The sequence below is a fragment of the Erpetoichthys calabaricus genome, chromosome 1 (genome assembly GCF_900747795.2).
Source record: "Erpetoichthys calabaricus chromosome 1, fErpCal1.3, whole genome shotgun sequence".
NCBI classification, from domain to species: domain Eukaryota; kingdom Metazoa; phylum Chordata; class Cladistia; order Polypteriformes; family Polypteridae; genus Erpetoichthys; species Erpetoichthys calabaricus.
In genome coordinates this window covers 10,020,549-10,164,727 of record NC_041394.2, presented here as the reverse complement: position 1 = coordinate 10,164,727, position 144,179 = coordinate 10,020,549, and positions in this window count along the sequence as shown.

The following is a 144,179-nucleotide window of genomic DNA, read 5'->3' as shown; positions in this document are numbered from 1 at the left end:
AGAGAGAGAAACACTTCTGGGTCAAGGACTATAAAAGGACTGTGGGAGATCCCAGTCGTCGAGCTGAGCTGGGTGGAAGGGTGGCAACGGGTCTGGGAGAGTGGAGGATTGATTATTGTGATTGTTATTGTAGTATTGATTGCTTATTGAAGTATAGTGGAGGTGGAGGTGCTTTGTGCTCTGTATTATTATAATAAACCATTATTTGGACTTTTATCTGGTGTCTGGCGTGGTGTCCGAGGGTTCAAGGGAGCGAGAGCGCCCCCTATCTGTCACAGAATCCAGTTCTTGCTGTTAATTAAAGCTGTTATTGAATATCGTGATTTGTTGCCACTCTCATTCCGCCACAGTAGACTGTTGATTTTCTGTTTTTTCTAAGACCACCGTCAAGATGTTTTGGTGACCTGAGCGGACCAACATGACCAAGACCTTCACTTTTCTTTATTTTCAGGTTAGCTGGTTATGTGGTGGCTTGTTTTGTATCTCATTATTGTTTGGCTGCTGATTAAGGAAAAAGAAACAATTAAGGGGTCATGTCAATTAAAACGAACGAAAGGCATGTTAATCAGCAGCAGAAATGGTTCACTAATTAAGAAGGTGGTTCGAATGAAAAGCCACTGATGCCCACCGGGCCTGGAGCTGGACACCCCTGCTCTAGACATTTCATCAAATCTCATGGAGCTTGAAAGTGTCTGCCAGGAAAAATGGGAAAGACTGCCCCAATTCAGGTGTGTAACACTTGTAGAGGCATACCTAAGAAGACTGCCAAAGGGGCTTCTGCAATGTCCTGAAGTGAGGGTATGAATATTTTTATAGAGTAAACTCTATAAAATATACTCGCTTCGCTCACCAGCCCCTCCGGCCTGCGCTACGCGCCAGCCACTTTACGTCTCTGCCACTCCCGTTGTGAACAGGGGGTATGAACGCACCCCAAGGAGATACGATCGCTCCTCCGAAACCCCCTCTTAAACGGCGATACAATGAGAAACAAATACAGTTTTATTTTACCTCCTCTTTGCTTGATCAGCTGCTGACTTGCTGCTGCTGCCGTGCCATGTGATCTTCATCTCACATGGCCCTTCAAACATTTAAAAGCCTGTACAGAAGCTGTCCTACTCTTTGTCTTTAATTTCCGGCCCCGGGCGTAGTTAAATCTCTTGGCACAGAGTCTCGTCTCGCGGGACGTGAGTTCTTGATATTTTATACTTCATAATTTAAAAAACGGAATAAGAATCTGAAAATCTAACACCATCTGCGGTGGGTTGGCACCCTGCCCAGGTTTGGTTCCTGCCTTGTGCCCTGTGTTGGCTGGGATTGGCTCCAGCAGACCCCCGTGACCCTGTATTCGGATTCAGCAATTTGGAAAATGGATGGATGGATGGAAATCTAACACCATCACGTTAAATTTCGATAAATTCTGAAAAGAACGATACCAAACATAGATATGTAGGTTTTAAAATAAGCCTGATTTAAAGCGTGACAAATAACGTGACATAAAAAGTCACATAAAATCATTGCACAAAATGATTGCACTTTTAGGCTTAGGATTTTATATATAGGGAGTAGATTGGCAAACCTTTCTTGGTTTAGCTAGTCATTATGGGTCAGTTTTAGACCAGTTTTATCATTTTACAATTAAATTTGAAGTGTGCAGGAAGTGAAGGGGCCTGAAGACTTTCTGAACCCACTGTATGCTCTTCCAGGATCATTTCCTGCCTGTTGCCCAAAGCTGCTGGGAGAGGCTCTGGCTCTCCATGCTGTTTTTAATTGAGAAAGTGGGTTTTGAAAATGGCTGGCTGACCACACGAGAAGTCGAGATGTCACCCTGGCTTTGCTTGTTTTCACACGGCCCCCTTTGGTGTGAGACCCTCAGCCCTGTTAACATCCTCATTAAGACTAAATGCACAATAAGCCGCGTTCCAGAAGGAGCTTAATGTTCCCGCTCTCTGCTTTAATAAAAGTCAAAGAAATTGAATCCCACTAGCTTTTTAAAATTGGCAATATTTTATAAAGATCTCCACCAAAAGAGGCAGACAAATTAATTCCTTATTTGATCATTTGCTTTGCCTGAAACGTTGATGTGTCTTCACGGTTAGAAAAAGCCTGTGATCGATAGAAGCAATTATTACTGCAACTTTCCAATTAGGGCATTTATTTCATTTTTCTTTCTTGGTGCTTTGAGGCCTTTCTTTCTTCCTTTCTTTTTTGTACACTTTTTATGAATTTTTACTTTGTCTTTGAATTTGTTAATACTCGGCCGTAGGGTATGAATGATGTGAGCGGGTCCCTGGCTGCCATTTGGGTGACACAAGTGCAACGGAAGCCACTGGGCACTGGAGACCAAGTGGCCACTAGGGGGTGTTACAACCCTTACTGTCTGTCTGTGTGCCGTTTGCATGGGCAGGGGCTTGAGTGCCAGTCTTAGAGAGACCCTTGGACACTACAACAGCAAACAACAACAATTTATTTCTTATATAGCCCAAAATCACACACAAAATGCCTCAATGGGGGTCCCTGTTTTGTGATAGCCCCCTAGGTTGGGTGGGCAACTGGTGTTAAAAAATGGGGTAAATATAACACACAAAACAGAATGCAAGTCATCCTCATCACCGAGCTTGATGGTCAGTCTATCATGTGCACCTCAGAAATATGACACAACAGTGCAAATGGCTTTAATAATAATAATAATAATTATTGTTGTTGTTATTCTTATTCTTATTATACATTTTATTTATATAGCACCTTTCCCATGCTCAATGCACTTAAAATTATGTTCAGGAGACTCATCCCATGAACCACAGAAAGATTCAGTCGTCCCTGAGGCTGCAATCCCAATCAAGGCAAAGTCCATAAGATCTATAAAAATGAATCCAAATCAATGCAGTTCGAGTCAGATGCATCCATGAACTATGTATGCAATAAAAAAAGTGAAAGAAGTGTAAAAAGTGCAAATTTAACGTGTATTTTAATGATTTTAAGGGAGGAGTGGCAGCAACATGCGTGTGCCAGTGTTTTTTTTTTTTTTTGTACAACACTCCTCACCCAATGGCCAAGTGCCACCTCTCAAGGCAAACGTCAAGAATAGATGATAACACTCACTAAACACAGAACTATCGCATATGAGGATACAGATTTCTTCAAATGCATCAAAACCAAAGTAGAAACTAATGAACGTACAGTAAATAACAAGCAACAACATCCGTCCATCAGCTGATTGCAGAGCAGAGTCAGACAAGCCTGACGCAGTCCGACTCCTGGAGACCTCGGCCAACAAGCCGCCTCCCCTTTTCTGGACACTCTAAAGCTGAGTCAGTGCTGGGTCAGCCAATCAGATGAATGGACCCATCCCACATGATGATTTCAGTGCTCCTTTATCTGAGAAGGGCAGGCAAACAATGTGGCAGTGGAGTAGTGGCACCAAGTGCCACATGAGGATACCGAGAAGAGGAACAGAATAGAGGAGGGTTAGTAACGGTTTATAAATATCATATTATTTAAATTTTTTTTTTTTTTTTATATTTTTATTTTATTAATTTTCATTGTAATCATTCCATACAAACAGATCAATTTATAACCCAACAAATTTGAAGACAAATCAAACCCCACTCCTGAGAAGGAGAGCTTAGCTAAAGGAAAATTGCTTAAGGCTTTTTAATAAGGCAACATTAAACAAAAGAAAGGGAGAAGTAAATATCTATGTAAATAAGAGATGGAGAAGGGAGTTAAATGCGGTAATAGTTATTTCTCTTATTCTAAAATAATATTGATTAAATCCTGCCAGGTTTTGAAAAAATTTTGTACAGATCCTCTAACTGAGAATTAGATTTTTTCCAATTTCAAATAAAATAAAACATCGGTTTCCCACTGACTTATAAGAGGAGAGTTAGGATTCTTCCAATTTAACAAAATAAGTCTGCGTGCCAAAAGTGTAGTCAATGCAATCACCGTTTGCTTGTCCTTCTCCAATTCAAGTCCATCTGGAAGAACACCAAACACAGCTGTTAGTGGGTTAGGAGGGATTGTGACCCCAAGGCTGTCTGAGAGGCACTTAAAAATTTTTGTCCAAAATGATGTTAGTTTGGTGCAGGCCCAGAACATGTGACTCAGTGAGGCAGGAGCTTCGCAGGTTGGATCTTGCCCTGGAAACATTTTGGACAGTTTTAAGCGAGACAGATGGGCTCGATATATAATTTTTAGTTAAATAATTCTATGCTTTGCGCATATAGAACTCGAGTGAATTCTCTGCTTTGCTACCTTCCACTCCTTTTCTGATATATTGATTAAGAGATCTTCTTCCCAATGTCCTCTTGGATCTTTGAAAGGTAGGGACTCTAATAAGATTTTATATATTGCGGAAATAGTGTTTGTTTCCTCGAAATTGAGCAGTATTTTTTCCAGCATTGTGGAGGGTGCAAGGTGGGGGAAATCGGGCAATTTCTGTTTAACAAAATTTCTAATTTGAAGATAGTAAAAGAAATGTGTAGCTGGGAGGTTGAATTTTGAACGTAATTGTTCAAAAGATGTAAATATGTTGTCTATATAAAGATCTCTGAGCATTTTAATCTCAAAACTTTTCCAGGTATTAAAAACTGGATATACTTGCGAAGGTTGAAAGAGGTGGTTCTCTTGCAGAGGTGCCACTGATAAAAGATTTTCCCTCTTAAAATGCTTTCTAATTTGGTTCCATATTCTGAGTGAGTAAAGCACAATTGGGTTATTAGTATATTTGCGATAACTTTCATTTATTGGAGAGCAGAGCAGGGAATATAAAGAAGTACTACAGGATTTTATTTCTATTGCGGACCAAGCCTGTGTATGTTCATTTATTTGTGTCCAGGTTTTTATGGCTTGTATGTTTGCTGCCCAGTAATAAAACTGAAAATTAGGTAAAGCAATGCCACCTTCTGCCTGAGGTCTTTGTAGGGTCGCTCTTCGGATACATGGGTGTTTTGAGTTCCAAATGAATGAGGTTATTGTTGAATCTAACTGTTTAAAAAACGATTTATTACTATATATTGGAATGTTTTGAAATAAAAAGAGAAGTTTAGGAAGGATATTCATCTTAACAATGTTAATTCTTCCGGCTAGAGTGAGATGAAGGGTTGACCATCTATGCAAGTCTTGCTTAATTATTTCCATACAGACGCCAAAATTTTGTTGATAAAGAGCTTTATGTTTACTTGTGATATTTACCCCTAGGTATTTAAACTGATCTGCTATGGTAAAAGGTAGGGTGTCTAATCTAATATTATATGCTTGTGAATTCACTGGAAAGAGTATACTTTTATTCAGATTAATTCTAAGACCAGATATCTTTTGAAATTCTGTTAGTGCTGTTAAAACAGCGGGGACAGTGTTTTCTGGGTCTGATATATATAAGACCATATCATCTGCATATAGAGAAATTTTCTGTTCCAGTCCTTCTCTGACAGTCCCCTTTATCTGATAAGAATTTCGGCAGTGAACCGCCAGTGGTTCAATAGCGATTGCAAACAACAGTGGCGACAAGGGACATCCTTGTCTGGTACCACGTTCTAGTTTAAAGTAGTATGAGCAAATGTTATTAATACAAACTGAAGCTTCTGGATTGGTATACAGTAGTTTGATCCATGCACAAATGTTCAGGCCAAACCCAAATTTCTCCAATGCAGTGAAAAGGTAATTCCATTCAATCATATCAAATGCTTTTTCTGCGTCTAATGATAGTAATATCTCTGGGGTGTTTGATTTTGCTGGTGAATATATAACATTAAACAAGCATCGAAGATTTGAAGATAGGTGTCGGCCTTTAATAAATCCAGTTTGATCTTGTGATATTACCGAGGGCAGCACTTTCTCCATCCTTCTAGCAAGGATTTTTGAGAGTATCTTAACATCATTATTCAGGAGTGAAATTGGTCTGTATGATGCACATTGTAACAAGTCCTTATTTTGTTTAGGAAAGACGGTGATTAATGCTTGTCGAAATGTTTGAGGTAGTATTTGGTTGTCTCTAGCTTCTGTAAATGTTGCAATAAGAGGGGAGCTAGCATATTATTTAAATTTTAGTATTAATAACTAGCAAACAGATAGGCAGTATGCACAGCTAGTCCGCAGCTCTAGGCAGGGTATACTAAACTGAAGCTGTGAGCCTTCAGCCTGAGACTGAAGGGTCACCTCTTATAGTAGCAGGCAGATCATTCCAGAACTTCAAGACCCTGTAGCTAAAGGCTCGACCTCCCACTGTTATTTTATTAATCTTTGTAATCAGAAGCAAATCTTAATGTGCATTCTGCTTTGTAAGTAATTATAAGTTCATATAAAGTAAGCAGGGCATTGGCCTTTTAAGGCTTTATAAATTTAAATGAGGATTTTGATAATCTGTCCTAAACTTTACTGGGAGCCAGTGTAAGGACGTGTGAAATGGAGTTATATGTTCCTACTTTCTAGTTCTTGTAATAATTGTTGCAGCAGCATTTTGAATTAACTGAAAGGTGTAAAATAAAGATTTGAGCAGCCATTGAACACTGCAATGCAGTAGTCAATTCTACTAGAAATAAATGAATGCTGTGGTGGGCTGGCACCCTCCCTGGGGTTTTGTTCCCTGCTTTGCGCCCTGTGTTGGCTAGGATTGGATCCAGCAGACCTCCGTGACCCTGTATTTAGGATATAGTGGGTTGGATAATGAATGGATGGAATAAATGGATGAATTAATTTTTCAGTAATTAGGGGCAGGTGATGTTGGGACATGATGGGTTTATTGGATTTATTTAGTGCCTTTCAAGACACTCAACGTGCTTTACATAGAGAGCCATTTAATCCACCACCAATGTGCAGCTTCCACCTGGATGATGCAATGGCAGCCATTTTGCAGTGCGCTCACCACACATATGCTATTAGGTGGTGAAGTGGTCAGAAAGATAAGGGACGGGGTAATTGGGGGGCCAGAATGACTAGGCCATGATGGGCAGTTTAACAAGGACATCAGGAAACACCCTACTCTTTATGAAAGATGCCCAGGGGTCTTTTATGACCACAGAGAGTCAGGACTTTGGTTTAATGTTTCAACTGAAGCGACAGTGTCAATATTTGCATCACAATGTCTCTTTTGTAGGACTGGGCCATTGGGATCCACACACAGACCTTGGGGTTAGAACCTCCTACTGGCCTCACCAACACTTCTTCTAGCAGGAACCCCAGCTTTTTCCTAAATATGTCATCCATTCAAGTCCTGGCCAGGCAACAAAAATGCTTAGGTTCTGGTGGATGACCTGTTATGAAGTGCAGATGGATTGGCTGCTTACAAGGAGGGCCCTGAAGAGTGGTCTACAAATCATTGCAAGTTTGTAGACTCATTACTCCACAATTCTTATTTTATGCCCATTAGGGGTAGCTTGCTTACTTGTGAGTTTCTGGCACTTCTCTGGTCCTCCTTTCTCTCTCATGCGCCATTCAGACTTTTTGATGTGGCTCTCTATTATAAGCCTTCTCCAAATCAGTAAACGCCACATGCAAACTGTTCTGTTTTTCTCAAAGCTGACCCATCCTGAAAGGTCATTATGATCTCGACCTCTCCAGTCACTGTATAAAATTGACATCAAACATTGCTTTACCTTATTGTAGTTGAGTCTGTGAGGTGGGCCCCTTGCTATGCCAATCTGTCAAAGATAAATTCAACGAGCTGTTCTCATGGTGGAAGGAGATCTTTTATTTAACACGTGGAACCCTACTGTACAGAGAAAGCAATGAGTGACTTTACAGCTGCTGATTGGCTTCCTAAATACACAATTAAGTGCAGATGTAGGTGACTAACTTTTACCATCCTTGAGAGCAACTGATAAATGAGGCACTGAGGCCAAAATGTTTTCCTTTGTGCTTTAGACAGAATTTATCAGGTTAGCCTCATACATGCCAGCCACACAGAGCACTGGACAAAGCCAGGTCTGAGGTCAAAACTGGAATGAAATGGTAGGTCATAATACAATTCTAAATTTACAAAAGCAGCTGCTCTGTTTGCTATGTTGGAATATGGTTACCTTCTGTGTATCTATTGTGATGCAACTGGGCTGTCAGAGTGCCCCAAACCCCAAACACAATCACAAAATCACAGTCCTGGGATCAAAGAATGGATTGTTTATTAACCAAAATACCTCAACATTTGACAAAAAGCAAAAAGCACAGGTTCTATCTCTCTCTCTCTCTCCACAATACTCAATATGTCTCCTCTCACCACTGCACTGTCCTCCTCCAGTCGAGTACTGCTGTACATCCTCCCAGCTACGCCTCGCCTGGACAAGGGAGTGCTTCTGGTGCCAGGGCCATTGGCCAATGACTCAAATGGATGTCCCATGAACTGGGGAGAAGCATCACCCTGCAGTGTCCCCTTGTGACACCCACAGACCACAGCAGGGCTGTGCACCCGGACTACAACTCCTGGCATTCCCTGCTGGTTCCTGAATGGGCTACTGCCATCTAACACCCGGGGAAATTAATCAACAATCCCTCCTGACTTCCTGCTGGGATGCAATTCCATCCCGTGTGCCTCCTACACTATCTATCTATCTATCTATCTATCTATCTATCTATCTATCTATCTATCTATCTATCTATCTATCTATCTATCTATCTATCTATCTATCTATCTATCTATCTATCTATCTATCTATCTATCTATCTATCTATCTATCTATCTACAGTGCATCCAGAAAGTATTCACAGCGCATCACTTTTTCCACATTTTGTTATGTTACAGCCTTATTCCAAAATGGATTAAATTCATTCTTTTCCTCAGAATTCTACACACAACACCCCATAATGACAACGTGAAAAAAGTTTACTTGAGATTTTTGCAAATTTATTAAAAATAAAAAAACTGAGAAAGCACATGTACATAAGTATTCACAGCCTTTGCCATGAAGCTCGAAATTGAGCTCAGGTGCATCCTGTTTCCCCTGATCATCCATGAGATGTTTCTGCAGCTTCATTGGAGTCCACCTGTGGTAAATTCAGTTGACTGGACCTGATTTGGAAAGGCACACACCTGTCTATATAAGGTCCCACAGTTGACAGTTCATGTCAGAGCACAAACCAAGCATGAAGTCAAAGGAATTGTCTGTAGACATACGAGACAGGATTGTCTCAAGGCACAAATCTGGTGAAGGTTACAGAAAAATTTCTGCTGCTTTGAAGGTCCCAATGAGCACAGTGGCCTCCATCATCCGTAAGTGGAAGAAGTTCGAAACCACCAGAACTCTTCCTAGAGCTGGCCGGCCATCTAAACTGAGCGATCGGGGGAGAAGGGCCTTAGTCAGGGAGGAGACCAACAACCCGATGGTCACTCCGTCAGAGCTCCAGAGGTTCTCTGTGGAGAGAGGAGAACCTTCCAGAAGGACAACCATCTCTGCAGCAATCCACCAATCAGGCCTGTATGGTAGAGTGGCCAGATGGAAGCCACTCCTTAGTAAAAAGCACATGGCAGCCCACCTGGAGTTTGCCAAAAGGCACCTGAAGGACACTCAGACCATGAGAAAGAAAATTCTCTGGTCTGATGAGACAAAGATTGAACTCTTTGGTGTGAATGCCAGGCGTCACGTTTGGAGGAGACCAGGCACCGCTCATCACCAGGCTTCAGGACAACTCTGTGAATGTCCTTGAGTTGCCCAGCCAGAGCCCAGACTTGAATCTGATTGAACATCTCTGGAGAGATCTTAAAATGGCTGTGCACCGATGCTTCCCATCCAACCTGATGGAGCTTGAGATGTGCTGCAAAGAGGAATGGGCCAAACTGGCCAAGGATAGGTGTGCCAAGCTTGTGGCATCATATTCAACAAGACTTGAGGCTGGAATTGCTGCCAAAGATGCATCAACAAAGTATTGAGCAAAGGCTGTGAATACTTATGGACATGGGATTTCTCAATTTTATTATTTTTAATAAATTTGCAAAAACATCAAGTAAACTTTTTTCACGTTGTCATTATGGGGTGTTGTGTGCAGAATTCTGAGGAAAAAAATGAATTTAATCCATTTTGGAATAAGGCTGTAACATAAACAAAATGTGGAAAGAGTGATGCGCTGTGAATACTTCATGGATGCACTCTATCTATCTATCTATCTATCTATCTATCTATCTATCTATCTATCTATCTATCTATCTATCTATCTATCTATCTATCTATCTATCTATCTATCTATCTATCTATCTATCTATCTATCTATCACATGTATTTATTTTTTTAAATTAAAGTGACCAAACATTTTTTTCTGGCTGCCTACCCTCTAATGCCCTTACTGACTGCTATCTGCCCACCTGAATAGAGAATGGGATGCAGTTGTCTTCCTCTCATACAAACTCTATCTCATCATTGTTATCTATTCATTTATGGGGGATGTGATTTTCGGCCCCCACTGACCCATGTTCCCTCACAATTGCCTTTAAACAGACTTTCCATTGTGTTTGTGCCCCCCGTGTGCTCGCACACCTGCTCTAATGACACAGCACAGGCGTGAATCCTGAAACATGACAATCAGTTTTTTGGAAATCGGTTTCTTTGAATGTGCATTTGTTTTACATAATCACCCCCCCACCACCACCACCACAACCACACATACCACCAGCACCTTATTTCGCTAATCAATCTGTCAGCTCTAATCGTAATCCTGAGGGTTTAAGCAGCCGTCCGATTAGACCCCTCTAATTAACTCGTAAGCCAGAGTCATCTATCTCTAGAGAAATTTGGCTCTGTGACCTTTGCAATGCCTTTGACCTGCAGATGAAATTGCTAAAATTCACAATGGGCCTTTTGTAATCTCGGAGAGGCAGGCTCCAATAAAGTCTCGAAGATAGCAGCTGATCGTTATGTTATTTTTTATTCCCCCCAATGAGGCTTGCTTTCCTGATGCCATCACCGATGTTGGATTTAATCAGAGCTCTGTGACGAGGTAAACGGCCCTGCAAATAAATTCTTCTGCTGCCGTGTGTGGAGGTAGGTGAGCCGTCTGACCGTCCCATCAATCACCCTGCCTGGCCATTCAAACAACTGGATCTTTAATTTATAGAGTGCCTTTCACGCAGACCACAACTACAAAGCATTTTATTAAATACAGACAAGTTGTTCTCTGTAAATAAATCATGATATAGTCATCCAAGAAAGAGGCGTTTAAAGATGAAGGAGAGCAGAGTGTCATTTTTAGTAACTGCTAGCAGAAGTAAAAAGATGTCTGCTCATCAAACTGTCAGTCCTAAGTCAAACACTCTGGACGGTCAGCCATTCATCCTCAGTTGAGGTCCAGCAGCAGGGGGCTCAAGGAACCTGCCCTGGACTGGCTGCAGAGAAAGGTGTGCAAAATACGGGGGTCTTGAAACTTCAGTTTAACATCTGGACCCCTCCTGAAATCCAAAGAAAATCAAAACTGCTGCCTGAAGGGGATGCTCCATAAAAAAACATTCCAAAAAAACTGCTACGGTGATGTTCTAGGATTACTGGATTTTCTCAACTCTTTTTTATTCTGAATTAGGCATTGAAAGGGGGCCTGGCTGGCTTGGATGACACAGAGGAGGGTACTTCCATGTTGTAGAGGAAATAATAATAATCTCTTGTGAAAGATAGGGGGCGCTGTCGACCCCTGAATCCTCAGACAGCACGTTCTGACACCCGATAAAAAGTCCAATAATTACATTTATTGTAATAAATGTGCACAAAGCACCCCACTCCACAATAATCCACAATATTAAATCAATAATCAATCACAATAACAATTCCTCCCCTCCACCCAGCAGCTCAGTCACCCTTCCTCTCAACTCGGCTCCCTGCTGGGATTTCCCACAGTCCTTTTAACGTCCTTGACCCGGAAGTGTTTCTGTCCCTCAGTCCATGTGACTTTATAACACTTCCGGGTCGGGTGAAAACTCCTTTTCTTTAGCCTGGAAGTACGTCATTTCCTCTGTCCCTGTGACTAGGACGTACTTCCAGGTTATACGGTGTGACAGATAGGGGGCGCTATCGCTCCCTTGAACCCTCGGATCATACGCCAAACACCAGATAAAAGTCCAATATGGATTTTTATTGGTACAATACAGTGCACCAAGCACCCTCCAGTCCCCAATACTCATAAACAATCACTACAATAAATTAATAATCAATCTTCCACTCCCAGACACGTTGCCACCCTTCCTCCCGACTCAGCTAGTCCATCTGGGATTTTCCATAGTCCTTTATAGTCCTTGACCCGGAAGTACTTCTGAACCCTCAGTCCATGTGACTTCCTAGCACTTCCGGGTCAGATCAAAACTCTTCTTTTTCATCCCGGAAGTACATCATTTCCTCTGTCGCTGTGACTAAGATGTACTTCGGGGTTATAGGGGAAATAGAAGTCCTTGCTCCTTCCTGTAGCGTCCCCTGGAGGCCCCCATGGTATCAGCAGTGCTGGTTTGATAAAAAAATCTCCACTGTCCATGATGCCCTGCTGGAACTTGGGGCACCTCTATGTTGCAAGACGGGCTCCACTTGGCAGCCTGGGGGGTACTATATAGTGCCTTTCATATCTATCTATCTATCTATCTATCTATCTATCTATCTATCTATCTATCTATCTATCTATCTATCTATCTATCTATCTATCTATCTATCTATCTACTATCTAGTGCCTTTCATATCTTTCTATCTATCTATCTATCTATCTATCTATCTATCTATCTATCTATCTATCTATCTATCTATCTATCTATCTATCTATCTATCTATCTATCTATCTATCTATCTATCTATCTCTTGTCACTCACATGTGTTTAGGAGACAGCCAAAGGGCTTAAATACAGGTAATTCCATGCCAGGCCAGGGGGTGGCGGAGTGTACTAATTTTCCCTCTCAATCTGTTGCAGACCATTATAGGGAAATCCCGCCCGGCTCTGGGGCAGCCAATGACGTTCCTTCCGGTTCCAGGGCTGATGACGTCACTTCCTTAGCTGGCCTTTAAAAGCCGCCATACTGTTTGAAGAAGTCAGTTCTGTTTTGGACTCAGTTGAATGAACATGTATGCCATTTTGATCTCTTTTGCAGCCGTAATCGATTAAATGGGTGGCTGCCCCAAACCTTTTTGATGTCTCATGGTCGTTCTTGTGACAGTGGCGTAGTCGGCAGGATGGCGAAAGCCCTGAAGAGAACGGGACCGGACCTGAATCATGTCCAGGTGGGAGAGTACCTGGGCTGAGCTTTTGGGTGGGGAGTGTGTCTCGGGTTTCGGAAAGAACCGGTGCAGACTCCGCTCCCTTTTTTAATCTCTGGGGCACCCAAATTGAATAGGGAGAGTGTCGAGGGGACACACAGACGTGGGCTGGTCTCTATGGGGGAAACGATGGGGACTTATTATGCTCTCTCGGAAGAGAGCGCTGTCCTTCCCACTGGGGCTAAGGTCCCACAGGAAAGTGGACTTTCCCCGGGCCAGCAGGTGAAGAAAATACAAACCTGGAGGTTTGACCTTGAACAGGCTACCGGAGAACAACTGGACTTTCTCTGGGAAGAGGTGGCAGGCTGGTTAAGGCCTGCTGATTGCTCCACCTATCAAATAGTCAAGAAAGTGGCATGTTTGCTGTTTATAAATGGCCTGCCAGAGCATTTCACCCAGCCGGCCTGGGGAGAATTTTCAAATATAAATGAGCTCATAGAGCTCATTGAAACAAACAGGGCAGTCTCACAATCTGAGAGGGCTGAACGGTCCTTAAATGGACGCCGTAGAGATTACGTCCCTCTTAAACTGCCCTCTCAACATAAACCGGAGTTTGCACCGGAGTCCCTGATCCCGCGGGCGCGATCCTCGCTCGGGGGCAAGGCGGAATATGAATGGAGAGAGGGGGTGGGATTGTGTGCACTTTCAAACCCCCTGACTTTGGCTCATAAGGGAGAGGTCATTGTAAACGGCCACAAGGTAGAGGCCCTATTTGACTCCGGCAGCAACCTTTCTATGGTCGATTGCCGTTATGTACTACCGCAACAATGGTTAAAAACAAAGACCAGCATTACCTGTGTACACGGAGATGTCCGCGCCTATGAATCCGTCCGGTGTTTCATCTGCCATGGAGGAATACTCAAAAAACTTGTTGTTGCGGTACTTCCAAATCCTCCGTGTGCGGTGATTCTCGGGCGAGACTGGTCAGACAATAAAAGCGGTGCTGTACTGATCTCACCTTTTGCGAAATTGGGCCTAGTAACAGATGGGAATCCACCGTCTCAGGTTGTCTCCACACCGTATACACATCCGGTGGAGAGAGATATGGGCGATCACGAGGAGGATGGAGAGCTTCCTGGTACGTCGCAGACTAATACATCATCAGTCCACTACTCACCAGAGCGGGAGGTTTCTCCGCCCCTTGAGGTCAGCCCAGACCCTCTCTCAGATCTGAGCTTTCAATTCAGACAAACACCGGCATCATTTAAAAGGGAACAGTGGAATGACGATTCCCTTAAATTTGCTAAGAATGTAGTAGTCCTCGTCAACGGCCAACGCACTAGTCAGCCCATGACACAAGGACCCAACTTTGTGTTAGAAAATGACTTATTATATCGGGTCAATGAACACGAGGGGGGGGGGTGCGGAAGTTGTTGCTGATTCCACGAGCTTTCCAGCGGCAAGTTTGTGAGTTAGCGCACGCCCATCTCCTAGGAGGCCACTTGGGCACCGAAAAAACTCTAGAGCGCATTAAGCTCCGTTTCTATTGGCCGGGAATTAACGAGGAGGTTCGCCGCTTCTGTGTTTCGTGCCCGGAATGTCAGCTGCGGCAAATTCCTAGGAGGGACCGTGCTCCTCTTGTTCCCCTTCCCTTAATTGATGTTCCCTTCGAAAGAATAGGGGTTGATATAGTAGGACCCCTGGAACCCACGGCTCGAGGACATAAATATATACCAGTCCTCGTAGATTATGCGACCCGATATCCAGAAGCTGTTCCGTTGCGCTCAGCTAATTCTAAAGCAATCGCACGGGTACTGATGGAGGTCTTTGCGCGAGTTGGGGTCCCTAAAGAAGTCCTTACGGACCAAGGGACGCCGTTTACCTCGGAAACGTTCAAGGAAATGGCCAAATTACTCAAAATAAAGCACTTGAGAACCGCGGTGTATCATCCTCAAACCGACGGTTTAGTAGAGAGATTTAATCAGACTCTCAAACAGATGCTTCGCAAGGTGGTCAGCGGGGATGGGATGAATTTGGATCAGCTCCTCCCCCTTGTGCTCTTTGCCTATCGGGAAGTCACTCAAGCCTCAACGGGGTTCTCCCCTTTTGAATTATTATATGGACGACATATTGGACATTTTAAAGGAAGGTTGGGAAGGAGAGGCTCTTCCCTCAACTAATATTTTGGAATATATCGCTCAGTTACGCGATAGATTTGAAAAAATTCGACCCATATTAAAAAATCACATGCAAGAGGCGCAAGCAGCACAGGCCCACTATTATGACCGGGGCACGACCCTCCGGGAGTTCCAGCCGGGGGATCGAGTCATGGTATTGGTTCCCACCTCCCACTCTAAACTACTTGCCCACTGGCAAGGGCCGTACGAAGTTAAGGAGCGAAAGGGACTTGTCGACTATTTGGTGAAACAACCCAATCGTCGACCGAGCGAGCGGATATATCATGTAAACCTACTGAAACCGTGGAAGGAAAGGGACCCTGATCCCACCTCCGGCCAGCCCCGCTCCTTCTTTGTTCAAAGTAACACCCTTAACTTCGGGTCTAATTTGAATAACCGACAGAGGCGAGAGCTGGAGACAGTTATCTCGTCCGTCCCGGAGGTGGTTGACGAAATCCCAGGAAGGACCTCTCTGGTTGCTCATGATATTGTGACTGAACCCGGGGTCGTAGTCCGAGAATGCCCGTATCGTCTTCCTGAGGCAAAGAAAGCAGAAGTGGAACTGGAAATCAAGCGCATGCTGGATCTAGGAGTCATAGAGGAGAGTCATAGTCCCTGGTCCAGCCCAATTGTCTTGGTTCCTAAGCCTGACGGAAGTTGGAGGTTTTGCAATGACTTCCGTCAGCTTAATCAGGTCTCACAATTTGATGCTTATCCGATGCCTCGAGTGGACGACCTCCTTGAGAGGCTTGGACAGGCAGAATACCTGACCACACTTGATCATGACCAAAGGGTACTGGCAGGTTCCTTTAACGGACTCCGCGAAGGGTAAAACCGCGTTTAGCACCCCTAGTGGGCACTGGCAGTATCGTGTCCTTCCATTCGGGTTACATGGGGCTCCTGCAACTTTCCAGCATCTGGTGGACAAAGTGCTCCGTCCCCATAACACGTATAGTGCTGCCTACCTGGATGACGTCGTCATCTATTCTAGCACCTGGAAGGAATACCTACAGCACGTCGGAGCCGTATTGCGAACGCTGGTGGAAGCCGGTCTTCGCATCAACCCAAAGAAATGTTTCTTTGGATTGGAGGAAGCCAAGTATTTGGGCTACCTAGTGGGTTGTGGTACGGTGAAGCCACAGTGCTCCAAAATAGAAGCCATTTTGACATGGCCCTGTCCGCGAACCAAGCAGCAAGTTCAGGCATTTCTCGGATTGGCGGGGTACTACCGCTGGTTTGTACCACGTTTTTCGGAGAGAGCCGTGCCCTTGACTAATTTAACAAAGAAGAGGGCTCCTAACATTGTGGTATGGACTGAGATAACAGAGGCAGCCTTCAGTGACTTGAAAAGGGCCCTGACGTCGGCACCCATTTTAAAGGCGCCTGACTTTTCAAGGCCTTTTATCCTCCAGATGGTCGCTTCGGACACAGGCCTCGGGGCAGTGTTGAGCCAAAGTGTCGATGGTGCTGAGCACCCCATCATGTTCCTAAGCCGGAAACTGTTGGATCGGGAGACCAGATATGCGGCAGTGGAGAGGGAGGCTCTTGCGATTAAGTGGGCGATCACACAGTTGAGGTACTACCTCTTGGGACGGGAGTTTACACTAGTCACGGACCATGCCCCTTTACAGTGGATGACCTTGCACAAGGAGTCTAACCCACGAGTCACGAGGTGGTTCCTCGACCTGCAACATTATAAGTTTTCGCTCATTCATCGGAAGGGTTCTCTACACGCCAATGCCGATGCTCTCTCCCGCGTTCACGACCTCTCGGTGAAGGACGCCCGACCCGACGGGTCTGGGCTAAGGGGGGGGGGGGGCCCTGTCACACACGTGTGTTTAGGAGACAGCCAAAGGGCTTAAATACAGGTAATTCCATGCCAGGCCAGGGGGTGGCGGAATGTACTAATTTTCCCTCTCAATCTGTTGCAGACCATTCTAGGGAAATCCCGCCCGGCTCTGGGGCAGCCAATGACGTTCCTTCCGGTTCCAGGGCTGATGACGTCACTTCCTTAGCTGGCCTTTAAAAGCCGCCATACTGTCTGAAGAAGTCAGTTCTGTTTTGGACTCAGTTGAATGAACATGTATGCCAATTTTGACCTATTTTGCACCCGTAATCGATTAAATGGGTGGCTGCCCCAAACCTTCTTGATGTCTCATGGTCGTTCTTGTGACACTATATAGTGCCTTTCATATCTATCTATCTATCTATCTATCTATCTATCTATCTATCTATCTATCTATCTATCTATCTATCTATCTACCTATCTCTATCTATCTATCTATCTATCTATTATATAGTGCCTTTCATTTCTATCTATCTATCTCTCTATCTATCTTTCTATCTATCTATCTATATATCTATCTTTCATATCTATCTATCTATCTATCTATCTATCTATCTATCTATCTATCTATTATATAGTGCATTTCTATCTATCTATCTATCTATCTATCTATCTATCTATCTATCTATCTATCTATCTATCTATCTATCTATCTATCTATCTATCTATCTATCTATCTATCTATCTATCTATCTAGCACTTCCGGGTCAGATCAAAACTCTTCTTTTTCATCCCGGAAGTACGTCATTTCCTCTGTCGCTGTGACTAAGACGTACTTCCGGGTTATAGGGGAAATAGAAGTCCTTGCTCCTTCCTGCAGCGTCCCCTGGAGGCCCCCATGGTATCCAGCAGGGCTGGGATGTAAATCTCCACTGTCCATGATGACCTGCTGGAACTCGGGGCACCTCTATGTTGCAAGAAGGGCTCCACCTGGTGGCCTGGGGGGTATTGGCCGGGATGAACAGCTGGCCATATCCAACAAATAGAAAATACAAGTCCTTGAGCCTCCCTGCAGCGTCCCCTGGCGGCCCCCACAGTATCCAGCAGGGCTGTGATGAAAGACTCCAAGTTCCATGATGCCCTGCTGGAATTCGGGGCCCCTCCATGTTGCAGTGCTGGCTCCATCTGGCGGCTTGGGGGGTATTGGCCGGGATAAGCTTACGGCCATATTCCACACTCTCTATTATAAAATAAAATGTTGAGACGAGACGAGACTATTGCCAAGAGATATTTTCAGGTCCAGCCCTCCTCTCCACTATTTCCGGTTCACGGCCCACGCCCGCGGTCCTCTCACCTCTCATTGGTGTGAATGCTTTTGTCAGATGAAGTTCCTGCGCTGTCAGCTCTTATAAATTTTTACGTTTTCCTAAATTTAAGTTCCCAGTAAAAGAAGACATATTATGTCCAAATCTTATTCATGAATTTCATCCCGAAGGGTTATCAACAGAAGAAATGAGTTCACAGGCAATCCTAGCACCGAGAAATGATGAAGTCAAATGAATTAACGTGAAAATTGTCGATCGATTACACAGCAAATCGGTTAAATGCATATCAATAGACTGCTGAAAGAGTTGGTGGTGATGGTGCAGAAGATGAAAACATCAACTGAAATCCTTGGACCCATTGTCAGACCCTATGCTGGTGCAGTGGCTCCTGGGTTCCTCCTGGTGCACAACAATGCCTGGCCTCATGTGACGAGAGGATGAAGGAGTTGATACCATTGACTGGACCCCACGCTCACTCACCTGACCCCAATCCAATAGAACACCTCTGGGTGGGACATTATGTTTGAGTCAATCCAACACCTCAGACTATCCAGGAGCTCAGTGATGCCCTGGTGTAGATCTGGGAGGATTTCCCCCAGGACACCATCCATCGTCTCATTAGGATGTTGTCAGACATGTGGGGCATACAAACTACTGAGTACGATTTGGAGTTGCTGTGATGAAATTTCGGCCAAATGGAGTCGCCTGCCTGCCTGCCTCATCATTTTGTTCCCTTTGATTTTCGGGGTGTCTTTGAATTCAGCCCTTTGTCGGTTGATCATTTTCATTTCCATCACACGATGTGCCGTCCTTTCATTACTAACACATTACCAGTCCATAGCAGTAGAGAGAGCCAGCAGGATGTTTTTTCCCACTAAGATCTGATGTGTTTTCCTCTGATGAAGACCCCTGATAGGGGTTGAAAGCTCAGGAATAAAAAACTATTTTATGATACGTGATTCTTTTTTCTCCCTTCGTGGATCTCCAGCTGCAAATATATATATATATATATATATATATAGAGAGAGAGAGAGAGAGAGAGAGTACATCCTGCGGTGGGTTGGCACCGTGCCCGGGATTGGTTCCTGCCTTGTGCCCTGTGTTGGCTGGGATTGGCTCCAGCAGACCCCCGTGACCCTGTGTTCGGATTCAGCGGGTTGGATAATGGATGGATGGATGGATATATATACATATATATATATATATATATATATATATATATATATATATATATATATATATATATATATATATATATATATATAGAGTACGTCCTGCGGTGGGTTGGCACCCTGCCCGGGATTGGTTCCTGCCTTGTGCCCTGTGTTGGCTGGGATTGGCTCCAGCAGACCCCCGTGACCCTGTGTTCGGATTCAGCGGGTTGGATAATGGATGGATGGATGGATGTTTATTGTTATCAATTTACAAAATGCAAAGTGAGCGAACAAAAGAAACATCTAAATCAAATCAATATTTGGTGTTACTACTTTTGCCTTCAGACCAGTATCAATTCTTCTAGGTCCACTTGCACAAAGTCAGGGATTTTGTAGGATTCTAGTCAGGTGTCTGATCAACCAATTCTACCAAACAGGTGCTAATGATCATCAATGTCACACGTAGGTTGAAACACAGTCATTAACTGAAACAGAAACAGCTGTGTAGGAGGCTTCAAACTGGGTGAGGAACAGCCAAACTCTGCTACCAAGGTGAGGTTGTGGAAGACAGTTTCATGTCATGGCGAGATTGAGCACAGCAACAAGACACAAGGTAGTTCTACTGCATCAGCAAGGTCTCTCTCAGACAAAGATTTCAAAGCAGACTGGGGTTTCAGGATGTGCTGTTCAAGCTCTTTTGAAGAAGCACAAAGAAACGGGCAACGTTGAGGATCGTAGACGCAGTGGTCGGCCAAGGAAACTTAGTGCAGCAGATGAAAGACACATCAAGCTTATTACCCTCCGAAATCAGAAGATGTCCAGCAGTGCCTTCAGCTCAGAACTGGCAGAAACCAGTGGGACCCAGGTACACCCATCTACTGTCCGGAGAAGTCTGGCCAGAAGTGGTCTTCATGGAAGAGTTGCAGCCAAAAAGCCATACCTCCGACGTGGAAACAAGGCCAAGCGACTCAAGTATGCACGAAAACATAGGAACTGGGGTGCAGAAAAATGGCAGCAGGTGCTCTGGACTGATGAGTCAAAATTTGAAATATTTGGCTGTAGCAGAAGGCAGTTTGTTCGTCGAAGGGCTGGAGAGCGGTACAATAATGAGTGTCTGCAGGTAACAGTGAAGCATGGTGGAGGTTCCTTGAATGTTTGGGGCTGCATTTCTGCAAATGGAGTTGGAGATTTGGTCAGGATTAATGGTGTTCTCAATGCTGAGAAATACAGGCAGATACTTATCCATCATGCAATACCATCAGGGAGGCGTATGATTGGCCCCAAATTTATTCTGCAGCAGGACAATGACCCCAAACATACAGCCAAAGTCATTAAGAAATATCTTCAGCGTAAAGAAGAACAAGAAGTCCTGGTATGAAGTGATGGTATGGACCCCACAGAGCCCTGATCTCAACATCATCGAGTGTGTCTGGGATTACATGAAGAGACAGAAGGATGTGAGGAAGCCGACATCCACAGAAGATCTGTGCTTAGTTCTCCAAGATGTTTGGAACAACCTACCAGCCGAGTTCCTTCAAAAACTGTGCGCAAGTGTACCTAGAAGAATTGATGCTGTTTTGAAGGCAAAGGGTGGTCACACCAAATATTGATTTGATTTCGATTTCTCTTTTGTTCATTCACTGCATTTTGTTGATTGATGAAAATAAATGATTAACACTTCCATTTGTGAAAGCATTCTTTGCTCACAGCATTTTTTTACACCTGCCTAAAACTTTTGCACAGTACTGTATTTGTCTGCGGTGGGCTGGCACCCTGCCTGAGGTCTGCCTTGTGCCCTGTGTTGGCTGGGATTGGCTCCAGCAGACCCCCGTGACCCTGTAGTTAGGATATAGCGGGTTGGATAATGGATGGATGAATATATATTTATTGTTTCTTGTAGTTTTTTCATTTGGAGACTTGCCATACTTATTGCAAATATTGCACAGTTGCACTGTTTTTTTTTGCTTCTTCATGTTTTGTACGTGAGAGGCGGTGAGGACTGTGTAAAAAGACTACCTGACGTCATCCGATGCACATCTGTCAATAAAAACCCACTTTTGTTTTCAGACACGACCTTATTTTGTGTTTGTGTCTCTCTGTCTGACGGACTACAAGACGCCTGGTGTGTAGACGATCCCCGACCAGTCCTGGACTACGAGATGCCCAGTATGTAGTCTGGGGTCCTTTCTCCCACTACATGGGGTGTCACAAAGACAGGCACCCTTGAAGATAAGACAGACCCTCGCTGTTGCAGTAGAAGTTCAACTAAGTTGGTTAAACTATTGCTTGCTGACTCAGAGGTCCCCCTGGAATGACAGGTAGGAGGTGAAACGGTGAAGGGCAGGGTCCTAAGTGACTTCTCACCGGTGACATTTGGGCACCTGTTGAGGATTGCTTGGTGAAGTGGGCAGCCAACTTGAGACGACTGAACTAGGTAAAATGCTGTTTACTGCCTCAAAGTGTACAGATGATAAGGCCATCCAACCAACCAACCCTTCTGGACATCTCATGATGGGAATGGAGTTCCGCGCACTCCATGACTCTTTACTGAAATAAGCAGCTTCAGTAATTGGATGAATGAATGTGCCCACCAGCTTTGCCCAAGGCTGATTCCTGCTTTATGCCCAGTGCTGCCTGGATAGTCCCCAGCACTCCATGACTCTTTATTGGAATAAGAAGCTTCAGTAATTGGATGAATGAATGTGCCCACCAGCTTTGCCCAGGGCTGATTCCTGCTTTATGCCCAGTGCTGCCTGGATAGTCTCCAGCACGCCATTATTCTTTATTGGAATAAGAAGCTTTAGTAATTGGATGAATGAATGTGCCCACCAGCTTTCCCAATGCTGATTTCTGCTTTATGCCCAGTGCTGCCTGGATAGCCCCCCAAGCTTCCCATGACTCTTTACTGAAATAAGCAGCTTGAGTAATTGGTTAAATGAATGTGCCTACCACCAGCTTTGCCCAAGGCTGATTCCTGCTTTATGCCCAGTGCTGCCTGGATAGTCCCCAGCACTCCATGACTCTTTATTGGAATAAGCAGTTTCAGTAATTGAAGAAACAGGTCAAGGTGCCCATTCATGTTTGGTTCCCATTTTGCCCTCATTGTTGCCTGTTCCTTCAGCACCTTTCTCTTAGTAATCTGGTTTTAGGTAGAATAGGCTGCGGTGGGTTGGCACCCTGCCTGAGATTGGTCCCTGCCTTGTGCCCTGTGTTGGCTGGTATTGACTCCAGCAGACCCCCGTGGCCCTGTGTTCGGATTCAGCGGGTTGGAAAATGGATGGATGGAGGTAGAAAAGGGAGGCAGTTGAACCCCAAAGACCTGGGTTCAGTTTCCAGCTTAATTCCTGTCTATGTGGAGTTGGCATGTTCTCTCTGTGCCTCTGTATATTCCTTTTAAATGGCCATATCCAAAACGACTGCCAGATTTCTTTTATTGACAAATACAAATTTGAACCTTGTGGGTGAAAGTCGTTCTACACATGGAGATGTCTCACAATGGACTGGCCACCATTCTTCTTGGTGTTTTGCTACATTGATGCTGGGGTAGATGCAATGGCATCCCATCCAGGGTTGGCTCCTGCTTTGCATCTAATTGCTTTCCGGGTAGCCTGCAACTCCCCATGACTCTTAATTAGAATAAACAGCTTCAGTAAATGGATGCACAATTATGTGTGCCCAACAACACATTGGCATCCCATCCAGGGTTGTTTTAATACTTTGTACCCAACTCTACCTGGAGAGCCCCCCCCCCCCCTCCAGCTTCTAATAAAAAGTCATGGGGAGAGGGGGGCACCATTCAGGTAGCAAAGGGTGCTAAGGATTAAAACAACCCTGGACTGGATGCCAATTTGTTGTTGGGCAGTTTTTGTAAATGAATGGATAAGTCTATGTACTATGTATGACAGAGTGGCATAAAACTTTAATGGAATAAACATTTTCAGTTAACAGAAGTATAAGTGAGCATGCCAACCAGCAATGCACTGGCATCCCACCAGGGGTTGATTCCTGCTTAGAACCCAGCCTGGCCTGGATAGCCACCATAGCCTCGTGACTCTTAATTAGAATAAACAGCTTCAGTAAATGGATGAACTGAATTGTGTGTACCCAGCGACAAATTGGCATCCCGTCCAGGGTTGTTTTAATGCTTTGCATCCAATATTGTTTGGATGGCCTCCTCTCCAGCTTCTAATAAAATGTCATGAGGAAAGAGGGGCTCCCCAGGTAGCACTGGGTGCAAAGCATTAAAACAACCCGGGATGGGATGCCAATGTGTTACTGGGCAGCTTTAGCAAATGACAGAGTGGCATCCAACTTTAATGGAAAAAGTAGTTTCAGTTAACGGACGGATAAAAGTGAGCGTGCCTACCAGCAATGCCCTGGCATCCCATCAGGGGTTGTTTCCTGCTTAGAACCCAACTTGGCATGGACCCTTCATTAGAATAATCAGCTTCAGTAAATGGATGGACAATTGCATGTGCCCAGTGACAAATTGGCATCATGTCCAGGGTTATTTTAATGCTTTGCACCCAATGCTACCTGGAGAGCCCCCTTCTCCAGCTTTTAATAAAAGTCACTGGGGGGCATCTAGGGAGCACTGGGTGCAAAGTGTTGAAACAACCCTGGACGGGATGCCAATTTGTTGTTGGGCAGCTTTAGTAAATGAATGGATGAGTCTATGTACTTTGTGACAGAGTGGCAATTTACTTTAATGGAATTAGTAGTTTCAATTAACAGATGGATACGTGAGCATGCCAACCAGCAATACCCTGGCATCCCACCAGGGGTTGATTCCTGCTTAGAACCCAACCTCGCCTGGATAGCCACCAGGTCTCCATGACTCTTAATCAGAATATACAGCTTCTGTAAATGGATGAACAATAACGTGTGCCCAGAGACAAATTAGCATCCTGTCCAGAGTTGTTTTAACACTTTGCACCCAATGTTGTTTGGCTGGCCCCCTCTCCAGCTTCTAATAAAAAGTCATGAAAAGAGGGAGTGCCAACAAGGTAGCACTGGGTGCAAAACATTGAAACAACCCTGGACAGGATGCCAATTTGTTGTTGGGCAGCTTTAGTAAATGAATGGATGAGTCAATGTACTTTATGAGTGGCATCCAACTTTAATGGAATAAACAGTTTCAGTTAACAGGTGTGTAAACAGTGAGCGTGCCTACAAGCAATGCCCTGGCATCCCACCAGGGGTTGGTTTCTGCTTAGTACCCAACCTGGCCTGGCTAGCCACCAGGTCCTCATGACTCTAAATTAGAGTAAACAGCTTCAATAAATAAATGGACAATTGTGTGTGCCCAGTGACAAACTGGCATCCTGTCCAGGGTTGTTTTAATGCTTTGCACCCAATGATGCCCAGATGGCCCCCATTTCCCCACCACTTTTTTTTTTTTTTTTTTAAATAAACAGTTTCAGTAAGTAGACGGAGGAGTCTTTGTGCTTTGTGGCAAATTGGCCTCCAGCTTTATTGGAATAAATGGTTTCCATAAACAGATGGATAATTGAGTGTGCCTACCAGTAATGCCCTGGCATTGCACCTGGAATAGCACCCCACCCTGCCTGGATAGCCCCCAGGTCCCTATGCCTCTTTATTGGAATAAACATTTCAATAAATAGATGAACGAGTCCTTAATTGTGCCCAGTAATGCCCTGGCATCCCAGCCAATGCTGCTGAGGTAGGCTCCTTATTTTTGAGACTAAGGACTGGCGTGCTCTCGTCACTTATTTCTATTTCAATTTGTAAATCCTTTATAATCGTACTGAGCTTTCAGTCACTGATTTCTTTCTATATTGCCGGTCAGATGTCAGATTCCCCCACAAATGACCAAGATGCCACCCTCCACACACAGAGGGACACCATCTGTATGTACAGGCCGCTTGACGTCTCACTCGCTACTTTGCATCCACTGAGCATCTTTTTAAATAAAGATAACAGCTAATCACCCTCACGGTCGCAAATAACAGGCAGGCGATCGATTCAAATGGAGGCGGATTCGCTTGCTCGGCCACGTGGATCTCGTTTAAGGAGAGGTCAATGATAACGGCCTGCATATCGATATCCGCAAACATGAAATTGTACACCTGCGGCTGCATGTCTTAATTGTTAACATCCCGCAATATCTTCGGATCCCTCAGCCACAGTCACCACTTTGTAGGCTCCGCCGGCAAGAACAAGGAGCATCCATTTCAAGGAGGAGGATATGAAAAGGGCCGACGGGATTAGCAGTGTGACCCACAGACACTTGAAATAAGTCACCAAGTAGTGTGGTGGACTGGAGGACCTTAGGGGCTTTCAAAACTCCACTTGACGTTTTTTTGAGAAGAATGGGACTGGCGAGCTTTGTTGGGCCGAATGGCATGTTCTCGTCCCGAGTGTTCTATCGTTCTAATGTTCCTGGTGTTTTGTGGGTGGTTCCCCAAAAGGCAGACCACCCTCAGCCCTATGAAAGTGAGGGTTTCTGACAATTCGTGGCAGATCATTCGAAAGTGCTATTGAATTGGTATTATTATTTTTTAGTTTGCTTTTTGTGTATCTGCTAATGCTTATTGTGTTTTTCTGGATTTTTGACCTTTGCAAAAGCTATCCCGGCAACAGGCAGACACAACAACGCAGTGTCCAACACACACACGTTTATTTGGCAACCACTATTTACAATATTTACAAATATGCAGTCCTTGGTTCTTCTGGCCGCCTCCACTCCTGTCTTGCAGGCTCTGTCCGTCTTCCACCCGACTCCGGCTCTCTCGTCCCCAATGTGCTCCAGGTGCCTGATGATGTACTTCTGGCAGCACTCCCCAGTGTGGTGGAAGTGCTGCCCTTGCACCCGGAAGCACTCCGGGCATAAGCCATCCCTGGTCTGTCAGCACTTCCTGGTGTCCCGGAAATGCTGTCCGCCAGGGAGCAAGGACCGGCCGAGTGCCCAGGGAAAAGAAGCGCCGCTCTCCCGGTTCCTCCTTCCTCCAGGCATCCCAGCGGGGCAGGGTTCCTGGCCATCTATCACACCTTCTACTCTGTTTTTGACCTTTTTTGCACTCACAAAGACCTTCATGTTATTTCATAGCATTTTCATAAAGAATAAATCTTTTATTTTTAAAAGATCCTACGTGGCCCTCTGTGTTACTGCGCCAGGGTTTCAGACAGGATTTCCCCCTCTTGAGGGCAGTGTGTCCAGAATGCAGCAGATGCAGCAGGTGCCCTCGGCAGCTCAAATGAACAAACACCTAAGAGAAAAGTCTACGCGCCCAGTATTGGCATCAGAATAAACATTGCGGTCGACATGTGACAAAAGGGGCATTGCCCCATAGGGTTAAGCTGTCAGTGGCACAACAGGTCTTTTCAGAGAGTCAGCTTAAACCTACAAAGTGACCATTAAAATAAATGGCTGACTTTAACCTGGACCAACATTTGGTCGCTTTGCTTTCACCTCCTTAGCGTTACACTTCCCCCCTGAAGAATAAAATCAGAAAAAAATGTTATAACGTGTAACAGAAAAAAGGTAAATACCAAAACGTCAGCAATACATTCAGTAGGTTTCTTCCACTGGCTGGGGTTCAAATTTGAAAGTAAACTGCTCAAAAAAATTAAAGGGACACTTTAAAAACATCATCAGATCTCAATGGGAAAAAAAATCCTGCTGGCTGTCTCTACTGCTATGGACTAGTAATGTGATAGGAATGAAAGGACGGCACATCGTGTGATGGAAATGAAAATGATCAACCGACAGAGGGCTGAATTCAAAGACACCCCGAAAATCAAAGGGAACAAAATGATACAGCGGCAGACAGGTGAGGCCATTTGGCCAAAATTTCATTGCAGCAACTCCAAATCGTACTCAGCAGTGTGTATGCCCCACATGACTGACAACGTCCTAATGAGACAACAGATCTGGACCAGGGCATCACTGAGCTCCTGGACAGTCTGAGGCGTCGGATGGACCGAAATATAGTGTCCCACCCAGAGGTGTTCTATTGGATTGGGGTCAGGTGAACGGAGTGTGTGTGTGTTTTGGGGGGTGGGGGGGTTTAGTCAATGGTATCAATTCCTTCATCCTCCAGAAACTGCCTGCATACTCTTGCCACATGAGGCCGGGCATTGTTGTGCACCAGGAGGAACCAGCACAGGGTCTGACAAAGGGTCCAAGGATTTCATCCCGATACCTAATGACAGTCAAGGTGCCGTTGTCTAACCTGTAGAGGTCTGTGCGTCCCTCCATGGATACGCCTCCCCAGATATACAGTCATATGAAAAAGTTTGGGAACCCCTCTTAATTCTTTGGATTTTTGTTTCTCATTTGCTGAGCTTTCAAAGTAGCAACTTCCTTTTAATATCTGACATGCCTTATGGACACAGTAGTATTTCAGCAGTGACATTAAGTTTATTGGATGAACAGAAAATATACAATATGCATCATAACAAAATTAGACAGGTGCATAAATGTGGGCACCACAACAGAGATATGACATCAATACTTAGTTGAGCCTCCTTTTGCTAATCTAACAGCCTCTAGACGCTGTCCTCCTATAGCCTGTGATGAGTGTCTGGATTCTGGATGGAGGTATTTCTGACCATTCTTCATACCAAATCTCTCCAGTTCAGTTCAATTTGATGGACAGCCTGCTTCAAATCATCCCATAGATTTTCAATAATTTTCAAGTCAGGGGACTGTGACAGCCATTCCAGAACATTGTACTTCTCCCTCTGCATGAATGCCTTTGTAGATTTCAAACTGTGTTTTGGGTCATTGTCTTGTTGGAATATCCAACCCCTGCGTAACTTCAACTTTGTGACTGATGCTTGAACATTATCCTGAAGAATTTGTTGATATTGGGTTGAATTCATCCGACCCTCGACTTTAACAAGGGCCCCAGTCCCTGAACTAGCCACACAGCCCCACAGCATGATGGGACCTCCACCAAATTTGACAGTAGGTAGCAGGTGTTTTTCTTGGAATGCGGTGTACTTCTTCCGCCATGCAAAGTGCTTTTTGTTCTGACCAAATAACTTAATTTTTGTCTCATCAGTCCAGAGCACTTAGTTCCCAAATGAATCTGGCTTGTCTAAATGAGCATTGGCATACAACAAGCGACTCTGTTTGTGGGATGAGTGCAGAAAGGGCTTCTTTCTCATCACCCTGCCATACAGATGTTCTTTGTGCAAATTGAATTGTAGAATGATGTACAGATATACCATCTGCAGCAAGATGTTCTTGCAGGTTTTTGGAGGTGATCTGTGGGTTGTCTGTCACCATTCTCACAATCCTGTGCATATGCCGCTCCTGTCTTTGTCTTGGCCTGCCAGACCTGCTGGTTTAACAGCAACTGTGCCTGTGGCCTTCCATTTCCTGATTCCATTCCTTACAGTTGAAACTGACAGTTTAAACCTCTGAGATGGCTTTTTGTAGCCTTCCGTTGTTGTTTTTGTTGTTGTCGTTGTTGCTAAGTTACAAACGCAGCACCCTGAGGCGCTTGTGCTAATCGCTGGAGACTTTAACCATGTGACGCTGGACAAAACATTACCTGTATTCTCCCAGTATGTGGACTGTAACACCCAGGGAAATAAGACTATTGATTTACTGTATGCAAACGTTAAAGACGCATACAGCGCCACCCCGCTGCCTGCGCTTGGGAAAGCAGATCATAACCTGGTTCTGCTTCAGCCTCACTACAAACCAAAAGTGAGGGTCCTACCTGCAACCACACGATCATTCAGGAAGTGGACCCCGGAGGCTGAGAATACTCTTAGAGAATGTTTTGGAACTACAGACTGGGATATCCTGCAGGGATCACATAGTGAGAACATTGAAGAAGTTGTTGACTGCACTACTGACTACAGCAACTTCTGTATGGACATTGTAGTTCCAGTGAGAACAGTACGCTGCTATGCTAACAACAAGCCATGGATTACAAGTGACATCAAGGGCCTTTTGAATCAGAAGAAAAGGGCTTTTAAAGACGGTGATCAGCATGAGCTCAAGCGCGTGCAGAAGGAACTCCGAGTCCAGCTCAGGGCGGCGAAGGAGCAGTACAGGAGAAAGCTGGAGCAGAAGTTGCAGAATAACAGCATGAGGGAAGTGTGGGATGGGATGAAGATCATCACTGGCTGCAGCTCGAAGCGGGGTACCACAATCGAGAGAGACGTGAAGAGAGCAAACCAAATGAACAACTTCTTTAACAGGTTTGACCACCCTAACCCACTCTCACTCTCACCTCGGAGTACTACACCCTCCACACATCCTTCTGCTGATACCAGCATAGGAGAGACATCCCCACTCATAATTACAACAGTGCAAGTAAGCAGAGAGCTGAGGAGACTTCGTGCCAGTAAAGCAGCGGGTCCAGATGGAGTATCACCACGACTGCTGAAGGTCTGTACATCGGAGCAGGGGGCTCCTCTACAGCGCATCTTCAACCTGAGCCTGGAATAGGGGAGAGTCCCGAGGCTTTGGAAAACATCTTGTATCACCCCAGTCCCAAAGGTATCACGTCCTAGTGAGCTGAATGACTTTCGGCCTGTTGCTTTGACATCACATGTGATGAAGACCATGGAGAGCCTGCTGCTTCACCACCTTAAGCCACAGGTTCAACGCGCCCTTGACCCTCTGCAGTTTGCATATCAGGAGAAGGTGGGAGCGGAGGATGCCATCATCTACATGCTACACCGATCCCTCTCCCACTTGGACAGAGGCAGTGGTGCTGTAAGAATTATGTTTCTAGACTTCTCTAGCACCTTCAACACCATCCAACCTCTGCTCCTTAGGGACAAGCTGACAGAGATGGGAGTAGATTCATACCTAGTGGCATGGATCGTGGACTATCTTAAAGACAGACCTCAGTATGTGTGTCTCAGGAACTGCACGTCTGACATTGTGGTCAGCAACACAGGAGCGCCACAGGGGACTGTACTTTCTCCGGTCCTGTTCAGCCTATATACATCAGACTTCCAATACAACTCGGAGTCCTGCCACGTGCAAAAGTTCGCTGATGACACTGCTATCGTGGGCTGCATCAGGAGTGGGCAGGAGGAGGAGTATAGGAACCTAATCAAGGACTTTGTTAAATGGTGCGACTCAAACCACCTACACCTGAACACCTGCAAAACCAAGGAGATGGTGGTGGATTTTAGGAGGCCCAGACCCCTCATGGACCCCGTGATCATCAAAGGTGACTGTGTGCAGATGGTTCAGACCTATAAATACCTGGGAGTGCAGCTGGATGATAAATTAGACTGGACTGCCAATACTGATGCTCTGTGCAAGAAAGGACAGAGCCGACTATACTTCCTTAGAAGGCTGGCGTCCTTCAACTTCTGCAATAAGATGCTGCAGATGTTCCATCAGACGGTTGTGGCGAGCACCTTCTTCTACGCAGTGGTGTGCTGGGGAAGCAGCATAAAGAAGAAGGACGCCTCACGCCAGGACAGACTGGTGAGGAAGGCAGGCTCTATTGTAGGCATGGAGCTGGACAGCTTGACATCTGTGGCAGAGCGAAGGGCGCTCAGCAGGCTCCTATCAATTATGGAGAATCCACTGCATCCACTGAACAGGATCATCTCCAGACAGAAGAGCAGCTTCAGCGACAGACTGCTGTCACCGTCCTGCTCCACTGACAGACTGAGGAGATCAGTCCTCCACCAAACTATGCGATTCTTCAATTCCACCCGGGGGGGTAAACGTTAACATTATATAAAGTTATTGTCTGTTTTTCACCTGCATTATTATCATTCTTTAATTTAATATTATTTATTGTATCAGTATGCTGATGCTGGAGAATGTGAATTTCCCATTGGGATTAATAAAGTATCTATCTATCTATCTATCTATCTATCTATCTATCTATCTATCTATCTATCTATCTATCTATCTATCTATCTATCTATCTATCTATCTATCTATCTATCTATCTATCTATCTATCTATCTATCTATCTATCTATCTATCTATCTATCTATCTATCTATCTATCTATCTATCTATCTTCCCCTAAACCAGGAGACTCAACAATCTTTGTTTTCAGATCTTTGGAGAGTTGCTTTGAGGATCCCATGCTGTCACTCTTAAGAGGAGAGTCAAAGGGAAGGAAGCACAACTTGTAATTGACCACCTTAAATCCCTTTATATCTCATGATGGGACACACCGGTCTATGAATTTCAAGGCTTAATGAGCTCATCCAACCAATTTGGTGCTGTAAGTAATCAGCATTGAGCAGTGACAGGCATTCAAATCAGCAAAAGTACAAGGGGACCCACATTTGTGCACAGCCAGTTTTTCACATTTGATTTCATTTCATACAACTAAATACTGCGTCACTAAAAATCTTTGTTCGGAAAACACCACAGTACTCAGATGTTCCTAGGAAATGAATGACATACCACTGTTATCAATTATTATGCAGGCTGAGAGGAGTTCACAAACTTTTTCATATGACCATATGACCAAACCGGTCAAGCTGAACGATGTGACAGGCAGCATAACGTTCTCCACGGCTTCTCCAGACCCTTTCATGTCTGTCATGTGTGCTCAGGTTGAACCTGCTCTCATCTGTGAAAAGCACAGGGCGCCAGTGGTGAACTTGCCAATTCTGGTATTTTATGGCAAATGCCAATTGAGCTCAATGGTGCCCACTAGAGGACATTGCTCAGGTTCTCAGGCCACCCTCATGACGTCTGTTTCTGATTGTTTGCTCAGAGACATTCACACCAGTGGCCTGCCTGCTGGAGGTCATTTTGTAGGCTCTGCCAGTGCTCATCCTGTTCCTCTTTGCCCAAAGGAGCAGATACCGGTCAGTCCTGCTGATGGGTTAAGGACCTTCTACGAGGGGCCCTGTCCAGCTCTCCTAGAGTAACTGCCTGTCTCCTGGAATCTCCTCCATGTCCTTGTGACTGTGCTGGCAGACACAGCAAACCTTCTGGCAATGACCGACACGTATTGATGTGCCATCCTGGAGAAGTTGGACTACCTGTGCCACCTCTGTAGGGTCCAGATATGGCTTCATGCTATCAGTAGTGACACTGACCGTAGACAAATGCAAAACGAGTGACAAAACAGATGAGGAGGGAAAAATGTCAGTGGCCTCCCTCCACCTGTTAAACCATTCATTCCTGTTTTGGGGGGTCGTCTCATTGTTGCCCCTCTAGTGCACCAAAGCAGCTGAAACTGATGAACAAGCCCCTCTGCCACTTCACTGACCAGATCAATAGCCCAAAGTTTCATTGACTTGATGCTGTACTCTCATTACAAAGGGTGCCTTTAATTTTTTTGAACAGTATATTATTGAGTCGGGCGGCACGGTGGCGCAGTGGTTAGCGCTGCTGCCTGGCAGTTAGGAGACCTGGGTTTGCTTCTTGCATGGAGTTTGCATGTTCTCCCCGTGTCTGTATGGGTTTCCTCCCACAGTCCAAAGACATGCAGGTCAGGTGCATTGGCGATCCTAAAGTGTACCTAGTGTGTGTGTGTGTATGCCCTGCGGTGGTCTGGCACCCTGCCCGGGGTTTGTTTCCTGCCTTGTGCCCTGTGTTGGCTGGGATTGGCTCCAGCAGACCCCCATGACCTTGTAGTTAGGATATAGCAGGTTGGATAATGGATGGATGGATATTATTGAGTCTTTATTATTATTACTTTTTTTGTTTTTTTGTATTTGCTAATGCTTATTGCCTTTTTCAGGATTTTTGACCTTCTTCTCTGTTTTTGACCTTGCCCTTGGATTATTGTCTCGGATTGTCTTTTTGTGCTCCACAGAGCCTCATGTCATTTCAAGGAATTTTCATAAAGAATTAATACGAGGGGGCAATCAAAAAGTTCCCGGAATTGTGATGTCGCAGGAGAGTGAGAGATCAGATTCCACACACATTGTTGTGGTGGGGAGGGCAGCGCGTCTGTAGACCAGCTACAACAGGTCTGGATTGTTTTCGGCGTCTTACCGTTTGAGCTAGACGTGTGCATTGTCATTCGCCGCAATGTCGCAGTTCGAACAACGGGCTAACGTGCAAATTGGAAATACTCTGAAGTGCGGTGGAAGCCTAAAGTTGGGCTCTGCAACTCCCCTTGGCATCACTCATGGAATCCAGCTGGAGCAGACAAACAGCAAGAACCCTTACAGCCATGGGGCAACCCAGGGGGACTGGCAAGTAGCAGTTCGGGAGGCGATAGCACCCTTCCAAAGCCATCTTCCCCTGTCCTTCCATTACAGGGGTGTCCCAGCTGGGTAATGGCACTGGCCACCATCTGTCACAGTGTGCAAATTACAACTCCAAAATTGCAAAATCTGGGCTCATTCTTGAGGCCTACTGGAACCTTTCCCCCCTCACTTGAAGTAGATTTTAGGCCTACACAGACACAAAAAGGGGGCAGCCAAGCAACACTTCTTAATCTTAAGAAAAATTAAAGGATTAATTAAGAGAGAGAAACCATCGAAAAACTGTGAAAAATTTATAAAAATGTATCTTAAGGAATAATAAAATGCAACAAAAATATCTAAGACGTCAATACAGGAGAAGTCTAAAAAGGACAAATCAATGACCCACAAATGAGAAAACAGACTGTTGTAAGCTAGAGAGTCTCCCCCTGGTGGACCACCCCGAACCCAACAGGGTTGCAACCCTGGGACTACAGCACCCAGCATGCCCATGAGAATCCTAGCTTGGGTAGGCTGCCATCCATTGTCTTGGGTAAGGAAGCAGCACAAATAAACCCTTCCCCTGTCCTTCTCTTATAATGGCCTCCCAGCCAGGTAAGGGTTGATGGCTGCAGGCCATCCATTACACCACATTTATTAACTGTGATAAATGTAGAGGGCATAGCAGCCACTCACAGATAGACACAGGAGGCACTATCTATCTATCTATCTATCTATCTATCTATCTATCTATCTATCTATCTATCTATCTATCTATCTATCTATCTATCTATCTATCTATCTATCTATCTATCTATCTATCTATCTATCTATCTATCTATCTATCTATCTATCTATCTAATCCTGCCAACTACATTATCTATCTATCTATCTATCTATCTATCTATCTATCTATCTATCTATCTATCTATCTATCTATCTATCTATCTATCTATCTATCTATCTATCTATCTATCTATCTATCTATCTAATCCTGCCAACTACATTATCTATCTATCTATCTATCTATCTATCTATCTATCTATCTATCTATCTATCTATCTATCTATCTATCTATCTATCTATCTATCTATCTATCTATCTATCTATCTATCTATCTATCTATCTATCTATCTATCTATCTATCTATCTATCTATCTTTTTTCACCTGTGGGCAACACCTTCCCTGTTTCCCACAAGGCACAGCTAAACAATACACAATACGTTCTTCTTGTTTTCTCCTCCACTCCTCCCGACTCTGGCTCACCGAGTAGTGTCTGCAATGGCCCCTCTTCAATAAGATTTGGACATAATACGTGTTCTTTTATTATGAACTTAAAGGAAAACATAAAAATTTATAAGAGCTGAGAGTGCACGAACTGCGTCTGACAAAAGCATTCACACGAATGAGAGGTGAGAGGACCGCGGGCGTGGGCCGTGAACCGGAAATGGTTGAGAGGAGGGCAGGGCTTGAAAAGATCTCTTGGCAATAATCTCGTTTCAAAATTTTCTTTTACAATAGGGAGATTATTTCATTGATAAAAAAAAAAAAATAATAACTAAACACCGCTGCCTCACAGTAAGTAGACCAGGGTTCAAATCCTCGGTCCTCCCCGTACTTGAGTTTGCATGTTCTCCATGTTGGTTTTCCTGTAGGTGCTTTGGTTTCCTCCCACAGTCCAAAATCATACAGGTTAGATGGACTGGTGGTACTAAATTGGCCCAGTGCTGTGTGTGTGTGTTGACCCTTTGAGGGGCTGGTGCCCTGTCCAGAGTTTGTTCCTGCCTGTGCCTGCTGCTTGCTGGAGTAGGCTCCAGGTGCCTGGCAACCCTACCCTGGATAAATGAGTATAGAAAATGGAAGGATGGACTAGTAAGTGTGATGGGCAGCTGGGGGCTGTGCCCAGCCGGGACACCTGGAGGGACCGGGAGAGGGACTATGCCTTCCCAGGACTACGCAGGTTTGTATGGGGGAGGGGTCACGGGAATTGAGCATGGAAGCTCAACCCTATGGGGGCCCATGGCCACTGCCAGGGCGATTGTGGAGCCCTGGACGTCAGCACATCCGCCACACCCGAGACACCCGGAGTGCTTCCGGGTGCTCATGCGGCACTTCCACCACAACAGGAAGTGCCGCAGGAAGTTCATCAGAGGGCTCTTGAAGCACGTCCGGGTGGGGATAAAAGACGCCACCTTCCTCCAGTCATTAGTCAGGAGGAAGAGGACGAAGCTCGGAGGAGAGGAGTGGAGGCAATGAAGGAAGGCCCGGACTTGAGGGTGATTGTGCTGTGCGGGACTGTTTTGTGTAAATAGTGTAAATAAATGTGTGTGTTGGACTTATTGTTGTCTGCCTGTCTGTGTCCGGGCTGTACTTCCACATAAGATATGGACTTTATTTTCAGGTTCACGACCAAATTTTGAGCTCTCTGTCTGTTTGCCCACACTGGTCGAATGTTCAACATGAAACTGTCTTTTATAATCACCAAAAATTTTTCAAGAAGGAAAACTTTTGAAATCATTTGTTGATGAGTGTATCTTTGACTTGATCTGCCCACTTTGAGTAGTTTTGCACCCAACGTCCCATGGCTCCAGCCCTCATGACCCTGAATAGGAATTAGAAAGAGTTACATACATTATACAGTCACAGAGCGCTATACCTGTTGTGGCGGACCCGGCCCGGGACGTCCCTTCGATGTTTGTCCCGGGGGAGCAACCATGGGCTGTTCAATACCTCCCCCGGGACGCTTGGTGGTAACCTCCCTGGCTGCCGGTGGTGCCTCAGCTTCCCACAGGGCTCCATGGGAGATGGAGTTCTCCACAGCCCTATTGGGATCTGGGGTGGATGCCAGGGGGCTCTGCATGGGTCCCTGAGCCCGGCTGGACGAGTCTTCAGCCCCACCTGGAAGTGCAACCTGAAACAGGTGATCAAGCATGGAGCACTTCTGGGTGGGCTATAAAAGGGCCAGCAACCACCACTCAGTAGCTGGAATTGGGTGGAAGAGGACGAAGCTCGGAGGAGAGGAGTGGAGGCGGTGAAGAAAGCCTGGAAATTGAAGAAGCCTGGACTGAGGGTGATTGGTGCAGGGGCACTGGGTTGTGTGTGGGACTTTTACTCACTGTAAATTGTAAATAAACGTGTTGTGGGTTTGAACATTGGTGTCTGCCTGTCTGTGTCAAGGCTGGTCTCCACACTGCATATGCGTACAGATATAGTGTGGCCACTAGAGGGCACTATGTGATCCACTCTTTCACAATCTTTTTAGTGCAAACCTACTTGGTTGTTTCCTCATTAATTTCTTTAGGTTCCTTTGTAGCTCTGGACTTCATCTGTCCTTTTGGTTCTCTGCCCCCCACATAGCTCCAGCTCCCCCATTCACCCCGAATAGGCATAATCAAATTGGACAATCTATATATATAAAATTCTTTCCGTGTTTGAAACGGAAATTACGTATGACTACGCGATATGGAAATTATGTATGACCACAGAACATATTATAATACAGGAACTAATAACTTCGTTTGTGGACGCCATTTTTATATCGTCTTTACGAATTATTATTTGTGTGAGAGTTATTTTACTGATATTGAAAAGAAGTAAACACAAACACGCTGATCTATCTCATAGAAGTACGCCCCGCGTCGCCCTCTCCCAGCCCTCCTCTCTGGATGACAGCGCTGAGCCGTCCACCGCCACCGTTCTGACAGAGAAGTTTTATTTATTCGTCCACGTGACTGTCACGGAAACTGCCACATTGTAACTTTTTTTTTAGTTGGCAGTACTTGATAGTAGAAGAGATGAGGAAAACAGCTTGGCGTCTTTCTACTTTTTAACTGTGCCAAGCTGTATACAATGTGAAGACGAGACCGCCTTCAGTGGCGAGGTGTCGTAAGAACAAAGTGGACGCTGGGAGGAACGGAATGTCGGCCTGTTCCGCCGAGTCGAGAGCTTTGCAGTTTCGGGCAGCGTCCTCTCTTCTCGCACTGTTTGTGACACTTCACGTGCCCCGTTGGCTCCTGGGAGAGTGGAAATCTTTGAGAATGAGTGTAATCGGCGCCATCGAAAGCACGACTCTGTTTATAAATTGCCCTGCTTACTGTCCCTTAAGGTGAGTTTGGGTCACTAAAACCCCGCAACACTCAAGGTTGCTTTTGTGATGAATTATTTTAAGAAGTAAATCACTGGCACCTAGTGCAAGGTTGTCAGGCAGAAATTTGGACGACCACATAGAAAATGTAATTTGTATACCACAGCGGTCGTGTAGCGCCTTTCACAAGGGATCTACTACCTAGAGATGATCCAAATACATTTTAGCTGCTGTTAGTACTACTTACCTGCTGTGTTATAGCGCCTTTAAAATGTAGTTTACCCCAAACCACTCCAGTAGTGCTCAATGTATCTTTACTTCTTAAATGTTAATGTTTTACTATTTAATAACTTATAGATTTGCACTCAGTGAGTGAAGCCACTAGGTAATCAGCTAGTCTACTATATAATACCACACTAAGGTCCAGTCCCTCTGAGCAATCTGATTGGTCTGTTTGGATCTGATGTGATTGCACCTTAATGTTACTTTTTATACTTTTAATCATATTGTAATGAGCTGACTGGGCGTACAGGTGGACGTGATGCAGGGTGACCACTCTGGAGATCCCTTATTGTGTAAACGAGGCATCTCAGTGAAGCCCTGGGAGTGGACAACAGGTGGGACGTGGGCTGCCTGAATGGAAAGAAAAAAGGAGTTCTTGGACTTTGGGTAGAAGGTGATGAGATGAATGAAGATGATCCATGGGGGCAATTGCAAAGTGACTGTTTGAGAGTGCAGGATCTGAGTGATACAACAGGAGACAATTGGACAGAAGAGGGGCAGCTTGCATGATCGTGACCGCAGTGGAAGATGGAGCCTCAGGGCCATCTTAACCTTTGGGGACAATGGTCACTGGAAGGGGGCCCCCAGGAGCTGAGGGGCCCACGACATTTCTGATGCCAATGTATTTTGCTATCTAAACAGGGGCCCCACCAAACTACTTTGCCCAGGGGCTTATGATGCTGGTATGATGGCCCTGGATGGAGGAAAGTAGTGGTGCACTTCTGGGCCATAACATCGAAGCTGGAGATGAGCTGGAGGAGCAGGAGGTGTTCCTCATGGTTTTAACAGTGAGGGGAGAAGGAAGGGTCATTAGGGTGTTGGTAATAAGTAATAAGTAAGTATAACAAATAAATATAAGATAACCCAGCCACAGGGGATGCACAAACCAGTGTGTTTCTTCGTGCCAGTCCCAAGCCCGGATAAATGGGGAGGGTAATGTCAGGAAGGGCATCCGGTGTAAAATTTTGCCAAATCAATATGCGGAACACAATACAAATTTCTATACAAGATTGGTCGAGCCCCAGGTTAACAACGACCATCACCAGTACTGTTAGTCAACAAGATGCTGGCAGAAATTGGGCTACTGTTGGCCGAAGAAGAAGAAGAAGGAGAAGAAGAGGGGGGAGACATGTCCGGAGGCAGGAGGAGAGGAGGAAGGTAAAGAGAGTGGCACTGAGGGTAAGAACTTTGAATGTTGGCAGTGTGACTGGTAAGGGGAGAGAGTTAGCAGATATGATGGAGAGAAGAAAGGTTGATATATTGTGAGACTAAATGGAAGGGGAGTAAGGCCAGGTGGATTGGAGGTGGATTCAAATTGTTCTATCATGGTGTGGATGTGAGCAGAAATGGGGTAGGAGTTATTCTGAAGGAACAGTATGTCAAGAGTGTTGTTAGTGCATATGCACCGCAAGTTGGGTGTGCAATGGGTGAGAAAGAAGATTTTTGGAGTGAGTTGGATGAAGTGATGAACAGTGTACCCAAAGGACAGAAAGTGGTGATTGGAGCGGATTTCAATGGACATGTTGGTGAAGAGAACAGTGGAGACGAGGAGGTGATGGGTAGGTATGGTGTCAAGGAGAGGAATGAAGAAAGTCAGAGGATAGTGGATTTTGCCAAAAGGATGGACATGGCTGTGGTGAATGCGTATTTTAAGAAGAGGGAGGAACATAGGGTTATGTACAAGAGTGGAGGAAGATGCACACAAGTAGATAACATCCTATGCAGAAGAGTCAATCTGAAGGAGATTGAAGATGACAAAGTGGTGGCAGGGGAAAGTGTAGTTAAACAGCATAAGATGGTGGTCTGTAGGATGACGTTGGAGATCAAGAAGAGGAAGAGAGTGATGGCAGAGCCAAGGCTCAAATGGTGGAAGTTGAAAAAGGAAGACTGCAAGGTTGAGTTTAGAGAGAAGGTGAGACAGGCATTGGGTGGCAGTGAAGAGTTACCAGACAACTGGGAAACTACAGCAGATGTGGTAAGGGTGACAGCAAGAAGGGGGCTTGGCGTGACATCTGGAAAGAGGAAGGAGGAAAAGGAAACCTGGTGGTGGAAAGAGGAAATACAGGAGAGTATACAGAGGAAGAGGATGGCAAAGAAGTGGGATAGTCAAAGAGATGGCGAAGGCTAAAGAAAAGGCGTATGGATGAGTTGTATGAGAAGTTGGACACTAAGGAGGGAGAAAAGGACCAATTGGCTAGACAGAGGGACCAAGCTGGGAAAGATGTGCAGCAGGTTAGGGTGATAAAGGATAAAGATGGAAACTTACTCACAAGCGAGGAGAGTGTGTTGAGCAGATGGAAAGAGTACTTTGAGAGGCTGATGAATGAAGAGAATGAGAGAGAGAAGAGGTTGGATGATGTGGAGATAGTGAATCAGGAAGTGCAACGGATTAGCATGGAGGAAGTAAGGACAGCGATGAAGAGGATGAAGAATGGAAAGCCCGCTGGTCCAGATGACATACCTGTGGAAGCATGGAGGTGTTTAGGAGAGATGGCAGTGGAGTTTTTGACCAGATTGTTTAATGGAATCTTGGAAAGTGAGAAGATGCCCGAGGAGTGGAGAAGAAGTGTACTGGTGCCGATATTTAAGAATAAGGGGGATGTGCAGGACTGCAGTAACTACAGGGGGATAAAATTGATGAGCCACAGCATGAAGTTATGGGAAAGAGTAGTGGAAGCTCGGTTAAGAAGTGAGGTGATGATTAGTGAGCAGCAGTGTGGTTTCATGCCAAGAAAGAGCACCACAGATGCGATGTTTGGTCTGAGGATGTTGATGGAGAAGTTTAGAGAAGGCCAGAAGGAGTTGCATTGTGTCTTTGTGGACCTGGAGAAAGCATATGAAAGGGTGACTGAGAGGAGCTGTGGTATTGTATGAGGAAGACGGGAGTGGCAGAGAAGTACGTAAGAGTGGTACAGGATATGTACGAGGGAAGTGTGACAATGGTGAGGTCTGCAGTAGGAGTGATGAAGGGGGGATTACATCAGGGATTGTCTCTGAGCCCTTTCTTATTTACAATGGTGATGGACAGGTTGACAGACGAGATGAGACAGGAGTCTCCGTGGACTATGATATTCGCTGATGACATTGTGATCTGTAATGAGAATAGGGAGCAGGTTGAGGAGACCCTGGAGAGGTAGAGATATGAGAGGAGAGGAATGAAGGTCAGTAGGAACGAAGACAGAATAGATGTGTGTGAATGAGAGGGAGGTCAGTGGAATGGTGAGGATGCAGGGAGTAGAGTTGGCGAAGGTGGAGGAGTTTAAATACTTGGGATCAACAATTCAGAGCAACGGGGAGGTGAAGAAGAGGTTGCAGGCACGGTGAAGTGGGTGGAGAAGAGTGTCAGGAGTAATCTGTGACAGACGGGTATCAGCAAGAGTGAAAAGGAAGGTCTACGGGACGGTAGTGAGACCAGCTATGTTATATGGGCTGGAGACGGTGGCACTGACCAGAAAGCAGGAGACAGAGCTGGAGGTGGCAGAGTTAAAGATGCTGAGATTTGCATTGAGTGTGACGAGGATGGACAGGGTTAGAAATGAGAACATTAGAGGGTCAGCTCAGGGTGGACAGTTGGGAGACAAAGTCAGAGAGGCGAGATTGCGCTGGTTTGGACATGTGCAGAGGAGAGATGCTGGTTATACTGGGAGAAGGGTGCTAAGGGTAGAGCTGCCAAGGAAGAGGAAAAGAGGAAGACCTAAGAGAAGGTTTATGGATGTGGTGAGAGAGGACATGCAGGTGATGGGTGTAACAGAACAAGATGACAAGGACAGGAAGATATGGAAGAAGATGATCCGCTGTGGCAACCGCTAACGGGAGCAGCCGAATGAAGAAGTGGCAGAGTTGGTGGTTCAGATATACTTAGAGTAGCATAAGGCGTCTCCAATGAGAATAAAGCAATTTCAACCCCAGCACTTACACCTTGAATGGGGTCGTCACAATTTTATCATCTTGTCCATCCAGGGCTGTTCCTGCCTGGATTGCTTCTGAACCTCGAACCTCTAGTTTGAATTAAGATGATTTTAGAATCCTTTCTTAGTTTAAAAACCCTTAAAAAGAATTATAAATAAAAAGAACAACCGATGAAATAAAATTTCTTCTGGACAAGAAAAAAAAAATTGTTAAAAAGTGTAAAGTAGCTCTGAAGAAGTCAACAGCGTGTATGGATTTAGAGCTAAGTATATCCTCCTGTAATGGGTAGGAGCGTTCAGCACGTAGCACTTTACAAAAAAGATAATAGATTTTATTTCTTTTAATGCATTGCTTCTCCCCCACTGGACCCTGGATATAATTGTCTACTATTTCCATCTGGACTAGAAATATTAAGGTCATGCGAAAAAAAGGAAGTGCAATGATTATGAAATGCATGAAAAAGTCAATATCAGGAGTGGAGGATTGTAATATTGAAGTTTGCTCGGTTTCAAATAACGCAAAGGTTAGAGCCGTAGGGACCGCAATCCAGAAAATAATAACGGCTTTGGTGAGCCGGAGCGGTTTGTGCATCGGCAGCTGGGCGAGGTGGCATTAGAGGGAGGAGGTGCAGACGACAATCGGAAAGTTTATTGTCTGATGATATGACATTTATAGTAATTAGCAAGGAAGAAGAAGGATGATCCGAACAAAAAGTGAGGAAGCAGTGACGGCACCATTTCAACCGGAGCTGGGAAAGGGGCGGCTCTGAAGGATAACTTCAGAAAGGTTGAAAAATTTGGGTTCAAATTGTGGGTTGTATTATATTATGGAATCACTTTGCCTATTCACAAAATAGCTGATTCATTTGATCTCGATTTAATATTAAGTTCCATTCTCTTACCTGCTCAATTCCTATTTAGGGTTGAAGTGAGCACTGGGTGTAATGCAGGAATAAGGCCATTAGGAGGTGCTGTTTAGGACATAAATCACTCATAATTGTCCACACATGACAGTGAAATACGTGTGATTGACACTGAAATGCATACAATGTAATGCTCTTCTTCTTCTTCATGCGGGGTTGATGCACCATTCAAGCCCTTTTCCTTTCAGATCTTCTTTGACTTTATTCAGTCACCTCCACTTTGGTCTCCATCACTTTCTGTCCCCCTGGACTTCCATTCCCATCATGCTTTTGCTCACATCTTTAGATAGATAGATAGATAGATAGATAGATAGATAGATAGATAGATAGATAGATAGATAGATAGATAGATAGATAGATAGATAGATAGATAGATAGATAGATAGATAGATAGATAGATATTGTCTCTTCTTTCCATGTCCACACCACTTCAGTCTACTCTTTTGTACTTTCTTACCTACAGTGCATCCGGAAAGTATTCCCAGCGCATCACTTTTTCCACATTTTGTTATGTTACAGCCTTATTCCAAAATGGATTCAATTCATTTTTTTCCTCAGAATTCTACACACAACACCCCATAATGGCAATGTGAAAAAAGTTTACTTGAGGTTTTTGCAAATTTATTAAAAATATAAAAACTGAGAAATCCCATGTCCATAAGTATTCACAGCCTTTGCTCAATACTTTGTCGATGCACCTTTGGCAACAATTACAGCCTCAAGTCTTGTTGAATATGATGCCACAAGCTTGGCACACCTGTCCTTGGCCAGTTTCGCCCATTCCTCTTTGCAGCACCTCTCAAGCTCCATCAGGTTGGATGGGAAGCGTTGGTGCACAGCCATTTTAAGATCTCTCCAGAGATGTTCAATCGGATTCAAGTCTGGGCTCTGGCTGGGCCACTCAAGGACATTCACAGAGTTGTCCTGAAGCCACTCCTTTGATATCTTGGCTGTGTGCTTAGGGTCGTTGTCCTGCTGAAAGATGAACCGTCACCCCAGTCTGAGGTCAAGAGCGCTCTGGAGCAGGTTTTCATCCAGGATGTCTCTGTACATTGCTGCAGTCATCTTTCCCTTTATCCTGACTAGTCTCCCAGTTCCTGCCGCTGAAAAACATCCCCACAGCATGATGCTGCCACCACCATGCTTCACTGTAGGGATGGTATTGACCTGGTGATGAGCGGTGCCTGGTTTCCTCCAAACGTGACGCCTGCCATTCACACCAAAGAGTTCAATCTTTGTCTCATCAGACCAGAGAATTTTCTTTCTCATGGTCTGAGAGTCCTTCAGGTGCCTTTTGGCAAACTCCAGGCGGGCTGCCATGTGCCTTTTACTAAGGAGTGGCTTCCGTCTGGCCACTCCACCATACAGGCCTGATTGGTGGATTGCTGCAGAGATGGTTGTCCTTCTGGAAGGTTCTCCTCTCTCCACAGAGGACCCCTGGAGCTCTGACAGAGTGACCATCGGGTTCTTGGTCACCTCCCTGACTAAGTCCCTTCTCCCCCGATCGCTCAGTTTAGATGGCCGGCTAGCTGTAGGAAGAGTCCTGGTGGTTTCGAACTTCTTCCACTTACGGATGATGGAGGCCACTGTGCTCATTGAGACCTTCAAAGCAGCAGCAATTTTTCTGTAACCTTCCCCAGATTTGTGCCTCGAGACAATCCTGTCTCGGAGGTCTACAGACAATTCCTTTGACTTTATGCTTGGTTTGTGCTCTGACATGAACTGTCAACTTCTATAGACAGGTGTGTGTCTTTCCAAATCATGTCCAACCAACTGAATTTACCACAGGTGGACTCCAATGAAGCTGCAGAAACATCTCAAGGATGATCAGGGGAAACAGGATGCACCTGAGCTCAATTTCGAGCTTCATGGCATAGGCTTTGAATACTTTCTGGATGGACTGTATCTCTCCCATTTTTGCCATTCCTCTGATTGTCTCATTTCCTATTCTCTCCTGTTTTGTAGCTCCACATATCCATCTCCATATCTGCCATAATCTGCTTCTCCTGCTGTGCTCCCTTTTCCTGCCCATGTCTCAGCTCCATACATCATTGCTGGTCTTACCACTGTCTTACAATCCTCACCTTTAACCTTCACCTTAACTCTTTGATCACACAACACTCCTGATATCTTCTTCCAATTGTTCCATCCACACTGCACTCTATGGTAACTCTGCATCTAGTTTTCCATCATGGGCTACCACTGATCCCTAGATATTTAAAATTATCCACTCTTTTCAATGGCGCTCCCTGCAGGCTAACGTCTGAATCCTGATCATCATTAGCCCTCATACATGCTGTCTTCTTCTTCTTCCTTTTTATCTTCCATTCTCTCTCTTCCAAAGCTCTTCTCCATTCTTCCAATTTCCTCTCCATTTTCCCCTTTCTGGTGCTACACAACACCATGTCATCAGCACAAAGCCTTCAACACAAGTGGGACTGGTCTTTGTGATGGTCCAGGTCCTCTATCCATGCTCCCATTTTTCTTCAGGGAGCCTCTCGAACCCAATACCATCGGTAATGTAACCAGATGAGCTGGACAATGAGGACACCGAACAAAGCAAGGGGATGGTGCAAAAAGGTGCAAGTGCTTTTATTAAAAAACATTTAAAACCAAAAAGTGTTCAAAACAGTGCAGTGCTTCAGAAATGTCCATAAATAAATAATCCAATAAAAACAGGGTGAATAAACAGCGGAGGTTAAAATTATCCCAAATAAATAATATCCATTAAAAAGAGGTGAAAACCAACAATGGCTGGAAACAGTTCCCCTTTAAAACACCAGTGCCATCTTTTAGCTGGCAGCTCCCCTGCTTCTCCCATCTGGGCCCTGCAACCGGGGAGTCGCCCTACCTGCAGGTACAGCTGTCTTCCCCACTGGTCTGGTAGCTTTCTGACCCCTGGCTTCGTACAGCTCCCCCCAAGCCCCTCTGACTACCGCTGCCATCCGCAGCAAGCTGTCCTCAATCCTGGTCATTCCTGCCCCTCAGCAGGAGTGACCCAATCTATCTGCTTCCGAGTGCGTGCCGGCCAAACACCCTGCCAGGGCTCTTCTCCCAGCTGCCTGCAACTACCAGCTCGGTCACTCCCACGCCGGCTCTCTGTACTTCCTGCCTTCCTCTTTCCGTTACCCTCTGTTCTTTTCTTTTTTTTGTCTCTCCTCCGCACTCGCGCTCCTCCTATTTATAATAGGGACGTGGCACAGGTGTGGCGATTAGCAGCTCCCGGCTTCAATTACAGACACGGGCAATGAAACACTGTGCACTTCAGTGTGGAAACGTCCATGCCCCTTGGGAACTGCTCCCGCCGCACTACCACGTTCCCCCTCTTTATTATGGGGTGATTATTTATTTAAAAACTGGCCATTCATTTCTAGTCCAGGATCCGCTATATCACAGTCTTTTATCCCATGACTCAACACACCCATAACCTGACCAAAAAGAGGTAAGGATTTCAAGAAGACCCCTGGTGCAGACCTCCTCTAACTGGGATCTTCTCTGCTTTTAACCCGAGTCCTCACTCCCTCATACATATCCTGGTCAATCCTCACACACTTCTCTCTCATTGAACCTCCAGACCTCTTGATGTGGCCCTCCATCATAAGCCTTCTCCAAATCAATAAACGCCATATACAGACCTTTCAATTTTTTCTCCATGCTCTATCAGCTGTCTCAGTGTAAAGACTTCATCTATTTACATTTATTTATTTAGATGACGCCTTTATCCAAGGTGACTTACAACATTTGAGATGACATGTTGTTACTTTTCATTTATTTTTCCATTTAGAACACAGGCTGGTAAAGATAGATAGATAGATAGATAGATAGATAGATAGATAGATAGATAGATAGATAGATAGATAGATAGATAGATAGATAGATAGATAGATAGATAGATAGATAGATAGATAGATAGATAAAACTGAAAGGCAATATATAATGAATAGACAGACAGACAGACAGACAGACAGACAGACAGACAGATAGATAGATAGATAGATAGATAGATAGATAGATAGATAGATAGATAGATAGATAGATAGATAGATAGATAGATAGATAGATAGATAGAACTGAAAGGCAATATATAATGAATAGATAGATAGATAGATAGATAGATAGATAGATAGATAGATAGATAGATAGATAGATAGATAGATAGATAGATAGATAGATAGATAGATAAAACTGAAAGGCAATATATAATGAATAGACAGACAGACAGACAGACAGACAGACAGACAGACAGACAGACAGACAGACAGACAGATAGATAGATAGATAGATAGATAGATAGATAGATAGATAGATAGATAGATAGATAGAACTGAAAGGCAATATATAATGAATAGATAGATAGATAGATAGATAGATAGATAGATAGATAGATAGATAGATAGATAGATAGATAGATAGATAGATAGATAGATAGATAGATAGATAGATAGATAGATAGAACTGAAAGGCAATATATAATGAATAGATAGATAGATAGATAGATAGATAGATAGATAGATAGATAGATAGATAGATAGATAGATAGATAGATAGATAGATAATTTTTTTAATTTTAAAATGACTTTTATTAACAATTATAACACAACTGCAGTCAAATTAACAACCAACATTCAAAAACATTTAAAAGTAAAGTTTTCCTACTCAGACTTTAGTACCAGACATTCATTTTCCATAGAACATAAAACATCATTAACAGCCCAGATTTCACTAAATACATCTAATTGATTAATTAGTTTAAAATATGCAAATTCAATCTTCAATCTCCTTTGAAGGAGGACCTTAAACATTAATAGAGCGTCAGTGGTTTTCAGACCTTTATCTCTATTTCTTCTTGTTTTTAAAGTTGCCATCTTGGCCTGGCCTAACAAAAAATTGCAAAGTAAACATTCTCTTTTATGAATTCTCGACACCGACATTCCAAAAATATAAATGAGTTCATTAAATACAATTCCCAAATTCAACAACAATAAAGCAAGGAAAGTCAGCAATGGTTGTAATCTGGTACAATACAGGAATAAATGATAAATTGTTTCTTTCTGAAGGCAAAATGGACACTGATCTGTTGTGCTGGCGCCAATGGTTTTTAAGAATGAATTGGTGCCCACTGCTCCATGTAGAATCCTCCACTGCAGGTCCCCAACTCTTTTCTCAATGGGAGGTTTATATAAAGTCCTCCATGCTGGAGATGTCGTGTCATGCAGACACAGAGTGTTCCTCCAGAGGGTATCAGGCATCTCCTTCAAATGTATAAAATGGGACACTTTAAGACACCAGTCATACAATTCTTTTTTTGACAAATCTTGGAACAAAATTCCATTTATGTGATTAATTTTTAAAATTGAGTTTTTAGGCCTGATAAAATCCCTTACATTTGGTTTAATTCTAATATCACATTCAGGAGGTTCCGCCTCTTTTATGAGATCACCAGAGAAAAACTCCTCACACAGGGGACCTGCACCCAATTGCACTAACGACACTTGTAGTTTGTTGATAATCGACCCCCCCAAAGCGGACAGACCTAATCCCGAGCTCATGTGTCACAGCTGCCTCAGACTTCCACTGGTTGCTGACCGGATCAATAAAGTCAGCTACTTTAGTAAAGCCTTTGCTCATAAGCAGGGAGTTCAAACTAACCGAGTCAAACTCCAAGGTTGGATTCCATACTACTGGTTCTTCAAGTAACCAGAAGACTGAGTTCAGATTAATTCCCACTCTGCTTGCTTTAGTATGCCAAATTAATAACATATTGCGGTAAAAAACGGGCAGCACAGACAGCGCCAATTGCTTGACGTCAATGAAAAGGAGTTGCAAATCAAAATGAAGATTACCAACCCTATGAAAAAAAGCGAACGCCAAACTCCTCCACAGTAAAGGCTGAGGGGCGTACAAAAGACGCTGTAAATCTGTCAGCCTAAAAGCTTCAATTCTGCACAGAATGTCCACCAAGCCCTGACCACCTTCATCCACAGGCAGATGTACCACACTGCGTTTAACCCAATGAATTTTGTCCCAAAAAAAATCCAGCAAAATTCTCTGAATTTCTTTTAATAGCCAAAGTGGAGGATCTGCACACCTAAATTTATGCCAAAGCATTGAAGCGATTAAATTATTAATAATCAGCACTCTACCCCTAAAAGAGAGCTTGGTGACCACCCATTTCCATTTCTTCAGTCTCCCCTGAATTTGATCAATTAAGCCCTCCCAGTTATCAGCTGTGGCTCCAGACTTCCCAATGTAAATACCCAGATGTTTAAACACCTTAGAATTCCATGTTAAACCACTTGGGAGGCTTGGGGGAGGACAGTCCCACTTGCCCATCAGAAAGGCGTTACATTTGGACCAGTTGACCCTGGCAGATGACACCGTTTGAAACACCTGTAAACAGTCCTGCAGCAGGACAACATCATTGGGTTCAGTGATGACAACTGTGATATCGTCAGCATATGCCACCACTTTAAAGGATGCAGTGGGACACACAGGCAATGACAGGCCATGAAGTAATTGGCGAAGTCTGTGGAGCAGGGGCTCTATGGACAGTGAGTATAACATACCAGAGAGTGCACACCCCTGACGAATGCCCCTTGTAACAGAAAATGGGGCTCCCAATCCTCCATTAATTTTTAAAACACTAAACACATTTGTGTACATTAATTTAATATAACCTAGAAAGGTCTCACCAAAACCAAACCTCTCTAGAACTTTAAATAAATACTGGTGGTCTACCCGGTCAAAGGCCTTTTCTTGATCCAATGAGATAAGACCTGCCTTAAACCCAAGAATCTCAGATGCAGATACCAAATCCCACACAAAGAAAATGTTATCAAAAATACATCGTTCAGGGACACAGTATGACTGATCGAAAGCCACCAAGCAGTTCATAACAGTCCTCAGACGAAGAGCCAACGCTTTGGAAAAGATTTTGTAGTCCGAGCATAGTAGGCTGATTGGTCTCCAGTTCTTAATGTTGCAAAGATCCCCTTTTTTTGGCAAAAGAGTCAGAACAGCTCTCCGACAACTCACAGGAAGTTCTTTATCCCTGATGCTCTCCATGAACACAGTCAGGAAGTCCTTATCCATGATATCCCAAAAGGACTTGTAGAATTCGACGGGAAGTCCATCAATCCCAGGGGCTTTGTTCTGATTTAGACTCCCAAGAGCACTAGTGAGTTCCTCCAGCGATAGTGGCAGGTCGAGTACTTCCTTAGTGGATGGAGTCAACTGTGGTAAGTCATCAAAGAAAAATTCTGTGTTTGAAGACAAGTCCATGGTTTCTGCAGAGAATAAGTCTTTGTAAAATTTTAAGGCAAAATCCTTGATCTCCTCGGTCTCCGTCATTTCAGTCCCATCTGCAGTTTTCAGACAGTGAATGATTTTTGCCTGAGCAACCTTTTTCTCCAAAGAAAAGAAAAACTGCGTAGGGGCGTCTATGTGAGAAATATTCTGGAATCTCCCTCGGACAATGGCGCCCTTCACCTGTTCATCCAGCAGGGATCTTAGAGAATCCTTTTTGTCTTGTAGGGACTCAAGCAAAGTGGCATCAAAACCGCTATCCAGTTTGGCTTGAATTAGCCCAATGTCCTCTTCCAGTTCTTTAATGGCCATGGTGACCTTTCTAGAAGAATGTTCAGAATAAAACTGGCAAAACAGTTTAATTTGGACCTTGGAGACATCCCACCATTGTTTCAGAGATGAGAATTCACTTTTGCTGAGTCTCCATTTGTCCCAAAAGAGATGAAAGTGTTGAAGAAATAGAGAGTCTTTAAGAAGTTTAGAGTTAAAGTGCCAAAAAGATTTAAAATTACTTTCAGACCCCAAAGAAAAACGAGTGAGAGCTAAACTATGGTCAGAAAACCCGGTGGGCAGAAGGCAAGAGCCCAAAATGAGGTTCAAATTGTGCTGTAAAGTATAAATTCTGTCCAGCCGTGCCATAGATAACATGCCACTGGAGGCCTTGAGCCATGTGTACTGTCTCGCCGTCGGGTTCAACTCCCTCCACACATCCACAAGTTCTTGCTGATGAAGGACCGACTGCAACACCTTGACTGACCCCGGGTGAGGCTCAGTGCCATCCCTGTCCATCACTGCATTTTCAGTGCAATTAAAATCACCAGCTAAGAACACGACATCCTCTGAAGTGCACTCAGCAAGTACGTCTTTTAACAAAAGAAAAAAAGAAATTCTCTCTTTGCCCTCATTTGGAGCGTAGACATTTATAAAAATAATATTTTTCCCTTGAATATGAACAACAACCTTCATGAGACGGCCTTTAACTTGCTCAATACAGTCGATGGACTCTGGGAGAATTGCTTTACTGAAGAGCACTGCCACCCCTGCGCTGGCACTGGAGCCGTGGCTCAGAAACGTCATGCCACCCCAGTCCCTCTGCCACTCCGACTCATTCATTGGGTCAGTAGGAGTTTCTTGAAGAAAAATCACATCAAGTTTTTTCTGTTCTAAATATTGAAAAAGTACGCCTCTCTTTGAGGAGTCTCTGCAGCCGTTAACGTTCAAAGAGCCCAAAGAGAGAGCAGGCATTAGAAAGAATAGAAATGGAGCAGCAATGACAACAAGAACTTTAACTAATGAAGCAAAGAGGAACTGGTGTGGAGCCATTATGTGCTGGAGGTGAGAGACTTTCTAACTTTGCTGATAACATTCTTTAAATGATTAAATTCTTTTCTTTCCATTCCCAAAGGAACAGCATTACGCATAACACGCTTGGCTGTAACCAAAAAAAGTTCCAGGTCAGGAAAATGTTCTACAACATTGACCCTCCTTTTGCCTTCAAGAAAATCCAGAAAGCTCAGAATGCTTTCAGTGCTGTACTCCGTTTTTCCAAGAGTACCAGTTAAATTGTCACTTGACATGCAAGAGTCACTGTCCTCACCACCCTGCTGACTCTCCTCACACTCTGGGCTAATTGTCACCTCTCTGGTATTTAAAAAGCGATTTTTAAAGACACGTCAGCCCCCTCTGTCAGGTTCATTTTGTTACTTCTCTTTGCACCTACTCCACCGTCTGAGGTTTCTTTCCTCTTTCTGGGGAGTGTCGTCCATTCTTCTTCAACATTCATTTCCTCAACAATTCCAGCTTTTTCTTCCCTAACTGCACTACCTGAAGTGGTGCCTGGTTCAGTTTCTGCCACAGCTTTGAGATTCAAGAGAGGGCGAGCAGCTTCACTGTGGACTGTGGACTCAGGACTGGCCTCGGCCCGCTCATCCACCTTAGATGGTTCACAGGCAGCAGCAGCAGCATTCAGATTTTCAATGTCATCCACCTCAGTTGGTGACGTTTCTCTGATAAGCTGCATAACCTCAGCCTCAGATGGGCCCTTTTCTTCAACCTGATGTATATTTTGATTAGAGGACTTCAACTCGGCCTTAGCCAATCCGTCCACTTCAGGCATTTTTGTCTCAGCTTTCTTTATTTCACTCCTTTCAACTGTGGAGCTACAACTGGGTATCTGATTTTCAGAACTTCCTGAAGTCAAGCTAAGAGTACCTGTGGATACCTCACAGATAACAATCTGCTGATCTTCAGCATCGGAGTCGGAGTCCTCAGACTCATCCTCTACATCTGACTCCCTCACTACATGTATGTTACCTCCCATAGAATAACTTCCATCAGTTCTCTTACAATCAACTGCTTTGTGCCCTGCACGGCCACATTTAAAACATTTCATTGATTCAGAAGATATAAACACAATATAATCACATCCATCAACTTTGAATTTCAGAGCAACATCTAACTCATTGTAACCTCTGTTGAGGAGCATAAAAACCTGTCTCCTAAATGAAACCACATGCTTTAATTCTGGCTGTTTACACCCCAAAGGAATCAAAGTAATATCAGAAATAATCTCGCCATACCTGCGCAATTCATTACGTAGCAGTTCATTCTTCAAGAAAGGAGGAACATTAGAGATTATAATCCTCTTTGCAGGAGTTGAAAGCGGCAAAACAGAAATGAGGGTTCCATTAATAACTAGGCCTTCCTGAACCAGTTGGTGAACTAAGGCCTCCTCATTTAGAAATACCACAACTGCCTTATTCATTCGTGAAGCGGAAATAATGTTTTTACATCCAAGTATTTATCCAATTTCAGTAACACACTTCTCTACTGAAACTACTGGATCAACAATCAACTTGATGCCATTTCTTCTGCTAAGGTTTTCAAAGCCATGTGGCAAAAGGCCTGGCTGTATCCCTTGGGACACAGCCATCCTAGCCACTTCTTTTTAAAAACAAAATACTATATAAACTTGAAATAATAACTATATATAAATAACACAGCTAAAAATTAAGAGAAATGACTAGAGAGAAAAAAAAAAGAATAAAATAAAAAAAAGGAAAAAAAGAAAAAGCTACACTCACTCTCCTGCTAGCACAAAGGCCACTCCCACTACAGACCAAAGCAATCGACACACAGAGTAACAGTAAGACAGGATAGATAGATAGATAGATAGATAGATAGATAGATAGATAGATAGATAGATAGATAGATAGATAGATAGATAGATAGATAGATAGATAGATAGATAGATAGATAGATAGATAGATAGATATGAAAGGCACTATATACTGATAGATAGATAGATAGATAGATAGATAGATAGATAGATAGATAGATAGATAGATAGATAGATAGATAGATAGATAGATAGATAGATAGATAGATATGAAAGGCACTATATACTGATAGATAGATAGATAGATAGATAGATAGATAGATAGATAGATAGATAGATAGATAGATAGATAGATAGATAGATAGATAGATAGATAGATAGATAGATAGATAGATAGATAGATAGATAGATAGATAGATAGATAGATAGATAGATAGATAGATAGATAGATAGATACTTTATTAATCCCAAGGGGAAATTCACAAAGTGACTTACTAATGGTAACATAGTCCCAGTATCAGGATTTAAACCCAAAACTTCAAATTTGGAGGTCCAGAACCTTAACCACTACGCCATACTGCCTATTGAAACGCAGTCTCTGTAATTTGAAACTCATATGTTCTATATGCAGAAATGCACCAACCACATATTGATATGCATACAAAGTGTACTCAACCAAGTATTGGAACAAATAAATCATATACATTGTATATTGAAATGCATATAAGATATATTGAAATTTAAACATCATATACTGAAACATAAGCACCGTGTACTGAAAAACATATACTGTATTTTAAATCATTTACACAATAAACTGAAATATACACAACAAAAAAGGAAACATATGCTCTGTATAGTGAATTTTATACAAATATACTAAAACATAATATCCTATATTGAGGCACATACTTTGTATACTGAAATACATACACTGTATTTTGAAACTCGTACACTGCATATGCAGAAATATGTACATCACATATAGAAATGCATACAAAGTGTACTGAAACAAGTATTGAAACATATAAATCATATAATAAAAGCAATACACTGTATATTGAAATGTATATACCATATATTGAAATTTAACCATCACATACTGAAACATACACACTGTGCACTGTATATTGAATCCTTTACAAAATAAATTGAAATATACACAACGTAAATTGAAAAAAATACACTTTATACTGAATTTTATACACATACAGTATACTAAAACATGAAATCCTATATTAGAACATTAGAACAGTTTAGACGAGAACAGGCCATTCAGCCCAACAAAGCTCGCCAGTCCTATCCACCTATATTGAAACACATACTCTGTATACTGAAATACATACACTGCATTTTGAAAGTCATAAACTGTATATACAGAAATATGTACACCACATATAGAAATGAGCACAAAGTGCATTGAACCAAGTTTTGAAACATATAAATCAAATGATAAAACCAATGTGCTATATATTGAAATATATATGCCATACTTTGAAATGTAAACACCACATATTGAAATGTATACACTGTGTACTGAAAAACATGCACCGTATATCGAAATCTTAACACTATACATTGAAATTTAAACACCGTAAATTGAAACATATACACCATATATTGGAATGTATATAACATATACTGAAATTTAAACATTATATACTGAAACATACATACTGTGTACTGAAAAACATATACCGTATATTGAAACCTTTACGCAATAAATTGAAATATACACAATGAAAACTGAAACATATACTCTATAGTGAATTTTATACACATATACTAAAACATATTATCCTACATTAAGGCACATACACTGTATACTGAAATGTATACACTGTATATTAAAAGGCATGTGAGCTGGAGTAGGAACAGAAACCCAAAAGATATTGGACCTGGGTGTTACAGAGGATAGCACTAGACCCTGGCGTAGTCCAACCATTTTGGTTCCAAAACCTGATGTAAGTTGGAGGTTTTGTAATGACTTTCATCTGCTTAACCAAGTCTCACCATGTGTTGTTTGCCCCAAGCCCCATGTTGATGGTCTCCTTGAGCACATGGGTAAGGCTCAGTACCTGACTACCCTTGATATGCCAAAAGACTACGGCTGATTCCTTAGGTGGAGTCCACAGGAAACGACCACATTTATCACTCCTAGTGTGCTTCCCTCTGGGCTGCATGGGGCTTTTGTGACTTTCAAGGGTCTGCTGGACAAATTTCTATTGCAACACCTGATGAGTTGTCTACCTAGAACACATACAGTAGTTGTGTACTGCAAGACTTGGGAAGAACAGGTGCTGCATGTTGTTACTGTTCTTTGTGTTATAAAAGTATCATGTGGCTTGCTTCTAAGAAACACCTTCGACCGACTTTACCAAGAAGGAAGCCCCCAAATTAAGTAGTGTTTAGCCATGCTGCTAATGCATTTCAGGACCTAAAGGGAGCCCTTATGTCAGCACAGGTATTTATTTTGTCTCACTTCATCCCACTTTTTTTTCTCGAGACCAGCATATCCACTACCAGCCTGGGGGCAGTCCCCAGTCAGAACATCAATGGTGCTGAACACCTTGTCATATTTCTTAGCTGGAAACTAATTGGACTGGGAGAAAAGATATGTTCTGGTTGGAGCAGAAGGCTCTTATTATCAAATGGGCAGCTACTTTACTGCCTGTTGGGCCAGGAGTTCACATTAGTCATGGACCACACCTCATTAAAATGGAAGGCCACCAATAAATAATTGAACTCCATGGTCACCAGGTGATTTCTGAACATGCCACCCTACAAATTCTGGGTGGTAACCCGGAAGGCGTCTGTCCACTCCAACAGAAATGTCCTGTCCTGGACACATAACATTTCAGCTAAGATCGCTCAACAGTCTGGACTTGAGCTGAAGAGAAGTTGTGTCCAGCAAGTATACTAGGGGAATATCTTTAGATAAAAGAACCCTGTTCAAGAGGGCAGGGTAACTCAGTTGCTGACATGTTTGCCTCTTCCTTCTGTAAAGCAGAAGATGAGCTGTGGGAGTAGCAGTGGCATCACTTCAGGGATGAGCCCAGAAGCCAAGTCCCCTTTGCCCCACTGGATATATAAGTGGAGTTAAAGCTAGAATTCAGTGTTCATTCAGGGACCAGCCTCTACAGGAGATAAATCTTACCCTATAAGTGCACCATATCAAGCCCAGCCTGCAATATACTGGATGGTTAAGCCATCCCCTTTGTTTCCTGTGTGTTTTCATTAAACCTGAAGGTCCACAAACCTTAATTTTCTCTTTTTCTTTCTTTTTTTTAGCTATGAATTTCTCAGGAGGTTTTATTTGCTCTGGCTCCTGGATGGCATGTAACGTTTTTGTCAAACTGCCCGGAGGACCCATCTGCTTTCAAATTCACATTACCAGCCTGATAATGAAATTGTGAATTCTGTTCCATATTTTTAATAAATGGTGAACCATTGTGTTGCAGGTAAATGGATGATAAGTCACATTGCCTGGAGCACAGAGCAGAGCAGACAGATGGAGATTTCCTTTCCATGGCTAACCAGGAATGTTCAGCTTCATGGACTTCAGCCAGTCTCCAACAACGTATTGTGAGCAGCTCAGTAGTATAGCTGAGGGCTGGGTTGTGCCATACCACCTTCATCCTTTTAAGGCCAGAAAGCTGTAAGATCTGTGCCTTATGGGAAACTTAGCATAAGCTTTATCATTTGAAATTATATATAGAGCTCTAGCATTATGGGATACTTAGCATAAGCTTTATGATGTGAAATTATATATGAGGCCCTATGCATTTTGGAATACTTAGCATAAGCTTTACAAAGTGAAATTATATATTGGGTTCTATGCAATATGGGATGGTTAGCACAAGTTTTATCCTTTGAAATTAAATATTGGGCTCTATGCATTATGGGATGATTAGCATAAGCTTTTTTTTTTTTTTTTTATCATTTGAAATTATATATTGGGCACTATGCATTATGCGATGGTTAGCATAAACTTTATCAAATGAAACTATATATTAGGCGCTATGCATTATGGGATACTTAGCATAAGCTTTACATTTGAAATTATATATAGGGCTGTATGCATTATGGGATACTTAGCATAAGCTTTACAATGTGTAATTATATATGAGGCTCTATGCATTTTGGAATACTTAGCATAAGCTTTACAAAGTGAAATTATATATTGGGTTCTATGCAATATGGGATAATTAGCATAAGCGTTATCATTTGAAATTATATATTGGGTGCTATACATTATGAGATGGTTTGCATAAGATTTACAATGTTAAATTGTATATTGGGCTTTATGCAATATAGAATGGTTAGCATAAGCTTTATCATTTAAAATTATATATTGGGCACTATGCATTATGCGATGGTTAGCATAAACTTTATCAAATGAAACTATATATTAGGCGCTATGCATTATGGGATACTTAGCATAAGCTTTACATTTGAAATTATATATAGGACAGTATGCATTATGGGATACTTAGCATAAGCTTTACAATGTGTAATTATATATGAGGCTCTATGCATTTTGGAATACTTAGCATAAGCTTTACAAAGTGAAATTGTATATTGGGCTCTTTGCAATATGGGATACTTAGCATAAGCTTTACAATGTGAAATTATATATTGTGCACTACGCATTATGGGATAAAAGTTAAAATCACAGGCAGGTCTTCCTTAAAAACAGACACAAGCCCCTATGCCTCTGTCTAAAATCTAGTGCCTCCCCAGCTTATCCCAACAGGAACCTGCAGCCTGAGGAGATGCCCACTACTGCCAGCCTGTTGGCACCAATAGGACTCTTCTTTTAACCCGACACACGTCTCCCCTAGACACTCGGTGGGCGTCACCTTGGAGACGCTGCACCACAGGGTCGCTCTTACTCCCTTCCACAGTTGCTCTAGGGAGCCCACCTACACCAGCCCTGCACTCGAGCACAGCCTGCCTCTCGCTCCCTCGGGTCATTCTCCTGACCACCTGCCTCCTTTCCACATGACACGGGCTCCTCACTGTCCTGCCTCTTTCTCTTCCTGTAACCTCAGTTCTCTTTTCTTTGATCCTCTCGATGTTTTTGATTTTCTATTTTCTCTCTGATCTTTGTTTTTTTCTTGATGATCCCCCCTTCTGCCATGCAGGCTCCCTCGTATCCTGCCTAATTGGGTGCAGGTGGTCCTCTGCCTACTCTGAGGTGTCAATGAGGCACCTGACTGACCCGCTCACATTTGCATGTGAATGTGCGATCAGCCAAGCAACCCAATCAGCCCTGGAGTGGCGTTGGCATGGGCACACCTACACGCAGGCAGTGTGGCACAGTGGTTAAGAATTTGGACTTAAAAACCCCTGACGATTATGGGTTCAAATCCCACTAGTGACACTGTGTGACCCTGAGCAAGTCACTTCACCCGGGTGCACTCCAGCTGGAAAACAAGAGAAATTGTACCAGCTGTATCTGAAATGTTGTAAGTCACTTTAGAAAAGATACTTATCACATTTGTTCCAAGTGGTCAGACAGTCAAAGGACAGTTTTACTTGAACGTCATTAACCGCTTGAGACAGGCAGCACAACGAAAGTGTCCTGAAGAACGGAGATACAAGACCTGGATGCTGAGCCGTGACAATGCACCTGGTGACTCGTTGTCCCTAATTCCAGTCACATAGCCACCTTACTCTACAGATTTGACAGTCTATTTGTATTTTTTTGTTCACGAAGTTGCACCTCAAAATGTCCCTGATTTCAAATTATAGAAAAAAAAAAAGAAAATTCGTTACAGGACCTTTGCACCATTCCACCAAACGAGTTCCAGGACATGTTCCAGAAACGGAAAAAAAATGTTGGGAGCAGTGGAGGAATAGAGGAGGAAAATATTTTGAAGGAGACAAGCCTAATTAAGTTGTAACTTGCACTAACCATATATACAGTCATATGAAAACGTTTGTGACCCCTCTCAGCCTGCGTAATAATTGACTCTCCTTTCAACAATAAAGATAACAGTGGTATGTCTTTCATTTCCTACAAACATCTGAGTACTGCGGTGTTTTCTGAACAAAGATTTCCAGTGACGCAGTATTTAGTTGTATGAAATTAAATCAAATGTGAAAAACTGTCTGTGCACAAATGTGTGTCCCCTTGTCATTGTGCTGATTTGAATGCCTGTCACTGCTCAGTGCTGATTACTTACAACACCAAATTGGTTGATGAGCTCGTTACGCCTTGAACTTCATAGACCGGTGTGTCCATCATGAGATATAAAGGTATTTAAGGTGGTCAATTACAAGTTGTGCTTCCTTCCCTTTGACTCTCCTCTGAAGAGTGACAGCATGGGATCCTCAAAGCAACTCTCCAAAGATCTGAAAACAAAGATTGTTGAGTCTCCTGGTTTAGGTGAAGGCTACAAAAAGCCATCTCAGAGGTTTAAACTGTCAGGTTTAACTGTAAGGAATGGAATCAGAAAATGGAAGGCCACAGGCACAGTTGCTGTTAAACCCAGCAGGTCTGGCAGGCCAAGAAAAATACAGGAGCGGCATATGGGCAGGATTGTGAGAATGGTGACAGACAACCCACAGATCACCTCCAAAGACCTGCAAGAACATCTTGCTGCAGATGATGTATCTGGTGTAATTCAGCGCAATTTGCACAAAGAACATCTGTATGGCAGGGTGATGAGAAAGAAGCCCTTTCTGCACTCACACCACAAACAGAGTCGCTTGTTGTATGCCAATGCTCATTTAGACAAGCCAGATTCATTTTGGAACAAAATGCTTTGGACTGATGAGACAAAAATTGAATTATTTGGTCAGGACAAAAAGCGCTTTGCATGGCGGAAGAAGAACACCGCATTCCAAGAAAAACACCTGCTACCTGCTGTCAAATTTGGTGGAGGTTCCATCATGCTGTGGGGCTGTGTGGCTAGTTCAGGGACTGGGGCCCTTGTTAAAGTAGAGGGTCACATGAATTCAACCCAATATCAACAAATTCTTCAGGATAATGTTCAAGCATCAGTCACAAAGTTGAAGTTACGCAGGGGTTGGATATTCCAACAAGACAATGACCCAAAACACAGTTGGAAATATACAAAGGCATTCATGCAGAGGGAGAAGTACAATGTTCTGAAATGGCCATCACAGTCCCCTGACTTGAATATCAGCGAAAATCTATGGGATGATTTGAAGCAGGCTGTCCATCAAATTGAACTGAACTGGAGAGATTTTGTATGAAGAATGGTTAGAAATACCTCCATCCGGAATCCAGACACTCATCAGAGGCTATAGGAGGACAGCGTCTAGAGGCTGTTAGATTAGCAAAAGGAGGCTCAAGTGAGTATTGATGTCATATCTCTGTTGTGGTGCCCACATTTATGCACCTGTCTAATTTTGTTATGATGCATATTGCATATTTTCTGTTAATCCAATAAACTTAATGTCACTGCTGAAATCCTACTGTGTCCATAAGGCATGTCAGATATTAAAAGGAAGTTGCTACTTTGAAAGCTCAGCCAATGAGAAACAAAAATCCAAAGAATTAAGAGGGGTTCCCAAACTTTTTCATATGACTGTATGTTTATGGTGGGCACCAGGGGTCGCTCCACTGCACCGAACACCAGAAACAACTCAGCCAAACGCAATTTCAGGTAAAGTTAAAAGATGTTTAATGTACAATAATTTCCTTACAAGGTTAAATCAATCCATCACAATAAATACACACACAACTGGTAACCTTCTGTCTCTTTCTTTCACTCCTACACAAGTGTTGTCAATCTGCTCCCAACTCCTTGATGCAGATTAGGTATCATCTGTTGTGCCAGGCCTGGTTGTACTTCGAAGACCAAAACAAAGTAGGGGTAGTGATTCCCTGTAGCTCCTCATGGCGGTACCCAAGTATCGCAACAGGGGTTCCTCTCAGGACTATGGACCCCAACATGCCCTGCAGGTTTACAAATAGGAGTTCCACCAGAGGAATGCCAACGCCCTCTTTATAGGAGGACAACATGGCCCCAGAAAACAACATCCCTTTGTCCTTCCATTATGGACTCCCAACCAGGAAAGAGACCAGCAACTAACCAGGCCAAGATGTCTGTCCATCCACATCCTTCTGTTATGGTCTCTCAGTCATTTAGGAAATTAATCTTAAACTCCATTGGGATGCCAGTCCATCCATTCCGATGTTTACATGGCCCCCACCCTCAGATGAGCCTTGTTGGGCGCAGTGGCCAGTCCACCTTATTAAAAAGACAAGTCTTTGTGTATGCGTTTTTGTCTCTGTGTCCATCTGGTTATTCCAAAATTACGGCACATCACAAATATTTTCAGTGATTAAACACATTGCATTCGTTATTCCAGAATATGGTACATCACAAACATTAACACTGCTTTAACAAATCCCATATCAAACCACAAATAACAAAGATGTATGTACTGCATTTGTCATTCCAACAGAGGGCACATCACAAACATTAACACTGCTTTTACAAATCCCATACCAAGTGGCATATAGCAGAGACATTTGGCTTGCATTTATCATTCCAGCAGATGGCACATCACAAACATTAACACTGCTCTCAAGAATGCCATACCAAATTACAAATAACAAAGACATATTCACTGCCTTTGTCATTCCAACAGATGCCACATCACAAACATTAACACTGCTTTTACAAATCCCATACTAAATTACAAATAACAGAGTGTGGAATATGGCCGGCCGTTCATCCCGGCCAATACCCCCAAGTTGCCAGGTGGAGCCCTGCCTGCAACATAGAGGTGCCCCAAGTTCCAGCAGGGCATCATGGACAGTGGAGTTTTTCATCACAGCCCTGCTGGATACCATGGGAACCTCCAGGGGATGCTGCAGGAAGGCTCAGAGACTTTTGCTTCACCTATAACCTAGAAGTGTGTATTAGTCACGGCAACAGAGCGAATGACTCACTTCCGGGTTGAAGAAAAGGAGTTTTTATCTGACCCAGAAGTGTTAACAATCACATGGACAGAGAGAAACACTTCTGGGTCAAGGACTATAAAAGGACTATGGGAAATCCCAGATGGCAAGCTGAGCTGGGTGGAAGGGTGGCAACGCATCTGGGAGTGAGGAGAATTATTGATTATTGTGATTTGTTTATTGATTTATATGAGTGTTGTGGAGAAGAGAGTGCTTTGTGCACGTTTTGTCTGAATAAATATAATATTTGGACTTTTACCTGGTGTCTGACGTGTAGTCTGAGGGTTCAAGGGGTCACGGAGACCTTAATCTGTTACAAGAGTTATATGCACTGAGATTGTCATTCCAACAAATGTTGCATCACAAACAACATTGTTTTTACAAATCCCAAACAGAATGTCATATAACAGAAACATGCATTGCGTATGTCATTCCAACAGATGGCACAACACAAACATTAACACTGCTCTCAAGAATGCTATACCAAATTACAAAAGACACAGACATATTCACTGCCTTTGTCATTCCAGCAGATGTCACATCACAAACATTAACACTGATTTTACGAATCCCTTGCCAAATGGCATATAACAGAGACACATGCATTGCATTTGTTGTTCCAACAGATGGCGCTTCACAGTCTTTCCATAATGCAATTTAGGTTCAAATGGATGCAGTACACACTGGCAACTTTGAACCTGAGACAATAAACAGTTTACAAGGCCAATTCTGAAATGCTGCTTAACCTCTGTCACACACACACACACACACACACACACACACACACACACACACATATATATCATGGAGATGTGAGAGGAAAACCAGGGCTTCTTGAGAAAAGTGCCACAATTTCTATTCTATTATTTTTTAATCATTCTGTTGACAAGGCAATTGTGTCTGTCACCTCGGTGGGCTATTAGCACAAACTCCCCCACCTGATGAGACAGGGTTTATGATTTTGATCTACGGCCGGGCCTCAGAGGCCCCTCCACTCAAATCAATTTGTAATTGCCGTTTTTAATTATGCTTAGCTTGATTCTCAGCTTCTATTTTTGCTGATCTAATCCACATTTTTTATAGCAAAGTCCAATGCCATATCACGGAGGGCGCATTCTTTGCAAATAATTTTCTGATACACGATAAGATGAATGCTTTAAGTTGTTAACATAAAAATCACACAAGATGAACGGCAGACATTAAAGAATATTTTTTGTGGCTCAGCATTAGGAAAGAAATTAAAAAAAAAAAAGAAAACCCACGGGGAATACAAGATAAGACGTTGTAGAAATTCAGGCTCTTCAATTATTCTGTAAGGTGCATCTGGGAATTCCATATTTAAAGACGTTCAGCTCTGCAATTAATCAAACTTCCTGAGTTCCTCGCACACTCCTTTGTCTCGCAAACTCGTCCCATTCTGTCTGAATGTTTCCTCAGAGGTGACTGGTGGAGCTGAGATTCTGAGATTCATCAAACCTGCTAACAGAACTGAACGACGCTTCAGTCTTAACCTACGGCTTTTTGACGGTGGATATTCGGCAAACGCCTGAGGAGCTGAGAGTGATTTGTGGTGCACATATTTCCATCACGGTGGACTTTTAATGCTCCTCTCCTCCATTTGTTCCCATCCTAATAGGATACGGTATCTGGTGCTTTGTTATCAGTGAGCCAGGGGTTCAGCTGCTAAAGACTGAGGCAGCTTTTACAGGGTGAACAGGTGCAGGGTTAGCATCATGGGGATATCACAACTTCAAACTACTAGCTTCATTTTCAATATTTTTAATTTTAATTTTTCAGAATACACAGTTTATGACCACAAATATATGGGACCCCCCCAAAAATTATTAAGTTTAAGTGTTTTATTGTTAATACCCCTGTAGGTGCATTAAAACAAGTGCATAGCCATTCAGTCTCCATTGGGTTGTACTAAACAGCTCAGTGACTTTGAATGTTGAGCTCTCGTAGGATGCCACCTTTACCACAAGTTGATACCACCAATTACTGTTGTACCCCAGTCCCCTGTAAGTCCTATTAATTGTGAAGTGGAAGTGTTGAGGTCAGCCAAGAAGTGGGAGACCACTCAAGCTCACAGAATAGGGCCACCAATTGCTGAAGTGCATGTAACAGTCTTCTATCATCTTCAATGTTACTCACGTAACACTCTGGAAACAACATCAAGAACTGTGAGCCTGGTGCTTCATGAAATGGGTTTCCATGGCTGAGCAGCAACACCCAGGCCTAAGATCACTACGTGCAATGCCAAGCGTCGGCCGGAATGGTGTGAGCAGTGGAGACGTGTTCTGTGGAGTGATGGGTTAGCCTTCATGGTCTGGCTGTCTGATGCACCAGTACTGGCTTTGATGGATGCCAGAAGATTACTGCGTTCAGGACTTCATAGTGCCTACTGCAAAGTTGAGTGGAGGATGGATAATGGCAGGGCTTGGGTTAGGCTTCCTGGTTCCAGTGAAGGGTACGGTTAGTGCTAGAGCAGACAAAGACATTTTGGACAACTATGCACTGACCAGCTTTTTGACAACAGTTTGGGGAAAACCCTTTTATGATCCAGCAGGACTGTGCCACTGTGTGCAAACCCAGGTCATTAAAGACATGGAGGACCTTCAGTGGCCTTCTCAGAGCCCTGACCTCAACCCTACTGAACACCTTTGGGAGGAAATGGAACGCAGATTGTGAGCCTGGTCAACTCGTCCAACATCCGTACCTGACCTGACTCATGCTTGTTAGAATGAAAGAGAACAAATTAGGAAATCCACTGCATAACAGCCAGATATATCTGATATAATAATCAATAGATGTGATTTAATTAAAACATTTATACATCTAAATAATAACATAAATTCTATCTATCTATCTATCTATCTATCTATCTATCTATCTATCTATCTATCTATCTATCTATCTATCTATCTATCTATCTATCTATCTATCTATCTATCTATCTATCTATCTATCTATTATATAGTGCCTTTCACATCTATCTATCTATCTATCTATCTATCTATCTATCTATCTATCTATCTATCTATCTATCTATCTATCTATCTATCTATCTATCTATCTATCTATCTATTATATAGTGCCTTTCACATCTATCTATCTATCTATCTATCTATCTATCTATCTATCTATCTATCTATCTATCTATCTATCTATCTATCTATCTATCTATCTATCTATCTATCTATCTATCTATCTATCTATCTATCTATCTATCTATCATTATATAGTGCCTTTCATATCTATCTATCTATCTATCTATCTATCTATCTATCTATCTATCTATCTATCTATCTATCTATCTATCTATCTATCTATCTATCTATCTATCTATCTATCTATCTATCTATCTATCTATTATATAGTGCCTTTCACATCTATCTATCTATCTATCTATCTATCTATCTATCTATCTATCTATCTATCTATCTATCTATCTATCTATCTATCTATCTATCTATCTATCTATCTATCTATCTATCTATCTATCTATCTATCTATCTGTTGACACTGGCAGCCATTCCTTTTCCATTTTTCCTTGTCATTCTCTTAGGCCCCAGTTTTCACATCGATTTTAAGGTTATATTGCTGGCTTAGTTTGGCAAAAGTGCAGCTTGACTTTTTTTTTTATTTTTATTTGCTTTGTTTTATTTGTTTTAATTTTTCTCCTCCTTGTCTTTCAAAATACCATCTCCCAATTTGAATTATTACAAAATCAAGCCAAAGTCCAAAACGTAAAAATCCCCTCCCAAAAACCCAAAAAATTCAAAATCCAAAGGAGAGCCATTAGAAAAAAATGTACTGCCTTTCTTTCTTTCTTTCTTTCTTTCTTTCTTTCTTTCTTTCTTTCTTTCTTTCTTTCTTTCTTTCTTTCTTTCTTTCTTTCTTTCTTTCTTTCTTTCTTTCTTTCTTTCTTTCTTTCTTTCTTTCTACTTCACCACAGAAGTCTCCTTAATTCTGCTGGGTTTTTACAAAGTACTGAGAGCGGGGTGTACATCTGCAGTGTTACCACATACGTAAGGCAAATGGCACACAAACAAAGAAACAAATAACATAAAACCAATTCAAACTAAACAGCAGGCAGCTCTTTGCTGTCAAACAAGTTCTGGTCCTGCTGATGTTTGATTTTGTATGTCGGAGTTGGCACTGAAATGGAAGTATCGGTAAACATCATTAAGATATCCATAAAAATGCAAAATGTCTTATCACTTACTTGAGAGCTGAGCATTTCAGTCACATTAATAAAATGAAAGTGAACTAACTTTGAAATGTTCTCCCTGCCATTTGTGTAAATCAGTGGGCCTGTTGTGTTGCGTTCTGCCGTCTAATAGGGGCGATGGAGTCTAATAAAGAAATACGCGTGTGAAGACTTTGACATTCAGCTCGTCACTCTATTCCCCATCTAGCACAGGATATAATACGCCTTTTCTCTGGCTGGATTAATTGAATTTGATCTCTGGCTATTTACAGTATGAGGTGTACCTGCCTGACAATTACGAAATGCCCTTGTGCATTCAGCGGGATTCAACATCGGTGAGTAGGAGGGAAAGAAAGAAAGAAAGAAAGAAAGAAAGAAAGAAAGAAAGAAAGAAAGAAAACATTTTTTTTTCAAGTTTCAAAATTTATTTTATTAATCAGAAGTCAGTTAGTCATATTCCAGTACAAACAATATCAGACAAAAGACAAATCAGCCATAAATACAAATTTAATTTCAAATCTTAGAGAATTAATTGATTGCTGCACCGCCCATCTACATCTTATCCAAATTACAGGCCAATTTATACAAATTGTAATCCGGGTAAATTCAGGCTTTTGCCAGGCAAGCAAACATTTGTTTTTAAATTACAGATCTTATGTGATTTGAAAGGGAGGAGTAAAGGAGATCAACCTACTAGTTAATACCTTTCCCTTCTCCCTATTATACAGTGCCTTTCCTATCTTATTTTTCTGTTCTATAGTGCGTTCCCTATTTAGCAAATATGTATTGCGTTTTCTATCTATATATTACCTAGCTAGCTAACTATTATATAGTGGCTTCCTACGTATATCTCTATCTAATATATAGCACCTTGTTGTGATGTGAAACTTTGCATACAAGTTGATAAAAATATTGTATGTCTTTATTTGTAACTTAGACAAAGCAAATGTAATATTAGTGTTATATTAGCGAGAAGCATTCATGTTTACCCCACCCCATGCCCCAGGATTTAAATCTGCAGCGAAGTTAAGGCTAGCCATGTGAGTAAAGAGTGAGCGGGGCTAACCGGAGGAGAGACGTGCCACAGTCGTAATATCCGACCTGTGCTGCTTTTGCCTCTTCCATGTGACATACTGTATAACACTAGAATTACCAGAGCCTACGAAAAAACTCGTAAATTCGGCCCACCTTAAATCCCTCCGCACCTCTCCGTCAGCGTCTTTTGTCCTGTAAATGTGTAAAAAAGCAGCAAGCAGCCTGCTATTCCATCCCCACAACTGCAGCATACCATGCACAAAGTTCTCCCAGCTCATGCTTTGATTGATTATCTGGGAGTGAAGTGAGTGGAAATAATAGATCGTTATTTGGAACACATGCATTTCATATGTGTTCCATTTCTACAATAATCTGTGTAAACACATCGTTAAAACAGAAACATTTTTCATATTTTAGTAATAAATGACAAAATGTAGGCATAAACTATATAATATGTGAGGCCTGAAGTCCAAAGATCAAATAAACACTTTCACAAAAGGTTCAAGGATGATACAACAGCTTCCGTGGCGTAGCGGTAAGATTTGCTGACTTGTAATCAAGAGTCCCCGGTTCGATCCCGACTGCCTCCTATATTGCGAGAAAAGCAACACCTCCCTCCACTGACCAGGCACTCTGTCTCTCCATAACTGACGTGGAGAGGACTCTATCCAGGGTCAATCCACACAAGGCTGCAGGACCTGACAACATACCTGGTCATGGGCTCAAAGAATGTGCCAGTCAACTGGCTGGTGTCCTCACAGACATCTTCAACACATCTCTGAGCCAGCTGTCAGTCCCAGCATGCTTCAAGTCGAACACAATCATACCAGTGCCGAAGAAGTCATCAGTGACATGCCTGAATGACTACCGACCAGTTGAACTCACGCCAATCATAATGAAGTGCTTCGAAAGGTTTGTCATGTCACACATAAAGACGAATCGCCCTACCTCCCTTGACTCTCTTCAGTTGTCATACCGCTCAAACAGGTCAACTGAGGATGCCATATGCTCTGCCCTTCACCTCTCCCTGACACATCTGGATAAATAAAGACACACATGTCAGGATGCTATTCATAGACTTTAGCTCTGCCTTCAACACAATCATCCCTCCAAAGCTGGTTGTAAAACTGAGCAGGTTGGGCCTGAACACCACCCTCTGCAATTGGATCCTGGACTTCTTGACAGAGAGGCTCCAGTCAGTTTGGATGGGCAGCAACACTTCCAGCATCATCACACTGAGCACCGGAACACCACAGGGCTGCATGCTTAGTCCACTGCTCTTCACCCTGCTGACTCACAACTACACAGCCATGCACAACACCAACCACATCATCATGTTTGTGGATGATACGACAGTGCTGGGACTGATAAGCAGGGATGAAGAAACAGCATACAGAGATGAGGTGGAACGGCTGTCTGCATGGTGTGAAGACAACAATCTATCAATGTCGACAAGACAAAAGAGATAATCGTGGACTTCAGAACATGCCCATATCCCACTCAGCATCAACGGTTTAGATGTGGAGACTGTTTAGAAGTACCAAGTTCCTCGGTATGCACATAACTGAGGAACTTACGTGGACACATAACACCTCATCACTAATCAAGAAAGCCCAGCAGAGACTACACTTCCTGAGGCGGCTGAAGCAAGCAAGTCTTCCCCCTTCCATCCTCACCATGTTCTACAGAGGCACCATTCAGAGTGTTCTGACCAGCGGCATCACTGTCTGGTATGGCAACTGCAACATATCTGACCGCAATCGCCTGCAAAGGATAGTGAAGACAGCAGAGAACATTATTGGGGTGCCTCTCCCTTCACTACAGGACATATTTTACAAACGCAGTGTCCGCAAGGCCTGCAGCATTGTGCAGGACCCCTTACACCCCTCACATGGACTTTTCGCACTTCTCCCATCCAAGAGAAGATACTGCAACATCAGAGCCAGATCTGCCAGGCTGCAGGAGAGTTTTTACATCCAAGCTGTTAGACTCCTTAACACCAGGCTGCCCCCTGGGACCTTCACATGGCCTCAACCACCTCAAAAAACAGAACTTTTATACATGTGAGCCACTGACCTGTGAAGACGAGTGAGTGTGCAGGTAGAGAAGAACTGGAAATCTCATACTGAGATACCTTTAAGTATTTTGACACTCTTGATATCCTTCTGCTGTGAAACATTCTGACCTGCCATTGTCTACACGTGTCATAAACAACTATTATCATACACTGATCATTTCTGTATTATCTATATCTATTATTTATTATTTATTTATTATATTACCTATCTTACACATCAATATTGCTGCTACTTCTTTGTCTTGTCTTTGCACAATGTCTTGTCTTGTTTGTGTTTTAATTTTAATTTAAATTTAATTCTATTTTTAATTTATTATTTGCACGTCATGTTGTTACACTGTGGACCCTGAGCTTCGCAATTTCGTCTATCTGTATACTTGTATATGGTTGAGATGACAATAAAGTTCACTTTGACTTTGACTTGCCGTTTTCAGTAGTGAGCTGCTCTTACTGTTAATATTATACAGTACACACATACATTTGGTTTGCGTCTGTAACAGATGGTGTACATCTATAAGACTTGTAAAAGATAGCATATTTTTTTTTCACTTTTATTCTCTCAGTCACAACCACGATACATACTACCGCACCCCCAGCGAGCTGACGCTGTTACTTTTTATCTGAAACTGGGAGTAACTGTAGATGTGAGTGGTGTTTTGAGGCAATGGAACTGGACATTCTCTAATCAGGATGGATAAAAGCTGACACACAAACGCTGGTGAATCTGCCTTCTTCGTATCTCACCGTCACTTGATGTTTTTATAACATTTTTCATATTATTCATATTCATTCGCATAACATCTTGTGGTTGTAATCAGTAACCACGTGGTTTTTTTTTTTCCTGATCTTGCCAGTCCCCACATATTGCTGTTTCTTTTGTACTCCAGGATAGTGCAGAGGAAAGAATAATACAGAGAGGTCAGTTCAGCGCTATAAGCAATCATCAAATTCAAACGCTAACAGTTCACACACACGCAAGGACCGTCCTTCCTACATTTATGACATGTGTACCTTTTGCATTGTGCACAGACAGGAAGTGAAGTCAGAGGGGTCGAGCTCATAAGGGTCTTCAGCCATAGGCTCGAGCCAGGACGTGACATCACAGGGGCCGGAGCCGACAAGGTCTTCCTCCATAGGCTCGGACCCGGAAGTGACGTCAACAGGACCAGGTGGAATCTTACATGGATGGTCTATAGGAAGGCGAGAAAAAGAATCAGTGCACTCTGCCACATCCCGGTATGACTCGGAATTGCCCTTACTCAAGCCCTTTAGCTGCCTTCCATGCGCACGTGTGTGACAAGATATATATATATATATAAATATATATATATATATATATATATATATATTATTGTCATGCACGAGCGCATGGGGAGCAGCTTAAGGACCCGACGCGCATCGCGACAAGTCGTGCCAGGAGACGGTATCCTACAATAAGGGCATGCACAAAAAGGCGAGCTTCAAAAGGCCGACCTCAATTGGGCGTGGCGAATAAAGGCGCACGTAAATAAAGGCGAGCTTCAAAATGGCGACCTCAATTGAGCGCGGGGAATAAAGGCATTCGTAGATAATTTAGTACTCCCCCCACCGACCCACAACGTCCCGAGTCGAGGTCAGCAGCGCACCATCCCCACCATATACAGTGTTGACACTGCACTGCTTCCCCTTCCTGAGACGCCGGATGGTGGACCAGAATCTCCTCGAAGCCGTCCGAAAGTCGTTCTCCATGGCCTCCCCAAACTCCTCCCACGCCTGAGTTTTTGCCTCAGCAACCACCAAAGCCGCATTCCGCTTGGCCTGCCGGTACCTATCAGCTGCTTCCAGTGTCCCACAGGACAAAAGGGTCCTGTAGGACTCCTTCTTCAGCTTGACGGCATCCTTCACCGCCGGTGTCCACCAACGGGTTCGGGGATTGCCGCCACAACAGGCACCGACCACCTTACGGCCACAGCTCCGGTCAGCCGCCTCAACAATAGAGGCACGGAACATGGCCCATTCGGACTCAATGTCCCCCACCTCCCTCGGGACATGGTTGAAGTTCTGCCAGAGGTGGGAGTTGAAGCTACTTCTGACAGGGGGCTCTGCCAGACGTTCCCAGCAGACCCTCACAACACGTTTGGGCCTACCACGCCTGACCGGCATCCTCCCCCACCATCGAAGCCAACTCACCACCAGGTGGTGATCAGTTGACAGCTCCGCCCCTCTCTTCACCCGAGTGTCCAAGACATGTGGCCGCAAGTCCGACGACACGACCACAAAGTCCATCATCGAACTGAGGCCTAGGGTGTCCTGGTGCCAAGTGTACATATGAACAGCCCTATGCTTGAACATGGTGTTTGTTATGGACAATCCGTGACGAGCACAGAAGTCCAATAACAAAACACCGCTCGGGTTCAGATCGGGGGGGCCATTCCTCCCAATCACGCCCTTCCAGGTCTCACTGTCATTGCCCACGTGAGCATTGAAGTCTCCCAGCAGAACGAGGGAGTCCCCAGAAGGTATGCCCTCTAGCACCCCCTCCAGGGACTCCAAAAAGGGTGGGTACTCCGAACTGCTGTTCGGTGCATACGCACAAACAACAGTTAGGACCCGTCCCCCCACCCGAAGGCGAAGGGAGGCTACCCTCTCGTCCACCGGGGTAAACCCCAATGTACAGGCTCCAAGTCGGGGGGCAATAAGTATACCCACACCTGCTCGGCGCCTCTCACCGGGGGCAACTCCAGAGTGGTACAGAGTCCAGTCCCTCTCAAGGAGATTGGTTCCAGAGTCCAAGCTGTGCGTCGAGGTGAGTCCGACTATATCTAGCCGGAACCTCTCTACTTCGCGCACTAGCTCAGGCTCCTTCCCCTTCAGAGAGGTGACATTCCACATCCCAAGAGCCAGCTTCTGTAGCCGAGGATCGGACTGCCAAGGTCCCCGCCTTCGGCCACCACCCAACTCACACTGCACCCGACCTCCTTGGCCCCTCCCATAGGTGGTGAGCCCATGGGAAGGGGGGACCCACGTTGCCTCTTCGGGCTGTGCCCGGCCGAGCCCCATGGGTGCAGGCCCGGCCACCAGGCGCTCGCCATCGAGCCCCACCTCCAGGCCTGGCTCCAGAGTGGGGCCCCGGTGACCCGCTTCCGGGCAAGGGAAAACGCCGTCCAAAATTTTTTTTCTTCATAGGAGGTTTGTTTAACCGCTCTTTGTCTCATCCCTCACCTAGGACCAGTTTGCCTTGGGTGGCCCTACCAGGGGCATAAAGCCCCGGACAACAGAGCTCCTAGGATCATTGGGACACGCAAACCCCTCCACCACGATAAGGTGGCGGTTAAAGGAGGTTAAAGGACCTCCTCAATCCCATTAACATGCCTTCCAATGAGGAAGCAGAGCCTGGGGACTCAGGGGTGGGCTCCCCCATCTCTGGGACTGAGGTCACCGAGGTGGTCAAAAAACTCCTTGGTGGCAGGGCCCCGGGGGTGGATGAGATACGCCCGGAGTTCCTCAAGGCTCTGGATGTTGTAGGACTGTCTTGGTTGACATGCCTCTGCAACATCGCATGGACATCAGGGACAGTGCCTCTGGATTGGCAGACCGGGGTGGTGGTCCCCCTCTTTAAGAAGGGGGATCGGAGGGTGTGTTCCAACTACAGAGGGATCACACTCCTCAGCCTCCCTGGAAAAGTCTATTCGGGGGTTCTGGAAAGGAGGGTCCGTCGGATAGTCGAGCCTCGGATTCAGGAGGAACAGTGTGGTTTTCGTCCTGGTCGTGGAACAGTGGACCAGCTCTGTACCCTTAGCAGGGTCCTGGAGGGTGCATGGAAGTTTGCCCAACCAGTCTACATGTGTTTTGTGGACTTGGAAAAGGCATTCGACCGTGTCCCTCGAGGAATCCTGTGGGGGGTGCTCCAAGAGTATGGGGTACCAGACCCCCTGATAAGGGCTGTTCGGTCCCTGTACGATCGGTGCCAGAGCTTGGTCGGCATTGCCGGCAGTAAGTCGAACCCGTTTCCAGTGAGAGTTGGACTCCGCCAGGGCTGCCCTTTGTCATCGATTCTGTTCATAACTTTTATGGACAGAATTTCTAGGCGCAGCCAGGGCGTTGAAGGGGTCCGGTTTGGTGGGCTCAGGATTGGGTCACTGCTTTTTGCAGATGATGTTGTCCTGTTTGCTTCATCAGGCCGTGATCTTCAGCTCTCTCTGGATCGGTTCACAGCCGAGTGTGAACGGCTGGGATGAGAATCAGCACCTCCAAATCCGAGACCATGGTCCTCAGCCGGAAAAGGGTGGAGTGCCCTCTCAGGGTTGGGAGCGAGATCCTGCCCCAAGTGGAGGAGTTCAAGTATCTCGGGGTCTTGTTCACGAGTGAGGGAAGAATGGAGCGTGAGATCGACAGGCGGATCGGTGCGGCATCCGCAGTAATGCGGGCGCTGCATCGGTCTGTCGTGGTGAAAAAGGAGCTGAGCCGCAAGGCGAAGCTCTCAATTTACCAGTCGATCTATGTTCCTACCCTCACCTATGGTCATGAGCTATGGGTAGTGACCGAAAGAACGAGATCGCGAATACAAGCGGCTGAAATGAGTTTCCTCCGCAGGGTGTCTGGGCTTTCCCTTAAAGATAAGGTGAGAAGCTCAGTCATCCGGGAGGGGCTCAGAGTAGAGCCGCTGCTCCTCCGCATCGAGAGGAGTCAGATGAGGTGGCTCGGGCATCTGGTCAGGATGCCTCCTGGACGCCTCCCTGGTGAGGTGTTCCGGGCACGTCTAACCGGGAGGAGGCCCCGGGGAAGACCCAGGACACGCTGGAGGGACTATGTCTCTTGACTGGCCTGGGAACGCCTTGGGATTCTCCCGGAAGAGCTAGAAGAAGTGGCCGGGGAGAGGGAAGTCTGGGCATCTCTGCTCAAGCTGCTGCCCCCGCGACCCGACCTCGGATAAGCAGGAGACAATGGATGGATGGATGGTAGATAATTTAGATAATAATAGATAGATAATAATAAAATATGTACGTGGCATTGCACATAGTTGCGTTTGCCTTTATTCGCTGCGCCCAATTGAGGTCGCCCTTTTGAAGCTCGCCTTTTTGTGTGCGCCCTTATTGAATAGAACCCCAGGGGACAATGGCGGGGTACTAACCTCTCTCGCTCTCTGTTTCCATAGAAAAGACAAAGTGCCGCTGCCATAATCCTTCCTGGACAGCTCCAAGAAACCCAACACTTCTCTCCTCTGGTCCCCCTCTGATGACGTCGACCACCCATCCACCACCACGTCTTCCCAGCATTCTACGTTCTTAATTTCCAGTCCGGCTCCTTAAATTGTCCGTCTACCCGCCCTTTGTTGTCTTATAATTTCTATGAAATATTTGACCTTGCTTTTGTTGCAGTATATGGAGCCACAAACCCCAAATCTTTGTGACTTTGTGCTTGTCATTATTACAATATCTTAATACATAATTCGCCAGTCCCCTCACTCACTCACTCACTCACTCACTCACTCACTCACTCACTCACTCACTCACTCACTCACTCACTCACTCACTCACTCACTCACTCACTCACTCACTCACGTCCGTCCGCCGCCTTCTGCGCATGTCCAAAGCCGAATGCACAGTCGCCTTCTGCGCAGCTGCCCGAAAAACCTTACGAGACCGACATCGCGGCAGGCGGCGGATTTACAGCCGCGAAAATTCAAAGAGAAAGGTGACTTCGACCGACATGCAACCCCAACATCGCGGCAGGCGGCGGATTTACGGCCACAAAAATTCAAAGAGAAAGGCGACTTCGATTAAAGCTCTAGATAGATAGATAGATAGATAGATAGATAGATAGATAGATAGATAGATAGATAGATAGATAGATAGATAGATAGATAGATAGATAGATAGATAGATAGATAGATAGATAGATAGATAGATACTTTATTAATCCCAATGGGAAATTCACACCAGCTCTAGAGGCCTGAAAGACGATTTCGACTACAGCTCGAGGCCTAATTACGTATTCATTCAATACACCGATATCAGGTTTGTGGTGCTTATACTTATCACTATTCCACTTGTGCCCGTTTCATCTTACGTTTTCGAAACGGGCTCTTTGTCTAGTATATATATATATACAGCAAATAGCAAACTACTTGTTTTAAATCTATTTTGTTGAAAGTGTTTGTGTGATGTTAGCATGTCCTCCCCATGATATGTGCCCTTGATCGACTGGCACTCTGTCTTGTGTTTTCTTTTTTTTTTTTTTGCCCAGTGCTGCCATGATTCACTCCCGCACCTGCAGCCTTTATGCTGACTAAGTGGTCTTGATTATTTATGATCGTGAATGTGAGGCACCAGGGTCTGCCAGCACAGCATCAGACAACACTGTCTGTGCCAGCCTTGGGCAGGGGCTCAGTCCATCACAGGGCACATTCCCATTCCTGTCCACACAGAACCAGTCGAGAATTTCCAAAGCAACTGAAAAGCCTGTAAAGGCAAGGGGGAAAACAAGGGCACCTCAACACAGAGACGGAGACTGAGCCGGCAGCTGAGAGGCAGTAGCACTCACCCACTGGGCCAGGGGGCAGCCGGGCAAAAAAACAATCAGCAAAGCAAAACGCCGCTCCCCGGAGACCCCCGAACGTTCTTATTTGACGTCTCTTTTGTCGCCTTTTTTATTTGTGTGTTTCTTCTCTCCTGCCAACATTTTCTGCTCATTTTTTGTTTCTCTTCAGATTGCTCCAATTAGCATATGCAAAGTGGTGATTCATTAATTTGTACACTGCCTGCTCCAAAACATGTTTATTTTTTAGTTACTAATCAACTCAATTGGATATTTTTGGAAATCCAGAAGTATCTCCATCTCTGTGCTAATGATTCAAGTGTGCTTTAATTGTGTACTGTAATGACATGCGACTGTGGCACACCCCTTCAGCGCCAACAAGGGCATACAGACACAACGGAGGCTTGGAAATGTTACAGAGAAAGAGCGGGCATGTTGGCACAGTGGTCAGAGCTCCAGTACCCGGGGTTCAAAACCTGCACCTGCTCCCTGAATGGGTGTGTGCCATCTGCATGTTCTCCCCATTTATGCTTTAATTTAATAATCTGTACTACCTCTGAGTTTCCAAACCACCTGTGGGTTTCGTTAACTGGCATTTTCAACTGGCACTGTGCTAGTTGATGTTAGTGATGAACAAAAGAGCAGAGTTTCATTTCACATGCGGTTTTGCAAAATTTGCAAATCACAATTACAAAACGTGAGACTAAGTTAGGCTTTGGGGGGAGTTAATAGTAAGAGTTCCCTCAGATCATCCAGTCAAAGCTATTGGAAACTGGGAAAAAATTTGTGTTTATAGTATACCAGAAAACATACGGACCTCCGGTCCCCCTCAAGGTCTACACACCAGCCCTAGCAGTGATGCACCATCTGTTGGAATGACAGAGACGTAAAGATACACAGGCACATGGACACTTACCTTTTTATTAAGTTGTGTTACCTGTGCATTATTTGTCCTCAGGAGAAAATTTGGCTTTTTACAGAAGCTCTTTAAATAAAATAAATAAATACATACATACATAAATAGATAAATAAATAGTGTGGAACGAGCCCCGGACACAGACAGATAGACATGTTTAAGCACCACCACACTTTTATTTACAACTATTATTTACAATAAGTGCACACAAAACCCCCAAGACTCCCCCAAAGTCCAGACCTCTCTCAGTCTGCCTCTCTGTCTTCAGGCCGCCTCCACTCTTCGTCTTCCAGCTTCGTCCTTCTCCTCACCCGACTCCATCCCTGAATGAAGGGAGGCGGCCCCTTTTATGACCACCCGGATGTGCTCCAGGTGCTTCCCGGCAATCTTCCACTGGCACTCCCCAGTGTGGCGGAAATGCCAGCTGCGTACCCGAAAGCATTCCGGGTGTCCCTGATCCTCTTCCCACCAGCACTTCTGGGTGTGGCGGAAGTGCTGAGGTCCAGGGCTCCCAAGGCATTGGGGTGCCCCCTGGCGGTGACCACGGGCCCCCAACAGGGTTGAGCTTCACAGCTCTGTACCCGTGGTCCCCAAAGCAACCAGGGCGGTCACCCCCTCATGGTCTGGAGGAGGTCTTCTTAGGCGTCCCGGCTGGGTACCACCCCCAGCCGCATGCCACAGTATAGATTGTGGGTTCGCTTCCCGGTTCCTCCCTGTGTGGATAGCGCTTTGAGTACTGAGAAAAGCGCTATATAAATGTAATGAATTATTATTATTATTATTATTATTATTATATATACAGAATAAAAGAAGAAAAAAGACTATTAAAAAAACCAGGGGGCTCTGCTCGCATCGCTTGGGCACTACACAGTAGCCACTTCGCGGTTCTGCCGCTCACGTATGGGGATATGGATGTACAATTTAAACAGATTGTTGTTTTCATGAGAATTGTTACATATGCATAATAGAACTAACTATTTTACACTACAGCGAGTAATTAACCATAGTAAAAAATATTAAAACGTAATAATTTGAAAGTAAATTATGCTTCATGTTGCGTTATACGAGTTTGTTCTGTTTGGATTGGAAATTAACACGCAAATACTTTTTAAACTTACACTTTTACAGTAAAAACAATTCTTTGAATTAAATTTCATATTGAATTTTGATTCTGTGTTTGGACTACATTACCTTTCTTGGATACGTCCTTCTTTCTACAGTAATTCATGAGGTGGAAGACCTGACAGTGTTAATGGTTGTAGATATTCTTCGTGATAATGTAAGTTGATGTTTTCATCTCCCACACCATCACCACCAACTGTTCCATCATAGTCTATTGAGATGCATTTAATCAATTTGCTGTGAAACCGATCGACAATTTTCACGTTAATTTGTTTGACTTCATCGTTTCTCGGTGCATCAATTGCCAGTATACTCATATTTACTGTTGATAACCCTTCGGGATGAAATTCTTCAATACGATTAGGACAATAGTCTTCTTTTCTTGAGAACTTAAAGTGAGGAAAACGTAAAAATAGCTCTGCATATGTATCGCACCAACGTTTTTGAACCTTTTTACACCATTCTACTTTGTCTTCTACTCTTTGTCTTTTGTTTCCGTTCCCGCTTGGACCTGTTAGGTTTTCAGTTCCACTTGGTCTTATATTAAAATGAGGAAAACGTAAAAATTTATAAGAGCTCAGAGCGCAGGAACTGTGTCTGACAAAAGCATTCACACGAATGAGAGGTGAGAGGACCGTCGGTGTGGGCCGTGAACCAGAAATGGTTGAGAGGAGGGCGGGGCTTGAAAAAATCTCTTAGCAATAGTCTCGTCTCAAGATTTTCTTTTATAATAGAGAGAAATAAAACGTCTGACTTGGCATTCCCAGTTCCAGTGAGACACTATACACACGTATTGTTGATCATATAAAGGACCCTGAGTCGTGTTTCTTGACACACTTCTGCTGAATAATTTGTCATCTGAAAGTCCTCAGTGTTGGTGTGTCACAGAGAGGATGTGCAGCATTGTTTAGAATGGCACTCAGTTTTTGTCTTCATTCTCTTCTTTGCTACAACCTCCAGGAGATCCATAGCGTCTCCCTTAACTGAGCCCACCCTTTCAATTAGCTTGTTGATTCGGTGGGCCTCACTTGACATGACGTTACCAGCCCAGCACACCACACTGGCCATCAGAGAGTCGTAGAAGATATGAAGGAATAAAAGATATAAAGGAATACAGTCTACTAAGGAAGAAGAGTCTGCTCTGCCCTTTCTATCACAGTCCCTCTGTGTTCTGTGTCACTGATGTGAACCCCTAAGTGCATGTAGCAGTGGACCACCTCTACATCCCCTCCATGAATAGTGATCGGACACAGAGGCTCATTGGTGTGGTGGAAGTCAATCAGCAGTTTTCTTGGTTTTACTGATGTTAAGGTGCAGACAATTTCCACCAAGAATCAAAGTTTTCTCCCTGACTCCTCTCCTTTGCCTCATCCCCCTTATCAGTACCCCCCATCATTATAGAATCATCAGAGGATTTCTTCAAGTGATCTGACCTTCTGTTATATTTCTAGTCTGAGGTGTGCAGAGTGAAGCAGATAGGCCTATTCCTTGTGGTGCTCCAGTGTTGCTCACACAGTCCTTGACTCTCACAAATGGCGGTCTGCCTGACAGATAGTCCATCACCCAGGACGCCACAGGCTCATCCACCTGCATATTTCTGAGTTTGCTCCTTAACAAGGATGGTTAGATGGTATTGAAGGCACTAGATAAATCAAAAAACAGAATCCTCAGAGTGATGCCAGCTTTAGTCCAAACCTTGTGGAGCAGAGATATCATTGCATCCTCCACTCCAATCTCTGTCTGATAGGCAAACTGCAGTGGGTCCAGGTGGTCTACAATAAGAGGACTCATATAATCCAGGACCAGACTCTAGAAGGTCTTCACGATGTAAGTTTGAGTCATCAGGTGAAGAGGTGCCGGCAGACTGGGGTGGTGGTCCCCCTCTTTAAGAAGGGGGACCGGAGGGTGTGTTCCAACTACAGAGGGATCACACTCCTCAGCCTCCCTGGAAAAGTCTATTCGGGGGTTCTGGAGAGGAGGGTCCATCGGATAGTCGAACCTCGGATTCAGTCTGGGCTCTCCCTCAAAGATAGGGTAAGAAGCTCTGTCATCCGGAATGGGGTCAGAGTAGAGCCGCTGCTCCTCCGCATCAAGAGGAGTCAGATGAGGTGGCTCGGGCATCTGATCAGGATGCCTCCCTGGTGAAGTGTTCCGGGCACGTCCAACCGGGAGGAGGCCCCGGGTAAGACCCAGGACACGCTGGAGGGACTATGTCTCCTAGCTGGCCCAGGAACGCCTCGGGATTCTCCCGGAAGAGCTAGAAGAAGTGGCCGGAGAGAGGGAAGTCTGGGCATCTCTGCTCAAGCTGCTGCCCCAGTGACCCGACCTCGGATAAGCGGAAGAGGATGGATGGATGGATGGGTGAAGAGGTGCCTGCTTTCTTTAGAACAGGAACAATGCAGTGATGTTTTCTACTACGCTGTCATTTTCTGGAACCTTAGGGACAAACTGAACAGGTGACAGAGGACACCACAAAGTTGGTCTGCTCAGGCCTTAAAAACTCGAGGGCTGACTCCATCTGGTCCCACAGCATTTCCTGTGTGTAGCTTCCTCAGTTGTCTCCTTCCTTGGTCTTCACTGTTGGTCAGAGGTGGACTTGTCACCTGCCATCCCAGTTGACGTGGTAGGAGTCGTTGATGTAGGAGGGATGATGTGGTCATTGGAAGAAGGTGGCAGTTGGAGGGAACATCTATTAAAAAACTGGCTCAGGGTGTTAGTTTTGCCCACGTTCCCCTTCTAGCACCTGAGCCCTGCATTTGCGTGAGTCCAGTAATGATGAATGAGTTTGCTTTCTGTTCTAGCTTTGTAAGCCTCCATTCCTTCACTCAGCTTATCTGTAGCACTCGCTGTGCATCCTTCAGAGCCTCCAACTCTCCTAGTTGGAAACCACAGACTTTAAGAACAGAACTGATGTGTTTATCCAGCATAGCTGAGTTCCTAGCGCAGGACTTACTGTGTAGTCCTCGAAGACCAAGATTATGATCGTGGGCACTGTGAAGGCCCAGAACATCACAATTACAATCAAGAAAGTTTAACAACATCCAAGACTTGATGTCTTCCACACAATTCAGTAAGAGAGTCAAGGCTGGGGGGGCTGTCAAAAGGCAGGGCCTGTTAAAGCCCATTACAGCACTTCTTGTGTGATTTTGGGCCGTACAAAAATAAATTGCATTGTATTGTATTGTAATAAGGACTTGAGGTCATGAATTGATTTGCATGTAATTAGCATAACAGTGGAAGGAGATTCCAAATAGCGAAAATGTGGCTATGCAGATGAAAGGTACAACTTAAAAATGACGTTAAACCGTAAAACAAGCGGTGTAAGAAGCAGCAGTTCAATGGATGCAGTGTGCTTGTGATGAACAAAGCTGCTAAACAAATCTCGATCCCCAGAAGGAGACAAAGACTCTTTTAAGACGCCTTGATAATTAGACCAAACAATTTAGCTGTCTTCTTCCTCTTCTAAGACTTCTTCAAAAGCGCTGTTGTCAAATTAACACACAAAGCGTCAATCAAACACACACACACACAATGGAGTCCTTGTTCAAAACCCAGGCGATCAGAAGGGGGCTAATGAATTGGCATTGAAGTGCCTTTTTTAAAAAGGGTGGGCAGTACTTAGCTGGCACAGCCCCTGCAGCTCAAACACTAGACATGTCCTGCCACCCTGTGTTACTACAGTGGGGCAAAAAAGTATTTAGTCAGCCACCAATTGTGCAAGTTCTCCCACTTAAAAAGATGAGAGAGGCCTGTAATTTTCATCATAGGTATACCTCAACTATGAGAGACAAAATGAGAAAAAAAATGCAGAAAATCACATTGTCTGATTTTTAAAGAATTTATTTGCAAATTATGGTGGAAAAAAAGTATTTGGTCAATAACAAAAGTTCATCTCAATACTTTGTTATATACCCTTTTTTGGCAATGACAGAGGTCAAACGTTTTCTGTAAGTCTTCACAAGGTTTTCACACACTGTTGCTGGTATTTTGGCCCATTCCTCCATGCAGATCTCCTCTAGAGCAGTGATGTTTTGGGGCTGTCGCTGGGCAACACGGACTTTCAGCTCCCTCCAAAGATTTTCTATGGGGTTGAGATGTGGAGACTGGCTAGGCCACTCCAGGACCTTGAAATGCTTCTTACGAAGCCACTCCTTCATTACCCGGGCGGTGTGTTTGGGATCATCGTCATGCAGAAAGACCCAGCCACGTTTCATCTTCAATGCCCTTGCTGATGGAAGGAGGTTTTCACTCAAAATCTGACGATACATGGCCCCATTCATTCTTTCCTTTACACGGATCAGTCGTCCTGGTCCCGTTGCAGAAAAACAGCCCCAAAGCATGATGTTTCCACCCCCATGCTTTACAGTAGGTATGGTGTTCTTTGGATGCAACTCAGCATTCTTTCTCCTCCAAACAAAACATTCTATTTTGGTTTCATCTGACCATATGACATTCTCCCAATCCTCTTCTGGATCATCCAAATGCTCTCTAGCAAACTTCAGATGGGCCTGCACATGTACTGGCTTAAGCAGGGGGACACATCTGGCACTGCAGGATTTGAGTCCCTGACGACGTAGTGTGTTACTGATAGTAGCCTTTGTTACTTTGGTCCCAGCTCTCTGCAGGTCATTCACTAGGTCCCCCCGTGTGGTTCTGGGATTTTTGCTCACCGTTCTTGTGATCATTTTGACCCCACGGGCTGAGATCTTGCGTGGAGCCCCAGATCGAGGGAGATTATCAGTGGTCATGTATGTCTTCCATTTTCTAATAATTGCTCCCACAGTTGATTTCTTCACACCAAGCTGCTTACCTATTGCAGATTCAGTCTTCCCAGCCTGGTGCAGGTCTACAATTTTATTTCTGGTGTCCTTTGACAGCTCTTTGGTCTTGGCCATAGTGGAGTTTGGAGTGTGACTGTTTGAGGTTGTGGAAAGGTGTCTTTTATATTGAGAACGAGTTCAAACAGGTGCCATTAATACAGGTAACGAGTGGAGGACAGAGGAGCCTCTTACAGAAGAAGTTACAGGTCTGTGAGAGCCAGAAATCTTGCTTGTTTGTAGGTGACCAAATACTTATTTTCCACCATAATTTGCAAATAAATTCTTTAAAAATCAGACAATGTGATTTTCTGGATTTTTTTTCTCATTTTGTCTCTCATAGTTGAGGTATACCTATGATGAAAATTACAGGCCTCTCTCATCTTTTTAAGTGGGAGAACTTGCACAATTGGTGGCTGACTAAATACTTTTTTGCCCCACTGTATCACGCCCAGCGACGCATGGGTAATAGTGAAAAGACTGAGAGCTCACGGTGGTGCAAGTGCCATAAAGGACAGACAGGTGTGCCAGCTGGACGGGAAAAATACCTTCTTGCCCAGAAGGAGAGTTTTAGTGGATGGACCAGTGGAAGCCGGAGGCCAGGAGGAGTTCCAGGCGCTCATGAGAATCGGAATCAGGAAGTGCAGTCCTGTTTGGCGGGTCCCTGGATGCTATTAGAGGGCACCTCTCTGGTTTCCACATGACCTGGAGGTGCTTCCAGGAGGAGACACTATGGCACTGGAAGCATTCACCTGGGTCCTGCGCAAAAGGAAGCCCGCCGCCTCACCTGGATGGGTGCGAATTGGGAGGAAGCGGGCGACGCATCAAAAGGTGAAGAGACACTTGCTTTATAATTGTGATTTGGATGGTTTCGCACATGCTAATTTATATTGCATAATAAAAATCATTTATTTGAACTGTGTTAGGTAATTTTAGTGTCTGAGGTTTGGGGCTCAATGGTGCCCCCCACTTATGGTCATAGCAGCTGTAGAAGATAGGCCCCAGACACAGACAGACAACGCATGTCCAAAATGCGCACATTTTATTCAAACTAACGGTCCTACACACAACACAATATTCAGTCCTTCTCTCTCTTGCGCCATCTCTACTCCTCTCTTCCTAAGCTTCGTCTTCCTCCTCCCGACTCTCGCTTTCGAATGGAGTGAGGCGGCCTCCTTTATAGTGCACCCGGAAGTGCTCCAGGTGTCCCTAGATTGACATCCGGCAGCACTTCCCGGTGTGGCAGAAGTGCTGCATGTCCAGACTCTGGAGCTGTCCAGGTGCCCACTTGCGGTGGCCACGGATCTCCACCGGGTTGAGCTTCTAACATCCAATTCCGTTGCCCCAATGTAAACCAAGGGGGCTGCCCTCTCATGTCTAATGTAGTATGCCCATTCCCCTGGTCTTCTCCTGAAAAGGGCGTCCCCGTCCGGGCAGGATCCTCGGCCGTCCATCACACAGCCAACAATCTCCAGGGGCTCAGCGACTGGACAGACGAGGACCCGCACTGGGATCTCTCCCCCCCCCCCCATTTACACAGTGTAGCAGTAGAAGCGTGTGTCCACCTCTTGAACCCTCAGGTACCACTCCAAACACCAGGTGAAAGTACATTCCTTCTTTATTGTACGGTAATCACGTGCACAAAGCACCCTCCACTCCACACTACTCATATAAATCAACACCAATTACAATACTCTCTTTCCGCCTCGCCCAGACACTTCGCCACCCTACCTCCCAGCTCAGCTCAGTGTACTGGGCTTTCCCAGAGTCTTTTATACACCATGACCCAGAGGTGTTCCTGCCCAACAATCCACAGTTCCTTATCCCTTCCGGGTCAGGGTAAACAGTCCTTATCTTTAACCTGGAAGCATGTCATATCTCTTGCTCACGTGACCAGGACGTACTTCCAGGTTATAGGGCACACATAAGTCCATTGGCTTCCCAACAGTGACTCCCAGTGGTCCCCAAGGTATCCAGCAGGGCTGTGTATACAAACTACATAGTCCATGAGACCCTGCTGGAACTCGGGGCACATCCATGCTGTTGGGAGAGCTCCTCCTGGTGGCCTGGGGGTGAGGGCCGGAATAAGAAGCCGGCAATCCACCACAACAGGTACTCATGACCGAGATAAATCTACTGGAATTCCCCAAGAAGTAGCATAGACACATTACAACAATCCATCCATCCATCTATCCATCCTCTTCCGCTTATCCGAGGTCGGGTCGCGGGGGCAGCAGCTTGAGCAGAGATGCCCAGACTTCCCTCTCCCCGGCCACTTCTTCTAGCTCTTCCGGGAGAATCCCAAGGTGTTCCAAGGCCAACCGAGAGACATAGTCCCTCCAGCGTGTCCTGGGTCTTCCCTGGGACCTCCTCCAGGTTAGACGTGCCCGGAACACCTCACCAGGGAGGCATCCAGGAGGCATCCTGATCAGATGCCCGAGCCACCTCATCTGACTCCTGTCGATGCGGAGGAGCAGTGGCTCTACTCTGAGCCCCTCCCGGATGACTGAGCTTCTCACCCTATCTTTAAAGGAAAGCCCAGACACCCTGTGGAGGAAACTCATTTCAGCCGCTTGTATTAGCGATCTCGTTCTTTTGGTCACTACTCATAGCTCATGACCATAGGTGAGGGTAGGAACATAGATCGACTGGTAAATTGAGAGATTTGCCTTATGGCTCAGCTCCTTTTTCACCACGACAGACCGATGCAGAGCCCACATCACTGCGGACGCCGCACCGATCTGCCTGTCGATCTCACGCTCCATTCTTCCCTCACTCGTGAACAAGACCCAGAGATACTTGAACTCCTCCACTTGAGGCAGGATCTCGCTCCCAACCCTGAGAGGGCACTCCACCCTTTTCCAGCTGAGGACCATAGTCTCAGATTTGGAGGTGCTGATTCCCATCCCAGCTGCTTCACACTCAGCTGCGAACCGCTCCAGAGAGAGCTGAAGATCACGGCCTGATGAAGCAAACAGGACAACATCATCTGCAAAAAGCAGTGACCCAATCCTGAGTCCACCAAACCGGACCCCTTTCAACACCCTGGCTGCGCCTAGAAATTCTGTCCATAAAAGTTATGAACAGAATCGGTGACAACGGGCAGCCCTGGCGGAGTCCAACCCTCACTGGAAACGGGTTCGACTTAGTGCCGGCAATGCGGACCAAGCTCTGACACCAGTTGTACAGGGACCGAACCGCCCTTATCATTAGAACAATACGGTCGGAAATCTCCCCAATCTCCATTGTGAGAATGCCAGTGTCTGTGAAGAACATTAGCACAATCTGGACGAAAAACAGGCCATTCATCCCAGCAAAGCTCTCCAGTCCTGTCCTTCAGAGCCTCCAACTCTCCTAGTTGGAAACGACAGACTTTAAGAACAGAGCTGATGTGTTTATCCAGCATAGCTGAGTTCCTAGCGCAGGACTTAATGTGTAGTCCTCAAGGACCGAGATTACAATCGTGGGCACCGTGAAGGCCCAGAACATCACAATTACAATCAAGAAAGTTTAACAACATCCAAGACTTGACGTCTTCCACACAATTCAGTAAGAGAGTCAAGGCTGGGGGGGCTGTCAAAAGGCAGGACTTGTTAAAGCCCATTGCAGCACTCCTTGTGTGATTTTGGGCTGTACAAAAATAAATTGCATTGTATTGTGTTGTAATAAGGACTTGGGGTCATGAATTGATTTGAATGTAATTAGTATAACAGTGGAGATACCAAATAGCGAAAATGCGGCTATGCAGATGAAAGGAGTTTTGAAGGTCCCTAAAAATCCCACTGGTTGCCACACCACTGCACTTGGTCACTTACTCCAAGTGTTTCTTAGTAACGTTAATTATGAGGAAACCCCTCATGATGCACTTTGCCCCACTTGTGCTTAATTCTTTGCAGGCACTCGTTGCGCTTACCGGACAAAATGATTTCTAGCAAGACATAGGAGGAGCACCCTGATCACCCAAGTGACATTTTAATAACTATAAAAAGCAGCAGGTCAGGCCAAGCTCAGGTTGGGGAGCGCGCACTGGTACAGCATGTTGTCACACCCACCACACAACGAAACAGCTCGGGATACTGGTTAGTGAAGCAGACAAGTGGTCCGGTCCCACTCTTTGGAAATGACCAGGGGTGACGTGGGTGTCCCCTTGGCCTGGTAGAGCCGCTCGGGTCCTCAACAATTGAACATCTAGACGAGAGCAGGCCATTCAGCCCAACAAAGCTCGCCTGTCCTATCCACATAATTCCTCTAAAATTACATCAAGTCGAGTTTTCAAAGTCCCCAACGTCTTACTGTCTACCACACTACTTGGTCGCTTATTCCAAGTGTCTATCGTTCTTTGTGTAAAGAAAAACTTCCTAATATTTGTGTGAAATATCTCCTTCACAAGTTTCCAACTGTGTCCCCGTGTTCTTGCATGAACTCATTTTAAAGTCACCATCTTGATCCGCTGGACTAATTCCCTTCATAATTTTAAACACTTCAGTCAGGTCACCTCTTAATCTTCTTTCTCTTAAACTGTAAAGGCTCAGCTCTTTTAATCTTTCCTCATAACTCATCCCCTGTAGTCCCTGAATCAGCCTAGTTGCTCTTCTCTGGACCTTCTCTAGTGCTGCTATGTCCTTTTTGTAGCCTGGAGACCCAAACTGCACCCAGTACTCCAGATGAGGCCTCACCAGTGTGTTATAAAGCTTGAGCAGAACCTCCTGTGACTTGTACTCCACACATCAAGGCGCTATATAACCTGACATTCTTCTTAATGGCTTCTGAACACTGTCTGGAAGTCGATAGCTTAGAGTCCACTACGACTCCTAAATCCTTCTCATAAGGTGTACTCTCGATTTTCATAGCTGTGTATTCAAACCTCATAGTTTTACTTGGTCATTCTTATTCTATGTGTCTGTGGTTTTCTGTTGTCGCAGGAGGTTGGGGGTCTGACCCGGCCAGGACGCCTAGAAGGACCGAGAGGTGGCACATTTGTCCTCCGGGCCACAAGGGGGCAACCGCCCTGGAGCAGAAGAGGGCCACGGATGGGGAGCAGGGAGGCTCAAGCCCGTTGGGGCCCGTATCCACCACCAGGGGGCACCCTGAGCCTCATGGTGCCCGGGACATATTTACTTCCGCCACACTCCCGGAGGACGATCCTTCCAGGGACACCCGGAGTGCTTCCGGGTGCTCTCCTGACGCTTCCGCCATACCAGGAAGTGACGTCAGGCAGAGCACCTGGAGCTCATCCGGGTAAGGATAAAAGGGGCCGCCCCCCTCCAATCAGGGAGCTGGAGTCGGGAGCAGGAAGAAGCTCCTGTGAAGAGAGGACAGGTGGCCCACGGACAAGAGAGAGAAAGGCCCGGAGTAAAGGTGATTGGGGCAAGAGGCACAGTGTGTCGTGCGGGACAGTTGTCTTGTGCGTTGGAGAACAGAAAAATAAAAATGTATTTTATAAAGATGAGGTGTCTGTCTGATGGTGTCTGGGCAAGTCTCACACTGTGTAAAGGAAAACCTCCTAATGTTTGTGTGAAATTTCCCCTTAACAAGTTTCCAACTGTGTCCCCGTGTTCTTGATGAACTCATTTTAAAGTCACCATCTCAATCCACTGGACTAATTCCCTAGATAATTTTAAACACTTCAGTCAGGTCTCCTGTTCATCTTCTTTGTCTTAAAGTGTAAAGGCTCAGCTCTTTTAATCTTTCCTCATAACTCATCCCCTGTAGCCCTGAATCAGCCTAGTTGCTCTTCTCTGGACCTTCTCTAGTGCTGCTATGTCCTTTTTGTAGTCTGGAGACCCAAACTGCACCCAGTACTCCAGATGAGGCCTCACCAGTGTGTTATAAAGCTTGAGCAGAACCTCCTGTGACTTGTACTCCACACATCAAGGCGCTATATAACCTGACATTCTGTTAGCCTTCTTAATGGCTTCTGAACACTGTCTGGCAGTTGATAGTGTTGTGTCCATTACAATTCCTCAATCCTTCTCATAAGGTGGACTTTTGATTTTCAGAGCTCCCACTGTGTATTCAAACCTCACAGTTTTACTTGGTCACTTACTCCATGTGTCTGTGGTTCTCTGTGTAAAGGAAAACTTCCTAATGTTTGTGTGAAATTTCCCCTTCACAAGTTTCCAACTGTGTCCCCGTGTTCTTGATGAGCTCATTTTAAAGTCACCGTCTCGATCCACTGGACTAATTCCCTTCATCATTTTAAACACTTCACTCAGGTCTCCTCTTAATCTTCATTTGATTAATCTGTAAAAGCTCAGCTCTTTTAATCTTTCCTCATAACTCATCCACTGTTAGCCCTGGACTCAGCCTAGTTGTTCTTCTCTGGAGTTTTTCTTGTGCTGTTATGTTCTTTTTGTGGCCTGGAGACCAAAACTGCATACAGAACTCCAGATGAGGCCTCACCAGTGTGTTATAAAGCTCCATTATTGAGCCAGATCTTCCTCAGGGAATCGCTTCACATGGCCCTAGTGAAGGTCCATCACAATGCAGGTAACCTGCCTCACTGGGGACTCCATGTCCACACCAAGTCAAACCAAGGATTCTCCGAATTGACACAGCACCGAAGGAGTCAAGTCTTCCTCTCAGGTCACTGGATAGCATTCCTTGTCTCACAACCATATAGCAATGGTGGTGGTCAATACCAGAGAAGAGTGGGCTTGCACAAAGAGAGGTGTGATACAGTGGGAGAAGGAGGAGGAATCATGAAGCACCAATTAGGAAGAAAATTGCTGCTATTAAAGCCCATCCTTGTCCCTCGACTATGAAGCAGTTGAGATCATTTCTGGGTTTGGTTGGATGGTAGAGACATTGTGTTATATATTTTGCACAAAAAGCTGAGCCATCCATCCATCCATTGTCCAACCTGCTATATCCTAACTACAGGGTCACGGGGGTCTGCTGGAGCCATCCAACACAGGGCACAAGGCAGGAAACAAACCCTGGGCAGGGCACCAGCCCACCACAGGGCACACACACACACACACCAAACACACACTAGGGACAATTTAGAATCACCAATGCACCTAACCTGCATGTCTTTGGACTGTGGGAGGAAACCGGAGCACCCGGAGGAAACCCATGCAGACACAGGGAGAACATGCAAACTCCACGCAGGGAGGCAGCAGCGCTACCCACTGTGCCACCGTGCTGCCCCAAAAAGCTGAGCCTGTAACAGAAATACTTAAGAAGAACAAGCCCAATAATCTGTGGTGGACAAAAGAGAAACAGCTTGCTTTTAAGGATTGTTTCTAATGTGCTAAAAAGCTTTTTGTCTTCTGTCCTGATTTTAATTTGCAGATGGATGTTCCAGGGGTCCAGCTTGGGTGCCATAATCTTATAGGGAGAGGGTGAGAATCATCGCCCCGCTGCTTTACTTATTCCCATGGGAGACAAAATACGCCACAGGTGGAGAAAGAGTATTTTGCCCATAAAATGCTACCTTCTGGGAAATGGCTTTATTGTAGAGTGTGTAACTGAGCTGAAAAACCCCAGACCACAGTAATACCATTCCAGGTTCAAATGAATGTTATTTTCTGCAAAAATGAAAATGAAAATCATAAAATGAAAATGCAATCTCTCTTTTGCAATTTCATCTTCAAAGTCTGCATGCAAGAATGCTGTAAAAATGAAAATGAAATCCCCCCATTTGCAATTTCATTTTTAGCCTGAAGCGCAAAGAAGCTGCAACACTGAAAAGTAAAACGCAAATAAGCACTGGCGCCACCTGCTGCTCAATGAAGTTTCATTTTCCACTTTGCCTTTTGAAGTTTTCAACATGCAAATAGCACAGGTCAGTGGGTGGGACTTTGTACCTCGATTTCCTGCCATTCTTTATCCTTTGTAGCCACTTCAATTGATAGAATACTTCTGACTTTGACTGTGAGCAGTATTCATTTTATAATTTTCATTCTCATTTTGGAAAATGGGCGGCATGGTGGCGCAGTGGGTAGCGCTGCTGCCTCGCAGTTGGGAGACCTGGGGACCTGGGTTCGCTTCCCGGGTCCTCCCTGCGTGGAGTTTGCATGTTCTCCCCGTGTCTGCGTGGGTTTCCTCCGGGCGCTCCGGTTTCCTCCCACAGTCCAAAGACATGCAGGTTAGGTGGATTGGAGATTCTAAATTGGCCCTAGTGTGTGTGCTTGGTGTGTGGGTGTGTTTGTGTGTGTCCTGCGGTGGGTTGGCACCCTGCCTGGGATTGGTTCCTGCCGTGTGCCCTGGGATTGGCTCCAGCAGACCCCCGTGACTTTGTGTTCAGATTCAGCGGATTGGATAATGGATGGATGGATATAACATCAGTTACCCACTATCTGGGTATCTGATTATCCCAAACTGATCATTTTTCCTTTGTTATTAATAATTCCTCTGTCTCCCCTTCCCCACAGGTGTCATCCCTGACAGTACTTTATCTTTTCAGTCCCACATCAATAACATCTCCCGGTTTGCTTATTTCCACCTGCGTAACATTAATTATATTTGCGCCCCTCCCTCACTCCCCACACCATTGCTATCCTTGTTCATAGCCTTCTCACTTCTCATCTGGATTATTGTAATTCCCTTTTCTTTGGTCTTTCTCACAAATTTCTTTATAATCCTCAACTGGTCCAGAATTTATCTGCCCGCATCATTACTCACCATATCACTCCCGTCTTGCATGTTCTCCCTGTGTCTGCGTGGGTTTCTTCCGGGCGCTCCAGTTTCCTCCCACAGTCCAAAGACATGCAGGGTTAGGTGGATTGGTGATTCTAAATTGGCACTTGGTGTGTGTGTGTGTGTCCTGCAGTGGGTTGGCACCCTGCCTGGGATTGGTTCCTGCCTTGTGTCCTGTGTTGGCTGGGATTGGCTCCAGCAGACCCCTGTGACCCTGTGTTTGGATTCAGCGGGTTGGAAAATGGATGGATTTTGGAAAATAATACCTCTCATACAAAACAGCAGCAAAAATTACCTCAACACACACAATTCTTCTTTCCCCCTCCAAGGGAGTGTTGCCTGCTGCCTCCTGACTCTGACTCGTCTATGTGCAGCGGTGGCCTTTCTTTTAAAGTCGACCCGGGGACTGCCTCCGGTCTCTTGTTCTTGTTCTTCTGGGTTGTACAGAAAGCCAGGGCAGCACCTTCTGGTGGTCCCTAAAGACTACAGAGCAGGGCTGCGTTTCCAGAGGTGTGTGCCATGTAGTGAATGTATTTTTTTGTTGTTGTTTTAACACTAGAATCCCTGAAGTCTACGAAAAAACTCGCCGTTATGGTACATGAAACTGAAAATGCAGACAGATTTCTTATAGCACGGGCAAGATCGAAAGAAAAAAAACGTTCAAATTACAACTCATATTCAAATGGCATAGCGTTTTCCAATAGTGACATTTCATGTATGAATGTGTGTGCGTGCGTGCGAGAGAGAGAGAGGCAGAAACAGATTTGATCTCATTCAAGTGGTTACTAGAAATAAAATAAACACTTTCGCAAAGATACAGCGAGAATGGGAAGTTAAACTCATGCTAAAATTTAATACATTAACTCTTTGAGGTCTGAATATTTTTTCCCAAAAACTCAGTTTTCTGAAAAGCACACAAAGCAATGGTTTCATACATAAATCAACATAAAACTGTGCTGCTGTTGACGCAAGTTCGGCATTTCTGGCAGCAGTGGCTGCGCAGGGGAGCCTCGATGGCCAGCTACCTGGCAGTCTTCGCAAGTGGGCATTGTGACCCAATATGGTTTGTTCCTCTTGTCATCATAAATTGTGGTCAATCCCAGGTGAACGCTGCTGTAGGAGTATGAGCTACACGAACGTGTTCAGCACCACGATCAGCTGGGGACTGATCAGCCAATGCTGGTACCTCACTTTCATTTTTGATAGTCCTCACAGGTGGCACAGTGGTAGTGCTGCTACTTTGCAATATGGAGACTGTGGAAGATTGTGGGTTCGCTTCCCGGTTCCTCCCTGTGGGGATAGCGCTTTGAGTACTAAGAAAAGCGCTATATAAATGTAATGAATTATTATTATTATTATTATCTCCATCTCCAGATCACTTGCATCAAATTCCAAGTCTGACAAGTCAGAGTCCGGTTCAGCAACAATATGTAAAACGTCCATGGAGCTCTTCGCTACTCATGCAACCACAGGAAATCTAGGTTAAACTAGCAAAGCTACTTAAATTTTCTTCAAGCAAAGAGAGTCGAACCAAAACGTAAGGGCGAGTTTTGTCGCAGTTTACAGCTGATTACCATCCTTTACCCTTGAATTTCGACAAAAGTCGACATCAGCCCTGAAAGAGTTAAAACATGGCTTGAATAAAGACAAGAGTTTTATGGCCAGATATGAGGATTGTTTACATCTCTCAGAATGACAGACAACCTGTCCACAGATCCACATTGTTTGGAAAAACTCATTACAAACTTCAAAAGACTTTGTTGGACAGTTCTCTTATCCAAAGATCTTGACCATACACTGTTCTTCTCTCTCTTGTTAAATTAACCCTAGCCTGAGTGATCCATCCATCCATTTTCCAACCTGCTGAATCCAAACACAGGGTCACGGGGGTCTGCTGGAGCCAATCCCAGCCAACACAGGGCACAAGGCAGGAACCAATCCTGGGCAGGGTGCCAACCCACCCCAGTCTATTAATTATTGACATTTAAAATTTCTCATTTAAATATTTACCAATGTTGTTTCTTGTCCTAGAGTGTGTATATAAACATAGGAAACTCCAGTTTCTGTATTACATCTTGCCTGAAGAAGGGGCCTGAGTTGCCTCGAAAGCTTGCATATTGCAATCTTTTTAGTTAGCCAATTAAAGGTGTCATTTTGCTTGGCTTTTCTATACATTCATAATGGCTAACACGGTACAACACCCTAGTACTGCAAAGATATAACGAAACAAGTGTGCTTTTAGTGAAGAATAAAACTGAATAACAAAAAATTCAACTGACAACAAGATACCCAGAAGACATTACTCACCAGCTTTTGTGTGTCTGCTTACTGTATATACATTCGTCCATCCATTATCCAACCCGCTATATCCCAAATACAAGTTCACAGGGGTCTGCTGGAGCCAATCCCTGCCAACACAGGGTGTAAGGCAGGAAACAAACCCTGGGCAGGGCGCCAGCCCACCACAGGGCACACACACACCCACAGACCAAGCACACACACTAGGTACAATTTAGAATCACCAATGTACCAAACCTGCATGTCTTTGGACTGTGGGAGGAAACTGGAGTACCCAGAGGAAACTCACGCAGACACGGGGAGAACATGCAAGTCCACGCAGGCAGGACCCAGGAAGCAAACCCAGGTCTTCTAACTGCGAGGCAGCAGCGCTACCCACTGTGCCACCGTGCCACCCCTTATATACAATACAATCTATATATATAATTCACTAAGCCAGGAGACAAGTAGCCGACCATGGAAAGCATGCTGGAAGGGGCGTGGATTCACTAAACCGCCGACAAGTAAGACGCCAATGGTGCACGCAGGAAGGAGCCACGCCCACCAACTCTTAGACCATTGGATACGACGAAAAAAATCACAGTCACGCCCACCAACTCGGACGCGACGCCTCGAAAAACATGCCGTCATTTCTGTTTGTCTGTGCCACATTCCACTTGCAGCTCTGAGCTACGTTGACTTTTCATTAGTCAACCTCAGTGGAATCTTGGTTCACACAGAGGGAGCGCGAGAGAGACAGCCGCGCGTGCACACACACACACACACACAGAGGCAACGCCACAGAGAGACAGAGGCACACACAGGCAGTGCGTGAGAGAGAGCCACGCACACACACAGAGGCAGCGCCACAGAGAGACAGAGGCACACACAGGCAGCGCAAGAGAGAGCCGCGCAATCCTTTAAAACTGAAGTTAAAACACAATGAAGGAAGCAGTCTTTAAAAATCAATAAGCCCTGTGCCTCTTTTTCATTAGCATCTCACCTGCTTCAGGCCCTGCAACAGTCGAGACGCTCTCTCTGCAGCTGACCTTCTCTGTGCCTGACTCCACTACTGTCAGTCGCCTGATTAAAAATGGCCTTTTGAAGGGGAGCTATGGACCCGCTATACCACAGGAACACATTGCCTTCGAGCCTGCTCTCGCTCACTCTAACGTACCGGCTTTCTCTCTCTCTCCTCACTCGCTCACACACTGCACTGGGGAGAAATGCCCGAAGCACGAGTCTACACTGTGAGTGCGATGATTATTTATTTAAAAATGGGCTTTTGAAGGGGAGCTGTGGACCCGCTATACCACAGGATCACCTGTGACAGTGCCTTCACATTGTTTTCCTTTTATTTATAATCCTGTTGAGCAGATCAGACACCCAGGCAAACAACACTGAATAATCAATAGCCCCAACTACTTTGCCCGCCCCCACTCCTCACCTGAGTCGGTTTCGTCTGTTCAGCAGTGTTTGCCAAACTCGGTCCTGGTGAACCCCTGTGGCTGCAGGGTTTTGTTCCAACCAGATTCCTAATCATTAATGCCGGTGAAACTCATCCGGGATAAGTCGGTTTTTCAAACGCAGCCGTGTAGCAGATTAGTCTAGCAGGATGTAATAATCCGAGATGAATGCGCGCCCTCGCGCTGAGTGAAAAGCCAATATATATTGAGTCTACAAAACATGATCACCAAGTCTTTGATAGGCTGCAACAAAACGATGAAAGAACGGGCGCATTTTTTTCACACAAGCTGAGTGGGTGGGTGTTAGTTAGTTAATTAGCGTGTTAGTTAGTTAATTAGCAACTCGAAGGATTAAAAAACATTGAAAAAGCGGCACGGATTGGTTTGCAGCGTGTAAAACAGTTTGTTTGTCGCAGATAATTTGCTATCCACACAGGGACGAACCAGGAAGTGAACCCACAATCTTCCACTGTCTCCTTACTGCAAAGCAGCCGTAGTACTACAGCGCCACAAGGCAGTTAAACAATGCACCGGGCCACATGTTCATTTTTTCCCCTGTGCTTAAAAGACGTTAAAAAACTGTTTCTCAACTGTGACTCCCGAACAACTCAGTACGCGAAAAGCGGCCAGAATCGCAAACAACAATCAAAACTCTACGTGACTCACAGGTAGTGATACTCAGGTTTCGACACTGTGTCGAGCTTTCGAAGCACTGCAGATTTTAATACTTGATCGAATAATGACATCTGTGATTTAAGGATTTCACATTTTCTTTCTCAAATGTGCTTACCTATATCATGGTAAAGTACAGGGATAAACCTTTATTTTCTGTCTACTCCGTTTTAATTAAGACAGACCAAACAAAACATTTAAGGCTATTAAATGTGATCTCAAGTAAAGATCAGGGTTAATTATAATACTAATAACAGGAGCGATTATAATGATACAGTGCAAAAGTAAATACTAATTGAAAGAGCCGGGAATGCATGAGGTAAGGCGTCTTATTTTGTTTAACTCTTGCTATCGTATAGTGCATTCTGCCTGTCGGCGTTAGTTATATTTATATTTTTTAGACATCAGACACTAGAATCTGCTGACGAACCCTTCCCTTCGTTGTCAGTCTGTAGCTACGAAAAAATAAAAGCAATACGACTTTTAACAGACGTCATTGAAGTGTATCATAAGTTTCTGTAACGTTAATGAAAATGGCCAGGAGGTGTCACGAGAGAGGTGAGTGTCAAATGCTTCGAAGCTTCGATACGATTTCCGACACAATTGCTTCAAACGTGTTGATGCTTCGCGAGGCTTCACCCCGCCCATCACTACTCACAGGTTACTGAACGAGAAATCAGCAGACTAGCATGACGGATGGGGTGTAATGGGCGTCCTTCCCCTCTCCTCCGGATTTTTCAAATGTTAATTTTTTCCCTGTGCTTAAAAATCATTAAAAAAGCGGCCTGATTATGCGGCGTAAGGTACGCCGCGGGTTGGCTAGTACAATTTATTTTTGTAAAGCCCAAAATCAGACAAGAAGTGCAAAAAAATTGGAAGAATCCTAATTCTCCTCTGATAAGTCAGTGGGAAACAAATGTTTTATATTATTTGAAATTAGAGAAAAAATCAAATTCTCAGTTAGAGGATCTGTACAGAATTTTTTCAAAACCTGGCAGGATCTAATCAATAATATTTTAGAATAAGAAGAAATAATTATTTTCACATTTCTTTCCCTTCTCCATTTTTTATTTACCTATATATATTTTTTTCTTTCTTTTGTTTATTTTTGCCCTATTAAAAAGCCCTAAGCAATTCTCCTTTGGCCATGCTCTCCTTCTCAAGGGTGGGGTTTGATTTGTCTTCAATTCTTTTTTTGTATAAATTGATCTTTTTGTATGGAATGATGGGCGGCACGGTGGTGCAGTGGGTAGCAATGCTGCCTCGCAGTTGGGAGACCTGGGGACCTGGGTTCGCTTCCCGGGTCCTCCCTGCATGGAGTTTGCATGTTCTCCCTGTGTCTACATGGGTTTCCTCCCACAGTCCAAAGACATGCAGGTTAGGTGGATTGGCAATTCTAAATTGGCCCTAGTGTGTGCTTGGTGTGTTTGTGTGTGTCCTGCGGTGGGTTGGCACCCTGCCCGGGATTGGTTCCTGCCTTGTTGGCTGGGATTGGCTCCAGCAGACCCCCGTGACCCTGTGTTCGGATTCAGCAGGTTGGATGATGAATGGATGGCTGTATTGAATGATTACAATAAAATTAATAAATAAAATAAAAAAAAAAAAAAAGAAGTGCCGCAATGGGCTTTAACAGGCCCTGCCTCTTGGCAGCCCCCCAGCCTTGACTCTCTTAGAAGACAAAGAAAAACTCCCAAAAAAACCTAGTAGGGAAAAAATGGAAGAAACCTTTGGAAAGGCAGTTCAAAGAGAGACCCCTTTCCAGGTAGGTTGGGCGTGCAGTGGGGATCAATACAATACAATACACAGAACAGAACACAAGTCATCCTCAATACAGTGTCACACACATGCGAGCAGGGGGACGTTGTGTGGGCCAAGCAAAGGTAATTCTACACCAGGCCAGGGGGTAGCGGGGTGTTCTAAACCTTCTCCTGTTATCTCTACAGACTAGCCGCGGGAAAAGCTATCTGGTTCGGTGCTGATGACGCTGGTTCCGGCACCCAGAAGAACGTCACTTCTGGTGCACAGGCTGACATCAGAAGGACATCACCTCCGGTCTAATCCCTTAAAGCCGCCATCTTTTCCAACCCGTTTTGGACTCAGTATTGTGAACAACTCTGTGCTTTTTAAAAAACAATTTGCAGCTAGGAATATTATATGGGTGGCTGCTCCAAACCTTTTTAATTGTGTCCAGTCTGTTCCTTTCTCACAACAGTATAAAAATAAATATTTTACAAGTACAGAGCAGAATTTAACAGTAGATGATATCACAGAATAGAATTTGGATTTGTTTAGAGTCCCGTAGACCTCAGTCATAAAGCTGCCTCCCCCTATTGGCCATTCTACAGCTGAGTAAGCACTGGGACAGCCAATCCAATGAAAGGACCCTTCTACCTGACGATTCCTGTGATCATCCATCAGGGATGACTTTACCTTAGGCAGGCTTATATCCATCCATCCATCCATCCATTTTCCAACCTGCTGAATCCGAACACAGGGTCACGGGGGTCTGCTGGGGCCAATCCCAGCCAACACAGGGCACAAGGCAGGAACCAATCCCGGGCAGGGTGCCAACCCACCGCAGGACACACACAAACACACCCACACACCAAGCACACAATAGGGCCAATTTAGAATCGCCAATCCACCTAACCAGCATGTCTTTGGACTGTGGGAGGAAACCGGAGCGCCCGGAGGAAACCCACGCAGACACGGGGAGAACATGCAAACTCCACGCAGGGAGGACCCGGGAAGCGAACCCAGGTCCCCAGGTCTCCCAACTGTGAGGCAGCAGCGCTACCCACTGCGCCACCGTGCCGCCCGCAGGCTTATATCCCCTCAGTGATATCTTTTACAGGGAGCAAAACTTTACACTTGCTGTTACAGACTGAAATTAAAGGCTTCTTTCTTTTGGGCGCATACACCATCAGCATGGCACTGCCAGATCTAAACACTAACGTGATGAGTTGCTAGCATACTGAAGTGACTTTAGCTGCAGGTGGAAGTCCCATTTTACTTTATGGTGCCAAGCAGAGTGCAGCAGTCTATCAGCCAGTGAAAGTGCTGTGAAGAAGCTGTTACGGTGCTGCCTTTGTCCAGTCTGATAGCGGTCACGGGACATCGTGTCTTTGATTGTCGCTACAACAAACAGTTCTGATCAGGCGTCAGCCACGGCGCTGCTCTTGTGAAAAGAATCGAGATAAACGCCATCAACTCAGAGAGGGAGAGGCAAGTTTGTTGTACCACGTGAACGTTACTGAGAGAATAAAACTGAATAATTAAAAAAACAAGCGCTAACTTTTACAAGTAGCCAAAATTTACACCGGGTGTTACAGACTCAAATCAATGTATGTTTTTATTATATTGTAGAAATACTACTACTAATAATAATAATAGCAGCTCACTACTCAAAACACAGAGCACCCGGTCTCGAATCTGGCACCATTCAAGAATACGTGTAACCTCCCTGTCGATTGACATTTGAGCTCGAGTTTGTAACTCCTTGACAGCCACATGTAAATCAAGTGCTTATTGTTTTACTCTGGTTATATTTTTGAATAAAAGCGCACATGTTAATTTGATATTTGGACTAAAGTCTTCACTTCACGTCATTATTTGTAAAAAATGGAAAAAATTTCTTCTTTAGGTATGTGTTCAGCATTTCTTGCATTTCTCACATTTCCTGTCATCCTACACTTACCCAGATCTTTGTAGACATGGGACACACATGACATGCGTGTATTCCAAATAACGATATACTGTATTATTTACCTGATACAACTCCAGGCACCTCACACGCCTTGGCTTGAGCTGGGAGAAGTTTTTGCCTGATGTAGCAGTTGAGGTTCCGATCCACCTCTTGAACCCTCAGGTACCACTCCAAACACCGGGTAAAAGTACTATTATTATTTATTAAATAATAATCACGTGCACAAAGCACCCTCCACTCCACACTATCCATCCATCCATTTTCCAACCCGCTGAATCCGAACACAGGGTCACGGGGGTCTGCTGGAGCCAATCCCAGCCAACACAGGGCACAAGGCAGGAAACAATCCTGGGCAGGGTGCCAACCCACCGCAGGACACACACAAACACACCCACACACCAAGCACACACTAGGGCCAATTTAGAATCGCCAATCCACCTAACCAGCATGTCTTTGGACTGTGGGAGGAAACCGGAGCGCCCGGAGGAAACCCACGCAGACACGGGGAGAACATGCAAACTCCACGCAGGGAGGACCCGGGAAGCGAACCCAGGTCCCCAAATCACCCAACTGCGAGGCAGCAGCGCTACCAACTGTGCCACCGTGCCGCCCACTCCACACTATTCATACAATAAATCAACTCTTCACTAATCACAACACTCTCTCTCCTCCGCTCCCAGACACTTAGCCACCCTACCTCCCAGCTCAACTCCATGTCTGGGCTTTCGCAGAGTCCTTTATACCCCCTGACCCGGAGGTGTTTCTGTTCCATTACCCACAAGTCCTTATTCCTTCCGGGTCAGGGTAAACAGTCCTTATCTTCAACCCGGGAGCACGTCGTTACTTCCTGTCATGGGATTATGACGCACTTCTGGGTTATAGGGCATATATGAGTCCATGAGCCTCCCTACAGTGACTCCCGGTGGTCCCCAAGGTATCCAGCAGGGCTGTGCATAAAAACTACATAGTCCATGAGGCCCTGCTGGAATTCGGGGCCCGTCCATGCTGTTGGGAGAGCTCCTCCTGGCGGCCTGGGGGTGAGGGCCGGAAACTTTCGCCGGCCATCCATCACACTGAGTTGAGCTCTGTCAAGGCAGGCTGCTTTCTGCTTGTGCTGATCAACGCATTTACAAAACAAAAGACACTGATGGAGAAGGTGCGAAGGGATTTAATGTGGGCTGGGATTACAAGTTTTTTCGTAGGCTTCAGGGATTCTAGTGTTAATGAAAATTCCTTTTTTTGCTACTTTTTTGTTTGTTTTTCATCATTTTTTTTTGTGTGATATTGTCACTGTGGAACTTGTTTTTTGGCAATCAGTACACATTTTCACTTGTTCTGTCAGCTGTGTCTGCCTCTCTTATTGTCCCACTGACTCTCGGTCCCGACACTTCATATCTCCAACTTCCTGCTAGAGCCCAAGGTGGGGACACTGGTGTACGACTGTCATTGGAGCCCAGTGAAGAGCATTTATATGTCTGGAAGCAGAAATTGGATTGACACGGTTAATTTAGACAATTCTGCTCTTTCTGATTGGGCTTCACCCTCTGCAGACCCCACTGTAGTGAATATGCTGCAAAAAATCAGCAACATCAATTCAGGGAAGATGACAGCCTGTGTGAGTCTGAAGCTGTGGAGGAGAGACAATTTGATTTGTGTGCTGACACAAAAAGAGAGGTTTAAAAGGACCAACAAAATAAATAAATAAATAAATTTGAGGTACTACTTACCGGGAAAGTCGGAGAGAAAGATAGGGGCAGAGCACAAAGTTCTTCACTTACACAAGAGTCCCGGTTAGAAGGGAACATGTGGCATAGCCAGGGTTGCTGTGAGCTTCCTAAATGGGTAACAGGACACACACGGGGGGTGTGAAGAGGCCCAGGAGTTGAAATGTAGTCCAAAACCAGAAACCGTAAAGACAAAACTTTTTTGCACCAAAGCCTAAACGCTAACCAGAAATAAAATCTTAAGACTGTAAGCCATAAATGTGAGGAGGAAATACACGTTATGTTTGATAGTGTTTTTATCCAAATCACAGATACGGAACAAATGCTGATGGACAGGTTGACAGACGAGTTTAGACAGGAGTCCCCGTGGACTATGATGTTTGCTGATGATATTGTGATCTGTAGAGATAGTAGGGAGCAGGTTGAGGAGACCCTGGAGAGGTGGAGATATGCTCTAGAGAGGAAAGGAATGAAGGTCAGTAGGACTAAGACATGTGTGTGAATGAGAGGGAGGTCAGTGGAGTGGTGAGGATGCAGGGAGTAGAGTTGACGAAGGTGGAGGAGTTTAAATACTTGGGATCAACAGTACAGAGTAATGGGGATTGTGGAAGAGAGGTGAAGAAGAGAGTGCAGGCAGGGTGGAGTGGGTGGAGAAGAGTGTCAGGAGTGATTTGTGACAGACGGATATCAGCAAGAGTGAAAAGGAAGGTCTACAGGACGGTAGTGAGACCAGCTATGTTATATGGGTTGGAGACGATGGCACTGACCAGAAAGCAGGAGACAGAGCTGGAGGTGGCAGAGTTAAAGATGCTGAGATTTACATTGGGTGTGACGAGGATGGACAGGATTAGAAATGAGGACATTAGAGGGTCAGCACAAGTTGGATGGTTGGGAGACATAGTCAGAGAGGCAGATTGCGTTGGTTTGGACATGTGCAGAGGAGAGATGCTGGATATATTGGGAGAAGGATGCTAAGGATAGGGCTGCCAGGCAAGAGGAGAAGAGGAAGGCCTAAGAGAAGGTTTATGGATGTGGTGAGAGAAGACATGCAGGTGATGGGTGTGACTGAGCAAGATGGAGAGGACAGGACGATATGGAAGAAGATGATCTGCTGTGGCGACCCCTAAAGGGAGCAGCCGAAAGAAGAAGAAGAAGAAGAAGAAGAAGAAGAAGAAGAAGAAGAAGAAGAAGAAGAAGATGCAGCACCAGGGTGCTGCAGTAGACGTCTGTGAATATGTGGAAAATAATGAACTCAATAAAACAACATGTCAAAAATAAATGTAACAAAATGTATTAGAAAAAAATGGTTTTATTATCAAGAGTAGTTCTGCCAAAGCGCTGAACATGGAAATAAATTCAATGAAAAATTAAAGAAACTGTTCATTACATTATTTATATCAGCAAATAATAATAATAATAATAATAATTCTTTAAATTTATACAGCACTTTCCTCACTACTGAAAGCGCTTTAATGAGTGGGGAGCCACTTCAACTAGCCCTAATATGCAGCACCCACCTGCATGATGCAACGGCAGCCATTTTGTGCCAAGAACGCTCACCACACCTTAGCTGGTAGGTGGGGAAATGATGAGAGAGATAGTTAACCGATTAGACACAAGGGATGCTTAGGGGGGCCAGAATGACAAGGCCATGGTGGGCAATTTAGCCAGAACATCAGGATACACCCTACTCTTTACAAAGGATGCCCAGGGGTCTTCAATGACCACAGAGAGGTAGGACTTCGGTTTTTACATCTCATCTGAAGGGGAGTGCCATTTTTACCAGCACAGTGTCCCCGTCGTTGCATTGGGGTATTATGATCCATATTCAGATCCCAGGGTAAGCGCCCTCTGTTGGTTGCACCAACACCTCTTCCAGCAGCAACCCAAGCCTTTCATAGATGGTCTCTAATTAAAGTATTGGCCAGGCCTGGACATGCTTAGCTACAGGTGGATGAGCTCTTCTGCAGTGCAGGTGGTATGGCTGCCTGTGACTAAAAGTCTGCTTTTGAATGAGCGTCCTTGAAGCATTTCATCTCACAGATTGCAGGCTTAGAGGCACATGTGCTGCAAATATACAGTGTTCTCCATCTGTTCCACCATTAAAACAGGAAATCAAACAATTCAAACATGATGAAAGTGCACACTGCAGGCTTTCATTTAAGGGGATTTGCAGACAATTCAGTCTCACTACACTTTCCCTACATGATCCCTTCATCTCAAGGCACCATAATGCAATGGCAGGTCTATTAAAGAACTTTTTTTGCATATCCCAGCATGCAATGACTGTTTGAAGTCTTCGATTCATAGACATCAGCAGGTGGCGCTGCTCTGCCAAGCCTCTCATGCAGCCATCTTCAGCTCCTGACTGTTTTTGGGAGGCTGGTCCCCTTTAGATTTTCTCTTCAGCATACGGAAGGAAGGCCTGCTCATTTGGATTTAAATCAAGTGACTGACTTGGCCATTCATGAATTTTCCATTTTTTAGTTTTGATAAACCCCTGTGTTGCTTCAGCAGTCTGTTTGGCTCATTATCTTGTTGGTGAATGAACTGCCGCCCAGTGAGTTTGGAGACATTGACTGGAACTTGAGCAGATCAGATGTTTCGACACACCTCAGAATTCATTGTGCCATCAGCAGTTCCATCTTCAATGAAGAGAAGTGTGCCAGGACCTGTGGCAGCCATACATGCCCAAGCCATAACACCCCCAGCACCATGTTTAACAGATGAGGTGGTCATTTGGATCTTGGACAGTTCCTTTGCATCTCCACACTTTGCTCTTAACATCACTCTGATGAGGTTCATCTTTGTCTCGTCTGTCCACAAAACCTTTTCCCAGAATTCTGCAGGCTCTTTGAAGTCCTTTTTTCACAAACTGTAATCTGACCATCCTGTTTCTGTGGTATTCATCTTGCAGTGTGTCCTCTGTGTTTCTGTCCATGAAGTCTTCTGCTGAATCTTGTCTCTGACACATCCATATTGGCCTCCTGAAGACTGTGATGATCTGTCGGACTGTGAGGATTCTTCTGTCATCAGAAGTGGAGGTCTTCCTTGGCCTACCAGTCCTTTTGAGATTATGGAGCTCACCAGTCTGTTATTTCTTCTTCATGATATTCCATTTGGGTCACCCTAAGGTTTTCCCGTTGTCTCTAATCATTTTATTTTTGTTTTTCAGCCTCATGATGGCTTCTTTGACTATCACTGGCACAGCTCTTGTCCTCATGTTGAACGATGGCAGCTACAGACTCCAAAGGGTAGAAGCAAGGCAATGTCTTGTATGAAACCATGAAACACACTTGAGGGATCACAAACACCTGTGACACCAATTGTCCCAAACATTATGGTGTTCTGAAATTGGGGAAGTCATTCATAAAAAATATTGTCATTTCAACATGATGTGACTGAAATGTCCCCTGAAATGAAAGTCTGCTGTGTGCACTTTAATCATGATGTCTGAAGTGTTTGATTTGTAATTTTAAACTGTGGAGCAGAGGGGCAAGTCAAGAAGAAATGTGTCATTGTCAAAAATGGTAGCATTGTAACACATTTCTTTTCGCTGTCCACGCTTGTTACACACATCACATTTGCTAGTTGGGTGGCACAATGTCCATGACAGTGGTGACAAGTCAGACGCCTTGTGATGAAGAAACGCCTCCAGGGTGGCTCTCGACATCACTGCCAGAGCCTACAGGTTCCACATCACTCAACTGATTGTCACTATCTCAGTCTCTGTCATTATTACCAAAATATTCATCCTGTGACAAATTCAGATATTTCAGAACACCAGCAGCTAAATTCCATTTTCGCGACGACGTAACTCTGGACGGCCAATTTCTGTGAGTGTCATATGTGGGTGGACTGACATCCCAACCAGAATGAGGGCTGGTTCTCTGCTAGGAAGGGATGCAGTGAGGGAAGGAAGGCATCCCATCTGTTTTTGGGGGCTAATACATTTCCTGTAAGGAACAGAGGGTGTCTGGTGCCCGGGGTTATGTGTTCCCCCCCCCCACCCCCGGTACACACAGTGGTAATATCCCACTAGGGGAACTCCCATATGAATAACTGCAAGGGGATGCTGGGAGTTGCAGTCCTGTGGGACACTCCTGTGCCACCCGGGGGAGCTGGATGGGAGTGTTGTACCTTCTTTGAGGGCCTTCCACCTGACCTGGCAATGCACAAAGACAAATTATCACATTATGGATGCTTTGTACGTGTCATTTAAACTGAAAGCAGCCTTTACTAAGGTCTTGATACATAAGAGTACTCAAAGAAAAGTGTCAATGGACTATTTATTTCATAAAACATACTGTACTTGTTATTTGCTTGATTTGCCACACATGGCATTCCATAGTGGAAAGGCTTCATTAATTATGAAATAAGTAAATGGTCAGCAGATGTTTTTGTAAAGAAAAAGACAAAGATCAGATGTCGGGCCTGCTTTTTGTAGTCAGCCTATAGCGACGAGATCCACAGGGAGTGGAGCTTTGAACATCTCACTTATAGAAAATAAAATGTGCCGGTGCTGACCTCATCTGTATGAATATCTTTGAAGCTTAACTGAAATTTCTTTCTCTCTGCGACCTTGGCATTTTCTAAAACCTCAAAAATGAAAGGCTCCCATGTAGACAAAGTGGGAAAAGAAAATCACGAAACTCTTTATTGACGGTGAAAGGCATCGAGCTGAAAAGCATACGAGGCAGTCGACTAGGCAACAATGGCAGGGTTGCGGCGTGTATCTTTAGTTTGGAAGCGGAGGAATGAGCATCGCCGGGAAAACGCAGAGCCATGACGGCCTTCTCCATGAGGGCTGCTCAGTGGTGGATGAAAGCTGGGTAAGGTTACACTAGCATTGTGGGTAAGGAGAAGAAAGGCGAGTCCGTAATTACACAAATAACACAGATAATATTAACCCTCGAGTTCTTAAGGAGGCTTGTGAGTACAGATATAAACCCTTGACACATATTTTTAGGAAGTCACTGTGCACTGGAGAGATTCCAAAGGACTGAAAAATGGCAAATATCATCCAATTATATAAAAAGGGTGAGCGGGCAGACCCAAGTAACTGTAGGCCAGTAAGCTTAACATGCATCACAGGAAAATTAATGGAAGGAATTATTAAGGATCTGCGGTGGGTTGGCACCCTGCCCGGGATTGGTTCCTGCCTTGTGCCCTGTGTTGGCTGGGATTGGCTCCAGCAGATCCCCGTGACCCTGTATTTGGATTCAGCGGGTTGGAAAATGGATGGATGGCTGGATGGATGGATTATTAAGGATAAGATTGAGCAACACCTGGCAAGGACAGGAGTTATTAGGAACAGTCAGTATGGGGTCAGAAGAGGGAGGTTCGTGTTTTACTAACATGCTGGAATTCTATGAGGAGGCAACAAAAGGATACGACCAAAGTGAGGCAAATGATATTATTTATCATGACGTTCAGAAAACATTTGATAAGGTGCCACACGAGAGGGTGGGTGTCAAACTAAAAGAAGTGGGAGTTGAGGGTGTGATGTGTAGATGGGTGCAGAATTGGCTCAGACACAGGAAGCAGAGGGCGATGGTGTGAGGAACCTTAGCAGACTTTAAGAGTGGTGACCAGCAGGGGTCAGTGCTGGGGCTGCTGCTATTTTTAATATATATAAAGGATTTAAATAGGAATATTATAAGAGGGCTTCTGTTCTCTTTCTCCGTTGTAGAACCCTCGTCCTCATCTGAGTTGACCTCTGTTATAGCACGTCTTTATTTAAAAACAGCAATGTCAGATCAGGGGGAGCATGAACACGACTGAGAGAAATAACTGAATAAAAAAAACGCTAACTTTTACAAGTACCATACATTTTCACCGGCTGTTACAGACTCAAATCAAAATCAAATGTATGTTTTTATTGTATAATAGATAACAATAAGAGCAGCTCACTACTCAAAACGTTTATTTTGTGACAAGGCAAGGTTCAAACCCGCGACCTGTTGATCATGAGTCAGCAGTTCTTACCGCTGTACCAGCAAAGCAGTCGTGATAATGAAGTACACTAACTTGATTTCTTTTTCTTCGGTTATAGTCTTGGATAAAAGCACACTTGTTCTGTTATGTTTATACCTTTTGTGAAAGTGCTTATTTGATATTTGGACTTAAGTCTTCACACATTATACACTTCATGTGAAAATTTTGTCGTTAGTACTAAAACATGAAAAAAGTTTGTCTTTTAGGTACAGTACTGTGCAAAAGTTTTAGGCAGGTGTGAAAAAATGCTGTAAACAAAGAATGCTTTCAGAAATAGAAGTCAATCATCAATCATCAATCAACAAAATGCAGTGAATGAACAAAAGAGAAATCGAAATCAAATCAATATTTGGTGTGACCACCCTTTGCCTTCAAAACAGCATCAATTCTTCTAGGTACACTTGCACACAGTTTTTGAAGGAACTCGGCTGGTAGGTTGTTCCAAACATCTTGGAGAACTAACCACAGATCTTCTGTGGATGTCGGCTTCCTCACATCCTTCTGTCTCTTCATGTAATCCCAGACACACTCGATGATGTTGAGATCAGGGCTCTGTTGGGGCCAAACCATCACTTCCAGGACTTCTTGTTCTTCTTTACGCTGAAGATAGTTCTTAATGACTTTGGCTGTATGTTTGGGGTCGTTGTCCTGCTGCAGAATAAATTTGGGGCCAATCATACGCCTCCCTGATGGTATTGCATGATGGATAAGTATCTGCCTGTATTTCTCAGCATTGAGAACACCATTAATCCTGACCAAATCTCCAACTGCATTTGCAGAAATGCAGCCCCAAACGTTCAAGGAACCTCCACCATGCTTCACTGTTGCCTGCAGAAACTCATTATTGTACCGCTCTCCAGCCCTTCGACGAACAAACTGCCTTTTGCTACAGCCAAATATTTCAAATTTTGACTCATCAGTCCAGAGCACCTGCTGCCATTTTTCTGCATCCCAGTTCCTATGTTTTCATGCATACTTGAGTCGCTTGGCCTTGTTTCCATGTCGGAGGTATGGCTTTTTGGCTGCAACTCTTCTATGAAGACCACTTCTGGCCAGACTTCTCCGGACAGTAGATGGGTGTACCTGGGTCCCACTGGTTTCTGCCAGTTCTGAGCTGATGGCACTGCTAATAAGCTAATAAGGGTAATAAGCTTGATGTGTCTTTCATCTGCTGCACTAAGTGCCTTGGCCAACCACTGCGTCTACGATCCTCAACGTTGCCCGTTTCTTTGTGCTTCTTCAAAAGAGCTTGAACAGCACATCTTGAAACTCCAGTCTGCTTTGAAATCTTTGTCTGGGAGAGACCTTTGTGATGCAGTAGAACTACCTTGTGTCTTGTTGCTGTGCTCAATCTTGCCATGACATGAAACTGTCTTCCACAACCTCACCTTGGTAGCAGAGTCTGGCTGTTCCTCACCCAGTTTGAAGCCTCCTACACAGCTGTTTCTGTTTCAGTTAATGACTGTGTTTCAACCTACGTGTGACATTGATGATCATTAGCGCCTGTTTGGTAGAATTGGTTGATCAGACACCTGACTAGAATCCTACAAAATCCCTGACTTTGTGCAAGTGGACCTATAAGAATTGATGCTGGTTTGAAGGCAAAAGGTAGGAACACCAAATATTGATTTGATTTAGATTTTTCTTTTGTTCGCTCACTTTGCATTTTGTAAATTGATAACAATAAGCAATCATTATTTATATTTCTGAAAGCATTCTTTGTTTACAGCTGCCTAAAACTTTTGCACAGTACTGTATGTGTTCGACATTTCTGTCATGCTACACTTACCCAGATCTTTGAAGACATGGAACACACATGAGGTGCATGTGTTCCAAATAACGATATTTACCCTCTACAGCTCTAGGTAATGCCTCACTCCCTGATAAACAAGGCTTGAGCTGGGAGAGCGATTTTTGCCATTTCTGTGGGATGATGAGATAGCAGGCTGCTTGCTGTTTGTGCTTATCAACACACTTTCAACACAAAAGATGCTGACAGAGAGGTGCAAACGGATTTAAGGTGGGCCGGGTTTACGAGTTTTTTCATAGGCTTTGGTAATTCTAGTGTTAATAATGATTTTAGCATTGTGCTTGCTGACTCAAGGCCTCTCGCCTGCTTCCAGCTCCAGCAGCTTAGCTCAGTGAAGTTGTGTGCTGTGCTTTCCAGGACAGCTACCTCTGATTTTAGTTTTACTGGATGCTGGTGCAACAAGCAAGTATTAATTGAACAGTTCAGTTTTTCATACAGTATGTGGGTCATCCTGGTTCCAACTTAATGATGAGAGCCTCCAATTTTTATTAGCTCAAGATTGGGAATGTGAGGAATGTAAAACATGATCAGATGATAGTCAGGCAGCAAGTACGTCCTTCTAGTTCTAATGATTGTTGTGAAAATATTGATGATTATTAGCAGAAAGAAGTTTACAAGGCGAGGTACTTGTTATGAAAACCGGTACAGAACAAGCTTCATTATTACGAAGATAACATGTGAAGTGAATGACGAGAATTATGTACGATAAGGGGATGTTTTTGTGATTAGAATTGAAATAAAAATGAACCGCGCCCAATTCACCGGCTCACTTCATGAACTGAGACAGGCTTCTCATGCTCTGCAATTGTTTTCTATGCTATGTAATAAAGTCTTAAATTCTAACTGCCTTTCTGAAGACTCTGCTCATTTCTTCTGAAGATTTCTTCACAGCAAAACACAACAGGATGGGCTTTATTTTTATCTTTTATTTATTTTTTGACTACACTGTGGATTGCCTGATGGATAGAGAGAGACTTTGAATTTTCAGCATGACTTAAAAGAGTTTTGAACTATTTTTCCATCTAATTTTGCCTCCGTCTCTCTTCCTCTCTCTCTCTCCTGATCGCTCAGCCATGAACTACAAGATGCCCAGGGGTTCTGCTGAGCTGCTGAGGCCGAGGGCCAGGGGCATCATCCACATTTAAGCTGAACTCATTGAAATTCTTTTTTTTTTTCTTTCATCAAACAACACTCATTACGCCCAGAATGACAAAGCACAAAAACAACATTTTCGGATTCCGCTACCCACTCCTGATGTCACACTTCCCCCTCCTCACGTCCCACTGCATATCTTATATATAATTTGCCAGCCTACTCACTCACTCACGTCCGTCCGAAGCCGAATGCGCAGTCGCCTTCTGCGCACGTCCGAAGCTGAATGCGCAGTCACCTTCTGCGCAGCTGCCCGAAAAACCTTACGAGACCGACATTGTGGCAGGTGGCGGATGTACAGCCGAGAAAATTCAAAGAGAAAGGCGACTTCGACCGACATCCATGTCCGTCCGAAGCCAAATGCGCAGTCGCCTTCTGCGCACATCCGAAGCCGAATGCACAGTCACCGTCTGCGCACGACCGAAGCCGAATGCGCAGTCGCCTTCTGCACAGCTGCCCAAAAAACTTTACGAGACCGACATCGCGGCAGGCAGCGGATGTACGGCTGCGAAAATTCAAAGAGAAAGGCGACTTCGACCGACATCCTACCCCAACATTGCAGCAGGTGGCGGATTTACGGCCGCAAAAATTCAAAGAGAAAGGCGACTTCGATTAAAGCTCTAGAGGCCTGAAAGGCAATTTCGACTACAGCTCGAGGTCTAATTACGCATTCATTCAATACACCTGTATCAGGTTTGTGGTGCTTATACTTATTACTATTCCACTCGTGCCCGTTTCATCTTACGTTGTCGAAATGGGCTCTTTGTCTAGTCTCTTATATTCTCGCAAATAAATCGTTACTGCAAGGGAACTATGGATCTTAGCGCAATGTCGCAAAATCAACTGGAATGTTCAACAAAATTATAGAAAAAAAACCCAATCTAAAGCCGTTAAGTAGTTTTCTCATGAAAAGTGGACAGACATACAGACAGACGTTGCATTTTATATAAAGAGAAATGTCACATTTTTAACAAGCGTTGAGACCCTTTGCTTTGGCTCAGGTACATCTCATTCTGTTGATCATCGTTGAGATGTTTCTACACCTTGTTTGAAGCCCATTCAATTGACCGGACTGACTGACTGCAGGATCTGTAGTATCCAGAGTGAACTTCTCAAGGCTGGTGGAAAGGATGTCCTCCTGGCATTGCAAGCAATCTTTGCTTCCATTTGGGAGACTGGCATCATGTAAACTGACCTCTAAACGGGACTTGTCGTCCCTTTCTGGAAAGGGAAGGGTGATTGCCCAGATTGCAGCAACTACAGGGGGATAACACTGCTCTCGGTGCTGGGTAAGGTCCATGCTAGGGTCGTCCTCAATAGGATCCGTGATCACTTGCCCACCTACCAGTGACCGGAACAGTCTGGTTTTACGCCTAAGAAGTCTACCTTCGACCGCATCCTGGCAGTGAGGGTTCTCATGGAGCGCAAATGCGAATATTGGCAGAGTTTCTTTGCAGCCTTTGTCAAATTTCATTAAGCGTTCGACTCAGTTGATCGAGCTTCCCTGTGGGACATCCTGAGGGTTCTTCGAATCCCCTCGAGGTTGCTGGATATCATGGCCGGCCGGTGCACTGGTACTGTGAGTGCTATGCAGAGTGGAGGCAGAACCTCTGCATTTTTCCCATTTGATTCTGGGGTTCATCAGCGGTGTGTTCTCTTCCTACTCGATTCAATGCTTGCATGGACTGGGCGTTGGGCAGGTCGTGGGGTCCAGCGGCTGTGGGACATCTGTTGGTGAAGAAAGATTCACAGCTTTCGACTTTGCTGACGATGCTGTGATCTTCATGGAGTCAATGGAGGCTCTGATCGGTGCACTTGAGACACTGAGTGAGGAGTTTGAGTGTCTGGGCTTGTGAGTGTCCTGGACAAAATCCAAGATCCAGGCCTTTAGTGACATCTTGGGCACGGCCATCAGCAGTGTGTCAATCTCATTGAGAGGTTTACTTACCTCGGCAGTGACATTCATGTCTCTAGTGACTCTTCCAATAAAGTCAGTAGACGGATTGGGAGAGCATGGGGGGTCATGAAGTCGCTGGAAAGGAGTGTGTGGTGCTCCCAATATCTATGCAAAAGGATGAAGGTCCAAGTCTTTAGAGTCCTGGTGCTTCCTGTCTTGCTATATGGTTGCGAGACATGGATGCTATCCAATGATCTGAGATGAAGACTGGATTCCTTTGGTACTGTGTCTCTCTGGAAAATCCTTGAGTACCATTGGTGTGACTTTGTGTTGCTCATGGAGTCCCGAATGAGGCACATTACCTGCATTGTGAGGGAGTGTCAGCCATGTGGCGCGTTTCCCCGAAGGTGATCTAGTTCGTAAGGTCCTCATTGTTGGGGACCCGAGTGGCTGGAGCAGGGCAAGGGATGGCCCACGTAACACCTGGCTGCAGCAGATGAACACAGTGGCCTTCAGTGTTCTTAAATGAAGGAAGTCTGGAACAACCACGACTCTTTCTAGAGCTTTCCACCTGGCCAAACGGAGCAATGTGGCGCAGTGGTTATGTCTTTGGACATCAAACCATGAGGTTGTGAGTTCAAATCCCACCACTGACACTGTGGGACCTTGAGCTCCAGTTGGAAACATAAAACAAAAGAAATGTAACCAATTGTATCTCAGATGTTGTTAGTCGCTTTAGATAAAAGTGAGGGCCAAATAAATGATTAGGGGAGAACAGCCTTGGTAAGAGGGGTGACCAAGAATCTGATGGTCACTCTCTGGCTGAACCTGTGTGGAGATGGGAGAGACTGTGTGAATGTGTGTAAATGTGTGAATGGCACTCATTGACAAGTGTGACACGTTAAGAAAACTTTCTGTAAATCACGTTGCTCTTCTAACGTGTTACACTTGTGCGCACTGTTAATACTCGAAATGTTTACTAGCTAAAGTAGCCAGTAAAAGTCAATGAGCAACCATTCAAAATGCTAGCACTATAAAAATTGCCAGACTTAGTTCTAGTAAATGAAATCACCAAATGTTAGCTGTTTCACAGTAAGTAACAACAATAATGTTCATAAAAGAACTGCTACATCAATGAAGCAAAGTTTGCATTTTTACCGAAAAGATTGCGACTCAGTTTTTCTGCCGTCATGGCCTCGTCCCGGAGTGTTACTCTTTTACTTTTCCGAAAACCAACGTAATAGTCCATCATCCTCTGCTGATGCCATGCAGTGTAACTTCAAGGCCGTTGGTCGATGTGTTGTGAGGAGGACTGTTCTTACATGTCGTCAAAAATCGCACAGCAGAAGAAGTACCTCCGGTTTCAGACAACGAAAATGTGTCTGTTTTATTGTTTTTCAGCTATAACACTTTCATTATTTGAATCACAAATAAATCCAGAAAATTGTGTAATTTTAAGTTTATGACTGCTATTTGTTACCACTGAATTAAAAAATACCTTATTTTCTCTTATTTTATTCTTTAATCAAAAATAAAAATCTGAAAATTCCTTTCATTTTTCGTATTTTCGTTTTTGCTTCTAAAATGAAATTTCAAATACCAAAAAGTACACGGACCACCAACAAGCTAGTATTGGAGAAACAGAATCAAACTTGCTTGTCCCAACACAAAAAACGGGCAGCAGCATTCTGGATCAATTGCAACTAGCGTATCAGGGATTTACTGATCTCAGAATACAACGACTTGCAGTAATCAAGCCGAGAACAGATAAAAGTAGGAGTAGCTTCCTCAAGATCCCTAGGAGATAAAAAACGAAGCTGGAAAAAGCAATTTGTGATGTTTGGAGTCTCTATCTTGCACCCCAAAACACGAGGCTGAGTCTCAGTACTTTAGCAAAACCAGCTTTATTCAGCTTGAAACAAGAACAGCAGGGTTATTTCTTGCTGCGAGATCTACACTTCTCCTATACACAGACACAGTAGTCAGGCAGGGTCATGGCCAAGTAATACTATTCCCTGCATTTATAATGTTCCTGGCATTACCCGCGGTCAGCTCGGATCTGCTTTTGCTGTGAGCCGCTGCAGCACTGGGAGCCTGAGGCTGCACCGGCAACTGATAAACTGTCTTCCACAGACATGGCGATCGTACTATAAGACACTCTTCGGCATGTCATCCCAATTAGAGTTTAGAATCCTTACAGACTCTTGACTGTTTCTCAAAAGAGAGGTTACTATCAACAATGACACCACGATTACGGACTTGAGGTTTGCTAAAGTCAGCGAAAGAGCCGAGAAGTTCAAGACCAATTTGAGCTTTGGCAGGGGGAACGGCGATCAGCACTTCCATTTTATTTTGATTGAGATGAAGAAAATTACCAGCCATCTAGGATCTTAGTTCAAAAAGACAACTGTGCAGCCGATTAAATGTTACTGTGTGTCATCAGAATAACACTGAAAAGAAATATTACATTTCCTGAAAATAGCTCCTATAGGATGAAGATAAATCTTCTTCTATGATATGCTACTGTGACTGTCTGTTTGTCTGTCCAGGATTTTCAATCACCTGTAGCTCGCAAACCGTTTGACTTATTGACCTGAAATTTGGTACACATATACTACGTGACCTCTTCTGTCCAATTTCTGGGTGATGATTTTTATTACTCTTTTTATTTTATTGTAGAATCAACCCTCAGCAGCAGGTTGGCAGTGCGGCACATGTGTACGGGTGCCATTCTCATGCCTACCACCTTCACTGTCACTTCCTCTACCTCTTCATATCTTAAATCATTCTTGAGGCAGATTGAATGCTTAAGTGCCAGCTTAAGAGAAAAATTAAGAAAAACGTACTAAATAATTGCAACACAAAAACTGACTTAACCAGTTTTAATGTTAAAAGATGCCGACGAAAGAAGAGAAGAAGCGGGCCGCTAGGGTGGCGACAAGAAGAGCTGCTCAGGAAGGAGCATGCGCCATCAACCTCTGAGCAAACGAATGCTAAATGTACAGAGAAAGAGGATGAAAACTAGGAATTCTCAAGTCAAGTGGATTCACTGCACGTTATCGTGCAGTACGCCGTTACTGGTAGAAAATATAATAGGACCCAAAATGGATCCCTGAGGATCCCCACATGTACCAAGAGCAGCAGACGAGAAACAGGAATTGAAAGACAGAGAAAAGTGTCTACCAGTGAGATATGACCTGAAGCAGTGAAGAGCAGATCCTTTAAGCCACAACAGCAAGAGCTCATGGTTGATGGTGTGAAAAGCTGCAGAGAGTTCAAGGAGGACAAAGACTGCTGCCCCACCTGAATCATTAAGGAGAGTGATGTCATTAAATACTTTTAGGAGGGCTATCTCAACACCATGAAAACCCCAAAAGCCAGACTGGTAGATCTCAAATAAATTATTGGAATTAATATGATCAACCAATTCAGGTCAGGTGAGGTTGGGAAGCATACACTGGTACAGCGTGTTGCCGTACCCACCACACGACAAAACAGCTAGGGATCCTGGTTGGCAACACCCCCAGGCAGACATGCTGTCTAGTCCCACCCTCCAGAAATGACCCTCTATCTGACGCAGCCAGGTGTGATGTCCCCTTGGCCTGGTCTAGCTGCTCAGGTTCTCAACAATTTAGCTGGATCACCCTTAGGGCATCACATCACATGGCCAGAGTGCTGTAACTGACGCTCCCTCACAATGGAGGTAATGTGCCTCATTCGGGACTCTGTGAGCAACCACTCGCTCAATACAAAGACAAACCAGCGGTACCCAAGGATTCCCCGAAGAGACACAGTACCGAAGCAGTACAGTCTCACCTCAGGTCACTGGATGGCATCCATGTCTCGCAACTATATAGCAAAACAGGAAGCACCAGGACTCTAAAGACTTGGACCTTCATCTTTCTGCAAAGATACTGGAACCGTCAGACATCTCTTTCCAGCTACCTAATGACCTGCCATGCTCTGACTTCATAGGAAGAGTCACCAGAGACGTGAATGTCACTGCCCAGGTAAGTAAACCTCTTGACAAGGTCAACACTCTGTCTGCAGACATACTCACTGCTGATGGCCGTGCCCAAGAGGTCATTAGAGGCCTGGATGTTGGGTTTTTTTCAGGACACTCAGAAGCCCAAACACTCAGCCACTGGAGAGCCCTGATCAGAGCTCCCATTGACTCGAGAGTCGAGATCAGTGAATCTTTATTCACCAACAGATGCCCACAGTCGCTGGACCCCATGACCTTGCCCAACCCTCAGACCATGCAAGCACTGAACAGAGTAGGAGCAGAAGACACCCCGACGTACCCCGGAATCAACTGGGAAAAATGCACTCTGCACGGCACTCACAGTACCATTATACAGGATGACCATGATGTCGAGCAACCTTGAGGGGATTCCGCAAAATCTCAGGATGTCCCACAGTGCAGTTTGATCAAATGAGTCACACTCTTGTTGAGATAATCAACAAAAGCTGTCAAGAAGCTGTGCTGATATTCACGTTTGCGCTCCATGAGAACCCTTTGTGCCAGGATGCAGTCGATGGTACACTTCTTAGGTGTAAAACCAGACTGCTCTGGTCGCTGATAGGTGAGCAAGTGATTGCGGATCCTATTGAGGATGACCGTAGTGACGATCTTCAATTGCATTCAGAACAGTGTTATCCCCCTGTAGTTGCCACAATCCAGATGATCAGCCGTCCCTTTCCAGATTGGGACAACAAGTCCAATTTTCCAGTCAGTCGGTATGACATTTGTCTCCCAAATAGAAGCAAAGACTGTGATGACTAACAACAGAGTTGCAGTCTGTACGGTTAATCAGCAGCTCTAGGCAGGGTGTGCTGAACTGAAGTTGTGAGACTTCAGATGGGATTTGAAAGCCGAGACTGAAGGGGCATCTCTTATAGTAGCAGGCAGACCACTCCACAGTTTAGGGGCCCTGTAAGTAAAAGCTCGACCTCCCACTGTTATTTTATTAATTCTTGGAATCATAAGCAGACTGGCATCTAGAGATCTTAATGTGTGCTCAGGTTTGTAAGTTATGATAAGTTCAGACAAGTAAGCCAAACCTCGGCCATTTAAGGTTTTATATGTTAAAAGGAGGATTTTGAAATCTGCCCTAAACGTAACCGGGAGCCAGTGAGAGGATTTAAGAACTGGAGTTATGTGTTCGTATTTTCTAGTTCTTGTAATAATTCTTGCAGCAGCATTTTGGATTAACTGGAGGAACAGTTTGAACATCCAGTGAACACCACATTGCAGTAGTCAATCCTACTAGAAATAAATGCATGAATTCATTTCTCAGAATCTCTCTTACTGTATTTAGGAGACACCTTCATTTCCCAACATTTTTAAGATGGAAGAAACACGATTTAGACAACTTTGTAATATGCGCTTTAAATGACATGCTAGAGTCAAAGATAACTCCGAGATTGTGGGCTGATTCAGTAAAATTAATGGTGAGTCCAACTGAGGTAAATGATGACAAGACGTTCAGCATTTAAGACGTTTGGCTTGACTATCTCAGGGACTGGGGACCACAACAAGATGTTTTCCAAACAGCAGGAACCCTTTGTAGGATCAAACAGAGATTGAAGATACGCTGAATAGCTGCACACAGTCTGCCAACATTCTTTAAAATGATTTGAGGTGCAGCAGAAGCCATCGGCAGGACTCCAAATCCCTTACCGGTTTTACAACCACGTGGTTCAGCAGTAAAATGAAATCTCTTACAGTTGGGTAGACTTTAGTTCCTTTCGAGAAAAAAAATCAATCCGTTTCAAACAAGAAAAGAATTCTTTTAATATAACATTAACACAATATCACTTTAACCTTATTAAAGAGCCATTATCGTGTTCAGAGGAGAGCCAACGGCTATCTAATTTCACAGCTTTTTAATTTCCAGGCATTACGAATATTAACTCGAAGGTTTTCTTTTCATTGTAAAAGGTGACCTTTGACCGCAATAAGCAGCTGAGGTCCTCGTTGCCAGTCTTCATTTCACTTTGAATAAATGAGATGGAAAAAAAAAAAAAAAAGATTGCCTGTCTTACGCTTGGTTTTTATTTTATTTTATCCTTGACCCTTCCTGATATGAAACCAAAGATTAGCAAAACGACCCTCATTATAAGGCCCTGCATTCTGTGTGTAATCGGCATTAGCTGATAACAAATTAAAAATATGAGAATTTGAAAGAGTGAAACTGATTAGTGGGATGAGAGATGTCCATGGAGGAGTAAGCTTTAAATAAATGAGAGAGCGCTCAGGCTCGGAGGGGGTGTCGGGGTGGGTGGTAGTGTGGCGGAGCAGCTCCGTAAGTCGATGGGACGATTGGCCGATTGTGTCGACCTGTGCGGTTTTGGTTGATTGTCTTGTTAGCACTCTGGGGGTCTGTAATCAATGCCAACACACCTACATTAATGGTCGAAGGTTTTAGAACACCCCAGTTTTTCTTCAATTTAAATCAGTTGAATTACAATGAATGGACTAAAATGGTGAAAAGGTAAGCAGTAAACTGCCAGAGGTTTACTTTTAAAGTTTAGGTTAGCAAAAATCTGACAAAAAAAGGAAATTTCAGTGTAGCTGCATTTGATGAAAGTTTCCAAATGGTTCCAAATAGTTCAAATGCAGCTACCAGATAGACATTCCGATATTAGTATAACCCACCACACCAAAAAACCCCACATTGACCGAAGCCTTTCCTCTAGCAGTTTGGGGCTGCATGGTGTTGAAAGCACCAGTGAAGATCCTCACCCTGCTGCCTTGTTCCTCCAGATGAGGGTCGGCTCGGTTCAACAGATGGATGACAGCACCCCCATGTGGTGGGAGGCTAACTGTACAGGAACCAGTGCAGCAGTCACAAGTAGACCAATATTATCTTATCATGATGTGCGAGGTCAGAGCCATGGGTTGGCAGTCATTTAAGACATTTTGGCTCGACTATCTTGAGAACTAGGGACAACAACAAGATTTTTTCCAAACAGCAGGAACCCTTTGTAGGATCAGACGGAGATTGAAGATATGCAGAGGTTTACATTTAAAGTTTAGGTTAGCAAAAACCTGAAAAAGATTAAATTTCAGTGTAGCTGCATTGATGAAGGCTTCCAAATGGTTTCAAATAGTTCTAATGCAGCTACCAGATAGACATTATGATATTAGTATAAGCCACCGCCTCAAAAAACACCCACATCGGCCGAAGCCGTTCCTCTAGCAGTATGGGGCTGCATGGTGTTGAAAGCACCAGTGAAGATCCTCACCCTGCCGCCTTGTTCCTCCAGATGAGAGTCGGCTCGGTTCAACAGATGGATGACAGCACCCCCATGTGGTGGGAGGCCAACTGTACAGGAACCAGTGCAGGGGTCACAAGTAGACCAATATTAGCTTATCATGATGTGTGAGGTCAGAGACATGGGTTGGTAGTCATTTAAGATTTTCGGCTCGACTATCTTGAGAACTAGGTACCACAACAAGATTTTTTCCAAACAGCAGGAACCCTTTGTAGGATCAGATGGAGATTGAAGATATGCAGAGGTTTACATTTAAAGTTTAAGTTAGCAAAAACCTGAAAAAAAGGAAATTTCAGTGTAGCTGCATTTGATGAAGGTTTCCAAATGGTTTCAAATAGTTCAAATGCAGGTACCAGATAGACATTAAGATATTAGTATAAGCCACCGCCTCAAAAAACACCCACATTGACCGAAGCCTTTCCTCAAACAGTTTGGATCTGCTTGGTGTTGAAAGCGCCAGTGAAGATCCTCACCCTGCTTCCTTGTTCTTCCAGATGAGAGTTGGCTCGGTTCAACAGATGGATGACTCCATGTGGTGGGAGGCCAACCGTACAGGAACCAGTACTGTTCTCACCAGGGATCACAAGTAGACCAATATTAGCTTATCATGATGTGTGAGGTCAGAGCCATGGATTGGTGATCATTTAAGACTTTCGGTTCAACTATCTTGAGAACTAGGGACCACAACAAGATGTTTTCCAAACAGCAGAAACTCTTTGTAGGATCAGATGGAGATTGAAGATACGCAGAGGTTTACATTTAAAGTTTAGGTTAGCAAAAACCTGAAAAAAGGCAAATTTCAGTGTAGCTACGTTTGATGAAGTTTTCCAAATTGTTCCAAATAGTTCTAATGCAGGTACCAGATAGACATTACAATACTAGTATAACCCACCACACCAAAAAAACCCATATTGACCGGAGCCACTTCACAATCAGCTTGGAGGGTTGAAAGCACCAGTGAAGATCCTCACCCTGCTGCCTTGTTTCTCCAGATGAGAGTCAGCTCAGTTGAATGACAGCACCCCCATGTGGTGGGAGGCTAACTGTACAGGAACCAGTGCAGGGGTCACAAATAGACCAATATTAGCTTATCAAGATGTGTGAGGTCCTAGACTATGGGTAGGAAGTCATTTAATCCTTTCAGCTCGACTATCTTGAGAACTGGGGACCACAACAAGATGTTTTCCAAAAAGCTGGAACCCTTTGTAGGATCAGATGGAGATACAAAGATGTTTACCCCAGTTTTTTGTTAAAATTTAATCAGTTGAAATAAAATGAATGACCTAAAATGGGGAAAAGGTAAGCAGTAAACTGCCAGAGGTTTACATTTACAGTTTACGTTAGCAAAAATCTGAAAATGAAAGGAAATTTCAGTGTAGCTGCGTTTGATGAAGATTTCCATCCATTCATCCATTATTCAACCCACTATATCCTAACACAGGGTCACGGGGGTCTGCAGGAGCCAATCCCAGACAACACAGGGTGCAAGGCAGGAACAAATCCCTGGGCAGGGTGCCATCCCACCGCAGTGAAGGTTGGTTCAAAATGGTTCAAAATAGTTCTAAAGCAGCTCCCAGATAGACACTCTGATACTAGTATAAGTAACTCATTGCACCAAGTGTTGTTGTATTTTAAAGATTTTAGTAAAATTCAAAGCAAACAGTTCACCCAAAAACTATGCAAAAAAGAAAGGGGAAAAGGGAAACTTATAATACTCTGCTTAAATATATACAGTAAGTTACATCTCTTAAGGTTTCTACGTAACATTCTTTTCAACGGTCAGAAAACTATATGCCTTTAATGTCTACCTGTCAGATTGTTCTCTGGTTGTCTAATTTCATTTAAAGGGCTGTTCTACTGTCACACAAAGTTAAGATTAGGAACATTCAGTTCTCTATAACTAACAGGGGGTTAAACTGAATTTATATTCTTCTTCTTCTTCATTCGGCTGCTCCCGTTAGGGGTTGCCACTTCATCCTTATCTTTCTGTCCTCTGCATCTTGTTCTGTTACACCCATCACCTGTATGTCCTCTCTCACCACATCCATAAACCTTCGCTTAGGCCTTCTTCTTGTCCTCTTACCTGGCAGCTCTATCCTTAGCATCCTTCTCCCAATATACCCAGCATCTCTCCTCTGCACATGTCCAAACCAACATAATCTTGCCTCTGACTTTGTCTCTCAACTGTCCCACTTGAGCTGACCCTCTAATGTCCTCATTTCTAATCCTGTCCATCCTCGTCACACCCAATGCAAATCTTAACATCTTTAACTCTGTCACCTCCAGCTCTGTCTCCTGCTTTCTGGTCAGTGCCACCGTCTCCAACCCATATAACATAGCTGGTCTCACTACCGTCCTGTAGACCTTCCCTTTCACTCTTGCTGATACCCGTCTGTCACAAATCACTCCTGACACTCTTCTCCCCCCACTCCACCCTGCCTGCACTTTATTTTTCACTTCTCTTCCACAATCCCCATTACTCTGTACTGTTGATCCCAAGTATTTAAACTCATCCACCTTCGCCAACTCTACTCCCTGCATCCTCACCATTCCACTGACCTCCCTCTCATTTACACACATGTATTCTGTCTTGTTTCAACTGACCTTTGTTCCTCTCCTTTCCAGAGCATATCTCCACCTCTCCAGGGTCTCCTCAACCAGCTCCCTACTATCGCTACAGATCACAATCTCATCAACAAACATCATAGTCCACGGGGACTCCCGTCTAATCTCATCTGTCAACCTGTCCATCACCATTGCAAATAAGAAAGGGCTCAGAGCCGATCCCTGATGTAATCCCACCTCCGTCACTCCTACCGTAGACCTCACCACAGTCGCACTTCCTTCGTACATATCCTATACCACTCTTACATACTTCTCTGCCACTCCCGACTTCCTCATACAATACCACAACTCCTCTCTCCTCACCCTGTCATATGCTTTCTTCAGGTCCACAAAGACGCAATGCAACTCCTTCTGGCCTTCTCTAAACTTCTCCATCAACATCCTCAGAGTAAACATTACATCTGTGGTGCTCTTCCTTCTGATGAAACCAAACTGCTGCTCACTTATCATCACCTCATTTCTTAACCGAGCTTCCACTACTCTTTCCCATAACTTCATTCTGTGGCTCATCAATTTTATTCCCCTGTAGTTATCTATATTAAGCTATATTATATTCCAGTTCAAGCTAAGCAGACTAAGGAAAATTTACCATTAGTATTAATTTAAAGGATTTGGCTCTCACACTTAGAAAATTCCAAATGGGCCTTCACCAGGGAACAACGAATAGGTTACAACCCATAGATGTTCTGCAGCAAATGAAGCCTTTCAGGCTGAAGCAAGCAATTTGCACAGGTGTCCCAACTTCTGTTGATTACCCTCTGTGTGTCTTAAAGTAAAATTGGAACAGACTGTGCTACTACACCCTCTGAAGTACAACGTGAACAATAGTCCAGTGATAATGGCAAGAAAATGGGCATGGAAGAGACAGTAGACTGCATTGAACCCCAAAATGTTTCCATTACAGTGAGTTTTAAAGAGACCTCCTGTGACCTGTGAAATTATGTTGTTTGGTCTGCTATTGGATGCAGCTAAGAAGGAAATTTTATGTTTTCTTGTGTAAACATGACTAAATACATTTTTAAAATCCAAATCTAAATAAAATGTAAGGGTGGAAAGATGCAGAAAATTCAAACAAATAACTCAAAAACCAAAGATGCATAAATCTCATCAAGTCAACACCAAAGCTGCCCATTTATAATGCAAGGGCAGCTCCCCAACTTCATAATCAAGTGGCACCACCTCCTTGGGACAGTCAATGTTAACTTAACCTCAATAATGTTAGACCCGAGGATTACTTGGACTGAAAAAGATGTGCCAAAAGCGGTAGTCCTGAGCGTTACCTGTGCAACGGAATAGGTGCATGCTGTCCTCTCACCTGCAGGCATGCTTAGTAATAACGAAGCCTTGTTAAAAATATTTTTCAGCACCCCAAGTGTTTCACACTCTTGACGGTGATGTTGAAGTGAATCTGTCTTCAGGCAGTAAAACTGAAAGGGACAGTGAAATAGAAAGCGATTCTGATGAATCCAAAAGTGACACTCGCGTTGGGGTCTCTACTGACCCTGCTTCAAATAAACCAGCACCACCTCGTTTTGAATAATCGTGATTGTTGACAGTTATACTTTTTACACTTCTGACTGTGTACTTTTAGTGTTTGGAATGTTTAACTATAAAAATGTTTTTTCAGCCAAAAAATGCAATGCTTTTTTTTAATAGAAATGTAACACTAAAGAGGTTAACATACTGTACAACATGCATTACACAATAAATAATAAACACAACTTCAAATCAATTAAACACATAAAGAACAAAAGCAAAATTATAATTATTAATCCAATATGAAAAACCAATTATTAATAACAACAAAGAAAACTAAATAAACAAACTTGAGTCTGATTGTGCCATAACATAGAGGATTTTTAATTTTAACATTAATCCAATTCTTGGCATAAAGAGGAGTCCTCTACAAAGCTAGAATACTACTGGTGCCACATGGTTGTATTGAGTGGAAATCTGACTGATGATGATCACAATTAGGAGCCGGTTTACAGTACCTCAGGAAGGTGATTGGGAAGAGCAGGGGGGGATTTTTCGTATGTGGATTACTCGTTTAGCCGGATGTAATTGTTGACGATTTGGCCTGATCCTGGATCTGTCGGTTTTTCGAAACTCTTGTTGGAAGTGTTGTCATAGCAACACATCCTAATCCTCAGACCTGCTCGGAGCAGGTTTGTTCTACGTAAACAAGGATTAGTTTACACACGTAATCAGTGACGGTGTGTGGAAGTCATCCAGTCATGGCTTCGCCGTTCATGAATGAGGGACCAATTGATATTGGTGCTCAAATTATATAAAGAGAATTTCATATAGAGAGGGTGTTGCGCGATCGGCAAGATCCTTTATTGCTCCCGGAGGAAATTCTGTACGAAGGATACCGCTTTAGCCGAGGGGGAATATTGTACCTCAAAGATTTATTAGCTCCGTATATTCGAAGTCAAACTCGGCAAAGTCGGGCTCTCACAACCACACAGACAGTATGCATTGCTTTGAGGTTTCTTGCAAGCGGCACTTTTTTATATACTGTAGGTGATGCAGAACATCTATCGAAAAGTGCAGTTTGGCAGGCAATTCGTAAAGTCTGTTTGGCTCTGAAATATTTTCTTCGGGTTTTCATTGTGTTTCCTGGACACCTGCATGTGCAGACAATAAAAGAGGCGTTTCATGCCATTGCAGGTTGGTAATACACAGGCAAAAACACCCACAGTTCCATAAAGAATCTCAATCAGCCTAACATTCTCATTACCAGGATTTCCAAATGTGATCGGGGCACATGGGACTGATCAGAGTGGAGTTTGATCAAACATTATTTGGAAAATGTACCTCTCCTCCTGATGAATAATCAGACACAGTGTCTTCATCAAATATTTGACCTTCGTCAATATCTCGTTGGTCAGACACAGGTTCAAGGGATATGACATTCCCTGCAACTGACCCAACAAAAAAGAGGGCTATATGGAACATACCTATGGCACACATGGAGGACAAATATATGCAATGACCATCCTTTACCTGAAATGAAGTGACCACTGCATCCTGCCACTGGTTCTGAGGAGGAGCTTCCCCCTGGAATGCCCTCAGAAACGGTGATGGGCATTTTGCTGGAGAGCCAACTCTTCTGCAAGGGTTAGGTCTGGACTGCGTGGACCTCCACTTGTTTTTTGCTTGTCTGCCTCCTTATTAGCTTTAAAATTAATGTTCTTTACATTACATATGATTCTTTATGACAACAATTCTTTAAATAGTTATATAACAATATTTACCAGTTTGATGTATATTCTTGTACTTCACTTTAACCTGTTCCTATGTTCTCCTTGTGCTCACGTTTGACCTGGAATTATGACATATTAAATAATAATTAATCTGACATATAGGAAATGAAAAGCTGCTTTCAGTAAGTACAATGCACACACATTTAATTTGTCGGCCACTTTTTGCCAGCCGTCTTTTCTGGATTGGGCTGCTTTTGCAGTGTTACCCCTTGTGCATATTAAATCTTGAAATTCTTCATGTCCTTCAAATAAAAGGTCTTACGCCGCGTGTGTGAAAAAAAAATGCGCCCGTTCTTTCGTCATTTTGTTACAGCCTATCAAAGACTTGCTGATCACGTTTTCTAGACTCAATATATATGGGCTTTTCACTCAGCGCGGGCGCACGCATTCATCTCGTATGATTAGATCCAGCTCGACTAATCTAATACACGGCTGCTTTTGAAAAACTGACCTATCCCGGATGAGTGTCACCGGCATTAACTTAACCAAGGTGAGGCACCTAATCTCGGATGATTTAAGCGACGTATGAAAAATACCCCCCCAGAGTCAAATATTTCTTTTGTTATGATTGTGGGGCTCCTCAAAGCACAAGGTAGGCTTCACCCTAAAAACTAGGCTTTCCGGCCTGCACATCAAAAACATAAAAAAAATAAAAGCTAAACATATAATTCTTAAAAGCAAATCAAATAAAGTACCTCTACATAACCTCCTCCTGAGCCTTTTAGTCCATGCATTTAGGTGTGCCACTTGGTTTAACTTCACCAGCATGTAATGGATTAGGATACAGTTACATGGCGAGATGCCAACATGGAACCCTTGTATCGGTCGTCATCTGTTATGGAGTAATGCATTTTTACTGTTATTTTTATTATCATTCATATTATTGGTTTATTGGGTCTCTTTAAATGTGCTTATGTTCCTGATTCATTATGGGCGGGGCAACCCTGACGTCACCACTCCTGTGCCCTCCCTCTGGTTATTAAAAGTGGATGAGAAGGCTCAGGAGTTGGGAATAATTCTTTTGTTGGACTTTCTGTTTTCTGTGTTGGCTTTTTATTGATTTTTGATCATGTCTCAATGATTCTGATTTTTGAATATCGTATTGAGGCTTGTTTACTGTGGATTACTTTTTAGACAAATCCTCGTTTTTTTGCTTTTTTTCTGCTCTGCTTAGTATATTGGCCTTATCTTCTAGTTTTTGATAATAGGTTCTAATTGATTAAGATTATTTGTTATCCCCTTTTTACGTACTTAATAAATAAATAGAAAGGAAAAACACTATAATAAAAGGTAAAAACCCAGACAAAAATCATCATAATAATTAGATATTAAATGGTGAAATGATGAAGCCTACAATGGCTTAAGTTCTCAATGATTCAGCTTCTATTTATCAAAAGCAATAGCAGGGTGTGCAAACCAAAATCAAAGAAAACGAGACATCAATAAGATAACAAGAAACAGATCATCAGTCCATCGGCGTCGAGAGATGCCCTCGCAACACAGCGCATGTAAGCGTAACCTTTATCGGGTCAATAATGCACTCGGGGCTACATTTTGGCTTCTTAGGAGGCTCTCATCATATCTCAAATTCCTTGTTCTAATATTCTATTGCTTTTTTTCCCCCCACAATTTATAATACGCAAGAGAATGAACAGTAGAAAGCAAGATAACAAAGTACACAAAATTTGATGAATAAACCTTTGCAAAGAATGTATAATTTTAGGTTAGGTATTGCTAAAGTTCTATAATGGAGGAATACATGATTTTTAAAGAGGTAAAGAAGTATTGCATAATGTTCGCTAATAACTTACAGTATTACTGAATCACTGGTCAACAAGCATTTTGCTACTGGGATTCTTTCACCTGTACTTTAACAAATTTCTCTTGCTGACTCCAAATCTGAAAGCCATTTTCGTCCAGCAGCACGTCCCGTATTTTAGTTATGATGTTCCAGGTCTTGGACAACTAGGGTGACTGGACAGTAAAGGCGATGCGTTTCAGCATTTAAGAAATAAGTTTGGTCTTGAGAAAAGTGAAGTCAAAATTAAGGAAGGTGTTTTTTTTGGACTTGAAATATGTGAACTGATGCTTGACGATGAGTTCAACTGAATCGGCACCCTCATCCATGCAGGTTGACCAGAATTTTCTTGACAGTCACAGAGCATTATACTGAGCTTGTGGAGAACCTGCTGAAAGTATATTAGCTTACGGGAGCCTGAATGTCACTGAAGACGCATTTTTTTACATTCTCATCTCGACTTTTTTCCACCAACTCTAAGCTATGTCAGAGATGAGCATGGGGAAAGATTTCATCAAGACATAAAAGTGACAGAAAACTAATATCAGGAAAAATTCACTCCGAGCATGATGGGTGACTACTGTTGTTTCTTACAAAGAGAGATGGATGTGCAGTACAAGCGCAGAAGTGAGTGCCTCCAACATTTTTGGGCTTGTTGACCTCACTTTAATATTGAGGTAAATTGACATAAATATACTTTAACGCGTCTCTGGTATTGTCTTCTGGTTTGTTTTTCAGAATAAACACATCAAAACAATTTTGGTGGGACAGAGTACAAACTCCAGATATCGTGCTGATATATTATATTGATATTCAAAAGTGTCAAAACGTCAATGATGTGTATTTCAAAAACCTGACGTGAAGGCTTAATTCCGATTTCATATATGAAATCAGTGTAAAAAAACTTAACTAAAAGAGCTGCTCTGAAGTTCCCAGAAGCAAACAAAAAATATTTTTTTGTAGACCAGTGAAGTTAATTTAAAGATACTAATTTTAATGTTTCTTGTTTAAACATGACTAAATAAAAATAAATAGTAAAAAAAAAAAATCCTTGAACCTTATAAGCAAAATTAATGCGTCAAAAGAAAAAATCAAAATCATAAACCAAACACGCAGGTATCCAATCAAGTCAATACCAGTGCCGCCCAATTAAACAACCAGGGCAGATCCCCAACTGCATAATCAAGTGGCATTGACTCCTTGGGCTCTACATACAGGAGACAGGGCAGTCAATGTAAACTTAACATACAGCATTACACAACAATTAATAAACACAACTCCAAATAAATTCAACACATAAAGAACAAAACCGAAAAGATATTTGATGACACAATTGTACCATTACCTTATCATTTTTGATAAATAGAAGCTGAGCCATTGAGATCTTAATGACCTATTTATACAATACAATACAATATAATTTATTTTTGGATAGCCCAAAATCACACAAGAAGTGCTGCAATGGGCTTTAACAGGCCGTGCCTCTTGACAGCCCCCCAGTCTTGACTCTCTAAGAAGACAAGGAAAAACTCCCCAAAAAAAACCTAGTAGGGAAAAAATGGAAGAAATCTTGGGAAAGGCATTTCAAAGAGAGACCCCTTTCCAGGTAGGTTGAGTGGGTGTCTAAAAAGAGGTTCAATACAATACAATGCACACAAAAGAACACAAGTACTCCTCAATACAGTATAAAAATAAAAATATTACAAGTACAGAGTAGAATTTAACAGTAGATGATATCACGTAATATGATTTGGATTTGTTCAGAGTCCTGGAGACCTTGGCCATCAAGCTGCCTATTCGCTATTTCACAGCTGAGTCAGCACTGGGCCAACAGATCCAATGTAAGGACCCCTCTACCCGACGATTCCTTCAATCCTCCATCAGAGATGACTTTACCTTAGGCAGGCAGAACAACTTGGCAGGTGGGCAGTAGCACTAAGTGCCACATTTGAGTACCGAGAAGAGAAACAGAACAGGTGAGGGTTAGTAACAAACTCTAACTATCATGTTATTTATGTTTTAGTGCTAATGACTAACAACAGAGATGCAGTCTGCACAGTTAATCAGCAGCTCTAGGCAGGGTGTGCTAAATTGTGAATTGTAAACAGTGAATTTCCTATTGGGATTAATAAAGTATCTATCTATCTATCTATCTATCTATCTATCTATCTATCTATCTATCTATCTATCTATCTATCTATCTATCTATCTAAATTGAAGTAGTGAGTCTTCAGCCGGGATTTGAAAGGTGAGACTGAATGGTCACCTCTTACAGTAGCAGGCAGACCATTTCACAGTTTAGGGAATTTGTTATTAATGAAAGTTATTATAAAGATACTAATTTATGGAATCAAATTGAATGACATGTATAACTATTAATGCTTGTGTACTTTGATGGGAGACCATCTAGGAAAAGCTTGGACTGCTGCTGGAAGAGGTGTTGGCGAAGCCACGAGGGGGCAGTTACACTGAGTTGTAAATATGGTGCCGTCCTTCAGATGAGGAATAAACTGAGGTCCTGCATCTCTGTGGTCAGAAAAACAAAATACATGTAAAGAATTATTATTATTACTAGCCATGTGCACCCAACTACGTTGCATGTGTTAAAGTTGTCTGTGAAGGGCTCCCTGTTTAAACGCGGCTGCCAGTCGTGAACTGGGCCCTTCGTCGCACAGCATTATGATTTTTTATAAGGGAAACAAAATTACAAAACACAACCCTTGGACATTGATTCGATAGGAACGGCCTACTCTGAATCACTGTCCGAATAGTAATTATGTGGTGGTGGAGGAGCATTTCTGCTTCTCTCCGTTCACAGTCCGTCTCGTTTTCATGACGCTGTCGTTTCCTCTCACGATCTGTTCTCAAACTTTCTCCAATCTCACAGGTTGCTTTGTGGCAATCCAAAGAGTAAGAAAGAACCAATCCTTCTTTCTTGAACTCCAAACGCCGACTGATGGAAAATCACAGAAGTTTGTCCGACTTATATACTCTGACTGCCGACTCCAAGAAGTGGGTGAACATTCGATTTGCACGAAGTGCTGCCAACGACGGTCGATAGAAACAGAAAAAACCACAGTCTCGACAACGAAGCAGGTGTCGACGCCAGATCTAAACACAAAGAGTGGTATCGACAGTGTTTGTAAACAAAAGTAACAACCAAGGTGTTGTGTATTCTGCCAGTACAAACAGCACGTAGTCTCCTTTAGTTCAATCCTCTTTAATCACCACACTCCAACCTCATCCAACAATCCTCCCCCTCACTTCCTCTCCTCCTCCATCACTACTGCCCTCTACTGAACACAGCAGGAACACCACATGAATTCGCGGACAAACAAAGATCAAGATCCAAATGAAGATTATATATAAAGATTATTAATAAGCTGAGTTGGACATGTTTCCCAAGTGGGGTGGATGGACCTTTACTTGCCCAGAAAGACAAGGGGAGACCACCTATCAAGGCTAATGCACTTAAGTGGTGGAGTCCCTTGGTTGCATCGTCAGTGTGCATACAAGCAGTGCACCCTGGGAATTGTACTTCCATTGGGCAGCTCTGTGGGTTGCTGTGGGTCCTACCAGAGGTAGCTACCAAGAGTAGATATCTCTACTTTGGGAGCTTATGACCTGCCAATATAATGTTGTGGCCACTAGAAATAATCACAGGTCTTAGAATAAAGGGAGCTGCCTCACCTCACTTGGGACAAGGTGGGCAAAACTCAACTGGGGAGAATAAGAGGGAGAAACGATCAACAACTGCACATTGTGTGTCCTGGATGAGAGATCACCTATTGAAAGGTATTTCTTGTCAATATTAAATATATATATATATATATATATATATATATATATATATATATATATATATATATATATATATACACATATCCTGCGGTGGGTTGGCACCCTGCCCAGCATTGTTTCCTGCCTTGTGCCCTGTGTTGGCTGGGATTGGCTCCAGCAGACCCCCGTGACCCTGTGTTCGGATTCAGCGGGTTGGAAAATGGATGGATGGATGGATATATACATATATATATATTGTGATATGGATGCTGTATAACACCCGACCCGACACAGACTCACACTGAGGCACTTGTAAAACACCAAGACCTTTTATTTTTCTTCACCTGCGGGCACACGTCGTCCCCGTGACTTCCTCCTTGGTACCACCATTCCTCCCAAGCAACCTTGTCCTTCTGCACCCGACTCTGGCCCTTGAGTATTGTCTGCAGGCTCCTTTAGTAAATCTCCCGGAAGTGATCCAGGTGGTAATTGGCCTAATTAGGCTGCACTTCCGGGTGTGGTGGCATTCCAGCGCACAGAGGCTCGTTGAGCCATGCAGCTCCTCCAGGTGGTGGCCACAGAGCCCAACAGGTCTGAGTCCTAATGTCCCACACCAGTGGCCCCGATGTAACCCAGGAGGGCTGCCACCACGTGTTCCGGGGAATGTAGAGTGCATCCCATGGCTGCTCCCCCAGATCCAGTTTTGAAGGGGCATCCTGGCTGGGCATGGGACCCGGCACTATATATAAATATATATATATTATTCGCACCTGGACTGGACTTTGAGCAGATGTGTCTGAGGTTTGGGGGTTGGTGATGCCCTCTAGTGGCCACACATGTTAATGGTTTTCTCATACAAAATGTGTTTACAATGCATTACCAAAATCTAAGGTCATAACCTCTCATATATTTTCAAAGTCAAAACTGAACACATTGTGCATTAAATTGTTTTACAATATTATTTTTTTTAGCCATGCATTTAGCTTGTAGCAGTTGTGAAGATGCTCAGATTCTCACCACGTTTAAACAGTGATTTATTTATTTTGTCTGGGGACCCCAGGAAAGCACCCTGCCTTGATCTGGCTTGTAAAAACAGACACCAACTTTGAATAATGTTAACGTTTACCCCCGGGGTGGAATTGAAGAGTCACATAGTGTGGTGTATGAACGATCTCCTCAGTCTGTCAGTGGAGCAGGACGGTAATAGCAGTCTGTCACTGAAGCTGCTCCTCTGTCTGGAGATGATCCTGTTTAGTGGATGCAGTGGATTCTCCATGATTGACAGGAGTCTGCTCAGCGCCCGTCGCTCTACCACGGATATCAAACTGTCCAGCTCTGTGCCTACAATAGAGCCTGCCTTCCTCACCAGTTTGTCCAGGCGTGAGGCGTCTTTCTTCTTTATGCTGCCTCCCTAGCACACCACTGCATAGAAGAGGGCACTCGCCACAACCGTCTGATAGAACATCTGCAGCATCTTATTGCAGATGTTGAAGGATGCCAGCCTTCTAAGGAAGTATAGTTGGCTCTGTCCTCTCTTACACAGATCATCAGTATTGGCAGTCCAGTCCAATTTATCATCCAGCTGCACTCCCAGCTAATTATAGGTCTGTACCCTCTGCACACAGTCACCTCTGATGATCACGGGGTCCATGAGGGGTCTGGGCCTCCTAAAATCCACCACCAGCTCCTTGGTTTTGCTGGTGTTCAGGTGTAGGTGGTTTGAGTCACACCATTTAACAAAGTCCTTGATGAGGTTCCTATACTCCTCTCCTGCCCACTCCTGATGGAGCCCACGATAGCAGTGTCATCAGTGAACTTTTGCACGTGGCAGGACTCCGAGTTATATTGGAAGTCCGATGTATATAGGCTGAACAGGACTGGAGAAAGTACAGTCCCCTGCGGTGCTCCTGTGCTGCTGAGCACAATGTCAGACCTGCAGTTCCCGAGACGCACATACTGAGGTCTGTTTGTAAGATAGTCCACGATCCATGCCACTAGGTATGAATCTACTCCCATCTCTGTCAGCTTGTCCCTAAGGAGCAGAGGTTGGATGGTGTTGAAGGCGCTAGAGAAGTCCAGAAACATAATTCTTACAGCACCACTGCCTCTGTCCAAGTGGGAGAGGGATCGGTGTAGCATATAGATGATGGCATCCTCTGCTCCCACCTTCTCCTGATATGCAAACTGCAGAGGGTCAAGGGCGTGGCGGACCTGTGGTCTCAGGTGGTGAAGCAGCAGCCGCTCCATGGTCTTCATCACTGTGACGTCAGAGCAACAGGCTGGAAGTCGTTCAGCTCACTAGGACGTGATACCTTTGGGACTGGGGTGATACAAGATGTTTTCCAAAGCCTCGATTAGCAATGAATTAGCAATAGTTAGCAATAATGAATGATTAGCAATGGACGCAGTTATCTCGATGGTGCCTGTGTGGTGTCCCAGTCCAATGTGCTGCACGTTCTCCCTGGAAGATGACTCAAAACTTATAATCAATGAATGAGGTTTTCCCACCTAGGACCTCAAACCTTGTAAGTCTATATTCACAGTATCTTTTTTTTGGTATTGGACTGGGAGAATACAATTAAAAAGTTTAAGTTCATAAATTATTAAAGCAATTTCTGGTTTATATTTAAACTTTCCTCATAAACTGAGTTTATAGAATCAAAGCAGGCAGTAAACCGCAGCAGATTATTCAGTTTTATTGAGTAACATGATGTTCTTTTTAATTATAGCTGGAACCAAATGTGTGATGTTTTTGATTTCACAGGCCGGTTTTATGAAGCTTATTTCCTTCCAAGCGTCTCTTTCTATCAAGTACTGAAACGCGGCTGCACAGTCATTTGGAATTAGCTATGGATGCATAAAGAAGAAACTATGGCATTGTGCTTTATGTGTGCCTTTGCTCAAAAATTAAACTGATGATTCATTTTGAGGAACAGGATTTGGGCTGATGGATGAAAGTGAGGGTCAACTCCAAATAAAAACATTTCTGCCTTACAGAGCACAGGTTTGAATCCTGACCTCAACACCATCTGAGTGGACACTGCGTCTTCTCCCTGTGACTATCGGGGTCTCCCTGTAACTCTGGGTGTTTTTCACTGAGTACTTCCACATCCCAATGACTTCAAGGGTGGGCTTGTTGGTGACTCCAGAACATAAGGAATTTGATAAATGAGAAGAAACCTTTTAGACCCGTCAAGCTTGTCTGTTTAGCTAATAAGATAGATAGATACATTATTAATCCCAAGTGGAAATTCACTATCTATCTATCTATCTATCTATCTATCTATCTATCTATCTATCTATCTATCTATCTATCTATCTATCTATCTATCTATTATATAGTGTATTTCACTATCTATCTATCTATCTATCTATCTATCTATCTATCTATCTATCTATCTATCTATCTATCTATCTATCTATCTATCTATGTTGTCTTAACAATACATACAGTGAGTCATCAATGTGCTGCCATGTTAAATAATAACTGAGCTGTCCTAATTTCTCATCCATTTACACCTTAACACTAGTATCCCTGAAGCCTACGAAAAAACTCATAATTCCAGCCAACCTTAAATTCCTTTGCACCTCCTCATCAACGTCTTTTGTTTTGTAAATGTGTTGATCAGCACAAGCAGCAAGCAGCCTGCAATATCCCATTCCCCAATACCGACGGAACTGAAGTCAGTCGCAAAATTCTCAGAGTTCAAGTCTCTTTATCTCGGTGTGAGGTGCATGGAGTTCTAGAGGGTAAATAATATATCATTATTTGGAACACATGCATTTCATGTGTGTTCCGTGTCTACAACAATCTTCCGGTTCCTTTCACGAAGATGTCACTGCCCATGATGACGTCATTTCCGACCCATCTCTTCCTTCAAGACCACTTCCGTTTCCTTTCTGATTCTAATTCCTTCCTGCCACCATTCCATAAAAGACCCATGAAAGAACTCTTTGGCTGTCAAATGTATTTTTCAATTTTTGACCGTTGCATCAGTCTTTGTTGACAACTTGGACCACCGACATTATACGGGGAATTCCCCCAACAGCAAGCTGGATCTGTTCTATTCAATGGTTGACACCTTTACATGTAAACCTGTGGTACATCTGGACAGGTCTTACCATTTTATGGCCACCTACAAGCCTGTCATTGACTGCATCAGCTCTTCATTATCCCAGGCAGAGGTTTTTCTGTGTGTTTTGGGGTGTTGTTGTTTGTTTATTATATATATTAGAAGCTAAGTTTAGGTTTTCTTAATGTGTTCATATCCTGCTAGTTCATCTACTATACATTAAAGATTTCTGCTTTGTCCACATATTAGGAACCTTTTCAGAGCTCAAAGAGTCAATTTCAATTGAAACAAATTTTTCCCTGGATAAAATGATTCATTTGTCAAGCACAACCCTCATATAAGTGAAGTACAGTATATCGTAATATAGGCAAAAATGTGTGAATATATCTTTGAATATAATGTGACATACAATATGTGTAGTTCAATTATATATATCTTAATGATTATATCTAAAATATAATGAAACATATTTTTATTCATGTGGTGTAACAAGTCTCACACGCATGTGGATAGAAGTCAACTTAAAGGCTTTGGTTATGGTAAATACACACTGAACCAGGGGTTGGCGCTACATTCTAATGCCTTCTGCTACCTCAACACTTCCGCTGTCTGTCTGTCTGAACCCGGCTCTTCCTGCCGCATGACCAAATAATCTTGGAACTGACCATCTTATTTCCAGTTCTGTCTTGAAATCACGTCCGAGAAAACATCTCCACAATTATTGCATTTTCTTTTGTTCAGTTTTATGGGGTCACCATAGTGATACACCAACTCTTAATCTTCATTTGTCTCCTTTTAAGAAAAGTATATTTCCAACTATATATATTATACCAGTAATGGCGCACTGCGCGATAACGTGCAGTGAATACTCTTGACTTATAGTTTTCATGCTCTTTCTCTGTACGTTTACCATTCGCTTGCTCAGAGGTTGATGCGCTTGCTGCTTCCTGAGCAGCTCTTCTGTTCTCCACCCTAGCGGCCCACTTCTTCTTTGTGAGAGCCAGAAATCTTGTTTGTTTGTAGGTGACCAAATACTTTTTTTCCACCATAATTTGCAAATAAATTCTTCAAAAATCAGACAATGTGATTTTCTGGATTTTTTTTTTCTCATTCTGTCTCTCATAGTTGAGGTATACCTATGATGAAAATTACAGGCCTTTCTCATCTTTTTAAGTGGGAGAACTTGCACAATTGGTGGCTGACTAAATACTTTTTTTGCCCCACTGTACATATATATATATACAGTGGAACCTCGAGATACGATCACCTCTGTATACAAGAAATTCAAAATACGAGGAAAGTATGAGCGAAAAATTCAGATCTAAATACAAGCATAGGCTCGCATAACGAGCCACGAGCCAGGCTGTGGGTATAGCTTGCGGCTTAACGAGGGGGCGTGGTAGCAGTTGCGAGCCGCGATCTGCGGTGTTTGCGTTTCTCACTTAAGTGCACAGGTGGGAAACTGCCCACATCCATGATTGTTCCTGTGGCTGATGGGCTGCAGCTGCCATGTCCTCCCCGCATATATAGAGAAGCGCGAGCCGGTTAAGGGGGAGAAGAAGTAAAAGAAAAGAGAGGAGAGAGAACGGAGGTTGCAGGCAGGCAGGAGTAGGAAGTCGGTGCGGGAGAGCAAGCGAGTGCAGGCTCGTGTGTAGCTGAACAGGCGAGCCAAACAGCTGAAGCAGGACGGTGTAGAGAAGGTCAGCTGCATTAAGAGTGTCTCGCCTGTTGCAGAGCCCGCAGGTGAGACGCTAACAGAGAAGAAGCACCGGGGATTGTCATCTGTTTTTTAAAGACTGCATCCTTTTGACGTTTTAACCTCGTGTTAAAGGATTGTTATTCTTGTGTATTTTAAACCTCCACTTCACAACTGTTTTAAGGATTATTTATTTAAAGATTTATTGAATGCTCTACTGCACTTTGGACACCTGTTTTGATTCTTTAAATAATCAGTTATATTATTTACCAGTGTTATTTATTAAAGGTAGACTACAGTATATATAATTTATCAGTGTTATTTGTTAGGAAAATTGATTAATTATGTTAATATATTTGGGGTGCGGAACGGATTAACTGGATTTCCATTATTTTCAATGGGGAAGTTTGTTCTAGATACGAGAAATTCGCTATACAAGCTCAGTGCTGGAACGAATTAAACTCGTATCTAGAGGTTCCACTGTATATATATATATATATATATATATATATATATATATATATATATATATATACATATATGTGTGTGTGTGTGTGTTTGAGTGAATAAACATATGTAAATCCAGATCCTAAATGTCTGGGACACCGATGTGATGCCCGTATAATTGATGGTTTTAACAAAAAAGAAGAAACACAAGAACATCTTCTGAAATGTAAGTCATATTGTGGACTGTCAAAGCAGGTTTCCAATAGTTCAGGCAGGAGGAAGAGAGTTCAGGACTGCGGGCCACAGACATGATATCAGAGATGGTGTGGCTGTCAATTTCCCATTCTGCAGAGAAAAAAAGAAGAAGGACATCAGGCAACAGCACTGACCCCTGGTTCAGGTAAAAGGTTCTTGTATAGTAAGAGATTAGATAGACCACAATAAAGACTTGGGGCACCACTTGGTGACCCTGTATAACTGGAGGGCAGTAGAATAAAGAAAACAAGCAATAATTGCAGACAGGATGAACTGATTTCAAAAAGTCTGAACTTCTAGTCATATAGCAACCTAGCAACCATTAAGAAGGATATCAGGGAGGCTAAAAGACAGTTGGAGAGGAATAGAGCAGATAAGGCGAAAGATGACCCAAAGAGATTCTTTCAGTATTTTAGTAGTAAAAGAACAGTCAAGGAGGAGTTGAAGTGCATCAGAGATGGTAAAGGGGAATTAAAATATACAGACAATGAAATAGCGGGTTTCCTCCCACAGTCCAAAGACATGCAGGTTAGGTGGATTGGCGATTATAAATTGGCCCTAGTGTGTGCTTGGTGCGTTTCTGTGTATCCTGTGGTGGGTTGGCACCCTGCCCAGGATTGGTTCCTGCCTTGTGCCCTGTGTTGGCTGGGATTGGCTCCAGCAGACCCCTGTGACCTTGTGTTCGGATTCAGCGGGTTGGAAAATGGATGGATGAAATAAAGGACACTCTAAACTTATATTTTTCTGAGATGTTCACAAGTGAGCAAGTGGATAACCTCCCAGAGGTAACAGGGACTACTAAGGATGTCCTGAAGGATTTGGAAATTGTAGAGAGGGAAGTGCTGCTAAGATGGTGGCTAGCTAGTACAGATATAAACTCTTGACACATATTTTTAGGAAGTCACTGCGCACTGGAGAGATTCTGAAGGACTGGAAAATGACAAATATCATCCCATTATATAAAAAGGGTGAGCGGGCAGATCCAAGCAACTATAGGCCAGTAAGCTTAACGTGCATCACAGGAAAATTAATGGAAGGAATTATTAAGGATAAGATTGAGCAACACCTGGCAAGGACAGAAGTTATTAGGAACAGTCAGCATGGGTTCAGAAGAGGGAGGTCGTGTTTTACTAACATGCTGGAATTCTATGAGGAGGCAACAAAAGGATACGATCAAAGTGGGGCATCAGAATTGGGTGATGTTAAGAGTGGTGACCAGCAGGGTTCAGTGCTGGGGCCGCTGCTATTTTTAATATATATAAATGATTTAGATTGGAATATAAGTAACAAGCTGGTTAAGTTTGCAGATGATACCAAGATAGGTGGATTAGCAGATAATTTGGAATCCATTACATCATCACAGCAGGACTTGGATAGCATACAGGCTTGGGCAGATTTGTGGACGATGAAATTTTATGTCAGCAAATGTATAGTATGTAAAGTCGGGAGTGGCAGAGAAGTACGTAAGAGTTGAACAGGACAGTGGTGAGGTCTGCGGTAGGAGTGATGGATGCATTCAAGGTGGAGGTGGGATTACATCAGGGATCAGCTCTGAGCCCTTTCTTATTTGTAATGGTGATGGACAGGTTGACAGACGAGATTAGACAGGAGTCCCCGTGGACTTTGATGTTTGCTGATGACATTGTGATCTGTAGTGAAAGTAGGGAGCAGAGTCAGCTCAGGGTGGATGGTTGCGAGACAAAGTCAGAGAGGTGAGATTGTTTTGGTTTGGACGTGTGCAGAGGAGAGATGTTGGATATACTGGGAGAAGGATGTTAAAGATAGAGTTGCCAGGCAAGAGGAAAAGAGGAAAGCCTAAGAGGAGGTTTATGGATGTAGCAAGAGAAGACATGCTGGTGACAGAACAAGATGACAAGGACGGGAAGATATGGAAAAAGATGATCTGCTGTGGCGACCGCTAACGATAGCAGCCGAAAGAAGAAGAAGAATGTGGCTTTTGTGTTTATTGTGCCAGCCCATAAATTGACACATCTGTGTGGGTGAAAGAGATAAAGAATGAATAACTCTTTCCCTTCTTTTCTACTAGGCCTGATTCTGGATATAAATCAGTGTGCCATTCATCTCCCTGCCTAAAACACAATGCTCTCGTATTAGGTACCGGGTTCTTGCAATGCATCACACAAAAATGGATGGAATTTATATTTTATAGCTTGAACTCCATGATGTGATTTGGCCTGATAGCTAATGATATTAAGTTGCCATAGCAGCCGTCTGTGTCGAAACGGCTGAAAAATCAATGACTAATGAAGTGCTCTGGGCCATGATGGAGACTCACATTGCATTAGCTTGTATATCCAGCAGTTGATAATTCTAGCACACAACTCTCCTCGATTTATTTAGGGACATTTCTGGTAAAGGAACCTTAGATTGTGACTCTTAGGATTTGTTTTTTGAATTAACTTTTGACAGTGCAAAGGAAACACTTTGATCACCAGGATCAGGGCCTGCCGTCATTCAGAAAAGCTCTTGAGACTCCGACAATGTGCAATGGATTTTACTTATTTGAGGAACACAACACGCAGAAGTATACAGTATCTATTCTATGGAATGGCCGCCAAATTTCTTTTTTGGATATACTTTGTTCATCCCCGATGTTGTCTTTGCACATGACCTTTGGGGGAGAGAACGCAAATTGAGTAAATTTCACGTTAATGCCTTTGCTCAAGTGCACAACGGAGTACGACCCCCTTAGGCAGTAACAGAATTTGAACCAGCAACCTTCTAGATACCAGTGCAGGTCCTGAGCCACAGAGCCACCACTCCACCACCGTTTCTTTCAGTGTAAAAAGGTTTAATAAGGTATTCTAATGACAAAGAGGATCCCTTAACATATACCTGGTAGGCACAGGGTAATTATGTAGGCCTAAATACAATACAACACAATTTATTTTTGTATAGCCCAAAATCACACAAGGAGTGCCATAATGGGCTTTAACATTGTAGTCAGTAACACAGGAGCGCTGCAGGGGACTGTACTTTCTCCAGTCCTGTTCAGCCTATATACAACGGACTTCCAATACAACTCGGAGTCCTGCCACGTGCAAAAGTTCGCTGACGACACTGCTATCATGGGCTGCATCAGGAGTGGGCAGGAGGAGGAGTATAGGAACCTAATCATGGACTTTGTTAAATGGTGCGACTCAAACCACCTACACCTGAACACCAGCAAAACCAAGGAGCTGGTGGTGGATTTTAGGAGGCCCAGACCCCTCATGGACCCTGTGATCATCAGAGGTGACTGTGTGCAGAGGGTGCAGACCTATAAATACCTGGGAGTGCAGCTGGATGATAAATTAGACTGGACTGCCAATACTGATGCTCTGTGTAAGAAAGGACAGAGTCGATTATACTTCCTTAGAAGGCTGGCGTCCTTCAACATCTGCAATAAGATGCTGCAGATGTTCTATCAGACAGTTGTGGCAAGTGCCCTTTTCTACGCGGTGGTGTGTTGGGGAGGCAGCATAAAGAAGAAGGACACCTCACGCCTGGACAAACTGGTGAGGAAGGCAGGCTCTATTGTTGGCATGGAGCTGGACAGTTTAACATCTGTGGCAGAGCGACGGGCGCTCAGCAGGCTCCTATCAATTATGGAAAATCCACTGCATCCACTAAACAGAATCATCTCCAGACAGAAGAGCAGCTTCAGCGACAGACTGCTGTCACCGTCCTGCTCCACTGACAGACTGAGAAGATCGTTCCTCCCCCAAACTATGTGACTCTTCAATTTCACCCGGGGGGGTAAATGGTTAACATTATACAAAGTTATTGTCTGTGTTTACCTGCAATATTATCACTCTTTAATTTAATATTGTTTTTTGTATCAGTATGCTGCTGCTGGAGAATGTGAATTTCCCCTTGGGATTAATAAAGTATCTATCTATCTATCTATCTATCTATCTATCTATCTATCTATCTATCTATCTATCTATCTATCTATCTAACAGACCCTGCCTCTTGAGAGCCACCCAGCCTTGACTCTCTAAGAAGATGAGGAAAAACTCCCAAAAAAATGGAAGACACCTTAGGAAAGTCAGTTCAAAGAAAGACCCCTTTCCAAGTAGGTTGGGAGTGCAGTGGGTGTCAAAAAGAAGGGGGTCAACACAATACGATACACAGAACTGAACAAATCTTCAATACAGTATAAAAATAAAAATATTACAAGTACGGAGCAGAATTCAACAGTAGCTGATATCACATAATAGGATTTGGATTTGTTTAGAGTCCTGGAGACCTCAGCCATCAAGCTGTCTCCCCCCTATTGGCCATTCCACAGCTGAACAGTGCTGGACCAGCCAATCCGATGTAAGGATGCCTCTACCCCATGATTCCTGCGATCCTCCATCAGAAATTACTTTATCTTACGCAGGCAAAACATCTTGGCAGGTGGGCCGTGGCACCAAGTGCCACATTTGAGTACTGAGAAGAGAAACAGAATAGGTGAGGATTAGTAATAAATTCTAACTATCATGTTACTTATGTTTTAGTGCTAATGACTAACAACTGAGATGCAGTCTGTACAGTTAATCAGCAGCTCTAGTCAGGGTGTGCTAAACTGAAGTTGTGAGTCTTCAGTCGGGATTTGAAAGCTGAGACCGAAGGGGCATCTCTTATAGTAGCAGGTACAGCACTCCAAAGTTTAGGGGGTCCTGTAACTAAAAGCTCGACCTCCCACTGTTATTTTATTAATCCTTGGAATCCTAAGAAGACTGACATCTTGAGATCTTAATGTGCGCTCAGGTTTGTAAGTCATGATAAGTTCAGACAAGTAACCCGGACCTCAGCCATTTAAGGCTTTATATGTTAAAAGGAGGATTTTGAAATCTGCCCTAAACTTAACTGGGAGCCAGTGTAAGGATTTAAGAACTGGATTTATGGGTTCATATTTTCTTTTTCTTGTAATAATTCTTACAGCAGCATTTTGGATTAACTGGAAGCTGTATAAAGAACAGTTTGAAAATCCAGAGAACACCGCAATGCAGTAGTCAATCCTACTAGAAATAAATGCAGGAATTAATTTCTCAGAATCCCACTTATTTCGAAAACCTCAGCCTTGGTAATGCGAATACCTTCTGGCATCACTCAAGGACACGATCTGGACAGCTGAACCACAGAACAATAAGAGGCTCATTAGCAGTTAAAACAGTGTCAGCCCAAGAGTGCAAAATGCTAAGGTATTACAAAAAGAAAGAAAGATTTCTCTTACCAGTACTCTCTTTTTGATCTTTCAGAAAAAGCAATATATTCTAGTTATAAAAGTTTTTGTTCTCTGCGTCATAATAGCCATGAGATTTAAAGTTTTCTTTTTCTCATCTTCTTCTTATTTCTACAAAGTCACTTCACGCTGGGGAAATTCCATGGAGCTGGAAAATGGCAAATATTATCCTGTTTTATAAAAAAGGGTGACCAGGCAGATCTAAGCAACTATGGGTCAGTAAGCTTAAATCAATGGAAGGAATAATTAAGGATAAGATTGAGCAGCACATGGCAAGTATAGGAGTTTAACTGAACGGTCAGCATGGGGTCAGAAGAGGGAGGTCGTGTTTTACTATCATGCTGGAATTCTATGAGGAGGCAACAAAAGGATATGACCAGAGTGGAGCAGATGGTATGATTTATCTGGACATTCAGAAAGCATTTGATAAGGTGCCACAAGAGAAGGTGGGCATCAAACTACAAGTAGTGGGAGTTCAGGGTTATGTTTTTAGATGGGTGCAGAATTGGCTCAGACACAGGAAGGAGGGGGTGATAGTGTGAGGCACCTCATTAGAATTGGGTGATGTTAAGAGTGGTGACCAGCAGGGGTCAGTGCTGGGGTCGCTGCTATTTTAGGAACCTAATCAAGGACTTTGTTAAATGGTGCGACTCAAACCACCTACACCTGAACACCAGCAAAAACAAGGAGCTGGTGGTGGATTTTAGAAGGACCAGGCCCCTCATGGACACCGTGATCATCGGAGGTGACTGTGTGCAGAGGGTGCAGACCTATAATTAGCTGGGAGTGCAGCTGGATGATAAATTGGACTGGACTGCCAATACTGATGCTCTGTGTAAGAAAGGACAGAGCCGACTATACTTCCTTAGAAGGCTGACGTCCTTCAACATCTGCAATAAGATGCAGCAGATGTTCTACCAGACGGTTGTGGTGAGCGCCCTCTTCTACGTGGTGGTGTGCTGGGGAGGCAGCATTAAGAAGAAAGACGCCGCACGCCTGGACAAACTGGTGAGGAAGGCAGGCTCTATTGTAGGCACAGAGCTGGACAGTTTGACATCCGTGGTAGAGCGACGGGCGCTGAGCAGACTCCTGCCAATCATGGAGAATCCACTGCATCCACTGAACAGGATCATCTCCAGACAGAGGAGCAGCTTCAGCGACAGACTGCTGTCAATGTCCTGCTCCTCTGACAGACTGAGGAGATCGTTCCTCCATCACACTATGCGACTCTTCAATTCCACCCGGGGGGATTAATGTTAACATTATACAAAGTTATTGTCTGTCTGTATACCTGCATTGTTATCACACTTTAATTTAATATTGTCTTTATCAGTATGCTGCTGCTGGAGTATGGGAATTTCCCCTTGGGATTAATAAAGTATCTATCTATCTATCTATCTATCTATCTATCTATCTAT